The 144,179-nt window shown below is 43.2% G+C and overlaps 2 protein-coding genes across 2 annotated transcripts; one reads left to right on the top strand and one right to left on the bottom strand.

Moving 5' to 3' along the window:
* The first annotated feature begins 1,847 nt into the window (after positions 1 to 1,847).
* LOC120916926 (forkhead box protein A4-like) lies at positions 1,848 to 5,955 on the top strand. The gene is made up of 2 exons (XM_040327854.1): positions 1,848 to 2,516; positions 4,343 to 5,955. The coding sequence occupies exons 1-2, from the start codon at positions 2,448 to 2,450 to the stop codon at positions 5,468 to 5,470; spliced, it is 1,197 nt and encodes a 398-aa protein (XP_040183788.1). The 5' UTR covers positions 1,848 to 2,447; the 3' UTR covers positions 5,471 to 5,955.
* A 59,304-nt stretch (positions 5,956 to 65,259) lies between these two features.
* Positions 65,260 to 139,645, bottom strand: LOC120917519 (probable ATP-dependent helicase PF08_0048). The gene is made up of 11 exons (XM_040328869.1): positions 139,012 to 139,645; positions 135,631 to 135,787; positions 131,791 to 132,010; positions 115,263 to 115,682; positions 95,053 to 96,604; positions 86,333 to 86,355; positions 81,245 to 81,323; positions 81,054 to 81,110; positions 78,386 to 78,508; positions 78,269 to 78,312; positions 65,260 to 65,824 (listed from the first exon to the last, which is right to left on the bottom strand). The coding sequence occupies exons 1-11, from the start codon at positions 139,110 to 139,112 to the stop codon at positions 65,727 to 65,729; spliced, it is 2,874 nt and encodes a 957-aa protein (XP_040184803.1). The 5' UTR covers positions 139,113 to 139,645; the 3' UTR covers positions 65,260 to 65,726.
* Positions 139,646 to 144,179: the final 4,534 nt, after the last annotated feature.

The raw sequence follows: 144,179 nt of genomic DNA, 5'->3' as shown, positions 1-144,179 counted from the left end.
AAATGCATCATAAATACGCCTGTTGTGTTTACAGAGTATTTAAGATGCTGTTGCAAAGTAATGAGTTATGATTTACCATTTTAGCATGGTAAAAAAAAAAAGAAGTAAAAAAAAAACTGGGGGACTTTCCAAGCATTTATCCCTGGGCGCATACTGCCCTAAATGCAAGTACTGCTGGGTGCACCAGCCATCCCTGTTTAGCCACCGGAGCTGTCAGCCTCATGTCTGCCCACAGGTAAATGACAGTCTCATGCACCAAGGCTAAACGCCCAATATAAATAAAGCCCAACTAATTCTGCTATATGTGTAATTTACGTACTGAGCCCTTACAAATAACAGTTTTGTAAAGATATGATCTTTACATGACTCAAAAGACTTAATTCTTCAGTACAAGAACTACAATTTAGACCGTAACATGTGATACAAATTTTAAATGGGTATTTTATGAGTCTACAGTTTAGGAAATTTCTTCATGTAGTTCAGGGGTCTCCAAACTCTTTATCCAAAGGGCTAGTTTAATATCCTTAAGACTTTAGGGGGATCGGACTGTGGCCATCAGGAGTAGAAAAAGTATTAGAGTAAATCATGCCCCATCTTTGGTGTCAGCGAGGGGGAATTGTGCCCCATCTTTGGTGTCTTTGGTAGGAATTGTGCCCCATATTTGGTGCCATTGGGTGGAATTGTTCCCCATCTTGGTGTCATTGGGAGGAACTATGCCCCTTTGTTGGTGTCCGTGAATGAAATCAAGCAAAGAGCCACAGTTTGGAGACCACTGATGTAGATGCTAGAAGACTTTCATGCACAGGCCTTTTGGGTTTTGGGTAGCAAGAAAATAAAATGCTTATACTTAGAGAAAATTTTCGGGGCCAAAAGTAGATCTTTGCTATTAAAGCTGAACAAATCTTTGTAGATTGCAAGTTTGCAGTTATGCTCCAATCAATTTTACGGACTATGTTCCAAACACCCGATGCAAAAAAAGTGCATACAAACGTGAGAACACAAAAAAGTGCACAGGGTATACATATCCCCTGGGAGCAAGACTCCTGACTGGGACTGAGGTACTTCACTGGCCCACCTAGGTGAAACCAGGCAGACCCTGCTCTCTGGGAGGTCTGCCGACACAGACCAACTCCAAGCACTTGGTGGTGGAGACCCCAGGAGAGAGGGTGAACTAAACCAGAAGGCCATATCCACCCCCTCCCAAGATTTTCAGGGCAGGCCCCAAGACCTACACCCTACTAATCAAAGGTGTTGTGGTGCAGTGACATTGGTGCCAGTAAACTCCAAAATGGCCCGAACATAGTGATTATTACTATGCACCTACACCATGGGCTTCTTTTTCTGAGCCTGGCCTTAGGCCAGATCAGTCCAGCCCCATCATTACCAGGAAGGCATCAGAACTTGGAGAGCTTGGAGAGAGCCTTGCCTACAACTGGTGCACAAGGCCGAATCAACCCAGAAGGAAAAGGCTCCCCTACTGCCCCCACCGTCCCCACCAAATTAGATCAAGGGAAAACTAACTGGCCCCCCAAATTGGCGAAGGGAGTCAGGGTTGTTTTCCTAATGAGTGATAGGAATAGATACTGCACTTGATCTTAATCAAAAGGCAGAGAAGCCACCAAGCTGTTGATATACTAAGACTGCATATCAGATCTATAAAATAAAATAACAATTGTTATATCTGAGGCTAATAGGTTATATGGAGCATTAGCATTCGAAGCGCGTTGGGGCAATGTAAATATTAAAGAACAGCTTTATTATTATCCATCCTTTTCTCATGTCTACCAGTTACCTTGTGGCCTCTCTAGAAGTCACATATTAAAAATATAGGTCCTAAATTTAGTGGATTCACCTGGCTAGAAAGGTGAATGCCACACCTTCTAGACCCTGTTGAAGGGATATGTATATGACTGGGATTCATTAATAGGACTCTCACGTCATGGTGGTCAAGTTACATTTCTATTAAATGAGATGCTTTTACAAAATGTCCCAAAATTAAGAGGCAGGAAGAGATCCCTGACAATACTTTCTAGAATGAAAATGCCACCATGAACCTATATCCTTGTTGATGGGGAACTCCTTGATCCTATTAGCATTTTGATGAGACAGACTGGTGATTGAAAAAAAGGATAGGAGGTGTGTGTGAATGAAAGCAGTCAGGGGGGTACAAGTAACTTCCTTTGTCCTAAACTGATTTGGCTCTGCAGGTAGCCAGTGAAGAGGTCACAGGAAGATTCAGGAAAAGGGGTGGAGATTTTAAGGAGGATAGGTCTATTCAAATGCTCTGTGTGGTTTGCCTTTAAATGTCTCCACAGACCTTGCTTTGCTTGGACAAACTTTTGGATTCAGCACTAGAGGAGTCATCCAGACCACAAACGCAAGAAATTGGTGGCTGTCTAAATCCATTTTAGTGTGAAGGAGACATACCAAAAGTCAACATTTAGACTATGTTTGGTAGAGTCAAGTTGGAAATGAAAGACCCAATGGACTGGCATTCAATGTATCCAGAAAGTGAGGTAAGTTTGTTTATATACTTAACCTATAACATTCATTAGATTATTTTATATCTTTCTCACTAAATATTCATTGAATTATCTCTGAAAACTAGTGTAATCTAATAAATTCTAATGTTGGGTAATAGTCATAATTTAGTACTAATTAAATTCTGTTTTGAAGATTTATCAAGTGCTAAAAATACTCAGCCATTCTGCAGTATTTAAAGACCACATTAAAGAAACACCAGACTATGTAATTATCACCTTTTAATCCGTCCATATATGGGCTAATTATTAGGGGGAAAAAGGTCAATATAGACTATTTTTTGCTAATAATTTTCCTATGTGTGAATAATCATATACTCTTAAAAAAACATAGACCGCCCATAGCTAGAATGGAACTTTCATATAAGCACATTGTGTTTGTGGTGCTAAGTTGTCCTGGAATAACCAATTCCATTTTTCTCACAAAGTATGGCTTTCAGCACACACAAATCTGTCATGTTTGGCTGTCAACTATAGATGGCATATCTCTTGTAGATAACATTGCCATAAGCAGAGATGCAGAAAATAGGTGTTTTGCTATTTGTGCATAGCGAGCTGTACACTCTAATATTAGTAGTGCTAAAACTCATGTAGCAATTACTCCTAAAGTATACAATATATTCTTTTGAAAATCCTCCAGTAACCTAAAACTATGTATTTTCTGGATCTAGGTCCCCTGCCTACTCACACACACTTCTAGTTTGTCTACTGTACCAAATTATTGTCTAATAACACAGACAGCACTTAAAGATGATTAACACATAGTCTTTGTATTGTTCAATCAAATATAGTTATTTTTTGTTGGGATATTCCACTAAAATAGCATTTAATTCTTCAAAGTATTTTGTGTGTTAGCCGATTTGTTGATTGTATAGCTAAATAACTTTATTTTTTAATGTTTTACATTGTTTTAAAGTTTTAATAAAATGTGGGGGAACACCCAGTTTATAGTTGCACGTCAGTAGTTGAAGTTGTGAAAATAAGGGGCAGTTTATAAAGGGGCAAACTGGCCCTCTTATTGATTTTTTTTTTTTTTGTAGAATTAATGCCTTTAGACATACAAATGGCAGCTCAGTAACTTATAGTATAGGTTCGGCATGCAAAACACAACATTATAAAGGCAGATTTTCCCCTTTTTTGGAAGGAGTTATTTAAAAAACACATATATAACACTTTTTAAGCACACTGCTAGTATGGCAGCAAGTCCAGCTGGGAAATTTCTGGGAATACACATGGCACTGCCATTTACATTTGGGACTGTGATGGTAAAAAGCAATGTTTAGTAGGCAATTAAACATCATTGTTATTCAACACTCGATGTCTAAAAAGTGCAAGTTCATTAGGTAGAGACTGAAGGAAGTGGGGAGTGTAATCTCTTTATGTATATTACTGCCAACAGGAAAGGCAGACAACACTGTACAGTGATGCTAAATATCTGAGTATGCATATAGCAGAGCAATACTAAATAGAAATTTGCAAACATACATTGCAAAAAATATAAAGATATGATATACATTTTCAACTACGCATTTTAATAACTGGTAATTTTTCAGTTTAATACAATGCTTTTAACGAAAAGGTTATTACCACTTCAGTTTTTTCTATTGTCTCAAAATGTGCATTATACAATTTGTTTACATTTTGATATTCGAGAGTAATCATAATTACTGACATTTTAATCATTTGATATAATTGCTGCTAGAATGTAAAAGCATTTTCAGTGTAATGTATATGATGTTTGTATACCTTGGATATGTTTAAAGAGATCATCTCGCTTCATTATCTTATGTTTGTTTTGCTAGGTATATTCTGGAATACATAACATGAATAACGGCCTTCAAAATAATACTTTCATGTCTAGTGATGTCTCAACTGCAACAATGACCTACATGAATAATTCCATGGCCGGACCTGTAAGCAGCATCCAGAACCAAAACAATTTGAGTTCTATGAACTCCCTAGTCCACAATATGGGAGGGCCGACAACATCATCAGCATCTTCATCTGCTTACCCACTGGGCTATTCTCAAGGAGAAACAGAGTTCCAGAGGGATCCTCGGACCTATCGGAGAAACTATTCCCATGCCAAACCTCCCTATTCATACATTTCACTTATAACAATGGCCATCCAACAGTCCCAAAACAAGATGATGACACTGAATGAGATCTACCAGTGGATCGTTGACCTTTTTCCTTACTACAGACAAAACCAGCAGAGGTGGCAAAACTCAATTCGTCACTCTTTGTCATTTAATGACTGCTTTGTTAAAGTTCCGCGTTCACCAGAAAAACCAGGAAAAGGCTCCTACTGGACTCTTCATCCAGACTCTGGAAACATGTTTGAAAATGGATGCTATCTGAGAAGACAAAAGAGGTTCAAGTCTGAAAGATCTAGGACTGCAGATTCAGAAAAGAAACCCAGCAAACCTGGAGATGAGATGTCCGTTAGATTAAGAGAGTCTCCAGCTGTTTATGATGAGAGTTCCTCTTCACACTCACCAAATAATGCAGTTACCACCAGTGGAGACAGGGACTCCTCAGTGGCAATACCCCAAATAAATGTGGCTTCACCAGTGGGAATTAGCCCTAACTCTGAACAAGGCGGGTCTTCATTACAGATCTTGTACCCATTGGGTCTCTCTAATGAAGGTTATCTTGGCATGGTGGGAGAAGATGTCCAGATGAAACATGAGCAATTTGTTGGGAGGCACCCATTCTCTATCACGCAACTCATGTCTTCTGAAAATGCACACACATACTCCAGTAAAATTGATATGTGTCCAACCACAGATCATCTTGCTCACTACCAGAACTACACTTCTGATTATCATAACATGACCTCTTCGAAAAATGTAATGGACATGCCATCATCCCCTGATGCAGGCTACTATAGTAATATGTATTCCAGACCCATTCTCAGTTCTTTGTGAATGTCAAAATATTTCATACTAAGCTTTGTTGAGATGCTTTATTTAAACCCACATTGACACAGTCATTTTAAATTCTAGACTAAGATTTTAGAATAACACTAGAAACTGATATACTGGTAATTCTCCAGCTTTTGAACTTTGTTCAAATGTAATAAACTGTGTAAAATTAGGTTGCACAGTTGTCATACATGCTTGAAATGGTATAAATACTCTGCCATTTCTAATGCAGTTATTAAATACATTTCTTGGATTGGTTCAATAGTGCACAACATTCTAATATATTGTGCAATAAAGTAGAAGTATTAAAATATAACTATTGTTGAATTGCACAACTGCCTCCCCCTAATTCACACAATAGGTTATTTGGCTGACTTTAATTTCCAGTAAAGAAATTAATAACAGTTCTCAATCATATCAATTTCATCATAGTTTTAGAGCCGGTTCACACTGGGGCGACTCGTCAGGTGACTCAGCCGCCTGACAAGTCGCGTCCCATTCTATTTAATAGAACCGTTCTAATAGGAGCGACTTAGAAAAATGTTCTTGTACGACTTTGTGGGTGACTCGGGGCGACTTGCATTGACTTCTATACAGAAGTCATTTTGTAAGTCGCCTCTGAAGTCGTCTTCAGGACGCCTTGCCCAGTCACCCCCAAAGTCGTGTCGCCACAGCGTGAACCGGCTATTACTGTCTAAAATGTAGGCAGATGAAAACTTGTTCTGTTAAGAACACATTTGAACTTTTTGGAGCTTTGCAAATCCATATTTTACTGTATGTATATATACTGTATGTCATGTTTGTTTCAATATTTAAATGTTGAACATCTTTTATTTGTTTTAAAAAGTGTACCTTTTTTACTTTTTATATGCTGCTTGTGTTTTTTTTTTTTTTATATTGATGTCTGTGCTGTTTCTTAATATTAATATATTTAATTAGAGCTATGGTGTATATTCTTTACCGTGTACTGAATTTTCTTTTATTATCTAGTTTCTCAGTGTACTAAAACTCCAGCTAAAATGTATTTTTATAGTTTTAGTGGGTGAAAGAGTTAGAACATCTTTTGGGATCTTATTGTCATATTTCTCTTCTAAAGATGAAACCGAGTAGGAAGAAACCTCCCGAAAATTAGGTGAGATCCTACCTTGAGCAGTTGTAACTGGAACAGCTGTCTCAGTTGGGAGATTTTCCTTCTCCTGTTCTAGTGATGATTGTAACATTTTAGATTTTCTGTCACTTGCTGCCTGGGTAGCAATGGTTATCAGGACAAAAATTAAAGTGAATCTTCTTAAAGAAGTCGCTTTGAGCAATAAAACCCTAACCAACACTTTATATTTCCCCACAATAACCAAAACTATAAAAATAAATTTTATGATTGAATTGTACCATAGCGTACACCAATAAAATGTTGGGCCTGGTATAAAATAAAGATGAATGGCACTGTAGTTTTCTGCAAAAATCAATATCTAGTTTACTATAGTTGATTGCAACTATAGTAAACCTTTCGGCCCCATACACACGATAGAATTTATCCGCGAATACGGTCCAGCGGACCGTTTCCGCGGATAAATCCTCTCGAGGATTTCGGCGGATTTTCATGCGATGGAGTGTACACACCATCACATTGAAATCCTCTGGCGATGACGTGTCGCGCCGTCGCCGCGATTATGACGCGGTGACGTGCGCGACGCTGTCATATAAGGAATTCCACGCATGTGTCGAATCATTACGACGCATGCGGGGGATCCCTTCGGACGGATGGATCCGGTGAGTCTGTACAGACCAGCGGATCCATCCGTTGGGATGGACTCCAGCAGATGGATTTGTTCTGCATGTCAGCAAATATTCGATCTGCTGGAATCCATCCCAGGGGAGATATATCCGCGGAAACAGATCCGCTGGCGTGTACACACCATAGGATCTATCCGCTGAAACCCATTTGCTGGGATTTATCTGCGGATGGATTCTATGGTTTGTACGGGGCCTTCCACTGTGCAGCCTTAAGCCAGCCATAGACTGTGCTAATCTGTGGTTGCAGGAAAGAAAATTGGTAGATTTGATCAATTGTTTTGATGGGTGAACTCCTCTTGCGCAGCTATTGTTTTCTGCAGGTGGGGGAGCCATCCCTGCTGGGAGGACACAGTAATTGTTAGCGTCTATAATCGCATAAAAAAAATCTGACCGGCTGGTTGTACCCAAGGGGATCGGTTGATCAACTTGAGCACAATCAGCCTGCCCATACATGGTTTGAATCTTGGCCAGTCCCTGTTGAAGCAGCCAACATTCGATCTCTCTATGGCCAGCACATTCCTCCATCAGTATGCAAGTGTTTAGTTCATTCTCAACTGAAATTTCAAATGTCAAAGACACTTATTTCCAGCATCTTATAGGCAGGCTCCAATCTTCAATTCTCATTGCTACAAAATATAATGGTAAGGTATACATGTCAGGGCTTTTTTTTTTTTTTTTCGTTTTAAAAATTTAGAATAAGTGCAGAAACTACCCCCCTTTGTGGTGCATGTGCTATGTCATAGGGTGGGTATGACCAAATTGCACAGTTGGTGGGTTTTAAAGGGGCATTGTAAACCTCTGCTCCCCTTCCTAAGCTCACTTCTGTACTCCACTATCTACAACTCACCTCTGTATCACTGTCCACAACTCACTGTCTGTGCCCTGGTCCACAACTGACTTCTGCACCCTGTCCACAACTCATCTCTGCATCCATCATCCACAACTCATCCCTGCACCCCCTATCACTAACTTTGGCACCCGTATATAAAACTGTTAGCAGCTTACTTCTGTACCCCCTGCCACAACTCCCCTTTGCACCCACCATGCACAACTTACCACTACACTCTTCTCTGCACCCCATCAAAAACTGTCTGCAGCTCACCTCTGCACCTCCTGACTGCAGCTCACCTCTGCTTCCCCACCCTTCCGCAATTCACCTCTGCAACCCCACACTCTTGTGCATCTCACCTGTGCACTCCTTGGCCCAGATTCTCAAAGGGCTTACGACGGCGCAACGCCATGTACGCCGTCGTAAGTCCTAATCTGGGCCGTCGTATCAATGCGACTGATTCTTAGAATCAGTTAAGCATAGATATCCATTAGATCCGACAGGCGTAAGGCTCTTACGCCGTCGGATCTTAAATGCAATTTTTTTTTGTCCGCTAGGTGTCGCCTCCGTCGTTTTCCCCGTCGAGTATGCAAATTGGCTAGATACGCGAATTCCCAAACGTACGCGTGGCTGACGCAGTAAAGTTATGACGTTTACGTTAGACTTGTCCCGGCGTAAAGTTGCCCCTGGGTATATGAGGCGCTAGGTGTCGCCTCCGTCGTTTTCCCCGTCGAGTATACAAATTAGCTAGATACGCGAATTCCCGAACGTACGCGCGGCCGACGCAGTAAAGTTATGACGTTTACGTTAAACTTGTCCCGGCGTAAAGTTGCCCCTGGGTATATGAGGCACAATCAATGTTAAGTATGGCCGTCGTTCCTGCGTCGAAATTTATAAATTTACGTTGTTTGCGTAAGTCGTCCGTGAATGGGGCTGGACGCCATTTACGTTCACGTCGAAACCAATGACGTCCTAGCGACGTCATTTGGAGCAATGCTCCCTGGAATATTCGTTCGGCGCGGGAACGCGCTTAATTTAAATGCTACACGCCCCCTACCCGCCTAATTTTAATTAGGCGGGCTTGCGCCGGGTGATTTACGCTACGGCGCCGCAACTTTACAGGCAAGTTCTTTGTGAATAAAGCACTTGCCTACAAAACTTGCGGCAGCGTAATGTAAATCAAATACATTACGCCCGCCCAGTTTTACGCAATTCTACGAGAATCTGGACCCTTGTCTACAATTCACCTCTGCTCCCCTGCACTCTTCTGCAATTCACCTCTGAATGCCCTGTCAGCAATTCACCTTTGCACCCCCTGTTTGTAACTTACATCTACATCCCCTCATCCTTCCACAACTCACATCTGTACCCCTTGTCTGCAGTTCACATCTGAACCCCGTACTCTTCCACAACTCATGTCTGCAACTCCTGTTTGCAATTCACCTCTGCACCCACACCCATCCGCAACCACCTCTGTACCCCTTCCCGGTGGTAGAGATGCAGAATCGCGCTCCCACGTGCTCCAGGAATGTCCGTGACCATCGGGTCCTCTGGACCTGGCACGCCACGGGGTAAAGGGCCAATGACAGAGGCCCTTTACCATGTGATTGCCCTGTCCAATGACAGAGCAATCAGTTGTCAACAGACCGGAGCATGAACGGTTCAGCAACTCCCCTCTCCTCGCATTGATCGGTACAGTGTGTGAGGAGAGGAATGAGCCAGGTGCAGCAGCGCTGTGGGCTGGATCTGAAGTGCCCACAGCGCTGATCTCTGCTCATCCATGCCCAGCCATGGCTCATTCATGGCTCATCCATGCCACATTAGTGCTCATCTGTGCCATATCCATGTCACATCAGTGCTCATCTGTGCCACATCCATGTCACATCAGTGCTCAACTGCACCACATTCATGCCACATTAGTACTCATCCGTGCCACATTCTTGCCACATTAGTACTCATCCATGCCACTACAGTGCCCACCTGTGCCACTACAGTGCCCATCAGTGTCTCACAAAAGTGTAATAGGTGGCATCGCTGGATCCAGGGACAAGGTAAATAAATAGTAAATAGGCTTTGAGGGTAACCACACTACTGATGCAGTCTGCATTTAAATTGAGTTTGACACCCCTGCTTTACTTTTAAGAGCTTTTTTTCATCAGTCGAATCTTATTGAATGTAGGCAAGAGCTAGAAACTATTATTTGCTACATTTTGTAAATGTTGTGATCGTTTTAGGGTATATCAGATAATTTATGAGCACATCACATAAATCTCTATTTATAAAGATACTGAATAATATATATATAGAAATAACAGAAACTGGAATAACAGATTCATCCAAAGGTGATCTAATCCACAGTAGCCAGCTGCATTTCGATTATTTAGGGCTCAGCCTAAAATTCTGCCAGGATTTGTTTTTTTTCAGAAGTGGATCAATGCCAGTCACAGCAAGGGCATGTAGATAGCAGTGGTTTTCTACAGTACATGCTTCATTCATACTGTACCACAATTCTGGTGTGAAGTTTGGTGCAGTACACTGCATGAAAATAGAGACACACCTAATTTTCCTGCAGTGCACTGGATATGGAGATCTAAATAGAGTGTCCACCTTGTACACTTCTATTAAAGTCTAAAAAAAATTATAAGCAGTGCCTTGTGTGTAAAAAAACAGACACCGCTCATCACTGCTGCTACACATTGGCAACAAGCTGCATGCTACGACTGAATATTTTAACGTGAGAGAGTTTAAACAAACTCTTAAAAGCATTACAAACTATAAACAAATTATAATGCAAATTACAAAAATATTATTTGTATATCCCGTATACACTCGAGTATAAGCCGAGGTACCTAATATTTCCCCAATAAACATGGGAAAACTTATTGACTCGAGTATAAGCCTGGGGGGGGGGATGCAGAAGCTACTGTAAGCAGAAAAGAGGGTCAACAATGCCCATTTGCATGCCTCACTGTGCTCATTTGCATGCCTCACTGTGCCTAACCATTGCAACCTCACCGTGCCCATTGCCAGCTCATTGTGCCCATTGCCACCTCACTGTGACCAACCTTACTGTGCCCATTGCCACCTCACTGTGCCCAACCTCACTGGGTCCATTGCAGTATCCCTGTGCCCAAGTCAGTGTACCTGAAATTCTTCTTAGACTGCTCTGTGCAATATTTCCCTCATGTTTATTATGCTGAGAATGGCTGAGAAACCCTTTAGCACCCATTGCATAAACAGAAGCAGAATACAGCAACCAATGACATGATAATTTACTGGCAAACAGAATATACTAAGGGTCTTTCTTTGAGTTTTCATACCTGATGAGCAATTGTCAAAGTTGATCCCCACAAATAACAAGAAAGGCCACCAGCATCCCTGTTCCAGTGTAACTAAAATTCTTCTTAGACTACTGTACGAGAGTCCATTGTTTAAATATCGCGGCTTTCTCCCGGTCCCGTTCCGTGATAGGGGTTTCCAGCAAACCGTGTTGAGTGTTCCGCATATCACAGTGGTCCTCTCATTCGCGGACTCCGTTTCCCAGCAGGCATTGTGTTCAGTGCTCTGCCAATCATGGACATTTTTTTTTCATTCTTGGACAAGAGAACTTCCATGATAGGCGGAACACTGAACATCTGGGACAGGTGATCTGTCTATCAAAGTGCCTGGACAAGGGGGAGGGGCTATATATGACGGTACGCGACAGGGAACACACAGCTATTGAAATGAAAGCTGTTATGTTCCCTGCGTGCTGATCAGCTAGATGGCAACAGTGGCAGCAGCTCTTCTCTCCTCTTTCTCGCCCAGCCCTCAAGATCCACTCGCAAAATGCGAGCAGGCGAGTGAAATTTTTGAGGGCTGCTGTATTGCACCATTAGTGACATTATTTCGCCCGCTCTTCGCCCCTCTCAGCCCGCTCTCCGCCCATCTCAGCCCGCTCTCAGCCTCCTCTCAGCCCGCTCTTCGCCCCCTCTCAGCCTGCTCGTCACTCACAAAACAAGCATTGGGAGCATTTGCGAGAGTACTCGCGCAAATGCTCAGTATCGGCCCCGAAACCGATACTAGTATCAGTATCTGGACAACCCTAATTTATTTAAAGGAGTATTTAAAGACAAAAATATAAGGTCCACTTATCAGATCCCTCACCCCCTCTGATGGCCCATTGTAAAAATTTTAGGGGGGGGGGTAGCTGAGTTTGGGACCCCCAAAGCCTCTGGCACTCTGTCTGAATTTAATGAGAACAATAATATTTGTAGACCCTTTAAGGGGTGTTTGGGATAAAGCACTAGAATGGTGCTGACAAAATACATTGTTAAGTTGCTAGGCTAGATGTGTATGGGCCAAGGATAGCATGCTGAAGAGGTTAGTGGGGGGAAATATGCATGGAGGCCAAAAAAAGAGGCATTAAAATCTTACAGCATGCATGGGGACAAAGGACACATTCATAGCATATTACAATCGTGGTAATTAGGGAATGATGAAAGAAATACAATACATTAGCAAACATAAAAAACATAGAATGTGATGTTAAAGGAGAAAACTTACCTTAATATAGTCCTTCTGCAGGACTTGTATGATGGCAGAACAGGTCTCTGGAATAATGATCCCCAGAGCCCAGGGGGAGAACTTCCTGCAGACTTCTCCCAGTTGCCAAGTACCGCAACGTGGCAACTAGCCTCTTCTCGGGAGTGATGGCTTGACGCATGCAGGTGTCCTACTTCATGATATAAGGGGACAGCAAAGCCAACAAATGTTGAAAAATGGAGTCCATCATCCAGAGATAATTCCTAAAATCATTAGGATTATTCTCCTGGATCTCCCGCAGCAAAGGCATGTGACAGAACTGGTCACGCTGGAGCAGCCAATTCTTCGTCCATAATCTCCTCCTCACCCTGTTCATGGACTGAGCTTGGGTTAAAGCAAGAACCCCAACACCAAGCCCATGCACAGCACAAACTCTACGATGAGTACTTACCCGCAACATAGCTAGAAAATGGTCAGCTGGTCAGAAGAAACTAAACAGAACACACTGAAGAACAGAAAGGCCTATGAAGAACGACCTGAAAATCAGAAACTAGTGGACAAGAACACACTGAAAAACAGATACGAACTCAATACACGCACTGAAAGACAAATACGAACCCACAAGCACCAACTAAACGTCAGAAAATGATCTAAAAGCACGAAGACTGAAAAGCGCAAATCGTCTCTCACCAAACTTTTACTAACACAAGATCAACAAAAGCAGCCCCAAGGGTGGCGCCATTGGAATTGAACTTCCGTTTTATACTGCCCTCGTACGCGTTGTACGTCACCGCGTTTTGACAATTTTGTGTGACCGTGTGCAAGACAGCTTGAGCGGAATGCGGTCGGAAAAAACATTCGAGTTTATTCCGCCAGGAAAACCGGTTGTGTGTACAGGGCATTAGGTTGGATTCACACCTATGCAGTTTTAGTGCTTTTCGCATTTTGCAGATTTGCACTACAGTCCATTTAACATGGTTTTCTATGGAACACGTTTTGTAGTGCAAATCTGCAAAATGCAAAAAGCACTAAAACTGCATAGGTGTAAATCCAGCTTTAAGGCCCATACACACGATCAGAATTTCCAAAGGGAATTGTGTGATGACAGGCTGTTGTCGGAAAATCCGACCATTTGTATGCTCCATCGGACAATTGTTGTCGGATTTTCCGCCAACAAATGTTGGATAGCATGCTTTAAAATTTTCCGACATCAAATGTGTGTTGTCAGATTATCCTAATGTGTGTACACAAGTCCTTCGGAAAAAAATCCAAAGTACAAACACGCATGTTCAGAAGCAATGCTAACCATAACACAACATTAGCAGAAGTTGCCCAAAGGGTGACGCTAAAGAGCTGAAAAACCCTGTAGTTTCGTGTTGGCCAAAAATTCTTTGCCATTTGTATGCAAGACAAGTTCATGGCCAAAGTCCTACGTTTTGTCGGCAGAAAATCCAATCGTGTGTACCAGGCTTTAGAAATGTTTTGTTTGGGAAAGCATTGCTACCCTACTTTCCCAAGAAATTTCAACTAGTGTATGGCCAACTTAAAGTGGATTACGTTAAAAAACCTTCAGTATGCAGCTCCCCCCCATAACCCCCCACCATCCCCCAATACTTTCCTGAGCTCGATCATGATCCAGTGACATGCCCGAGAGCAGTGTTTCTCTCCACTCTCTCCCTTCCCAGTGGATTGAGAGGCAGCAGTGGAAGCCTTTGGCCAGTGAACAGAGTGGGGCTCAAGATCGAGCTTGCACAAGTGCCCATACAGAAAGTCGGGGGAGGAGCCAATAGCAGCGGCAGTGAACCCAAGAAGAGAAGGTTTGAGACGGCTCTGTGCAAAACAATTGCATAGAGTAGATAAGTAGGACATAATTGTTGTTTGAAAAAAAAAATAGGTTTACAATCACTTTAAATATTACTTTTGTACACTATGGGGGTTATTTACGAAAGGCAAATCCACTTTGCACTACAGGTGCAAACTACGGGCCAGATTCTGGTACCTGCGGCGCAGCGTAACGTAACCCGTTTACATTACACCGCCGCAAGTTTTCAGTGTTAGTGCCCGATCCACAAAGCACTTACCTGGAAACTTGCGGCGGTGTATCGTAAACACGTCCGGCGCAAGGCGGCCCAATTCAAATGGGGCGGGTACCATTTAAATTAGGCGCGCTCCCGCACCGGATGTACTGCGCATGCTCCGGTCGCAAGTTTCCCGACGTGCTTTGCGCGAAATTACGACGCGCCGCCGTGTTGAGAATCGCGACGTGCGTAACGTACTTATGCCGGGAAAACAAAAAAATTCAAAAGCGACGCGGGAAAGTAATTTTACACCATGTTAATAGCAGCCCTATCTTTGCGACGGGAATCTAAAACTTGCGATGACGTAACGACGGGAAAAACCTTTGTGGATCGCCGTAACTGCTAATTTGCATACCCGACGCTGGTTTACGACGCGAACTCCCCCCAGCGGCGGCCGAAGTATTGCATCCTAGGATCCGACGGTGTAATTCAATTACACCTGTCGGATCTTAGGGCTAGCTATGCGTAACTGATTCTATGAATCAGTCGCATAGTTAGAATGGCCCTAAAACAGAGATACGACGGCGTATCAGGAGATACGCCGTCGTATCTCTTTGGTGAATCTGGCCCTACAAGTGCAAAGTGCACTTGGAAGTGCAGTCGCTGTAGATCCGAGGGGGACATGCAAGGAAGCTAAAAAACAGCATTTTAGCTTGCACATGATTGGATTTTAATCAGCAGAGCCCCTTATTTCAGATCTACCCCTCAGATTTACAGCGACTACACTTCCAATTGCACTTTCAGTGCAATTTCAAGTGCACTTGTAGTGCAAAGTGGATTTTCCTTTAGTAGATAACCCCCACTGTGCACTTTAAAGTGGTATTAAACCCAAAACAAAAATGTAATATATGACAGCTTACCAATCATTAGATGTGGTGGCTGCATCAGTTATTTTAGGCCTTTTCCCCCCACCTGGTGATCTGACCATCGATATTGGAGTGCCCCCACTCTGGATGAATGAGCACAGGGGGCACAGCAGACAGCAGCATTGTCAGTCAGGGGGGCAGAGATTATTAAATGTATTAGTAGAATTAAATAGACTAACAAAATGAAGCCAAACTCCAGCTTAATTTATAATCTGTTACAGCAATACATTTTTTTCTTTTAGGATAAAGGTTTTACAGGAATAAATAAGCGCTGATCATTCTAAGCACACCTGCCAATATTAAATGGTTTATCCCACCCCAGTAAACTGATACATTTGGAAGAGATAGGTACATCTGGAAGAAAGAAAGCCTAAAATGAGAAGAAGAATGTCAGGGCCACGAAAGAATAAAATAGAGAAGTGGCCCCATGGGATTGTCACCCCTAACACCCATTTGTTTAAAGCGGTTGTAAACCGCACATCGAAATGTTTTTATTTTTTTTCTCCTGCAAGGCAAAAGTCATAATGAGCTAATATGCACCGCATATTAGCTCATTATGAAATACTTACCTCGGAACGAGGTGTGTAGAACTTACCTGGTCCACGCCGAGCGAGATGTCCTCTTGCCTGGCGTGTCTTCCGGGTATTGCCGCTCCAGCGCTGTGGTTGGCTGGAGCGGCGATGACGTCACTCCCGCGCGTGCGCGCGGGAGATTTAAATTCGGCAAGGTCCGGCGGCTGCGGCGCATTGCGAGGGGAATATCTCCTAAACCGTGCAGGTTTAGGAGATATTCTCCTTACCTACAGGTAAGCCTTATTATAGGCTTACCTGTAGGTAAAAGTAAAAAAGTGGGTTTACAACCACTTTAATGAATACATTTCATACTCTATTCATACTCTTAATAGAGGGCTATAATAATTGCTAAGAACATGTCTCTCTATGGCTACTTTGCTGGTTCTTTCGGTTTTGTATTTCAGGTGACAAGCTGCCTGCTGTTGCTAGGAAGATTTACCTCAGCTGCAGAGCACTGGATTGGTGAAAAATCCTTTGGCGGGAAACATCTGTCACTTGGGCAGAGTCAGCATTTACCTCAGGTCTGTCAGCTGAGCTCACCTCTGGATTCTCCTCAGCCTTTCCGGATCTTTTGACCTGCTCTCCCACCCTCCGTCCTCTTTATTTCCCCTGGCACGGGCCCCCTTTATGTGGGTAATGTCGCCCACTTTGTGGGTGGACAGTGTTTGGTACGCTGTTACTTGTTTTATATAAGATATTACTGCTTGACTCTTAGTGACTAAGCAAGTTGGTCTGTTATTGGTTACCAACAGTTTTGTTTGATATTGAAGATCTATCTTTTTGGATAATGTCGCCCAATTTGTGGGTGGACAGTGGTTGTTAAACTGGTATTTGGTTGGTATAAGATATTGCTGCTTGATTCTTAGGCCTCATTCACACAGGCGGACTCCGTCGCTACATCCGACGCTCCAAAGCGATGCATGGAGTGGCCGTTCAGGTCCGTGACAGGCGGACCCGAACGGCCCGTTGTGTGAATGAGGCCTTAGTGACTAAGCATGTTGGTCTGTTAATAGTTAAGAGCGATTCTGTTTGGTATTAAAGGTTAAAGTTCATTTCATAATTAAAATTGTTTTAAACCCAATAAAGGGGCCTACATTTTTCCACAATCCTTGATGTGTGTTTTATTTAATATTTTAGGTATGTTCTTATGGTATGATGGGTGTTAATGGGGTGTACAATCACATTGGTAAGCTACAATATAATAAAATGTTTGCTTTTGGGTTTCACACTAGCCCGACAGTGCAAACTTTGGAGTACGACTTTGATGTGACTTTGTACACTCTGTGGCATTGAAGTCATTTCAAAGTTGGACCAAAGTAGTGCAGGAACTTTTCTAAAGTCGGACAGACTTGTGTTGTATCAGTTAAGACAGCTCTCATAGGAAAACATTGAATTTCACATGTCATCCCACTTGGGATCAGTGTGAACCAAATACAGCGAAGCTGAAGGACGAACAGACTGAAATTCACTTTATAAATATTATTGACATTACAACTATTTAAAGTGGTTGTAAACCCTTATGCCGCGTACACACAATCAGAATTTCCGATCGTGTGTGGGCCCCATTGCACTTTTTTCCGTCGTTGTTTAGAAATAGGACATGTTTTATTTTTTTCCAATGGAAAAAAAACAATAGGAAAATCCTATCGTCTGTGTGCAACTCTGACTGAGAAAAAACCCATGCATGCTCAGAATCAAGTCGACGCTGGTCATAGTGTTTTATGTCAGAATTTGGTCTGACAGTGTGTATGCAAGACAGCTTGAATGGAATTCGGACGAAAAATTCAATCGGATTTTAGGCCATTGGAAATTCCGATCATGTGTATGGGGCATTACAGACCACTTTAACCTACAGGTAAGCCTAGATTAAAGCGGGGGTTCACCCTAAAAAAAAATTCTAACATTGCATCGTCGGTGCGGCTCTATACCGCGCCTGCGCACCGACGTTCGGCTTCTTTCGGCAACTCGTGACGCGCAGTATGCGCCGGTCGGAACTACATCAATCACAGCCTGTGATTAGGAACGCCCACTCCCGCGGGGAAGCCGGGGGTGAAAATAGCACTAAAATGGTATGTACGCAAGAAGGAAAAAAAAAACAGCTTACTGTCAGTCTCATAGGTCGGCTCCATGCAATGTTAGAATTTTTTTTTATGGTGAACCCCCGCTTTAATCTAGGCTTATCTGTAGGTTAAAGTGGTCTGTAATGCCCCGTACACATGATCAGAATTTCCAATGGCCTAAAATCCGATTGAATTTTTCGTCCGAATTCCATTCAAGCTGTCTTGCATACACACTGTCAGACCAAATTCTGACCGTCCAAAACGCGGTGACATAAAACACTATGACCAGCGTCGACTTGATTCTGAGCATGCGTGGGTTTTTTCTCCGTCGGAGTTGCACACAGACGATAGGATTTTCCTATTGTTTTTTTTCCATTGGGAAAAAATAAAACATGTCCTATTTCTAAACACCGACGGAAAAAAGTGCAATGGGGCCCACACACGATCGGAAATTCTGATTGTGTGTATGCGGCAAAAGGGTTTACAACCACTTTAAATAGTTGTAATGTCAATAATATTTATAAAGTGAATTTCAGTCTGTTCGTCCTTCAGCTTCGCTTTATTTGGTTCGACTGATCCCAAGTGGGATGACATGTGAAATTCAATGTTTTCCTATGAGAGCTGTCTTAACTGATACAACACAAGTCTGTCCGACTTTAGAAAAGTTCCTGCACTACTTTGGTCCAACTTTGAAATGACTTCAATGCCACAGAGTGTACAAAGTCACAACAAAGTCGTACTCCAAAGCCGGGGGTGAAAATAGCCCTAAAATGGTATGTACGCAAGAAAAAAAAAAAAAAAACAACAGCATACTGTCGGTCTCATAGGTCGGCTCCATGCAATGTTAGATTTTTTTTTTAGGGTGTACCCCCGCTTTAAGGCTTACCTGTAGGTGCAACAAATATCTCCTAAACCTACACGGTTTAGGAGATATTTGAAAAAGAAAGGCACCGATGTCTACGGCGCATCAGGCACACTGAGCTTGCCGTTACTAACGGCGATCATGCCGTTAGTGGCGGCACCCGCGCGCATGCGCAGGAATGACGTCATTGCGGCTCCGGCCAGTCACAGCGCCGGCGCCGCGATAAAAAAAAAAGGGTTAACTTCCTCTTTAATAAGAGACATATCAGACAGAAATAAAATGAATATTTCATTTAGTTATACATCCTTATATAGATCAAATATTTACTTATGCAAAATATCCTCTAGCACTTTAAATCTTTTTCCAAAAGGCTTACAAGTTGTGTATCATTTATTGGTCTATATGTGTGGGAATGTCTATTGCTTGTATCTCCATTGATCATTCTTTAAAATGTCTCTGACTGCCGTGTGTTTACAGTTCCAATTACAGGCCTGATGAAGGAAGGCTACAATCTTCACTTGACTCTTCTGTTGCCTTGTTACAAACATGCTGGCCTTGTGCTGTCACCCTCCTGCTAGATTTTATACAGGGTGACAGTCGTCCTGAGCAAACAAGCCGTTTAAACAGGTGTGTATGTGTATTGGGGGAGGTATCGCTTAACAAGGGTCACTTTTTGGAGGCTATGTACTAAAACTGCAATAAATGTTAAACCTTTTTTTTTTTTTCCAGTGTGAAACAATTTGTGGTATTTTAATTGCTCTAACTTCCAAGTGAAATTTATTTATAATTATATATTTTTTTGCAAATATGAATTGATAGCATGTATTTAAATGTGTTACTTTGTTTAATCATAATAATTATGATTTCCATTGACAATATCTGGTGTATTAATTAGATTGCAGGATCTCAGGTGCAGGGCGCTCCTAACCTTCTCCTGAATTGTATTGGAAATGTACAGTAGCTTTATAACGTAAAGAACTGTGCAAACATGTTGGTTCTATTTAAATCCTGAAAATAGTAATAATAATAATGTATTTGTATGCTGGTGGGTACAGGGGAAAATAGGGGTTAAAGGGTCGAATTGGCTGACCTAGCTAGACTTGGGTGAGGTGACATATCTTTTGCTAAAATTGCCCACAAATATCTATGGCTTTGCTATACAATTCATATGCTTAGCTCCTCTGCAACACTCCTAGATCAGGACAAGGATAATGAAATCAGTTGCAAAAGCATCCCAGACATGTACAGGATGACAGCAGTGATCATTGTATGGTTTCCCATCACACTATGCCCATAGAGACAATGGGCCAGATTCAGGTACATTTACGTTGCTCCGCAGCGGCGTAACGTATCTGATTTACGTTACACCGCCGCAAGTTTACAGCGTAAGTGCCTGATTCACAAAGCTCTTACCTGTAAACTTGCGGCGGTGTAACGTAAATCCGCTCGGCGCAAGCCCGCCTAATTCAAATGGGGCGGGCACCATTTAAATTAGGCGCGTTCCCGCGCCGAACGTACTGCGCATGCTCCGTCAGGAAAATTACCCGACGTGCATGGCGCTAAATGACGTCGCACGGACGTCATTTGTTTAGCTGTTAACGTAAATGGACGTCCAGCGCCATTCACAAATGACTTACTCAAACAACGTGATTTTTTAAATTTCAACGCTGGAACGACGGCCATACTTAACATTGGTTAGTCCACCTAGAGGGCAGCCTTAGTTTTACGCGGCACATCTTGACGGAAACTACATAAAGTTAGAGCGACGGGTAACGCGGACGTTCGTGAATCGCCGTAAGTAGTCATTTGCATATTCTATGCCGACCGCTATGGAATCGCCACCTAGCGGCCGGCCTAGAATTGCATCCTAAGATCCGACGGTGTAATTCAATTACACCTGTCGGATCTTAGGGCTATCTATGTGGAACTGATTCTATGAATCAGCCGCATAGATACGACAAGCGTATCTCAGAGATACGACGGCGTATCAGGAGATACGCCGTCGTATCTCTGCTGTGAATCTGGCCCAATATGACTATAAAATATGAAATATATATATATATAGAGCTTTTTTTCTCAGAAAATGGGTGCAGGAACTCAACCACGATCCCGTTCAGTTTTCACAAACAGTAGAGGGGTCTTAAAGGGGCATTAAATACCAGAATTACATAACATACAAAGTGCAGAGTTCAGGGGGGTTACACACAAAGTGCAGAGCTGTCACTTGTAAACACAAAAACTGGACTGCTGTGTTTGTGGTGAGCAGGCACCAAAGGGTCTGAGCCAGAGGTGGTGGAACTGAGTTTCCCCAAGTTCCCCCTGAAAAAAAGCCCTGTATATATATATATATATATATATATATATATATATATATATATATATATATATATATATATATATACACTATATTTTCAAAAGTATCGGCCATGAACTTTAAAGGCATCCCAGTCTTAGTCCGTAGGGTTCAATACTGAGCTGGCCCACCCCTTGTAGCTTTAACCGCTTCAACTCTTCTGAGAAGGCTGTCCATAAGGTTTGACCATTCTTCTAGAAGCGCATTTGTGAGGTCAGGCCTGGCTCACAGTGTACACTCAAATGCATCCCAAAGGTGTTCTATCGGCTTTGAGGGCAGGCCAGTCAAGTTCCTCCACCCCAAACTCTCTCATCCATGTCTTTATGGACCTTGCTTTATGCACTTGTCCAAATCATTTGGTGAAGGGGGGTGAAGGGGGGATTATGGGGTGCTGTAGTTTTGCAGGGGTTGGGCTTGGCCTCTTAGTTCCAGTGAAGGGAACTTTTAAGCATACCAAGACATTTTGGACAATTCCTGCTCCCAACTTTGTGGGAACAGTTTAAGGGATGGCCCCTTCCTGTTCCAACATGACTGCGCAACAGTGCACAAAGCAAGGTCCATAAAGACATGGATGAGCAAGTTTCTGGAGGAACTTGACTGGCCTGCACAGAGTCCTGAACGCTACCAGAGGTATACACTCAATCTGTCAATTTTCCTATGTATGTCTCTTATACATATTCAGACTGTCAGTTAAATGGACTATGTATTGTTAAATTGATCATAATATACAGTATATATATATATATATATATATATATATATATATATATATATATATATATATATATATATATATATATATATATATATATATATATATATACACACACACAGTGCCTTGAAAAAGTATTCATACCCCTTGAAATTGTCCACATTTTGTCATGTTACAACCAAAAATGTAAATGCATTTTATTGGGATTTTATGTGATAGACCAACACGAAGTGGCACATAACGTATTTATCGGCGTATACCGCGCACTATTTTGCCCTGAAAATCAGGGCAAAATCGTGGGTGCGCGATATACGCCGATACCCACTTTCCCGCGCCGAGTTTGAATACTGCGCTGACATATACCGAGCGCAGTACACTCGTGTATAGTCGGGCAGTCTCGGCTACACTCGCGCTCACATCCTGTACGTCCAGTCCAGGACGTCAGCGCGAGCATTGCCGACAATACGCGAGTGTACTGCGCTCGGTATATGCCGGCGCAGTATTCAAACTCGGCGCGGGAAACGAGCGAGGAGGACGCCGCAGAAGGACGCCGGACCTGACGAAGAGGACACCCGAAGCCGCAGACGGACGCCGGACCCGACGAAGCCGCCAATGGACACCGTGCAAGACACCAAACTGTAAGTACAAAAATCTTTTTTTCACAGGAATTTCTGGGCAACTTTAGGGGTGCGCGCTATATGCAGGAGCGCGCTATACCCCAATAAATACGGTAATTGTGAAGTAAAAGGAAAATGATAAATGTTTCTCTAAATATTTTACAAATAATTATCTGAAAAGTGTGGCGTGCATCTTTTGTCAGCCCCTCTAAATCACTACCTTTCGCTGAAATTACAACTGCAAGTCTATTTGGGGATGTCTCTACCAGCTTTGCACATCCAGAGAGTGGAATTTTTGCCCATTCTTCTTTGCAAAATAGCTCAAGCTCTGTCAGATTGGATGGAGAGTGTCTGTAAACAGCAATTTTCAAATCTTGCTACAGATTTTAAATTGGACTTATGCCGCGTACACAGGGTTGTAAAAAATTACGTTTTTTTTTTTTATGTCATTAAAAACGATCGTGTGTGGGCTCCAGAGCATATTTCACAATGTAAAAAATGGCCATTAAAATTTTCGAACATGCTCTAATTTTTCACAATGTTTTTAACGTTGTCGTTTTTAAAGCGGATGTCCGCTGAAGAAAAAATATTAAAAGCCAGCAGCTACAAATACTGCAGCTGCTGACTTTTAATATTAGGACACTTACCAGTCCTGGAGTCCAGCGCCGTCACTCTGCTGCCCCCCGCCATCCTCAGTGAGGGAACCAGGAAGTGAAGCGCTCCGGCCTCACTGCCCGGTTCCCTACGGCGCATGCGCGAGTCGAGCTACGCCTGCTGATTGGCTCCCGCTGTGTACTGGGAGCCAAGTGTTCCCAGAACACAACGGGGGGGGGGGACAGGAGGTGACGTGATGCCCGCAGTTTACCCGAGACTGTGTGGCCGGAAGTGGGTGCAAATACCTGTCTTTGGATTCCGATCAGCAGGAGTTCCACTTTAGGGTTGAGCTCCGATTTAACGTTGTAAAAAATGGTCGTGTGTGGGCTTTAACGACGTGAAAAAAACGCGTATGCTCAGAAGCAAGTTATGAGACGGGAACGCTCGTTCTGGTAAAACTAGCGTTCGTAATGGAGATAGCACATTCATCACGCTGTAACAGACTGAAAAGTGCGAATCGTCTCCCACCAAACTTTTACTAACATGAAATCAGCAAAAGCAGCCCCAAGGGCGCCATCCGCATGGAACCTCCCTTTTATAGTGCCATCGTATGTGTTGTACGTCACCGCACTTTGCTACAGCATTTTTTTTTTTCATGATCGTGTGTAGGCAAGACCGTTTTAATGATTGGGTTGAAAAAAATAATAATTTCGAGACCATTAAAAACTTCATTTTTTTTAAACCCTGAAAAACGGTCGTGTGTAAGCGGCATTTGGTTTGGACTTTGACTGCACCATTCTAACATGAATATGCTTTGATCTAAACCATTCCATTGTAGCTCTGGCTGTATGTTTAGGGTCATTGTCCTGCTGGAAGGTGAACCTCTGCCCCAGTCTCAAGTCTTTTGCAGGCTCTAATGCCTTGTACACACGATCGGTTTTCACGGCGGTAAAAAGTCCACCAGGAAAACCAAGGGGAAAACCGAGAACCTGCTCGGTAGCTTTTTCCCCCTACACACAGCCAGTTTTACTGGCAGGAAAACTGCCATGAGAGCTTTGGTCGGAGAAACCCAGCCGCGTGTATGCTCCACCGCAGGCTTTCCCCATAGAAAAACTGCCAACTTAAAAACCACCGGGAATCCCGGGAAAGGAAAAAAGAAAACATGTTCTGTCGGAAAAACTGCCATGGAGCATACACTCGGCCAGTTTTCTCGGCCAAAAGCTGTCATGGCAGTTTTCCCGATGGAAAAACTGATCATGTGTACGAGGTATCACAGGTTTTCTTCTAAGATTGCCCTGTATTTGGCTCCATCTACATTCCCATCAGCTCTGACCAGCTTTCCTGTCCCTGCTGAAGAAAAGCATCCCCACATCATGATGCTGCCACCACCATGTTTCACAGTGGGGATGGTGTGTCCAGGATGATGTGCAGTGTTAGTTTTCTGCCACACATAGCATTTTGCTTTTAGGCCAAAAAGTTTAATTTTGACCAGAGCACCTTCTTCCACATATTGCTGTGTCCTCCACATGATTGGGCCATACTAACACATGAATATGCTTTTATCTAAACCATTCCATTGTAGCTCTGGCTGTATGTTTAGGGTAATTGTCCTGCTTGAAGGTGAACCTCCGCCCCAGTCTCAAGTCTTTTGCAGACTCTAATAGGTTTTCCTCTAAGATTTCCCTGTATTTGGCTCCATCCATATTCCCACCAACTCTGACCAGCTTCCCTGCTGATGCTTTTTTGCTGAAGAAAATCATCCCCACAACATGATGCTGCCACCACCACGTTTCACAGTGGGGATAGTGTGTTTTGCTTTTAGGCCAGTGCACCTTCTTGCACATGTTTGCTGTTTCCCCTACATGGCTTCTCGCAAACTGCAAACAGGACTTCTTATGACTTTCTTTCAACAATTTCTTTCCTTTTGCCACTCTTCCGTAAAGGGCAGATTTGTGGAGTGCACGACTAATAGTTGTCCTGTGGACAGATTCTCCCATCTGAGCTGTGGATCTCTGCATCTCCTCCAGAGTTACCATGGGCCTCTTGGCTGCTTCTCTGATTAATGCTCTCCTTGCTCCTTGTTTAGATTTGTAGTTGTGCCATACTCTTTCCATTTTCGGATGATGGATTGAACAGTGCTCCATGAGATGTTCAAAGTTTGGGATACATTTTTGTATAGCCTAACCCTGCTTGAAACTTCTCCACAACTGTATCCATGACCTGTCTGGTGTGTTCCTTGGCCTTTATGATGCTGCTTGTTCACTAATGTTCTCTAACAAACCTCTGCGGGCTTCACAGAACAGCTGTATTTATACTGAGATTAAATTACACACAGGTGGACTCTATTTACTAATTAGATGACTTTTGAAGGCAATTGGTTCCACTAGATTTTAGTTAGGGGTATTCGAGTAAAGGGGGCTGAATACAAATGCACTCCACACTTTTTACATATTTATTTGTAACAAAAAATAAAAAAACATCATTCTCCTTCCACTTCACAATTATGTGCCACTTTGTGTTGGTCTATTACATAAAATCCCAATAAAATACATTACTGTTTTTGGTTGTAACATGGCAAAATGTGGAACATTTCAATGGGTATGAATACTTTTTCAAGACACTGTATTTAACAAAAACGGTTGTATTTCCATGTTCTGTGTACTGTGGGAGAGCCGATATAGTGAATGCAGGGTCCTGGTTTTAGTAACAATTTTAGAATACTGGCTAGTCAACATACTGGTGTAATGGGGTAGAGTGGCATAATTATCATCTCAAATGCACTGTGCTAGAAATTATTTATTTGTATCAAAGATAATTATTTTATTCATAGAATAAATTGGTAAAATGCTTTGTCTGATCAATTAGTGACAAGTGACAATCATATATACTCTATATATATTTTTTTACTTTTGCCATCTAATACCATTAGGCAACATCCATCCTGTATTGATTATTTTGTGGAGGGGCAAAATACCTTAACCCTTAGTATTTTAGGCATCAGGCTTTTTTTCTTATAATAATTTCCTTATATGGTCTTTATTGTTTGCAGTGTAAAGGCAATGAAAGCATATGATATGAAGACCACAGGTATTAACCACTTCCCTACCGTAGGACGTCATATGACTACCTGGACTTTGGGGGGGGGGGGGATATCTGAATGATGACTGCAGCTACAGGCATCATTCAGATATCCTTCTTTTCAGGCGGTGATTCTGCGCATCATAAGAACGATCATAACGCTTGATCATAGTGCTTGAAGGCGGCGGGAGTGGACATACCCCCCCCCCTCCCGCTGCCATCCGGAGGCCCGGAGAACGAATCGGCTGCCGCCGCATGAGGAGGATAGAGATTTTCGGTCATCTCTATGACCGTCGGAGGCCCGGGCACGACGTTATGACGGTCGGGTACCCGGAAGTAAACATAGCCGCAATTGTGGCTGAAAGCATGAGATCGTGATTTTTTTTCCCCCGATCTCATGCTTTCCAGCCTGGAGGAGAGATGTGGGATCTTATTGACCCTGTACCTCTCCATAAAGAGGACCTGTCACACACTATTCCTAATACAAGGGATGTTTACATTCCTTGTAATAGAAAAAAAAGTGATAATTTTTTTTTTTTTTTTAAAGTTTAAAAATAAAAAAAGTTAAGTAAAATAAAAAATACAATTAATTTTTTTTTTAAAACACCCCTGTCCCCAGTAGCTCACGCTCAGAAGTGAATGTACGTAAGTCCGGCCCAGATATGTAAACGACATTCAAACCACACATGTGAGGTATCGCCGCGTGCGCTAGAGCGAGAGCAATAATTTTAGCAGTAGATCTCCTCTATAACTCTAAACTGGCAACCTGTAAAAAAAAAAACATTAAAGTGTTGCCTATGGAGATTTTTAAGTACCAAAGTTTGGTGCGATTCCATGAGTGTGTGCAACTTTAAAGCGTGACTAGTTACTCTATTTACTCGGTGTAACATCATCTTTCACATTATACAAAAAATTGGGCTAACTTTACTGTTTTTTATTTTTTAATTCATGAAACCGTTTTTTTTCCCCAAAAAAAAGGCGTTTGAATAATGATTGCGCAAATACCATGCAAGATAAAACATTGCAATGACTGCCACTTTATTTCCTAGGGTGTCTGCTAAAATATATATATATATATATATATATATATATATATATATATATATGTATATATATAATGTTTGGGGGTTCTGAGTAATTTTCTAGCAAAACAATTATGATTTTTACATGAAGGAGAGAAGTGCCAGAATAGGCGCGGTATGGAAGTGGTTAATATATCTTGTTTATTAGGCTTATGAATAGCATGAATTGAACAAGCCTAGAATACAAGCAATGATCTTAGTAACAGAGATGAATTTTGTACAAAATCATGACTACGTACACAGATAAAATGATTAAGTTTGTATCTTTGTATCTTGGTACCACCATCTGGGTGTCAAATGCCATTCACTAAGCCATGAGCACATGTTCTAATTACTAGCACAGTTCTACTAAGATTAACAGGATTGATGTGCAGCTGTAAACATAAGAAATGACCAGTTAGGAGGGTGTTACTTGGGTTCTGTATCCTGCAAATGTACAGTACAAGACTGCGGTGATCACCAACACTAGAGTGCTAGACTGAATGTGCATTTCCACACCTGCTGTTTATTCCTCTATTATTCTGGCAGATGTGTAGACCAATTTCACAGGATCGGTGGGTAAGCCAAAAAGTAATCTGTTCGTATACTGAGCAAAGCGGACCTTATCTAATTTAAAAAATGGGTTTGCATCTTTTGCAACATTAAAGCGGTGGTTCCCCTAAAAATAAATTTTTGACATTGCATTTGCTACAATAATTACAATTAGAATCGGCTGGTTTTATTGAAAAAATACCTCCGTACGTAGCGTTTGCTATATTCGTTCCCACCGCCACTTCCGACGGGTACGATGCTGGCGGTGGGCGTTCCTAATTGATGGACAGGCATCCGACCGACGCATCCATCGCGTCACGAGATGCCGAAAGAAGCCGAACGTCGGTGCGGCTCTATACGGCGCATGCGCACCGACGTTCGGCTTCTTTCGGCATCTCGTGACGCGATGGATGCGTCGGTCGGATGCCTGTCCATCAATTAGGAACGCCCACCGCCAGCATCGTACCCGTCGGAAGTGGCGGTGGGAACGATTATAGCAAACGCTACGTACGGAGGTATTTTTTCAATAAAACCAGCCGATTCTAATTGTAATTATTGTAGCAAATGCAATGTCAAAAGTTTATTTTTAGGGGAACCACCGCTTTAAAGTGGATGTAAACCCCCACTGAATTATAAGTATTTCTTTAGCAAATGAAAGTTTTGAGTTATGCTGCGTACACACCATCGTTTTTGCTGACTTTCAAAAACCTGTTGTTTTTCACAACGTGATTCCTTTCCAGCCTGACATGCATACACACGTTCATGCAAAAAAACGTCCGACCAAAGCGCAGTGACGTACAATACATACGACGGGACTATAAAGGGGAAGTTCCTTTCAAATGGCGCCACCCTTTGGGCTGCTTTTGCTGATCCTCGTGTTAGTAAAAGTTTGGTGAGAGATCAGTCCATTACAGCGTGACGAATATGCTATCTGAATTACAAACGCTAGTTTTACCAGAACGAGCGCTCCCGTCTCATACTTGATTCTGAGCATGCACTTTTTTTTCCCCTCGCAAAAGCATACACACGACCGTTTTTTGCGACGAGAAAAAAGAGAGCTGGTTTCAATTTTTTTGCGGGCATTTTTTTTGTCGAGAAAGCTAGGGAGCATACACACGACTGGTTTTCTCGACCAATATAAAAAATGGCAGTTTTCTCGTCGTGAAAACCGGTCGTGTGTACAAGGCATTAGGGTTACATCAATACTCAAGCCCACACTCACCCCCCCCCCCCCCACATCTAAATATTATGTTTTTCTTTAACTGCTTGAGTCTAAAGCTGACTATACACTAGTAGATTTTCGAACAAACATTCATATGAACATTCATTTTTGTTTTTGAAAGTAAAGGACTTTCCCAAAAGAAAACCACAATCGCTGTTAGAAATGTGTTTGTTAGAGAATGTCATCCTGCTCCTTTTAAATGTTCTCATCACTATGGTCTACAACAAACATTCATTCAGTGGTGGCCCGTCCATAAGGGGCGCAGGGGTGCCGCCCCCCTAATCCATGCTCCCAGCCCCTAATCTACATGCATGGCCCTGGACGCATGGATTCCAATGAGGTTTTTTTTTTTGCCTGTAATGCCATTGCAATATTACTTGAATATATTACCAACATTAAATATTAGGAAAATAAAATAAGAAAATCCTTTTTCTTAGATTTTTTTTTCTTTCAGCAGCTTAGTAGATGCCCACTACCAGGGCTGGATTCCAGACAAGGCCACCGAGGCCAGGCCTCAGGGCGGCAGTGGGTGCAGGGGCGACGCTTAGGCTGCCTGCTCTGGGGCCGCTTTGGGCTAAGCTGAGGCTGCAGTGCTCCTCCTCCACTACATATTACACACAGTCAGCGGGCATCTCCGCTCTGTGTCTCAGTGTGAAAAGCTTGCCATAATCGCAGCCTCACCTTGCCATAATCGAAGCCTCACTGCAGTCAGTGCCTGGATATTACACACAGTCAGCAGGCATCTCCGCTGTGTGTCTCAGGGCTCAGTGTGAAAAGTTTGCGCATGCACTGTCCGTGGGGGAATCCCAGTGCGCATGCTCAAAATTAAACCGGAACAAGCCAATGCTTACGACGAGTGACGTCATTCTACGCAAATCCCGATTCGCGAACGACTTACGCAAACGACGTAAAAAATTAAAAATGCGAAGCGGGAACGACGGCCATACTTAACATTGAGTACGCCTCATAATAGCAGGTTTAACTATACGCCGGAAAAAGCCGAACGCAAACGACGTAAAAAAATGCGCCGGCCGCACGTAACTAGCTAATTTGCCGTAACTAGCTAATTTGCATACTCGACGCGGAATTCGACGGAAACGCCACCTAGCGGCTGCCGAAAAATTGCACGCCGGTCGGATCCATCCGAGATGCCGTTGTATCTTGTTTTGTAGATACAAAACAAAGATACGATTCAAATTTGAAATTACGCGGCGTATCAAGAGATACGCCGGCGTAATTCTTTCGTGGATCTGGCCCACTATATTTATTGTTTGCACCTATTTACGCTGGCCTCAGTGTATCACATTTAAATGTACATTATTAGCGCAACTTTTTTCCATTATAGTTTGTTTGATGCAGTATAAAATTTTTTAGTCGCAGCTTATCACTTCTTTTTCTAGAACAAGCGCAGTATTTTTTCCATTACTGGGCACATATACCCCCTTCCTGCCCAGGCGAAATTTCAGCTTTCAGCACTGCGGCGCTTTAAATTAAAATTGCGCGGTCGTGCGACATGCCTCCCAAACAAAATTGACGTCCTTTTTTTCCCAAAAATAGAGCTTTCTTTTGGTGGTATTTGATCACCTCTGCGGTTTTTATTTTTTGCGCTATAAACAAAAAAAAGCGACAATTTATAAAAATATATATATATATTTTTTACTTTTTGCTATAATAAATATGCCATTTAAAAAAAAAAAAAAAAAAAAAAATCTCAGTTTAGGCTGATATGTATTCTACATATTTTTGGTAAAAAAAATAATAATAAAAAAATCGCAATAAGCGTATAGTGATTGGTTTGCGCAAAAGTTATAGTGGCTACAAAATAGGGGATAGAATTCTGATTTTTTTTTTATTATTATTTTTTTTACTAGTAATGCGGCGATCTGCGAATTTTGTCAGGACTGCGATATTATGGCGGACACATCGGACACTTTTGACAAATTTTTGGGACCATTCACATTAATACAGCGAACAGCGCTATAAAAACGCACTGATTACTGTATAAATGTGACTGGCAGGGAAGGGGTTAACACTAGGGGGCGAGGAAGGGGTTAAATGTGGATCCTGGGAGTGATTCTTACTGTGGGGGGAGGGGACTGACTGGGGGAGGTGACCGATGCTGTGTCCCTATGTACAAGGGACACAGCATCAGTCTCCTCTGTCCCCTGACAGGACGTGGAGCTCTGTGTTTACACACAGAGCTCCACGTCCCTGCTCTAAAACTGCCGATCGCGGGCACCTGGCGGACATCACGGCCGCCAGGCACGTGCATCGGCACCGCGGTGACACGTCGGGCACCCCCCAGTGGCGGGAGGACCCGAGGCCGCAAAAAGACGGCCTCCCAGGTTTATAGAGCCACCTTGAGGCCGTCTTTTTACATACGCCTGGGTCTGAAGTAGTTAAACAAATGAAGGGTGGCTTTTGCAATGTTGTTGGGCGGCTTTGCAGCACAAGTATATTGCTAATACCACCCCCAAGTTATCAGCTCTGCCCATCAATTGAAAATTCAGCTTCTTCAGTAGCTATCTGCCCCTTAGACGATATAACAGTAATGCACCCGCCCCCTTGCAGAGTAGCACGATCATCGGGAGAGTCTGTCACAATATCGTCATCATTGCGCAGGCGTCATGTTCAGCTGACTCTGAACGATTTATCTTCGGCTATTTTCATCTGCCTGCTTTTGGTTTGTACTGCGTAATTTAATTGGGGGGGGCGGCATTGAAGGACCCAGCCTTGGGGCGGCAAAGGGAGTAAATCCGGGCCTGCCCACTACTTATTCTTATGTGGTAGTGCAGTGTTAATTTTGACATTACATTTTGATTTAGATCCCTTTTACACTGAGGCAGTTTTCAGGCATGGTTTTAGCACTGGAAATAGTGCCTGTAAAGCGCCTGAAATCTGCCTCCCAAATGTGAAAGCCTGAGTGCTTTCACACTGAGGCGGTGCGCTTGCGAGATGTTAGAAAAAGTCCTTCAAGCAGCATCTTTGGGTCAGTTTGGGAGCGCTGTATACAGTGCTCCCAAAATGCCCCTGCCCATTGCAATAAATAAGCAGCGCTGCCTGAAAAGTGATTCGAGAGAGCCGCAACACAGGAGTTTTTAATCCCCTTCTTTGGCCGCTAGCGGGGGTTTAACGCGCCCCGCTAGTGGCCAAAAAGCGCCGCTTAAACAGCGGTAAAGTGCCTCTTGCAAAAGGGGTCTTAGTTTTAGCCTAGAAAATAAAGATCGGGCTGCTCTGTGCAAAACCATTACACAGAGCAAGTAAGTTTCACATGTTAGTTATTTAACAATAAAAAATACCTTTGGTATTTCTTGATACTGAAAGTGGACTGGATCCTTGAGTTGCTTCTCCCTCATCCTGTCTGAGCTCTGCTGCACAAGGTTGATACCAAGTCAATGTCAGGTACCTATACTGCTTGCATTTGCAAAAATGTGTTTAATGTTGTTTTAGATATTTGTGTATTTTATATCTTACTAGCGTTGAAAAGAGGAACTTAATTTCTGTTTGTCCTTCGGACTAAAGGGCCAATCCCAGCGGCCCTTTACCACGTGATTAGTTGTGTCCAATGACAGCTGATCACACAGTAAACACAAATTGGCTTGTGTTAAAGGGACATCCTGATTATCAGATACTAGTTACCATACAGCAATGCGGTTGCATGGCACATACAAAGGGCTTCAACAACTGTTTAGCAACATAAAAACTGTGAACACGGGATACCAAAGTATATTTAGCCACTGCAATCCACAGTATAGCACAGTTTCTCTCCCTATACAGAAGGTGCTGTGGCTTAAATTATCCAGATGCAAAGGCTAAGCTGTACATTCAGGCTACATTCACACTTCAGCGTTTGGAATCGCGGGCAGATATGCCACGATTCTGCCCATGATTTGAAAGTGCCGATGTGTGAATGACAAGTCGCGGGACTCGCAATTGAGATGCCATTCATTTAAATGACACCTAAAATTGCTTGGCGGGTCTGCCACGATTGTCGTATGATAAATCGCGCTGAAATCACGTCAACCCGCAATCGCCGGAAAGCATGCCACACAAAAAGGTTCAGGAACTACTTTTGAGTAACATGCTTCCCACGATGTGGGTTGCTGAGATTAAAGCACGATTTATCGCACGACAATCGCGGCAGACCCGCACCATGATTTTAGGTGTCATTCAAATGGATGGCATCTCAAATGCAAGTCCCGCGATTTGTCATTCAAATCATGGGCAGAATCGTGGCAAATCTGCCTGCGATTCAAAACGCTGACATGTGAATGCAGACTAAGGCTCGGTTCACACTAGATGCAGCGCAAATTTGCTGCAAATTCGCTCCACATCTAAATCTCAAACCTGTTCATGCAAACTGATTGTGGAGTCTATGTTACGTTAACGACACCCCACAATCAGTCTGCAGCTGGATTTGCAGAATCGGATTGCATAGTTGTGAACACGCGGACCAGATGCGGATCAAAAAACGTGTCCTGCACGAGCTTGGTCCGAATGAGATTCAAATTCCCCATGACTAAGTTACGGGGGCGGGGTGAAACGCATTGGGGCGTGGCCTGGTCGAAGTCCAGGCTGAGGTTGTCACTCTATTCATTGCAGCAGGACATCATAGATGTGCGACTTCCAGGGGTCACCCTTCCTTCCTTGAACCTTTGCAGGAGCCAGGACAGGCTCCATTCCCTGTCATCACTCTAGCACAGTGTTTCTCAATTCCAGTCCTCAGGCCCCCCCAACAGGTCAGGTTTTCAGGATTTCCCTCAGATGAAAAGGCTGTGGTGATTACTAAGGCAGTGAAACTGATCAAATCACCTGTGCAAAATAATGGAAATCCTGAAAACCTGACCTGTTGGGGGGGCCTGAGGACTGGAATTGAGAAACACTGCTCTAGCAGCAGTTGCCGATGCACTGTCTACATACCCCCTCCCTATCGGACCTGGGCGGCCCACACACTTTTCCCAGGTCACTGCAATGCTAATCCAGCCATACAATTTGTATGGCTGAAATTCGCATCGCACAGACGATGTCTCGCTTTGCAGCAGTGTGAACTGGGATTGTTTCAAATTTTTGGTTCAAGCTTCAGCCAACAACCCGCCTAATTCAAATGGGGCGTGTACCATTTAAATTAGGCACGATCCCGCGCCGAACGTTCTGCCCATGCTCCATTATGAAATTTCCTGCCGTGCTTTGTGCAAAAATTACGGCGCCCCGACGTGTTTTTTGAACGGCGACGTGCGTTACGTCCTTTCGTATTCCCAGACGTCTTACGCAAAAAAAAAATTGAAATTCGACACGGGAACGACGGCCATACTTTAACATGGGCCTAAATAGAAAGTGCAACTTTACGACGGGAAAAACCGACTAGCGACGATGTAAGAGAATGCGACGAACGCGCGTACCTTCATGGATCGCCGTAATCAGCTAATTTGCATACCCATCGCGGAAAACGACGCGAACTCCACCCAGCGGTCGCCGAAGTATTGCATCCTAAGATCCGAAGGCGTACGAAGCCGTACGCTTGTCGGATCTTAGCCAAAAAACGTTGTATCTTTGTTTGTGAATTACAAATAAAGATACGACGCGGCAAATTTGAAAGTACGCCGGAGTATCAGCAGATACTCCGGCGTACTTTTTCTGTGAATCTGGCCCATGGTGTCTGTCGAATGTTCTAAGAAGAAAAAAAAAGAAGATTTGACAGAATCTTTAAAAAAAAATAAAAAAAAATAGACTCTTCATGTCTCTCTATGTCGAATCTTTTCTCTCTATGCCAAATCTTTTCTCTCTATGTCGACTCTTCTTCGTGTCTCTATAATGTCGAATCTTTTCTCTCTATGTCGAATCTTTTCTCTTTATGTAGAATAATATTGGACTAATAGAGTTAGGCACATTCGACCGCAACGAAAACGAAAATAAAGCATTTGTTTATGTTGGATCTTTCGGTTTTAGGCCCCATACACACGGGAGGATTTATCCGCGGATACGGTATCGAGGATTTCAGCAGATTTTAATGCGATGGAGTGTACTCACCATCGCATTGAAATCCGCGCCGAAATCCTCTGGCGATGACGTGTCGCGCCGTCGCCGCGATTATGACGCGGTGACGTGCGCGACGCTGTCATATAAGGAATTCCACGCATGCGTCGAATCATTACGATGCATGCGGGGGATCCCTTCGGACGGATGGATCCGGTGAGTCTATACAGACCAGCGGATCCATCTGTTGGGATGGATTCCAGCAGATGGATTTGTTTGGCATGTCAGCAAATATTCGATCTGCTGGAATCCATCCCAGGGGAGAAATATCCGCGGAAACAGATCCGCTGGAGTGTACACACCATAGGATCTATCCGCTAAAACCCATTTGCTGGGATTTTTCAGCGGATGGATTCTATCGTGTGTACAGGGCCTTAGTTTTCTGTGTTTTCGTTATCGTTTGTTAAAACGATAACGAAAATACCTGAAATTCGGACGAAAATGCACATGTCTAGCCCTCCATGCATTTTCAAGGCTGGCTCTACGTCCTATCACGTGTCAATGTAGTGAGATAGGGAAAGAGGCTATCAGCACTGCTTATTTCAGAGGAGAACAATGGTGATCAAGACAGGATTTTTTTTTACATGATTAATGCTTTCATCTAGAGCTGTAGACCAGCAGGTGTCTTCCAAACACCCTAGACAGATATTCTCCTAATCCAGCCAAATGTCTCTGGGCTGCCATAGGTGCTCAGAAGTGCAGTATGTTTATGAACAATTTGGTTATGTAGAGGTTTGCTGGGACACATTTAGAAATAGTTTATGATCATCAGGTACTGTATAAATTAAAGTCAGTAGGATGCCAAAGTACTGAAATGAATGGCAATTGTAAGCATACCTCCTAACTTTTTGAGATGGGAATGAGGGACACCTATCAGCAAAAGTATGCAGGCATATGACACACCCCTTCCCACGCCCCTTAAAGGAGAATTGGACAAAAAAAGATTGGTTAAACCCACAGGTACTTTTTTTTACCACTACTATTCCATTATATTGGCTTTTGGAAGTTTACAAATGCAGCAATTTAGAAATCAGATGAAAGGTTTAGGGCTGGAAAACACTTTTTGATAGATAAAAAGTGCATTTTATATACATCTATATAGATCAGACCAAAATGAGGGACAAATCAGGAGGAATGAGGGACAGAGGGACATTGCTCCAAATCAGGGACAGTCACTCGAAATCAGGGACAGTTGGGAGCTATGTGCATCAGGTGCTGGAAACAATATGGCCAGTTCAGCAAAAACAGCACTTGAGAAGGCAATTAATGTGATTGTAATTTGAAAACATAGCCTTGGAGATTATTACATGAATCTGCACTTTTTCAATCATTTTCCATATGAGATGATTCTCATGAATTGAAGCTGTGACACGTCATCTATGGAGACTGTACATTATATGGTGACACTGGTGGGAACAGAATTCTCGGGCATAATAGGCTGCATCCTTACAATGCCAAGTCACCAGGAGGGGGAGATTACATGCGCCCTTCTCTCCAACAAACTTCTAAGCGCAGATATAGAATAATAACAATTAGCCATTGATACAGATAGAGAAAATGTCTTGCTGCTATTGGATTTCATTACAATAGACAGGCAGGGAAAAGAGGAGGAGAGAAGAAGGCCTACAGATCTGCTTACAATAGCTCCTGCTAATCTCTCCTTTTGTAAGGTAATTAGAGGAGCTCATTCTCTGAAATGATTACTGTGTGTCTATTAGTTCATTGCAACCCATTATCCTGTCTGATTTGTAAGGTCACAATAGGGCAGTGAAAATAGGAAAGCATAAAGACTACACACCAAATGTACAGATTTACAGATTGCCCTGTATTGGCAGAGATACTAGGCTTGACCTCTTATTATATGGTTATGGTAAAGAAAAATTGGACAAGAACATTGTATAATGTACTGTATGGGAGCAGCAAATGGTAACATTTACAATATGAGTTTACTTTTTATAAAAAAAAATTATGTCTGGTCAAATATAGACAGTTACAGATAAATGTGACAACAGAACACATAGAAAGTCTCAGGCAGTAAGTTTCTCCCAGATGTTAGATGATAGTCTTCATATAGCCTGTCTAGGTGAAGAACAGTCTAGGAGCAATGGGCAGCCGAACACCCCCCAGTTCGATTTGCACCAGAACATGCGAACAGGCAAAAAATTTGTTCGAACGCGCGAACACCGTTAAATTCCAAGGGACATGAGCATGAAAAATCAATTTTAAAGGTTAATATGCAAGTTATTGTCATAAAAAGTGTTTGGGGACCCGGGTCCTGCCCCAGGGAACATGTATCAATGCAAAAAAAAGTTTTAAAAACTGATTTTCTTTCGAGAGCAGTGATTTTAATAATGCTTAAAGTGAAACAATAAAAGTGAAATATTTCTTAAAATTTCGTACCTGGGGGGTGTCTAAAGTATGCATGTAAAGTAGTGCATGTTTCCCGTGCTTAGAATTGTCCCTGCACAAAGTGTCATTTCTGAAGGAAAAAAAGTAATTTAAGGATTGGCTCACATATATATACGTCATCACTTTAAAAATGAATATCTTGGTAACGGCAGCAGCTGCTGCCACAACCAAGATATTCATCTTTAACGTGGCCAGTCCTGTAAATGATAATGGTGGTCTCCGCTGCGAATTCGCTGCGAGATCACCGTTATCGATGGCAGGAAAGGGCCCCCCCTCCCGCCACTCTCCCGCGCCCTCCGCGCTTACCGGAGCCGTTGGCAGTGGCGGAGGCGATCGGGTCCTTCTCGCTGCTTGGCTGGGATACGAGTCTCCATAGCATAGCAGGGCGAAAGCGCCATGCTTCTTAAAAGCACATTTTTCTGTTGTAATTTTTTCAAATTACAATTTTTTTTTATTGCATTTTAGTCTAAATATGAGATCTGAGGTCTTTTTGACCCCAGATCTCATATTTAAGAGGACCTGTCATGTTTTTTTCTATTACAAAGGATGTTTACATTACAAAGGATGTTTACATTTAACCACTTCCTGACGGCCGTACGACTATATACGGCCACAGGGTGATTCTACTTCTCTGGGGCGCCGTCATTTGACGTCCGCCCCTTTCCGCGTTCCCCGAGCGCGCATCGGGGAACTTCTGTGCTGACCGTGTCCCTTGGACACAGCCAATCACAGATCGCCGTGAACGGCCAATCGGAGTGGCCGTTTGCTTGGCGATCTGTGCGGCCAATGAGAGATGATCTCATATGTTTACATATGAGATAATTTCTCATTGCCGGCTCTCACAGACAGCGGTACTGTCAGGGAGAGAGGAGACCGATCTGTGTCTCTTGTACATAGAGACACAGATCGGTCATCTCCCCCAGTCACCCCCCTTCCCCCACAGTTAGAACACTATATAGGGAATACATTTAACCCCTTCCTCACCCCCTAGTGTTAACCCCTTCCCTGCCAGTCACATTTATACAGTAATTAGTGCATATTTATAGCACTGATCGCAGTATAAATGTGAATGGTGCCAAAAATGTGTCAAAAGTGTCCGATGTGTCCGCCATAATGTCGCAGTCGCAATAAAAATCGCAGATCGCCGCCATTACTAGTAAAAAAAAAATAATAAAAAATAATAATTCTGTCCCTTATTTTGTAGGCGCTATAACTTTTGCGCGAACCACTCGCTTATTGCGATTTTTTTTTTTTTTTTTTTTACTAAAAATATGTAGAATACGTATCGGCCTAGACTGAGGATAAAAAAAAAAAAATTGAGCTATTTATTATAGCAACAAGTATAAGATTTTTTTTTTTTTTCAAAATTGTCGCTCTATTTTTGTTTATAGCGCAAAAAATAAAAACCGCAGAGGTGATCAAATACCACCAAAAGAAAGCTCTATTTGTGGGAAAAAAAGGACGTCAATTTTGTTTGGGAGACACGTCGCACGACTGCGCAATTGTCAGTTAAAGCGACGCAGTGCCGAATCGCAAAAAGTACTCTGGGCAGGAAGGGGGTTTAAGTGCCCAGTAAGGAAGTGGTTAAGTAAAAAAACAAGTTGCGCTAAACAATATAAACAATTGATGTGATGATATAAAACAAAAATGAATTGTGATGAACAATTGAATAAACAATCATCATATATTCATAAACATGCAAAAGAAACAAAACATGAACCCTTAAAACAAAAGTCCATTCATGAAAAGTGATAGGAAAGTTGGATCACAAAAGTGATCAATATGAGATGCTCCTTCACCAGTGAAGAGAAAAAGTCCTCAAATTATGTAGGCAGATGAACCACCAATGCAGAGTGACAACCAGATAGCTAGGATCCTCCACCAACAAAGCATATACATCTGCTTACCAGATCCCGGCGGTCCCTTGATTATAGGGGACCCCAGGTAGCATGTAGATATAGAGAGTTGCAAAGCCACACGCTGGATGAAAACGGTCTACTGGGGATCATCACCTTGTTCTACTAATCTGAAATGTCAACGTTCATAATTTATAAGTTGAAAAAAGAAAAGAGGGGGGGCCTCGATAGTGTAAAACCTTTTAAAATGTTATTTTGGCAGCGATAAAAAGCCTTGTAGTCTGATGTCCCGGCCGGATACATACAGACGACCCGTCCACAGGGAAACCAAGCAGTCCAGGGGGGTGATGCCGATGTACCGCACATTCTGCCCTACTAGTTTCGCGAAAAATTGCTTCATCAAGTGCCCCTTGATTAAGCGATCTTTCGAGAAACTAGTAGGGCGTAACGTGCGGTACATCGGCATCACCCCCCTGGACTGCTTGGTTTCACTGTGGACGGGTCGTCTGTATGTATCCGGCCGGGACATCAGACTACAAGGCTTTTTATCACTGCCAAATTGTGAGTGTTTCAGCATGTGTAATTTTTTTACAAAAACATTTTAAAAGGTTTTACACTATCGAGGCCCCCCTCTTTTCTTTTTCCAACTTATAAATTATGAATGTTGACATTTCGGATTAATGGAACGAGGTGATGATCCCCAATAGAGCCTTTTCATCCAGCGTGTGGCTTTGCAACTCTCTATATCTACATGCTACCTGGGGTCCCCTATAATCAAGGGACCGCCGGGATCTGGTAAGCAGATGTATATGCTTTGTTGGTGGAGGATCCTAGCTATCTGGTTGTCACTCTGTATTGGTGGTTCATCTGCCTACATAATTTGAGGACTTTTTCTCTTCACTGGTGAAGGAGTATCTCATATTGATCACTTTTGTGATCCAACTTTCCTATCACTTTTCATGAATGGACTTTTGTTTTAAGGGTTCATGTTTTGTTTCTTTTGCATGTTTATGAATATATGATGATTGTTTATTCAATTGTTGATCACAATTCATTTTTGTTTTATATCATCACATCACTTGTTTATATTGTTTAGCACAACTTGTTTTCTAAGGTGCATCTTTATAATTTGCTTCACTAGCAATCACTTTTTCACCCGTTTGAGGTACGGGTTTGTTTATTATTCATTAGCGCAGTTTTTTCAAATTTTTTCACTTTTTTCATGTTTACATTTAAAGCGCCCTGTCCGATGAGCTTGCACGCTGAAGCAAACGCATACGTGAGTAGAGCCCGCAAATGAAAACGTTGTTTAAACCGCACAAGTGAGGTATCGCCGCAATCGTTAGAGTGAGAGCAATAATTCTTGCCCTAGACCTCCTCTGTAACTAAAAAGATGCAACCTATAGAATTTTTTAAACGTCGCCTATGGAGATTTTTAAGGTTAAAAGTTTGACGCCATTCCACGAGCGGGCGCAATTTTGAAGCGTGACATGTTGGGTATCAATTTCCTCGGCGTAACATTATTTTTCACAATATAAAAAAAAATTGGGCTAACTTTACTGTTGTCTTATTTTTAAGTCAAAAAAGTGAATTCTTCCAAAAAAAGTGCGCTTGTAAGACCGCTGCGCAAATATGGTGTAAAAAGTATTGCAATGACCGCCATTTTATTCTCTAAGATGTTAGAATATATATATATATATATATATATATATATATATATATATATATATATATATATATATAATGTTTGGGGGTTCTAAGTAATTTTCTAGCAAAAACAAACTGTTTTAATCTTGTAAACACCAAGTCTGAAAAACAGGCAAGGTCCTTAAGTGGTTAAAACTACTTGCGGCTATTTATGAATTGTCGGTCCCGGCAATACAGAGATAAGTAATTGAAAAAAATTACCCGACAATTCATTAATAGCGCGAGTAGTTTTAAAATATTTTTTTTTCCTTCAAAAATGACATTTTGTGTAGGGAACCAAAATTAAAAAAAATGTGGGGGTCCCCCCAAATTCCATATCAGGCCCTTCAGGTCTGGTATGGATATTATTATTATACTGGATATTAAGGGGAACCCCACTTAATAAAAAAAAAAAAAATGAAGTGGGGTTCCCCCAAAAAATTTATACCACACTCTTCAGGTCTGGTATGGATTTTAAGGGGAACTCTGCGCCAAAATAAAAAAAATGGCGTGGGGTTCCCCTCAAAAATCTATACCGGACCCTTTATCCGAGCACGCAACCTTGGAGGCCGCAGAAAAAGAGGGGGGGATGAGAGAGCGGCCCCCCCTCCTGAACCGTACCAGGCCACATGCCCTCAACATGGGGAGGATACTTTGGGGGTCTGGGACCCCCAAAAGCACCTTGTCCCCATGTTGATGGGGACAAGGGCCTCATCCCCACAACCCTTGCCCGGTGGTTGTGGGGGTCTGTGTTCCGCGGCTTTTTGAATTTTCCTCGAACACCCCAAATTGTTCACTGTTCGCTGAACGGACGAACAGCCAATGTTCTAATCGAACTCATGTTCGACTCGAACATAAAGCTCATCCCTAATGGGCACACAGCCTTTCCAGTCAGTTCTTTTTGCAACATAAAAACAACATAAAAACAAATGCTGGAGGTTTATACAGTGTGTGTATCCCACTTGTTTGCAAAGGCCCCAGTTGATTTTGCTTAGGTACTTGGGAGTGCTCAGATCATGTTTACACATTCAACTACCCTTTATTTGTATATTGATAGCTATGGAGACTTTATATAAAATGGACATTATGTTATCTTTTAATTTCATAAATATATGAAATTGATGATTTGTAAATGTTCTTATGGCAATATTATTATTATTATTATACAGGATTTATATACGGTAGCGCCAACAGTTTGTGCCTTGAAAAATATTCACACCCCTTAAAAATTTTCACATTTTGTCATGTTTCAACCAAAAAGGTAAATGTATTTTATTGGGATTTTATGTGATAGACCAATACAAAGTGGCACATAATTGTGAAGTGGAAGGAAAATAATAAATGGTTGTCCATTTTTTTTAACTAATAAATATCTGAAAAGTGTGGCATGCATTTGTGTTCAAACCCCTTTACTCTGCTATCCCTAGCTTAACCACTTAAGGACCGCCTCCTGCAGATATACGTTGGCAAAATGGCACGGCTGGGCACAAGCACGTACCTGTACATCCTCTTTAAGTGCCCAGCCGTGGTTCACGGGCGCGCGCCGCGACCCGGTCCGAAGCTTCGTGACCGTGGGACCCGTGGACCCGATCACCGCCGGAGTCCCACGATCGGTCCCTGGAGTAAACACAGCTTCCCCGTTCTTCACAGTGGTAGCTTCATTGATCGTGTGTTCCCTGATATAGGGAAACACGATCAATGACGTCACACGTCCAGCCCCGCCCCCCTACAGTTAGAAAAACATATGAGGTCACACATAACCCCTACAGCGCCCCCTAGTGGTTAACTCCCAAACTGCAATTGTCATTTTCATAGTAAACAATGCATTTTGTATAGCATTTTTTGCTGTGAAAATTACAATGTCCCAAAAATGTGTCAAAATTGTCCAATGTGTCCGCCATAATGTCGCAGTCACGAAAAAAATCGCTGATCGTCGCCATTAGTAGTAAAAAAAATAAAATAATAAAAATGCAATAAAACTATCTCCTATTTTGTAAACGCTATAAATTTTGCGCAAACCAATCGATAAACGCTTATTGCGATATGTAGAAGAATATGTATCGGCCTAAACTGAGGAAAAATATGTTTTTTTTATATATTTTTGGGGGATATTTATTATAGCAAAAAGTAAAAAATATAGAATTTTTTTCAAAATTGTCGCTCTATTTTTGTTTATAGAGCAAAAAATTTAAACCGCAGAGGTGATCAAATACCACCAAAAGAAAGCTATATTTGTGGGGAAAAAAGGACGCCAATTTTGTTTGGGAGCCACATCGCACAATTGTCAGTTAAAGCGACGCAGTGCCGAATCGCAAAAACTGGCCAGGTCCTTTACCTGCATAAAGTTCCGGGTCTTAAGTGGTTAAACCTAGTGGAACCAATTCCCTTCAGAAGTCACCTAATTTGTAAATAGGGTCCACCTGTGTGTAATTTAATCTCAGTATAAATACAGCTGTTTTGTGAAGCCTTTAGAGGTTTGCTAGAGAACCTTAGTGAACAAACAGCATCATAAAGTTGTAGAGAAGTTTAAAGCAGGGTTAGGTTATAAAAAAAATATCCCAAGCTTTGAACATCTTACAGAGCACTGTTCAATCTATCATCCGAAAATGGAAAGAGTATGGCACAACTGCAAACCTACCAAGACATGGCCATCCACCTAAACTGACAGGCCGGGCAAAGAGAGCATTAATCAGAGAAGCAGCCAAGAGGCCCATGGTTACTCTGGAGGAGTTTCAGAGATCCACAGCTCAGATGGGAGAATCTGTCCACAGGACAACTATTAGTCAAGCACTCCACAAATCTGCCCTTTATGGAAGAGTGGCAAGAAGAAAGCCACTGTTAAATGAAAGCCATAAGAAGTCCCATTTTCAGTTTGTGAGAAGCCATGTGGAGGACACAGCAAACATGTGCAAGAAGGTGCTCTGGCCTAAAAGCAAACCGCTATGTGTAGTGGAAAACTAACACTGCACATCACCCTGAACACACTATCCCCACTATGAAGCATGGTGGTGGCAGCATCATGTTGTGGGGATGATTTTCTTCAGCAAGAAAGCATCAGCAGGGAGGCTGGTCTGAGTTGATGGGAATATGGATGGAGCCAAATACAGGGAAATCTAAAGCCCTGTACACACGATCAGTCCATCCGATGAGGACGGTCCGAAGAACCGTTCTCATCGGTTAATCGATGAAGCTGACTGATGGTCTGATGTGCCTACACACCATCAGTTAAAAAAACGATCGAGTCCAACGCGGTGACGTAAAACACAACGATGTGCTGAGAAAAATTAAGTTCAAGGGCTTTTAACCGATGCTTTTGCATACTAACCGTCAGTTTTGACCGATCGGTTAGGAGTCCATCGGTTGAATTTTAAAGCAAGTTCTAAAGTTCGACCGAAGGATAACGGACCGATGGGGCCCACACACCATCGGTTTGGACCGGTGAAACGGACCTTCAGTCCGTTTTCATCGGTTTTGACCGACCATGTGTACAAGGCCTTAGAGGAAAACCTATTAGAGTCTGCAAAAGACTTGAGACTGGGGCGGAGGTTCACCTTCCAGCAGGTCAACGACCCTAAACATACAGCCAGAGCTACAATGGAATGGTTTAGATCAAAGCATATTCAAGGGTTAGAATGCAATTGAAAATCTGTGGCAAGACTTGAAAATTGCTGTTCACAGATGCTCTCCATTCGATCTGACAGAACTTGTGCTATTTTTCAAAGAAGAATGGGCAAAAATTGCGCTCTGTAAATGTGCAAAGCTATTAGAGACTTGCCCAAAGGGACTTGCAGCTATAATTGCAGTGAAAGGTGGTTCTACAAAGTATTGACTCAGGGGGGCTGAATACAAATGCTTGCCCTACTTTTCACATATTTATTTGTAAAAAAAAAAAAATGAAAACCATTTATCATTTTCCTTCCACTTCACAATTATGTGCCACTTTGTGTTGGTCTATCACATAAAATCCCAATAAAATACATTTACGTTTTTGGTTGTAACATGACAAAAAGAGGAAAATTTCAAGGGGTATGAATACTTTTTCAAGGCACTGTATTTACTAAAATTGATGTATTTCCATGTTCTGTGTACTTTGGGAGAGCCGATATAGTGACTTCAGGGTCCTGTGTTTAACAATTTTAGAATACTGGCTAATCAACATACTGGTGTAATGGGGTAGAGTGCCATAATTATCATCTCAAATGCACTGTGCTAGAAATTATTTATTTGTATCAAAGATAATTATTTTGTTCATAGAATAAAATGGTCAATGCTTTGTCTGATCAATTAGTGACAAGTGACAATCATAATCTTAAAGTAGATTTTTGGGTAGAGTAAGGGAGGATTATAATCACTGTTGTTTTTTTTTTTTTTCGCCATATGTGTCCCATTGGAGAGCTTTCCCTTCACTTATTGTCCTATGGTCAAAACAGGAAGTCAGAGAAAATCTCTCCAAAGTAAGGGAATCCCTGATTGTCACCACAACTAGTTTACTCATTAGCAGATTTACCCCCTATTATTGTTCTGAGGACAACCCAAAATGTGGTATTTTCTTTTACTTTTACTTTCAGTGGGAATGGTAAACAGAACAGATAGAGGAGGCACATCTCTCCAACAGAGGCACAGACAACAACAAAAACCTGACAGGTTTTCTAATCCCTCTCTACTCTATCCAAAACAGAAAACAAAAAAGGATGCCTCACTTTAATTTTTCATGATAGCAAAACATAGAGAAAATGCCAGGATTGTCTGTCCCTTTTTCTAATCTACATGAACATAAATGTGGGAGGGTGCAGCATGGTGCAACAGCAGTAAATCACACACAGTCCAGTTGTAAATAAAAAGAATACAGTCAAAATACAACAAGCCCGGCGTAAGGCAGCCTGACCGGGAACTCTCACAGGTGAACAGCATATTGTTGCAGAGCAGAATTGCCAGCACCTGTCTTGAAGGACGGAATGCAGTCTGGTCAGTCCGAGCTCAATCGGGAAGGTTTCCAGGAGAAGTGGTGGATCTCTACCCTTTCCCTACTCATTTTGGATCTTACCCTGCTGCTATTACTGTCCATGACAGATGGGTGATCTATCCCTACACTACCCATGCGCTAAATGCCATCAAACTCAGAAGCCAGGGTCCTAAATAGATTCTGCCTGATTCAAGATGGCCACCAGAGTCACATGGGCTGCCAGCACCCAATTGGATAATTGCTGAGTTACCCAGCAAACCATAGAAGAACCTTGTTCCTCTTGACTTCTTCTCCCTCTGCATTGCCACTGCAGTTGAATGCCATCTGTAGTGGAGAAAATAGACTGTTCCTGCCTACATGCATGCTTGGATGAAACAAATGTTCATGTTTATGCAATAGTGATACTGCTTGTGCAGCCGTTTGCGCTATCACATGGGATCATGGAGAGAGTTTTCAGCCCTGTGTGTAAGCAGGTTGCCTACAAATGTTGGTTTTTGTTTTAGTACGTAAGTTACCCCGCCCAGGCTGAAGAGGGGTTAACAGGCTTTTTGGGCTCTGCCTTCCTATCCTGTGTCTGAAAAACGCTTATCATGGACTTTTGCTTTATCAATGTATGCCTGGGCAGCTTCAAAATAGGTAGTTAATGCAGAATTGTTTTGCACTGAAGTGTTTTGTATCGTTATGTACTTTGCCACAAGAAGTTCTTAGCTAAACAAGAATAGCTGCTCCAGGTGAGTGAGTCTCTGGTAATCCCCACACACACTAGTCAAGTGCTAGCCCAGCTCGCATTGCTGTGTAATGTGAAGAAATAATTCCGGCTGCATCTCCAAAAATCCTTTTATTGAAGCTTCATATGACAAGTGGTTGACAGCTGAAGCAGGGGACAAAAAGGTAGACGCATTTTGCGCAAAGTTCTTAGTTTTAGAATGTTCTGCCTGGTCTGAAGGTAATCAAGGGGTGTGTGGTAGAATATGACATATCAGAAGAACAGGGCCTGTAAAGCACAATGAGGTCTAAAGCAAAGCCTCTACTAAAGGTTAACTCGCCAAGATAAGTCAGAGGAAGAATGCAGTTGCCACTGGTAACCAAAAATTAGAGCAAAGTGAATAAAAGCCAGTCAGAAGCGTAATATTTGGTATAGATGACAGGTCTTCCTGTAGCAAGGGGGTTGGTGTTCTGGCTCCCTCTTTAGCGGTCGGTTCCCCCAAAGTAATTGGAGCCAAACCCACATTACAAAAGACCTCAAGTACCTGACCACATGGAATGGGTGAGAAGGAGTTAACTTAGAACACGCATGGGGTCGGCGCTAGTGCTCAACTGGACCATTTTGTCACTAGGAGTAAGGTGACAGAGGTACACTGGACTGGTGAAGTAGGGCACAGGCTCAGCAGTGTTCCTTATAAATGCAACATACAACAGGATGAAGGTGTGTAATAACATGGGATAGCATGTTTCCAGAAGAACTTTCACTACTGCACACAGTAGTCTCTAAAGCCTCGTACACACACTCAGTTTTCCCTAGCAAGAACCAGCAAGTAATGCGAGTAAACCAAGTGTGTGTACGAGGCTTTCAGGTTTCTCGACAAGAAAACTGCCCAGAATCTAGACGAGAAAAATAGACAACATGTTCTCTATTTTCTCGTCGTGAGATTCTCGGCAGTGTTTTCCTGACGAAACCCGAGAGTGTGTATACTTACCTGTCGCTGTGGAAACCCGTGCATGTTCGAAATGACTTAGACACATGCGCGGTAGCTTCCTAGGCATAGGTAGGGTGTAGCAAGATGGCGGCGACGGTATCGAATGTGACGAGCGCATGCTCACCGTAGTCGATGACGTCACCGCGTTTGTTCCATTCAAAAGAACGGCGGTTCTTTTGAATGGAGTGTCTGTACACTCGGGCGGCAAGAGATTCTTGCCAAGAATCTCGTCGGGAAAATATTTTTTTTTCTGACGAGATTCTGGCTTGTGTGTACAGGGCTTCAGTCTGGGTACTACCATAATGTTTGACTTTCACATGAACGCGGCTCCTCCTGGTCCCAGGCATTGATGAGTGTGTGCATGGCGAAAGGCACCCCCACGTGTAGGGCAAAGAGGGTTCCACCGACTAAGTACCAATTTGCTGGTGTCACAGGTGCCTACATGTATAGCATATGTATATGCCCATATATTTACCGTAAGCTGGCCATAGACGGATCTAAATTTGTCCGGTTTAGCAGGAACTGTCTGAATTTCGATCCATCTTTGGGCAGGCTGGTTATACTGAAGTCGATCTATCGATTGACTTTAGTACAACAGCCTGTATGTTTTTGTTTTTTTCATATGACTACTCCAGCTGGCTTTAGCCAGTAGCAGTAATCATTGCATTCTATCAGAATACAATAGCGCAGTGGGAGGGGATTCCATCAACACTAATTGTGTTGATGGGGAAATTAAACAATTTTTTTTTCTTCACCACAGGTCGAAGGAAAGAAAGTTGCATAATGTATGGCCAGCTTTAGTTGGTGCATAGGCATATAAATCACTAAAGCCAACAGGCACTAGAGAATATACTAGTCAGTCTGCAGACATTGGGGAACCTCTTTTATTGCACAGACATGGGGGCACCACATCTGTCAATCCTCTCTAATACCCAGGCTCCAGCAAAACAATGGGTTTGGTTTTCTGCAGGTGACATTGTGTTGACCTTTATCTATGTTCTATTGTATAGCTATCTCTTTTTCCACCTGTGGATTCCCTCTCCTCCTCCTCACACCCTCCCCGTAGCCTTGCAATCTTGATTGACAGGTCACCCAGACTCTTTCCCTATTGTCTGCAAGGATCAGTCATTGTCATATGAAGAATACTTTTTCCTGAAATATCACACTTGCTGTGGAGCCAGTCCCAAATCCGTTAAAGGTGGTCTCAGATACTTGAGGGCACTTGATGTGCAGCACAATCTAATGGCCGAAGATTTTTAAAACTCAGACAGTCCCTTAAATGTTGGTGAAACAGTCTGCCTAAAGCAGGATTTATACCAGAGATATGCAATTAGCGGACCTCCAGCTGTTGCAAATCTAAAAGTCCCATCATGCCTCTGCCTCTGGGTGTCAAGTATTATGGCTGTCAGTCTTGCTATGCCTCATGGGACTTGTAGTTCTGCAACAGCTGGTGGTCCGCTAATTGCATATACCTGATTTATACTATACTGTGCCATGACGTTTTGGCGGACACCATTTTTTCTCAAAGCGTGAAATATTTGGGTGGTTGATAGAAACTCAATTATAATTAGATGCATTCCAAGCTAGGGTTAGACCGGCCATACACGGTTCGAATCTCTGCTATTAATGGGCAGGCTGAATGTACAAAGTTGATCGATCCATTAACTTTGGTAGAACCATCCTGCCAGATTCTCTAGCGATTAACGCTAGCGGCTGCTATAGCCGACAACGCTAATCACTGCCTTCTCATGGCAGGGAATGTATCCCCCCCCCCTGCTGGGAGAAGACATGGATGAGCGAGTTTGGAAGAGATGAAGCTGTTATAGCTGCAAAGGGTGGGCCAACTCAATATTGAACCCTATGGACTAAGACTGGGATGCCATTAAAGTTCTTGTGCGTGTAAAAGCAGGCATCCCAATACTTTTGGTAATATAGTGTAGCAAACGTAATACCAGAGTTCATGTTTAGCAGGCAGTGCCAGTGCTAAATACAACTCATTTAAGTGAATGCAGCCCTACCGCAACCGCTCTGCAAATGAGTGCAATGCATGTGGCATGGTGCTGGGCACCATATTACCTCTGAGCTGCCTGTCAAATGCCTATGAATAGCATACACCGCAATTTTTTTTTGCAGAGTGGCAACAATGACGGCCATAAGTGTATACAAGTCCTAATATTCAATTGTAAAAAAATCTAATTTAGTCACTGACCAGTCTGTGAGGGTGAGTGGGAAAAAAAACACACACAGGAAAGGAGCACTGGTAGGAGGAAAAGGTAGAATCATTAAATTTACCTTACAAAATTCATTGAGTCCATTGAGGGGCACAGTAATCAGATACTGTTGCGTTATACTTCCATATACAGGAGCAATGGACACTGGTGAACAAAAAAGTATGGGCCAGCCCAGGAAAGAAAAGCATGCCTCAGTTTTGAGGCACAGCAGTAGCAAGTGCTTGACCGCTTGCCGACAAACGCCGCCTGTACATATACGCCAAAGACATGCTGGTAGGCAAATTGGATCCTGTCCAAATTGGCCCAGTATATATATGTATATATGTGTGTCTCAAGCGTGTCAAGATCCTACGGGGGAAAATGACCGCACCAGCCAGGAAGACACTGGCTGCAAAAAGCGCCTAGAGGCGATTCAGTTCGCATGTGTAGCTCTATATAAGTCATTTATTCATCGGCAGAATGGCACAGCTGTGCAAAGCAACCCTGCAGTGATCTCGATGTCTGCTGGTGTCCCGTGATCGTGTCACGGAGCTGCAGAACAGGGAAATGCAATGTAAACAAGGCATTTTCCTGTTCTGTCTAGTGACAGGACAGTGATCTACTGCTCCCTGTGATCGGGAGCAGTGATCACTGCCGTGTCACTCGTAGCCCAGCCCCCCCACAGTTAGAATCACTCCCTAGGAAACACTTAACCCCTTCTTTGCCCCCTAGTGGTTAACCCTTTTCTTGCCAGTGTCATTTACACATAAATCAGTGCATTTTTATAGCACTGATCGCTGTATAAATGACAATGGTCGCAAAATAGCATCAAAAGTGTCCGATGTGTCTGCCGTAATGTCACAGTCACGATAAAAAATCGCCTTTTTTTTAATAAAAATGCAATAAATCCCCTATTTTGTAGATTCTATAACTTTTGCACAAACCAATCAGTATATGCCTATTGAGATTTTTTTTACCAAAAATATGTAGAAGAATACGTATCGGCCTAAACTGAGAACTAAATTAGTTTTTTTACATATTTTTTATGGATATTTATTATAGCAAAAAGAAAAAAATATTGCTTTTTTTCAAAATTTTCGCTTTTTTTTGTATATAATAAAAAAAATTGTATTTATGTGCATAAGATTTACCCATAATTCCATGTTTTTCTCACACAGTAAAGAGGGAGAATGAGAATCTGCTGCTGCTAAAAAGGTACAAGTCAAATCATATATTATTATGCTATATGTAATAAGATAATAATGTATTATTTATCTATTTATTGTTAAATTACTGGTTTGAAGTTATAACTTCAAACTTGAGTAATTTGTCCGTTAAAGTGGAGTTCCACCCAAAAATGAAACTTCCGCTTTTTGGAATCCTCCCCCTCCGGTGTCACATGTGGCACCTTTCAGGGGGAGGAGGGGGCAGATAATTGTGTAATACAGGCATTTGCTCCTACTTCCGGGCATAGAACACCACGGTGTCCGGCGCCTACTCCCCCCCCTGCTGTCTTCTGGGAGACACACAGGTCCTAGAAGACAGCAGGGAGCAGTGGGATCGCCCACCATGACTCGTGCATGGGCAGTAGGGAGGCTTCACTTCCTGATTCCCTTACTGAAGATGGCGGTGGCAGCACCCGAGAGCCGAGGGACAAATCGGCTTTGGGATCCGACATCGCGGGCACCATGGACAGGTAAGTGTCCATATATTAAAAGTCATATTAAAAGTCAGCAGCTGCATTATTTGTAGCTGTTGACTTTTAATTTAAAAAAGTCGGCAGAACTCCACTTTAAGCCACTTACTTGAGTACAGTTTATGAAAATATAGTGAATTACCTTAAAAATAAAGTATAATAATTATTTGTATATTACTTACTTATGGTAATTAACCCCTTGCCACCCAGGCGAATTCCGACACTTCTCTCCTACATGTAAAAAACATAATTATTTTTAGGGCTCTTACTGATTAAAATTTTTGTGTTAGATTAATCGCTTATTTTTTTTATCGATTAATCGACTCATTTCGATTAATTATAACGCACATACAGATCCAACTACTTTTAGCTGATCTCCTTACAGGCTGATTCCCAGTGCAGCTGGAACCACTGGAAAAATGGATAGCAGGATACAAAAAACACACAGGCAGCACTCGATGGGAATAGCATTAAAACGTTTATAGTCTTCTAATAGGTAACAAAATAAATATCGCACAGGAGATAAAATTGATGTAGCTACATAAACTGTAAAAATGGTGTGAGTAATACCAAACAGTAGCAAACACATGTAGCTAAGTATGATACTGGTATAAAAATGTGTACAATGATACCACTGCTAAATCCAGATGAGGAGAGGTTAACATTAGTCCGTCGGCATGTAGATGTCCCGCAAAGGGAACTATCACAACTCCCAGTGGATGGTTGTAGAATCCCAGGTTGATAGAGGGAAGTGATAGAGGGAAGTGTAACAGCCCTTGCGTGTGGCAGATAGTAAGGTCCTGCCGAAATGCAGATATGAAGGCACAGCAAAGGAGCCCTTCAGATGGACACGGCAAGCCCCGCCGGTGTCATCACCGGATCTCCGACGGAACTCCCTGAAGGCCCGGAAGCCGGTGGAGAGGCGAGTACCAATCAAAATAATTTTGATCGATCAAAAAAATGTAAGATTATTCGATGAATTAATAGTTAATTTCCACAGCCCTAATTATTTTTGCTAGAAAATTTGTCAGAACCCCCAAACATTCTATATATTTTTTAGCAGACACCCTAGGAAATCCAATGGTGGTCGTTGCAACTTTTTATGTTACACAGTATTTGCACAGCAATTTTTCAAACATGTTTTTTGTTTTCTGTTTATGTCTGAGATATGGCTTTTTGGTCACAATTCTTCCATGAAAACCACTTGTGGCAAAACGTCTCCAGACAACGTACACCTTCTGCCCCCACAATGCAATGCATTCTGTAAATTGGCTGGGGATATCCTGCCATTTAACTGCATTGCCTTAATTCACAGAACACAATGCATTGTGAGACAATACTATTAGTTCTGTGCCTAGTCACCCTGCCGTATGCAGGAGTGTCTTGCTAAATTTAGATTGCTTGACTGTAGTCAGTCAGTGCTAATTTGCAGTCTGTCTGTGTTCAGTTTTCCTGTATATTCAGCCTGGCTGTCAGTTCTCTTTTCTGCCAATAGGAGGCAATGTTGCAACCTGGTATTAGAATGAGGATTCACAGTTGTCTTGGGTTATGAATTTTCATATCCTTTCTCAGCCAACCACTAGGAATTTCCTTGTCAGTACAGAATCATGGGGAAGAGTATAAATATTTGGGGTGAGCTGGAGCAAGCTCTCTTCCCCTGGGCTGCATGTAATTGTAGCTGCTTTTTAGGCCTGCTTACCTAAGAAGGCCTTTGAAGCTGTCTCTGTGTGGATGTAGGATGGAGTCCCAAAAGGGTTGGTTGACTCTCCTGGAGATAACTGGATGCAGGATGGCATCCCAGAGAAGCAGGTAGACTCTTCTGGAGAATGATTGTAGCTGCCTATAATATCTGCTGATGGTTGCTGGTAAACAGAAGTGTCTGTTTCAACTTAAAGGCCTTTTCTTTATTCTTCATTAACGTTTTTGAAGTTTCAGAGTTCTGCTTTAGTTTGGAGCATCTATGACCCTTTCCCTCTCTCCTATGATGTGTGAGTAATAAACCTACTCTTTATTTCATCTAAAGTGATTAGCGCCCCATTCTTTACAGACCCTACAACACTAACTATGGATCCAGCTCTGAGGTTAAATGTCAGCCCCCCTGTCTCTGGGGGCACCACCATGCCCTTGGGGGTCAGGGGGGTTCTACATGTGAATGCAGAGTGGGCAGAAGGGGGTGGGCGAGTGGTGCAATTTTGTTCTTTAGCAGCGGCTGCGGTTCACCTTTACAGCATTGGAACACAGTCATTCAGGGCAGAGAGGGAGGCCCGGAACGAAAAGACAAAAAAGGCAATAGAGGAGGGCCGGGCATGACTGTGTGTCTAGTGACACTAAAGGGTTAGGAAAAGGGGGTGGGGCTGAGGAGGAGCAGGAGGAATTGTAGGGGGGGAGTGGCCATATAAAAAGAGTAGGCGGGGGCCAGTGGGGGACAGAAGCGGTTAGGCAGACACGGAGGAAGCAGTTTTTCCCACCCTCCCTCCCTTATGTATTACCTGTAGTGTCTGTGTGTTTTTCTTTTGCAGGTGCAGTGGCGGATGGTCGTCACGACAGCCAGGATTGGCGGTAATTTTCTGTTGGTCTTTTATGGTGGCAGGAGAAAACGTGTGAAAATGGGGGTGGGGGGCTCATCAGTAGTATGGGCCCCTTCGGTGTATTTCAGCGGAAGGCTGGTTGGAATACGATAATGGTTGCACTGCGGGCGGGGGTTGTCTCCGAGCGTACTACACGGACTGGAGGCCTAAGGTTAATGTTTGCCCGCAGTGTATTGGTTATGATGGTTCATAAGTGGTGGAGACTGGGGGGCTGCCAGAAAAGACCAACAGCGTTGTGTTAATGTATTTGTTACTGATATGCTTGATATGTTCGATTATTTGAATTGGAGTTTTTATCTTATAATGTTTTAAATAAAATAGGCTGTTGTGGCCGAATTTTACTCCAAAACAAAGGTGTGGTCTCTTTACTTTAGAGCTAAGTAGTGGGGTAAGTAAGGGGTTGGAGTATATGGGGTCTTAACGGTCAAAGTTATTAAGGGTACATCTGGACTACACTAGTCATGTGTTGTCATATTCTGCTCCCTATCGCAGAATGCTGCGGAAGTCACGTGGCGGGCAACTGCGCATCCGCATTGCGCTCCAACGCCAAATGCGATGCGTTCCAGGGGATTTACGACACTACCCTTCAGTGAACCCATCACAATTTGTCACGGAAGTGACGTATTACCATAGACGAGAAATAGAAAATAGAGATATAGAGATACTGAGATACATTCAGAGCGAGAGAGAGATCGTGTACATATATTTGATATAAGGGAAGTAATGCACATAGGGGAGGTAATCCCCTCCCTGAGCCCCGGTTCTCTCTCAGTATCTATATATATGTATCTCTCTCTCGCTCTGAATGTATCTCAGTATCTCTATATCTCTATTTGTCTCTCGCTCTGAATGGGTCTCTCTCTCTCTCCCCCCCGCTCCGTCTATGGTAATACGTCACTTCCGTGACAAATTGTGATGGGTTCACTGAAGGGTAATGTCGTAAATCCCCTGGAACGTATCAAATTTGCCGTTGGAGCGCATTGCGCATGCGCAGTTGGCCGTCACGAGACTTCCGCAGCATTCTACGATATGCAGCAGAATATGACACTGCACCAACATGTCAGCCTGCTCTGAGGAGGCACAGCAGGGGCATTTTTTATCAGAAGCAACTTGTTGGGAGGTTCAATCATATTGCCCCCTAGTGGCCAGCCTACAGGCCATTAAATAAAACTGTGCAGTGTGGTCAATAACACAATACAGGCCAGAAGCCAGTTGATACTGTAGCCCCACTCACTTACCAAAGCATCATGTCCACTTCCCAGCTGGTAGCAAGGTCTGTTCCTACCTGCCCTGACAATGGACTCTGTAGTGTTTTGAGCAATTAATGCTGAACATGTCCTATGCTCCACCAGCCCGGCTCTCACATCTTTAATTGATTGACACTGTAATCTCAACTCACACTCTCAACTCTGTATCTTTAGTTGATTTTGTCTCTTGGACACACAGGGAAGTCACTATGCTTCTGATTCCTAAGGCCTTGCAGATCGTGACCCCATGCTAAGTCCAACCCTGTACTACAGCAGAATCTGGCAGAAGGCTCTTACTAGCACTGTAGCTGCTGACTTTTAATAAGGACACTTACCTGTCCAGGGTGCCCGCAATGACGGCAGCCAAGGCCGAGCAATCGCCCGGGTCTTGGCTGCCCCGCCGCCATCCTCGGTGAGGGAATAGGGAAGTAAAGTCTTGCGGCTTCACCGCCCGATTCCCTACTGCGCATGCGTGAGCCACGCGGCGCGACGTGAATGGGCGATGTCTCCTGGGACACACAAAAGGTCCCAGAAGACACTGCTCCCCATTCCCCAGGAGGCAGCATGACGAGGAGAAGAAAGAAGACGGTCCGCGGATCAGGAAGTGGCGGATTAGGACGATCTGCCTAGCAACAGGCACTTCAAGTATGTATTAATACTTTTTTTTGCAGCATTTTTTTTTTTTTTTTTTCTTGGTGGAGCTCCGCTTTAAAAAATAAGGAACACAAATAATGTACATCCACATAAAATCAATACATAGCCCTCCTAATAGACATGCAATCACATTACCTATTATATTCGGCGGTGCTGGTGTTTGCTGTGCTGTCCCTAGTGGTGCTTAGAAATGAATGGTGCAATAAATGAGCGATGCTGCCCACACCTTAAGGTGCAGAAGTCCTAGCAACAAAGTACCGTACATTACACGTGGTCACCCTAGGAATGGGTCCCTTTGGAGCGGTTTGCGGCCTGAAGAAGATCTTACATGTGTAGCACCCTGCTCCTGAAGAACAGGCACTACTCTTAATTTAATGGGGGTCTGAGCTGTTATTTGGCTCAGACCAAAACGATTAAGGGCAATTTAGCCTCTGTTCTAGCCATGGCTGTGCTGGGAGTATCCACCATTGATAACCTGGAGGTGTTGTTACCACCCCAGGTCAAGGGTGGCAGCAGCCAGGTCATGGTCCATTGAGTGTCCCCCTCGTCAGCAAATCAGTGGGAGTGGTCGCACCGCTGTGCATGCTGGGGAGGGGTACTTAAGGCACAGACGCCATTGGGGGTGGTTCGTTCGTCCGTGCCTTGTGGCCCGCCTGGCCAGGGGTGCGCGTTGTGAATCCTAGCTCCGGGACCACGTTGGCCCAGGGCTGCGGCTTTGTTTGGTGGGCCCAGTTGTCTGGCTGGCTGGGGCCTGTACTGCAGAGGTGATCCTGTGCTGTCCACTTGATGAAGGAAACCAGGGGAGGACCTATCCTGGTAAGGACCATGCAAGAGGCTTGTACCTTGGGAGAAGGCCTGGAAACTTCATCTAAGGATGCACCATACACCGAGAGGCCTGACAGTGTCACCTGTTGGATCTAAAAGTTCTAGTGAAGCAAAGCTAAAGAGATCCGGGTGCTGAATCCTGTGGCAGAGGATTCCGGACCAAAACATCTTACCTACAAAGGAGGGTCTGTAGCAGAGACTGTGCTTTATTCTGTGCGCCATCCCGGCTGCTAAAAGAAGAGAAGCTTCCAAGCGGGAAGTGTGGAGAGAGATGGGCAGCAGATAGGAAGCCCTTTCACAACATAAAAGGTGATTTTTCAAGTAAGCCTATATTAAATTGTCCAAAATTACTGTTTGTATTGCTTCTACAGTTTGGATTTTCTAAAATGAAAGTGTATTCTGTTACCATAGAACAACATTTGATACACTTTTAAAAATGCAGAAGCTATTAGTAGCCGTATTAGTGCACGTGGAACAACACAGTTAAAGTGGAACTTTAGTCAGAAAATTAAGTCCTGCTAGATCGCTTCAGGCTGGCCCATTTTGCAGGTATAACTATGTAAAACAGTAAAAAAAAGTGCCTATACTATATAAAATCCAGTCATACAATGTCTCACTCTGCACATTCTCAGTTACTCTCCATTTTTAGGCACTGTCGAATTTGTAGAGGCCGATCTGCTGACAGCCTTAAAGTGATACAAATTTTTATTTTATTTTTCAAATTAAAAATAACAAATAACTCACCTCCTCTGTGCAGTGGTTTTGCACAGAGCAGCCCAGATCCTCCTCTTCTCAGGTCCCTCTTCGGTGATCCTGGCCCCTCCCTCCATAGCAGCTTGCTATGGGGGCACCCAAGCCGAGCCCCAGCTCCCTGTGTCCATTCAGACACAGAGCCGCGTCCCGGCCCCTTTCTCTCCTCATTGGCTGACTGACTTTGATTGACAGCAGCAGGAGCCAACGGCACCACGCTACTGTCTCAGCCAATAAGGAGGAGAGTCCCAGGCGGCCGAGACACTCCTGCAACATCGCTGGATCTAGATGGGCTCAAGTAAGTATTAGGGGGGCTGAAGGGGGCTACTGCACACAGAAGGCTTTTTATCTTAAAAAACCTTCTGTCTTTGCAGCCCCTTTAAATTGGAATTAAATGCTCTTATCCTTTACAGCCAAGGAAGTTGCTTCTGTTTGATTTGCAACTGCCATGGTGCTGCACATGTGATCAGTTATGACACCAGCCATTTGATGGTTTGACACAAAATTGGTTGGAGACACAAGCAAATGTGACAGTTATCATGTACACTACAGCTCCTAAACTCAGCCTCTCTCTCCTGAACACGGAAGAATCGTGTTCAGGATTGGAACATTTTGACCGCCAGAAAACCCAAAGTAGGCTGTGTGTACATGAAGCTCTAGCAACCCTGGCATTCCAGGAATTTAACAGTTTAAAAAAAAAAAAAAAATCCACTTTATAATTTACTGCTGTTCAGGGGCTCTGGGTTTCATCAAAAAAGCAGCCTCCAGCAAGAGGAAACCAGAGCAAAGCTGGAGACAATTTACAGCACACACTAAATATATGTGAAATTACTAATGCGCAAACCAAATAACTATAAAGAAAGCTGAGTAGCTGCCAACATGAAAAAGGTGTTCCCACACAGTGATAATTAAATATAGGTATATGTGGCGCTCACTCAATGAGCAATAACATAAATTGAAGATTATTTTGATGTTATTGTGTGAGTGAGTGTCACATATACCTATATTTAATTACAGCACACCATAATGTTGGTAGCATAATTATTAATGTGGAATTATTACGGTAATATATATTTTTATATTTTACAAATGACCCACTTAACACATGAAAAAACTAAAACATAATAATCAAATAAAGGGAAAAAAAACAAATGTACAAAACCACCACACATTCCTTTTAAAGTGGTTATAAACCCTCGGGGACAAGTTACACCTACAGGTAAGCCTAGATTAAGGCTTACCTGTAGGTGCCTGCAATATCTCCGAGACCTACACGGTCTCAGAGATATTTACAATTTCCACCGGGCGACGCCTTCAAAGAGGAGCAAGGAGGGCAGCGCTGGAGAACCTGCTGCAATTTGTACAGACATAGGTCCCCAAAGCAACCCACGAGTTTATGGACTTGAGTGGCATATACAGGAAGGAGCGCTCTAAGGTCCTGGATTCACAGAGGTCAGGAGCAGCAGCAGAGGATGTTTATGTACCCAGTCTGTGGTACTAAAACAAATTGCGCTTTCTGGACAACCAGCTTAAAGTGAGGCCACCACTTTCTACCCTTCCATCCAGCCTTCCCTCTACCCTTTCCTCCAGCCAAGATGAGGCTTCCGAGGAGCAACCTGAGATTTCCATCCTGGAAGAAATGGATGCACTCAGCTGGAGACAGGTATAGTATTTTTCAAAAGATTTATTGCCCTAAAATTAATGATGTAAAATAGATGTTAATATTGAAAAGAAAACAATGTTTGAACAAAAAGTGTTTTACATATCAATAGACAGTAGTGGCCAAAAATGATTGGGACAAGAATGAAAACTGCTGGGGTCTTTTCTATTTGTTAAAATTCAATTTAAAAACAGTCATGAGCTGAAAATTGCGTGTGATTGATTAACCAAAAACTAAAACTATGTGCGTTTTTTATACACAGGATGAGCTCAGCCAGGATGAGGGTCTGGAAAGTGGCAGGCAGGAGAAAGCCTGGGGAAGTGGCACCCAGAAGGTGGCCGGGCCCAGTGGCAGCACCCAATCCCCGGTGCCTCTTCTCTGCCTTTAAACAAGAAGGCCCAAGAAGGGTAGGAACCTGGATGAGGCAACACTGGCCCTCATTAGGAATGCTCATGCAACCCTCAAAGACCCCCCCCCCCCTCCACAGCTCAAGAGGGCTATGCCTGCTTATTCGCAGCCAAAATGCAGGAGATGGAGAGGGGCCAACGCCTCCTCTGTGAGACCCTAATATTCAAGGCCCTAAATATGGGGTTGATGGGCGAAATAACCAGAAATACTGACATTTGTGAGGTCACCCATCCTTCTCCACCTCCTCCTTCTCCTCCTTCTGCCACAAGTCCACCTCCAGAGCCACAGGCTCCAAGGAAGAATGGAGTGAAGGCTGCAGGGAAGGGTGCAGGGAAGGCTACAAAGAAGACAATAAAGTGATGGCCTGGGTTCAGTCTGGTCTGACAGAAGATGCAGGCTGTTGTAGTACCACAGACTGGGGACATATATGTCATCTGCTGCTGTTCCTGATCTCTGGGAGTCCAGGATCAGATTGTGCTCCCTATTGTATGTACTTCTCAAGATCCCAATTTTCTTTTTCAAATACTTGATGTCTGCCCTGGGGTCTAAAGGCTTCACAAATTGCAGCAGTTTCTCCAACGTGACCTTCCTCTTTATTTTGTTATGAGCCAGAATAAATGGAATTTATTTTTACAGTAAATACTTGCCTATGTGTTTTGATTAAAAGAGAACAGTTTGTTTGTGAGTAGGCAGGGCCACCAACCAACCTCCTTGAGGTTCAAAAATACAAGATAATAATGTTATTGTGGTAACTTGACACATATAAAATATGGAGATCAATAGAAAATATTTTAAAAATAATCCCCAAAAATTGAGATCTTGATTAAAATTTTACCAAAAAAAAGACAATAAAAAAAACATTATTATGGAGATCTGGCTTTAAAAACCCCAAAGAATTCATGAGCTCACGAGAAATAATAAAGAAACAATTCTGTCAGAACTCTGAATATCAGCAGCAAAACAACTTTATTATTGTAGCATTATAAAGAAGAAAAGAATGCACTGCATTAAACGATGCAATAATTTTCAGCGTGTGACGAACGTGCTATCTCCACTACGAATGCTAGTTTTACCATAACGAACGCTCCCGTCTCATACTTGATTCCGAGCATGCACAAACGGTTTTCCCGCTCTGATTTTTTTCCTGATGGGGAAAAAAGGGATCCTGCTCCCTTTTTTTTCCGTCAGTTTTCCCGTCTGAAAAACTGTGATGGAGCATACACACGGTCGGAATTCCCGGCCAAAAGCTTTCATCGCAGTTTTTCCGACGGGAAAAACGGTCGTGTAAACGGGGCATAAGAATAGGCAGAGAGTAGGTTTAGAGTTAGTTAGGTTCTAAATAGAATTTCACTTTAACCACTTAAGGACCGCCTAACGCCGATATATGTCGTCAGAATGGCACGGATGGGCACAGGCGCGCACAGGTACGTCGCCTTTAAGAGCCCAGCCGACGCGACCCGGTCCGAAGCTTTGTGACTGCGCCCGCAGGACCTGATCACCGCCGATGTCCCGCGATCAGTCACAGGAGCTGAAGAATGGGGAGAGGTGTGTGTAAACACACCTTCCACGTGCTTCACTGTGGCAATGTCAGTGACCGTCTGTTCCCTGATATAGGGAACAACGATCACTGACGTCACACATCCAGCCCCACCACCCAACAGTTAGAAACACATATGAGGTCACACTTAACCCTTTCAGTGCCCCCTAGTGGTTAACTCCTAAACTGCAATTGTTATTTTCACAGTAATCAGTGCATTTTCACCGCCATTAATAGTAAAAAAAATAATAATAATAAAAATGCCTTAAAACTATCCCATATTTTGTAAACACTATAAATTTTGCGCAAACCAATCGATAAACGCTTATTGCGATTTTTTTTTACCAAGAATAGGTAGAAGAATACGTATCGGCCTAAACTGAGAAAAAATTATGTTTTTTGATATCTTTTTTGGGGATATTTATTATAGCAAAAAGTAAAAAATTGTTTTTTTTTTTCAAAATTGTCGCTCTATTTTTGTTTATAGTGCAAAAAATAAAAACCACAGAGGTGATCAAATACCCCCAAAAGAAAGCTCTATTCGTGGGAAAAAAAGGACGCCAATTTTGTTTTGGAGCCACATGGCACGACCGCGCAATTGTCAGTTAGAGCGACGCAGTGCAGAATCACAAAAACTGGCCAGGTCCTTTACCTGCATAATGGTCCGGGTCTTAAGTGGTTAAGGAGCCTGCAACTGCCGGCTTCCTAACAATGATGAGGTATCCCTGCTGTCAGCGAGGAATTCCCCACTGACAGCAGAATTTAAACAAAAGAGCCAGCATAAAAAAAAAAAAACTGTGTGGGGTTCTCCCCAATTCATACTTAGATTTCAAGGAGGACCTCACTGTCCCCCCCCCCCCTCCAAAATAAAAAAAGAGTTTGTGAATTTTTTTTGACAATAGGGTTTCCCTTGAAAATCCAAAAACCCATACCAGGCCGTCGGCCTGGTCTGGATTTTGGGGGGACGGGACTACACACTTTTTTTTTGGTTTGGCATGTGGTCCCCCTTAAAATCCATACACTTTGAAAGGGCTGAAATCACACCTCACCAAAAGTAGTGCACGCACTATTTTTTTAAAAGCACAGCAACCGGATCACGTGGTACATTTTTACCATGCGATCCAGTGTGGGAAAATGCACTGCATTTAAAACCAGAATTTGGGGAGTCTTTAGCTTAGTACTGACCCCCAGCAGATCGAAATTGGAATACGATGCAGAAAGCTGTACAGGAAGGCAGCTTTTCCGTACTGTATTCTAGTGTGAACTGGCCCTCTATGTGTAATGCACACATCTATAGTACATAAACAACAAATCACCGAATTCATCAGATTCTGTCTCTGCCATTCTACTCCCAAAAAATGTTTTCAATGGGTACAGCAGCACTTTATTTAACAACCTTTAAAAGTTCAGTAAACAACAATCACTTGCTGAACCCACCAGCTAAAGGACACCTCCAGATTCAGCATATATCACACCTTACACCAAAAGGACAGAGCCCCTGGTAGAACCAACAACCCACCAACAGGCATGAACCACACCACAGGGTGGGCCCCTATTTTTAAATCATTACAGAAACCCCCCAAAAACCCTCAAACCACCAAGCTGCCATGAAAAGAAAAACAACCACCTAACCTTCTGATTAGCCAACATCTTCCCCCAACTAACTTTTCTAGGAATGACCCTCCAGCAGCAGTGCGGCCTGTACCCCATGGCTCCTCCCTACCATCTGACCAAAAAGCACTAATCAGTTAAAGTGGTTGTAAACCCCCCCCCCAAAAAAAAACCTGCAAGACAAAGGCATAATTAACTAGTATGACTAGCATACTAGCTCATTATGAATTACTTACCTTAGATCGAAGCCCCCAAAGCCGTCCTCTTGTCCCCCTCCAGCCACAGACATCTCACCCGGAGGTTACTTCTGGGTATCTCTGCGTCAAAGCCGGCATTATCCATTCTAAAAACCGGCATTCTCAGTGCGCCTGCGCAAATTGCGCCGTAGACATCGGTGCATGTTTCTCTGCAAATATCTCCTTAACCGTGTAGGTTAAGGAAATATTTCTTGCACCTACAGGTAAGCCTTAATTTAGGCTTACCTGTAGATGCAAGTGATCAGAGAGGGTTTACAAACACTTTAAGGCTTCCTATTCTTACTGTACCCCTAGCTTTGTATCTCTTCCCAGGGATTACAGTATATCATATCCTAGCCATGTAGTTCTATGTCCATGCTTCCCCTCTGGGGCTAGTGTTATTAAAATTTTTATGCGTGAAAGCCACCATGCGGGCATGGGAGGCCGCCACCAACCTAATGTCACCTTCCTACTTAGTGGTGTCGCCCTCAGCCCTGCTGTGGTTGAACCCAAATTTGACAGACTTTTGCTCCCTCCCGAATCCGGGGGTTTGGGCCTGTGGGGGTGTCAAGATATTGGAGGATATCACCAGAGAGGGGGATCTTATCTCCTTTGATCAATTATAGACAGACATGACTTCATTTTTCTTTCGCTACCTGCAGCTGCGTCATGCCTTTCAGGTGCAGTTCAGTGATCGTAGAGTTGAATTCCTTCCCTCGGCACTGGAGACTCTCTTGAAGGATGAAGATCTGGCCAAGACTCTATCAACTGTATAGAAATCTTTGTTTAAAAAGACACCTCTTGGGGTTTCTAGGTGTAAGGAGAGGTGGGAGAGGGAAATTACAGACATTCAAGGGGAGGACTGGGAGGATATGTGGGATCACCCCTTCAAACACTTGGTCTCTGCTAGGGACCGTTTAATACAGTTTAAATTTCTACACCGCATTTACTACACCCCTGCCAGGCTTTCTCGTATCTATCCGTCCGCTAGTGGTCAATGTTGGATGTGCACACATTCCCCGGCAGACTCGGACCATATTTTCTGGGCATGCCCACGGATTCAGACTTTTTGGTCGGGGGTGGTGGAGTGTTTGTCAGAGGTGCTTAGTATTCCGATCCCACTGTCTGCTAGGGTTTGCCTCATAGGGTTGGTGGAGGAGGTAGTTCCCTCCCTGGCAAATCGTACTTTACTAAATATTGGGTTGTTTTATGGCAGAAAGGCTATCCTGTTAAAATGGAAAAATTCCAATGCTCCCACGCTGTCATTCTGGAAGGGGCTGGTCAATTCTGTAATACATCTGTATAAGGCTACTTACAGGGCAAGGGGATGTGACAAAAAGTTTTCACAGGTTTGGCAGGCCTGGCTGGACTCATCGTCTACGGTGGGTTGAGGTTGCTAATTTATTATAAATGACCTGTGCCCTCTTCTGGGTTTCATGTGGATAAGGGCATTTTATGGAGGATTGATTATAATTGGCATGGGAGGACAGAGTATAATTATAATTCCTGTACTGTATATGGTGCTTATGTATGCGATTGTCCGGATAAGGTGGTTGGTTGGGTTATGGGGGTGGGGGGGTATTTAGGTTGAAATATGTTAAATTTACTTTTGGGTTGGGCCCTGCGTGGCCACTGTTGGGTAGGGTATGTTGCCTACCTGGTGGTATGTTAAGTGTTGTGTTTGTGTTGTCCTGTATGAAAACTCAATAAAAAAATTAAATATCCAGTTTCTTCCATTAACAACTTTCACCCTCAGCCCATATAACCATAACATGTTTCAAATATTTATTAAATTAAAGTGGTGCTAAAATTCTATGCATGAAGGTAAAATGGCAGCTTGCTATTGGGGGCACTGGGGGCACTGATCAAAAGAGAGGAGCCAGGAGCACTGGCAGGAGTCTTGAGAAGAAGAGGATCGGAGCTGCTCTGTGCAAATCCATTGCATAGAACAGGTAAGTATAACATGTTTATTATTAAAAAAACAACAACTTTAAAATCACTTTAAGCCTGAGTGTCACACTTATTGGCATATACAGTAGTAGATTGCAAATGCTCCAATTGTAGTGCAAGTTAGGAAAGGAATCCAAGCTGGTAACTGTTGTGTATATATACAATATACGGTATATATCCTGAGATGACTGCCAGACGTACCAAGTGAGGCCCACACTTAATTATTTTAGCAGGATTGATTACCGAAGATTAATATTTTAAATTCCATTACTTTTCTTCTATGTCTTCTTTCATACTCTTCTCCCAGCTGTTCTAGGTATGACCATAACAGATGGATGTCCCATCACAAAGTTGTTAAGACATATTATTTCTTTTTTTCCCTTCACTTCTTAATGTATACCTCACTGTAGAAGCAACCATTAATTCCTGCCATAATTCCATATAATGAGACAGATCCCAAGTGATTATGGTCTCAGTCATAGAACGAATGAACATTGTCCTCTGAGTCTGACCATGCCTGATTGTGATTTTCTGATTCTTTTTCACTACGGAGTGATTCTTCATCTGAATCTGAAACAGAATGCAAAGAATATACAATAAAGATCAATGATGATAAATTCAATAGGATATATATATATATATATATATATATATATATATATATATAAAAAACATTACAACATTACGTTATGTAACCTGAAGACCAAACTTCATGTATATACAGTATATTACATTAAATAAGGGCAAAATGTATGTGCTGTCTGTGGCAACAAACCATCTTGTTTCTTTTGCCGTGAAAATAATGCCGCGTACACACGACTGTTTTTCATGACGAGAAAAATGCAATTTTTTAAATTGGTCGTGAAAAACGGTCGTGTGTATTATGCTCCAGAGCATTTTTGCTCGACGAGAAAAATTCCCGATTTTTTTTTAGAACCTGCTCTATTTTTTCTCGTCGTGAAAAACGGTCGTGTGTACGCTTTAACGAGGGGGAAAAAAATGCGCATTCTCAGAAGCAAATTATGAGAAGGGGAAATGAGCGAAAGCAGCCCAAAGGGTGGTGACATTCAAATGGAACTTCCCCTTTAGGCCTTGTACACACGACCGAACATGTCCGCTGAAACTGGTCCGTCGGACATGTCCGACTGTGTGGAGGGCCTATCGGACAGTTTTCCGGCCTAGCGGACAGCTTTCCAGCGGACAAAAGTTTCTTAGCATGCTAAGAAACTTGTCTGCTGGAAGCCTGTCCGTCGGACATGTCCGATGGTCAGTACGACTCATCGGACATGTCCGATGGCCCAAGAACCCGTGCATGGCGTCAAAGTGATTCGACGCATGCGTGGAAGCATTGAACTTCCGGGTTCGCGCACGTCGCCGCGCCATCGTCGCCGCCATGTCACTACGTCGTCACCGCTTATTCTGTCCACGGGGAATTTGGTCTGATGGTGTGTACACACATCAGACCAAATTCACCCAGCAGACATGTCCGATGAAAACGGTCCGCGGACCGATTTCATCGGACATGTCTGGCCGTGTGTACGAGGCCTTATAGTGCCGTCGTACGTGTTATACGTCACCGCGCTTTGCTAGGAGCATTTTTTTTCACAAACGTGTGTATGCAAGGCAGGCTTGAGAGGAATCACGACAAATCACATCGAGAAAAATGTAGTTTTTTTGCATGACACGGATAACAGTCATGTGTACGCGGCATCTAAATCTAAAAATGCTTTTTGTTAGTAGAGGTGGGAAAATCTAGAACCCCATCAGATATTTATTGCTGTCCGTATCCCTGTTTGAGGCATTTCCTGTCTGGTCAAACAGTTGCCACTATGAAAGTGAAGGTAAATCTCTCTATCAGGCCCGGGTACCATTAAAAACCTGATTTGGGTTCTAATCCTTTCCCATTCTATCCACAAAAAAAAAAAAAAAGTTTGCCTGGACATACACTTTAACCACTTAATGACCAGGCCATTTTTTGCGATAAGGCATTGCGTCGCTTTATCTGACAATTGTCATGCAACGCTGTACACAAACCAAATTTATGTCCTTTTTTTCCCCAACAAATAGAGCTTTCTTCTGGTGCTATTTGATCACCTCTGCAGTTTTAATTTTTTGCGCTATAAACAAATAAAGGCTGACAATTTTGAATAAATATCCCCAAAAAAATAATATTTCTTCATCAGTTTAGGCCAATATGTATTCTTCTACATATTTTTGGTAAAAAAAATACATATATTGAGTGGTTTGTACAAAAGTTATAGGGCCAGATCCACAAAGAACGTAAGTTCTACGATGCGCCTTCGTATCTTTGTTTTGTATGAATGTGGGCTACATCCGACTGACGTACGTCTTAGTACGCCGTCGGATCTTAGGTGCATATTTACGCTGGCCGGTAGGTGGCGCTTCCGTTGATTTCCGCGTAGAGTATGCAAATTAGCTAGATACGCCGATTCTCAAACGTACGTCCGCCCGGCGCATTTTTTTGCGTCGTTTACGTAAGGCTTTTTTCGGCGTAACGTTACCCCTGCCTCTATGAGGCATACGCAATGTTAGGTATGGACGTCGGGACAGCGTTGAATTTTCCGTTGTTTACGTCGTTTGCGTAAAACGTTTCTTGAATAGGGCTTTGTGTAAATTACGTTCACGTCAAAAGCATTGACTATTTGCAACGTGATTTCGAGCATGCGCACTGGGATACCCCCACGGACGGCGCATCTGTGGGTGTTGTCACAGACGGGAGATACATTTCTACCTTGTTTAGACAATACACCAATTATTATCGGGTGTCGGCTGCAGAAGTAACCAGAAAGGTTTAAGGGCGTTGGAAAACTTCAGCTGTTCAGAATGAGGCAATTAAGGCCTCTATAAGTAATCCAGAGGATTACTACAGATTGCTGCATCCTGAGGCTTTCTGAGTGAAGGAGAGCAGTAGCTGAAATACTTCTGAAGAGGTGAGGTGCTATGTGATAAAAATCAAAAGGACTTTTGTTTTCTGCTGTATGATCAGCAGTGTCTACCCAGCAGTAGGCTGTGCTAGACTCCATAGATAGGTTCCTGTGTGGTGAAGGTAGACGCCCCAAGTGGCCAGGGTTTATTTTATGTTTGATTTTGTTTATGCTGTTTGGATGCTTGCACTTGTTTCCAGCAAGATGGAAGAATAAACCAAAATCTTTGTTTTCAACCGTCTTTGACTGCCTGTCTGTAAAATTCAGTGTGTAGTGAACCCATCCAGGGGGTCACACACCCCGCTACCGAGCTAACCCCTTACAATATATATAAGTAAACTAAATGACACATGGACACAAACAAGTAGTTTCAACTCTCTATTAAAGTTGTACACATGTCTTAACCCTAAAGTGTCAGAGGGGCTAGAGACTTCACAGAATTAAGGTTGCACAGGAGAACACACATTACCAAGCAACCCCCGAGGGGGCAGTGCTACAATTCCATTCCATTCTGCTTTTATACTTGTTGCAAAGAATGAAGTTCACTTCTAATAATACTTGATATTGGATCAGTTCAGCCTTGTCTCTAGCAGGTTCATGTAGCAAAACTGTCTGGATAGTTATATGTTTTTGGCTATTTATCTTTGTTGTTGGCATTACCAGGCATTGGGGGTCAAAATAAGCCGTGGCTCCGTTTCTTCCATACCAAGACAACTGAATGTGCAATCAAAGCCGGACCTTTGCTACTGAGCACCAGACAAACAGTCGTGTACCTGCCATAACTTTTATAATTCTGTGTAACAAATTTTGTGATCCAACCACCCTTGGTAGACTGAACAGTCAGTTCCCTGACCCCCACAGCCACAGCAGCTCTGCTTGGTCACCGGTCAAAGCACACCCCTAGCTTGCTGATTAGACAATGAAGGAGCAGCAGCACACTAACTGAAATCGTTCTTCTGATCACTCTGCTCTTTCTGCCCCTCAGCATGTTCTCTGTTAGCACATGTGTATTCCTGCCCCCAACGTCTAATGCCGTGTACACACGACCGTTTTTCATGATGAGAAAAATGACATTTTGTAGGCTCCAGAGCATTTTTCTCAACGAGAAAAATTGCCATTAAAAATGTAGAACCTGCTCTATTTTTTCTCGTCGTTTTTCACATCGTCGTTTTTCTCGTCATGAAAAACAGTTGTGTGTAGGCTTTACCGACCGGGAAAAAAACGTGCATGCTCAGAAGCAGGTTATGAGAAGGGAAATTTGCATAATCAGCACAAAGGGTGGTGCCATTCGCCTGGAATTTCCCCTTCATAGTGCCGTTGTGCGTGTTGTACGTCGCCGCGTTTTGCTCGAGCATTTTTTATCACGATCGTGTGTATGCAAGGCAGGCTTGAGAGGAATCAGGTCGATAAATTTTTTTTTTTTTTTATGACATGAAAAACGGTCATGTGTATGCGGCATCAGGTTTAGAACTTGCAAGGGTACTCTTCCTCATCCTCCAGTCATGGATGGTCAGAAGTCCAAAAGCCATGACTCAGGACTCACTTCTACACAGTTCCAGCACTGCCAGGGAAACATTTTATATTGAGAGGCCACTCTTTTTTGGGTAGCTCCAGGCTGCTACCTCGTGGTTACACTCAGACACAAAGGGAAAGAGATGTCCAAGGAAGAGAGACCCAATTAATTCACACTGCAGCAGTGGCAACCCTTGGTTAATCCAACTACCCCTTTCCCAAACAGCACCCCTTCACATCTTCTTTACCCAGGCAAAGGCTAAACCACTATCTTTTTAGAAAGAAGAGCAGACCAATCTGACAATGTTGCATGCATAAAAATGTTACTTAGCTCTAGAATCTTGAAGACATTTTCTTGCCACATCTCTTCAAACCACTTCACCAAACAGCTGTCCTGACTTAGCTCCTCTAGGGAGAATGGTTTAGCTCAGGACTGGTCCTTTTTTAAAAGTAGAGGTCGTCTTTCCCACTAGTGTACAGTATCCTTATTTCTTTCTCTTTCCCCAACCCATCAGAGCTAGTTCCACTTTATTATTTGATTTATATTCCCAAGTTTGTTGTAAACAACCCAGAGTGACAGGTTGGTTGCCTAGACCCCTGAGCAGGACTCCCCTGCAATCAACAACAATTTACAGAATTATAGGGACATCTAGTGGTGGCCTTAAAAATGACAGTCTTACCCACTTTAGGAAAATACAATGGGGCCCTTTACCCCTACATGTGAATGCAGTGGCTCTTGATTATCTCCTAGTGCTATCCCTCTCTTGAAGACTTGTTATGTTTTGTACAAGACTACAGCAGGCTGATTTCAAGACCTCTTGTGGATAAGGTCGGGATAGAAGCTGACAAGGCTAAATCCAAATCTTATTGCCTTCCACTAAATACAAATAACGAAATAATCACATTCATACTGTAAATTATTATAGAGATGGAGTTTAAAGCACAGCAAAATATATATTATTTTGATACAAGAGAGTTATATACTTGGATAAACATTACATTTCTGTATTGATGTACAGAATAATGAATCCTAAATTGGTAATACTGTATATTTTTGATCTTTCATTATTCTTCAAAAATATGAAATGCATTCCAAGATTCTAGGGAATTTGAAAAAGGGTGTGCACATTCCCATAAATGTACCCACCACCGCCTAATGAATCAGTTTTAAAATACAGGAATAGCTTTCAAATATTATTTCTAGTTTAAAAACGTGCAGTACCAAAATACTACCACAGGGGGACAACAAAGTACAGAGAATAACTAACATGTATCTATGTATTTCTTGTATCAATGTACCATCCTTCAGTTTCATATATATATATTTTTTTTTTTATCATTAAACTGAAGTCAGTGGGATTAAAGCAAATCTATGTGCAGTTCAAACTATTACGCTACCTGGATGGCTGATAGACAGGTACCTATCAATGCCAGGAGAATATACAATAGGTACATTTTTAGAGCGCCACAGTTGCCAAGAAAAGCTATGTATCCTAATATGCAATCAGAAACAAGATATACCTGTGCTCACATCCCAATAGCTTGTACATGTATATAATCTATTAGGTGCTAAAGGGGCGTGGACACATGTTAACAAATTCTGAACGAACCCCCTGCACACTGCTGTATACCTATATAGCAAATCAGTGCTAAGAGCCTGTTCTTCAATAGACTCCAAGAAAAGTATTTTGCAGGGACTCTGGGAGTACAAAAATACAATTTTCTTTCTCATCTATTGAGGGACACGGGAAGTCATACATTGTAAAGATTTGTAAGAGCAGCCCAACAGAGGGATGGGCAACAGCTAATAAAATGTTAACAGGCCCACTAAAAAACAAAAGACTTGGGGCTAGATTCAGGTAGGACTTACGCCGACGTATCTCGATATGCGCCACGTAAGTCGAAATCTGCGCCATCGTAACTATGCGCCGTACCCACAAAAATAGATACGCCTGAAATTAGTCTTATTCCGACCGACGTAACTTTCCTCCGCCGGCGTATCTTAGGAGCATTTTTATGCTGGGCGCATCTTGCGCTCCCATTGTTTTCCTATGCAAATATGCAAATGAGGGAGATACGCCAATTCACAAACATGCGCGTGTCCGGCGCAGTCTGCGCGTGGTGCGCGCAAGTTGTACGCCCAGCGCAACTTGCTCCTCATAAAAGCAGGGGCAACTTAGCAACAGACGTCCACAGGTCAGCTGGAGAGCAGCTACAGCAGCTGCGTTACGGACGAGCTGAGCAAGCTGACAAACCACACTTGCAGGACAACACATCTGTGTGCCAACATGCCAGGGGCAGCCATGGTCCTAGCAATACTACTGTGTCAACTGACTCGTAGGAGGGCACGTAGGAGGGCACGGGAGAGGATATACCGCACGAGCATGAACATCTTTGGCATGGGTGATTCGGAGTTGTTTCGCATCTTCAGATTCAGCCCTGATGCCATCCAGGAAAAAGCCAGAACCCTGCAGGATGACATCACCAGCAAGACACACCGCTCACATGCAGTGCAGCCACTGGTCAAGGTCCTGGCAACACTGCATTTCCTCGCCAGTGGATCTTTTCAGCGTACAAGTGGAGTCGTGGCTGGGATGTCACAAACCAGCATGAGCAGATGTGTGCACCAGGTTGTTCCCGCAATCCTCAGACGCATGTCCCACCACATCATCAAACCCACCCAGGAGCACCTGCGGCATAAGGCAAGGGTGGATTTCTATCAAATTGCAGGATTCCCACGCACCGTGGGGGCCATTGATTGCACACATGTGGCACTACGGCCCCCCCGTGACACAGAGCACATATACCGCAATCGGAAGCACTGGCATTCCATCAACGTACAGGTGATAGCCGATGCCCAATGCCTTATATGGCACGTCCGTGCCAAACACCCAGGGTCCAGCCATGACAGCTACATATACCGTCAAAGCAACATCTCCACAGAATTTGAACAGAACGTGTATGGGGACAGCTGGCTGGTTGGTGAGTGACATGGGAGTCAGGCATGACTGTCCGACCCCATGATGCAGACATCACGAGGGGCACATGCACGACTAACATCCTCCTGTCTTTTCCCTTCCAGGTGACGTGGCATATGCACTTGGACCCCATCTCATGACTCCATTCCGGAATCCCCAAACCACAGGAGAGCAAAACTACAATGATGCACACACACATACCCGTGCAGTGGTGGAACGCACATTTGGCCTCCTGAAGTCCCGTTTCCGATGCCTGGATACGTCCGGGGGGGCCCTGTTGTATTCCCCAAACTTCGTGTGCCAGATCATCGGGGCATGTTGCATTCTACACAACTTTGCCATGAGAAAGGGCCTGGAGATTGACCTACGTGATGACCTGACACCCCAACCACACAATTCCCCCCGAACCGAGGGAAACCCGCCTGCTGAGGGAAGAGCAGTCAGGAGATGCCTCACAGTAGGCATCTTTGCACGTTAAACACACATTCATCATGGCACAAGGAGAATGCACGCATGCACACCACTGTGGTCCCTAGCACACACACATCACAACCACATCAAATTGGATTAGCCAAAGTCCACCACACGGGACTTGGGAGCAGCAACGCCACGCCAAGGCTCCAATTATGTTGCTGTACATTCATACACCATTCACACGGCAGAGGGTGACACCCCTTTGCCGGCAGGAGTGACAACCCCCCACATTCACACACCAGTCACACTGTAGTTTACACTCCTCACCGTGTGTAGGAACTACAACTTAAAAAAAAGCTCATACTTTGAGCAGCATAGAAATAAAAAAAAAAGCTCATACTTTGAGCAGCATAGAAATAATAAAAAAAGCTCATACTTTGAGCAGCATAGAAATACGAAAAAAAAAAACAGAGCAGAATCGCACAAAAAAAAAAACACTCATCTGCTCTGCCGTGGGCCAAGGCTGGTGCCACAGGTGCCACTGCTCCGGCTCCTCAGTCGGCGGGAGGGAGCCTGGGGTGGGGGGGAGGGGGGAGGAGCATCATCCCCTGCTCGGTCACTCCTGGCAGGTGGTGCCTGCCTGCCCTCCATAGCGATGGCAAGGCAGGTGAGCACGGAGTTGGTCTGTTCCAGCATGCTCAGTTGGCGGGTTGTATTATGATGCTGGTGCTGCCGAGTTTGCCTCCCCTCCGCATGCACAGCAGCAGTGTTGGCCTCTACAGCCCCTGCCAACCTGCTCACCTCTGCTGTGAGGACTGCTGTGGCGGCCTGCTGCTCCACCATGCATGTGACCATCGCCACACAGTTGGAGCTGACATCCTGCAGGCTCTCGGTATTTTTGCTGCCCTGATCAGCATGCAGGGTGAGGGTCTGCTGTAATGACGCTGCGCATGCAGCCTGGGACTTGGACGAGGAGGCCAGGCTGTCCGCCACACGTCGCAGGTCACCCACCATAGCCCCGATATGGCGGGTCTGTCGGCCCTGCTCCTCCTGCAGCCCTTCTCGGATGCCCTGGATGGGGTTGCCCTGGATGGGGTTCCCCTGGATGGGGTAGACCTGATGGTCGGGGAGGTGGTGGAGAGTCCAGGGATGCTGGAAACCTCCTCTAGGTAGGTAGATGGAGTCCTCCTGGTGGAGGTCAATGGACTCCTCCACAACAACCTCAAGAGCTGAGGCGTGGGCATTCCCCTCCACCAACAAGCCTAGGCTTCCAAGGGGGTTCGACTGAGCCTCAGTATGTTCTGGGGATGGCGTGGGTCGCACAACAGCCGACGACGGCCCAGCTTCATCCTGCACATCTGTGGATGACACAAAAAAAACACATGTTGGTGGACCCACACACTTGTCACATGTTCCCTTCCATCCCCTCCCATGCTACACACCAAATGGAGGATAAAACACACTTACCTGTCCTCAAGTCCCGATCAGTGGAGTCCCATCCCTGAACGCCCTCCACCTGCTCCTGCGACAGACACCTTGCAATAATCTCATCGGAAGGTGTTAATCGAAATGCACAGGCTGGTCCTCCTCCGTGCCACTGGCATGCTTTTTAATCAGGGCCAATTTGTCCCGGACCCGACGCCGCATGACATAAAAAAAAATTTGGATGTCATCAGAGAGCGTTTTTCATTCCCAATGGCATTAACATCCAGGGCGATCTTGGCCAAAATCGCCCTCCTCTGTGCCTTGGTGGTATCTTTACATTTGGCACCATGCAGGTTGGCATCGTACTTGGTCAGTGCCGCCAACATAACCTCCATCTCCGCTGGGTTGAAGTTATGCTTTCTCTTAAGGAGGTGCCATCTCACAAGCAGACAAAATTACCTTGCTCAGGGGGGGGGGGGGGGGAGCAGGATGTAATTTTGCGCCGGACCGGCGCATGTCTGGGCGTATTTATGCGCTCTCCATAAGCCGGTGGGCCGGCGCATCCCAGGAAGTTGGGCCGGCGTAGTTGTGAGCATGCTCACATGGAAGCTACCAAGAGTCCACGTGACTGCGCATGCTCCGTCTGTGTTACGCCGGGCGCAATCCACTGCTCCAAGTTCAGCACATCATTTGCATAAGGGCACACCCACTTACACTTGCGCTGGCTTGCGCCTTCAAATTTACGTTACGCAGGCGCAACGTTACGCGCAAATGCTTTATGAATACATTACTTACCTCTCAAAATTACGTCGGCGTAGCGCAAAAGAGATACACTACGCCGGAATAAGGATGCGCCAATCTACCTGAATCTAGCCCTTGGGGACTGCCTGCAGCTTAAAAAGCACCTGAAGGACCCTCACAGCTGACATTGGGTGAGACCTGAAGATTTACCCGGTGAAACTTGGAGAACGCGTTAACAGAAGACCATTTGGTAGCCTTGCAAATCTGGCAAACAGTAGCCTGATGCATAAAAACCCAAAAAGCACTGAGTAATCTAGTAGACTGTTCTTTGATAGGAATGGGTGGAACCTAATACTTGAGACCACAAGCTTGGATAATGGTCTGCCCGAGCCACCAAGAAATGGTGAAAGGAGAAGCTGGTTTACCTTTATGGGGACCATCTGCAATGACAAAGAAAGTCGGTCTGATAGTCCTAACTACATCCAAGTATTGGAGGGATACCTCCTTCTGATGAACTGGGGACAAACATGGGGATGGAAGAATGATGTCCTGGTTGAGGTTAAAAGATCAAAACTAGCAAAGATAGAAAGGAAAAAATCCATCTTATGGGTAAGAGTGAAAGAAGAAATATCTCTAATTGCTTCTAAGGGCAGTATTTGAGGTTCCAAAGGCATCAAATTCAGATCCCATGGAGTCATAGGGGAGTGAACTGGAGGTGCAATATGGGAGACACCCTGCAAAGGTCTTGATCAAAAAATGGGAATCTAGTGGCCTTTGGAACGAGATAGCAAGAGCACCTCACCCTTAAATGAATCTGGAGGTTAAATGCTGGTCCAGACCTATCTGTGAAAAGGCAAGGTTTTGTCTCAGAGAATTTCCTGGGTGAAAACTTTGCACTTCACACCAAGCAAGGTATGGCTTTCACATTTGGTGATAGACCTTGGGAGAAGTAGACCTCTCAACTTTTAGCATTAAGGGCATAACCAGTTGAGAGATGCCTCTGTCCCTCAGAAAATTGGGCTTCAACAGACATGCCATTAAAGCCAGCCAGTGACTGTAAAGCAAGGTGGTAAATTGGTCATTGAAACAGAAGCTCTGGGTGATCTCGAAAAGCTCACAGAACGTCTGCCAGGAGTCTTATTAGGAGTACCATGTTCGCCTGGGCCAATCCAGAGCTGTGAGAATCACTGCAATTTCCTCAATTTTATTCCTTTGAAAGAGATAAGGAAGAAGCTTCAGATGAGAGAAAATGTAGATGGTGTACTGATCCTACAGAACCACTAAAGCATCCAATGTTTTCACTAGAGGATCCCTGTACCTGGAGAAAGACGAGCAGATTCGGTATCCATGGCATTCTCCCGCCAGAACAAGGATTCAAAGAATGGAAGGGGCTTGGAGATCTCTGACCTAGAACCAGGCCTTGTAAGGTGAACATATGAGAGGGAGAAATCCAGATCTTTGTTGGATCATTCTCCAGGTCTGTGAGGCTAAGAGAGCTTCTCGGATCTGTAGATTTGCAATGTATAATGCCTCGTACACGCGGCCGGACTTTTGACCGTGTAAAAGTCCACCGCGAGCCCTTCGGAAGTCCAATGGACAAAAAAGAGAACAGAACCTCTATCTAAGGTCCGTCGGACTTCCGACAAAAAATGGAATAGTTCATGAAAAAAAATGGAATAGTTCATGAAAAAAAATGGAATATAAAAATTTTAATATTAACCACTTCCATACAGGGCATTTTCACCCCCTTCCTGCCCAGACCAATTTTTAGTTTTCAGCGCTGTCGCACTTTGAATGACAATTGAGCGGTCGTGCGACGTGGCTCCCAAACAAAATTGTCACCCTTTTTTTCCCACAAATAAAGCTTTCTTTTGGTGGTATTTGATCACCTCTGCGGTTTTTATTTTTTGCGCTATAAACAAAAGAAGAGCGACAATTTTGAAAAAAAACACAATATCTTTAACTTTTTGATTTAATAAATATCCAATTTTTTTTTTAAAAAACGTTTTTTTCCCTCAGTTTAGACCGATACGTATTCTACATATTTTTGGTAAAAAAAAAAAAACGCAATAAGCATATTTGATCGGTTTGCGCAAAAGTTCTAGCGTCTACAAAATAGGAAATAGAATTATGGCATTTTTATTTTTTACTAGTAATGGCGGGACCCGTGAAATGCGGCGGGCGCGCGCGCCCCCTAGCGGCCGGAAATGACAGGACGTCATATGACCTGACAAATTATAAAATTATAAAATTAAATGTATACATTTTATCTTCAGTAAAGCCTAGTACACACTATTAGTTTGTTTTTTAAAGAGCTCTGGAGGAGCCGCTGAACTAACTATGCAAAGTTAGTATTGCGATCTCCCCCACTGAGCATTTTTGTGTTCTGACAGTGGGATGAACACCCCCCCCCCCCCCCGCCACAACACACCATTGAGAGCGCTGATCGTATGTCAATCCAAAGACCTTTTTTGGTCATTCGACAGAAGCCAGCCGGACGGCTAATGTACACATGGCCGAATGTCGGTTGGTTTCTTTTGAACCGGACAATGCTGTCTGATATTCGGCCCTTGTGTATGGCCTTTAACACATTTTTTAAACTAACACTGGTCAAATTATAAAACTTTTTTTTTTTTTTGTTACTTTTCTGTCCATTGATTACATAAAAAATAAAATATGTTTTTCAAGACAATATCATCAAAATAAAGCATTGATGTCCTTAAAATTATATATGTATTACATTGATGTCTTAAGTATTGAAAAAGTTATTTAATTAACAGGTCCATAACAGCTATATAAAAATTATAGGGGGTGTACAGGTGTGAAAGCTGAAGTGTTTGAATGTTTAATGTCAAACAGAGAAGTCTTAAAAAAAAATAGTTTTAGTGTAAAAACGGCTTTTACATCAGTTTGTTTCCATATTTTTTTTACATTATAAGACTATGATCAGAACAACTATTATCTCTAATGACTTTGCAAAAACCCAATGTAGACTTTACCTTCAGCATTTGTTTCAGCAGCTGATGTAGCTTCAGAGTGTACACTGTGAACAGAAGACACTGAGTTAGACATCTATCAGGGATGTTTATAAGTTGATTTTGTGTAATACATCTTACTTAGCAATGGGATCATCAAGAGTCTCTTCAGCAGGCAAAGAAGATCCAAATTCAACAGGGTGCATTTGAAGCATATCCATAGAGCCATCCTCACTGCATCTTTTACCCTGTGGTTGATTATCACTATCGAAAAGAAAAAAAAACATTATATTTATAATATTAAAAAAAACAGTAATGCCCTGTACACATGATCGGTTCGTCTGATGAAAATGGTCCGATGGACTGTTTTCATCGGACGAACCGATCGTGTGTGGGCCCCATCGTTTTTTTCCCATCGGTGAAAAAAAATAGAACCTGTTTTAAAATTTTCTGATGGTTAAAAAAACGATAGAAAAAAACGATCGTCTGTGGGGAAATCCATCGGTCAAATATCCACGCATACTCAGAATCAAGTCGACGCATGCTCGGAAGCATTGAACTTCATTTTTCTCAGCACGTCGTTGTGTTTTACGTCACTGTGTTGGACACGATCTGATTTTTAACTGATGGTGTGTAGGCACGACTGATGAAAGTCAGCTTCATCGGATATCTGATGAAAAATCCATCGGTCCGTTTACATCGGATGAACCGATCGTGTGTACGTGGCATAAGAGGCCCATTCACTCCAGAATGCGCTGCAGGAAACACATATTCCGTACACGTTTCCCATGCACAGGGTGTGTCCGGCACTTATTATTATATTCAATATGCTTATAAATATTTACTGTCAGTTTGAGAAATATTCATGATCTCACTGCATGCAACATAGGATTAGATGCAGTGTATGGCAAGTTTCCATCTTTGGTAAACTATCAAAACTATCAAAAAATTCTAATACTGATTTGGCTCCTTTACTTTCGAAAATGCAGATGCGTTTTATTTTTTATTTTTATTTCACTCATATATGTGTGGTATTATTTTTAGGTATTCATGGTCATCAGACCCCAACGCAAAAGACGTCAACACATGACAATGTCTGCAGTTCAAATGTTAATTGACAATGCATGATTTCAACAACTCTATCAATTAGAACAACTCAATGCAAATAATCTAAACCAGTGTTTCTCAACCTTTTTTTTCAGTCAAGGCAAATTTTAACATTCTGCAGAGTCTCGAGGCACCCCATTCTAAAATGTAAAAAAATAAACGAATACAGTAGTTTTATATAATGCAGCAACATGCACACGCGTAGGACAATCAAGGTTAGAGATGGTTTATTATTACACCTTTGCACACTGGTACTGACGGGTAGTTTCTCTTGTCCCTCATTTTTTTCTCTAATTAACCACTTAAGCCCCGGACCAATATGCAGCCTAAAGACCCAAGGTGTTTTTACAGTTCGGGACTGAGTCGTTTTAACAGACAATTGCGCGGTCGTGCGACGTGGCTCCCAAACAAAATTGGCGTCCTTTTTTCCCCACAAATAGAGCTTTCTTTTGGTGGTATTTGATCACATCTGCGGTTTTTAGTTTTTGCGCTATAAACAAAAATAGAGCGACAATTTTGAAAAAAAAGCAATATTTTTTACTTTTTGCTGTAATAAATATCCCCCAAAAACATATATAAAAACATTTTTTTTCCTCAGTTTAGGCCGATACGTATTCTTCTACCTATTTTTAGTAAAAAAAATCGCAATAAGCGTTTATCGATTGGTTTGCGCAAAATTTATAGTGTTTACAAAATAGGGGATAGTTTTATTGCATTTTTATTATTTTTTTTTTTTTTACTACTAATGGCGGCGATCAGCAATTTTTTTCGTGACTGCGACATTATGGCGGACACTTCGGACAATTTTGACACATTTTTGGGACCATTGTCATTTTCACAGCAAAAAATGCATTTAAATTGCATTCTTTATTGTGAAAATGACAGTTGCAGTTTGGGAGTTAACCACAGGTGGCGCTGTAGGAGTTAGGGTGCACCTAGTATGTGTTTACAACTGTTTGGGGGTGTGGCTGTAGGAATGACGTCATCGATCGTGTCTTCCCTATAAAGGGAATGACGCGATCGATGCGCCGCCATAGTGAAGGACGGGGAAGCCGTGTTTACACACGGCTCACCCCGTTCTTCAGCTCCGGGGAGCGATCGCGACGGAGCGGCTATAAACAAATAGCCGCGCCGTGGTCCCGGATCGCTCCCCGAGCGGACCCGACCTCCGCATGTAGCGGGGGGGGTCCCGATCGGACCCCCCACCCGCTAATAGGCGAGGACGTACGTGTACGCCCATGTGCCTGTACGTGCCATATTGTGGACGTACATGTACATGCGGGGGTCGGGAACTGGTTAATGTGACCCCAGTGTTGACAGAGAGGGGCAAACAGGGATGCTGTACAGGGGCCTAATGTCCTTCTTATCAACCAGTGACATCATTGGTTGTTTGGATGTCGACGGCTAGGTTGTAATGGTGCACAATGAAAACCCATGGCTTTGTGTAACTAAAATGCAGACTTGATCCACTTGCTGGCTTGTATACAATTTTTGGGCAATTTTTAGGCATTTTGCCAAGGCACCTCTGGAAAAACCTGGAGGCACCCCAGGGCGCCTGGGTGCCCAGACTGAAAAAGGCTAATCTAAACAAAATACTGGTCTCCAAAGTGCTTATAAAATTATCAAAGAATCCACCTGTATAGGGAATCGGAATACTCTCATAAAAACATATAGCCAGACATTCACAGACAGAAATAATGACCTTTTGTTTAAAATGTGAGGCAGAGAACATGTTTTCAGGCAGCACAACCAGCTGGATCTAAACACAAAAGAAATGTCAATCAGTTATAAGACCAGGAAAGTTTTGAGAGGATTAGAGGTGGATTGCTGGCTGTTGGGCACCAATATTCCACATACAATAAAGAAAGATTAACTAAACCATAGATACTGTACCTCTGTTTTTCTGAGTTCACCTCTTCATCTTCTATCAGATCTTGGCAACTGGCTGCAGGCACATCTAGTACTGAAGCAGCTACCACAGCATACATATACAGACATATAAAAAGACAAAAAAATGACATAAATTATCAGATAATAACAGCTTAAAGCGGAGTGCCACCCAAAAGTGGAACCTCCGCTTTAAGCACTCCTCGCACCCATACATGCCAGAGAGACGATCGATTGCTCGTCTTCTGCTGATGACATCGCGGGCATGCTGGACAGGTAAGTGTCTATTTATTAAAAGTCAGTAGCTGCAGTATTTGTAGCTGCTGGCTTTTAATATTTTTGTTTTTCGTGGGACCTCCGCTTTAACTGAAAACATTTCTTCTTTAGTTGGGACTGTATTTGCTCACTGGCTACACTTGTTTAACTTATTTTACCTTTTTCATTACTATGATAAACCCACACTGTCACATCACACTGTCATAGTCTTTAAATGCTTTCATGTGTACTAAACTGAGGGGTTGATTTACTAAAGGCAGTTGCTCCAGAGCTTAGTAAATGAGGTAAAGCTTCACTTTGCAAAGAATACCCAATCACATGCAAGCAAAAAACTGAATTTTTGCTTGTACATGATTGTATGATGGAAGTCAGCAGAGCTTCTGCTTATTTACTTAACTCTGAAGCAACAGCACTTGCAGAGTGCAACTGTGGAACCTAAGGGGTTAATCCTCTGCATTGTATAAAAAGGCTCTTCTATATGCACAAATCCTCCCCCTTCTGCAGGGTCTCTCTAGGCAAGGCCAGATAAGACACAGTCAGAGTAGTAAAGCTGCACATGCTCAGTTTGGTCTATATTGCTGGAGAGAATATTTCCTTGTTGAGCTGAGCTTTACAGGTCACATGATATTGACATCACACACATGGGCATATATACAGATCCTAAATGACAGCCCAGTCCTTCTCCATGCACAGTAACTTAAAAAGAACACAGTGGGTTTGATAGATGATCTGCCTCTCATAACAGCATGAGAATACAGGCTGTAGTGGAAATCTTCTCCTACCTGAACACTGAGCACTTGGGCAGACCCTGCAGTTTATCACGTGACCGTGATATACAGATAAGCCAAAATGGTATATAGTGGCAGAATTTTAATGTAAAAAGAAGAAATAGAAAATAATAAATATGCCTGAAATTGATAAAATTAATTAATAAAAATGTATAAAAATAAAATAATAGCAATCACATCCCGTAAGGTAGGTGCCCTTTTATAAATAAATAGAGGGCGCGGAGGAAGAACAGCTCCCAGAAACTATGGGCCAGATCCACAAAGAGCCGGCGTAACGTTAAATTTCCCATTTAAGTTACACTGCCTTAAAATTTCTACCTAAGTGCCCGATCCACAAAGCACTTACCTAGAAATTTTCGGCTGTGTAACTTAAATTCCGCCGGTGCAAGGCGTTCCTCTTCAAATGGGGGCGATTCCCATTTAAATTAGGCGCGCTCCCGCGCCGGCCGTACTGCGCATGCTCGTGACGTCATTTTCCCGACGTGCATAGCGCGAAATTACGTTACGCCGAGCTTTGTGGATCGCGTCGGGTCAATAAAGTTGCGTCGGGAAAAAAAAAAGATACGGCGAAAAAAAAAAATTTAAAACCAAAAAAAAAAACGCGTCGCTGGACAGAAGGGTCTGCTTTTACAAGGTGTAAACAGTTTACACTTTGTAAAAGCAGCCCTAATTTTACACATGCAACTTAAAACTTACGGAGAAAAAACAAAGCTGAAAAGCTTCGTGGATCTCCGTAAGTGCTAATTTGCATACCCGAGGCGGCATTTCGACGCGAAATGCCCCCATCGGCGGATGCGGTACTGCATCCTAAGATCCGGCAGTGTAAGGCCCCATACACACGATAGAATCCATCCGCAGATAAATCCCAGCAAATGGGTTTCTGCGGATAGATCCTATGGTGTGTACACGCCAGCGGATCTGTTTCCGCGGAGAAATCTCCTCTGGGATGGATTCCAGCAGATCGGATATTTGCTGACATGCACAACAAATCCATCTGCTGGAATCCATTCCAACGGATGGATCCGCTCGTCTGTACAGACTTACCGGATCCATCCGTCCAAAGGGATTCCCCGCACACGTCGTAATGATTTGACGAATGCGTGGAATTCCTTATATGACAGCGTCGCGCCCGTCGCCGCTTCATAATAGCGGCGACGGCGCGACACGTCATCGCCAGAGGATTTCAGCGCGGATTTCAATGCGATGGTGTGTACACGCCATCGCATAGAAATCTTCTGAAATCCTCGAGAGGATTTATCCGCGGATACGGTCCGCTGGACCGTATCTGCGGATAAATCCTCTCGTGTGTATGGGGCCTTAGTCTCTTACACATGCCGGATCTTCTGCCTATCTATGGTAAACTGATTCTGTGGATCAGTTCCAAAGATAGAAACAGGGATACGACGGCGTATCAGTAGATACGCCGGCGTATCCCTTTTGAGGATCTGGCCCTTATTTTTTCTTAGTACCTCCCAACGTTTTCCCCCTATTTTTTCAAACTGTTTATTTTATTTTTATTAATTTGTATTAATTAATTTTATCCACTATAAGGTTATAGTGGAAAGACGGTCAGTCACCCAATTAACAGCCTTTTGGTTTTAGTATAGGCCAACAAGGAAATAATAAGTAATGTATTTGAATAGATTTAATGGAGGTGGTATAATTATGAGGGACTCACCAGAAGATTTAAGATGTATTAAATTAGGAAGGGGAAAGGGTTAGGACGAATGCATATATTTTCTTTTTAAGAATTGTAATTTTGATTTTGGTATTTGTCTTCTTTTTCTCCCTATGTATATTGTGGAAAAACAAATAAACATATAATATATAATTAATTTTATCAATTTCAGACATATTTGTGTTTTAATGTAATTGTGTTTTTTTTTGTATGGGTTATTTCTGACATGTATTTACTGTATTTGAATTCTTTTTGAAGGACAGCATCGGGTTATTGAATACAAAATATATAATTACATTCAATAGATATATTGTGTAGGTGTAATAACATTAACAGCCACACGATGGCGATATTTAAATCCTACAGGTCTTTAGGGTATCTGCCACTTGCTTATTTTCTATTTCTATTTTTCTATGTTGAAATATATAGTAGATTTAGATTATACATTGAACAAACTGTAGGCAGGATTGATATCATAAATTCCTTTTACAGTGGAACCTCGGTTTAAGAGTAACTTGGTTTGAGAGCGTTTTGCAAGCAACTTTTTTTTTTAATTCTGATTCAGTTTGGGAGTGTTGACTCGTAAGATGAGCAGAATTCAAGCTAAATAGGCCTGCAGTACCTCATTTGGCCTAAGGTACGGGGGCACAGAAGCCGAGCAGAGCCGAAAAATAGGCCTGCAGTACCTCATTTGGCCTGAGGTACAGGGGAGCAGGAGCCGAGAAAAGCCGAACATTGGCCTGCAGTACCTCATTTGGCCTAAGGTACGGGGTGCAGGAAACAAGCCGAAGTGCCCTCGGGCCTTTTCAGCTGTTTTCTGCGCTCTCTGGCGCCCCCCACCTCTGGCCGCATTCGGTATTGCATCCCATTGAAGTTAACGCAGAACAAATTATTTTCGCTCCCATTGACTTCAATGGGAAAACTCGCTGTGATATGCGAGTACTTTGGATTACAAGCATACTTCTGGAACGGATTAACGCTCGTAATTCGAGGTTCAACTGTATATAATCTTTTTTCATTAGCTGGCTAGCTGTGAGTTTTTGCCGTGCGGCTTGGCATCGGCCATTGCTATGACAGAGCTGCACCTCATTAGGCTGACGTGTGTCTGGCCTCGGCCATTGCTATAGCGACGGCACTTTATTAATAGACGGACGGGTGACGCCGTAGCCCCGTCCCGCTGAGGAAGTTCTAAGGAACGCAACGTGTATGGGGGAGGAGCTGCATATGACGTCATCCGCTGCTGTCCTTCGGGAGTGATACCCATGTCGTTTATACATGCTACCTTTTATTTGTTTTTAATGTGAGTAGTTTGTGTGAGAACACATAAATAAATGTATACAGTTTTAAGCGGTGAGCACTTAGATCCTTTCTTTTATTGTATATGACCTGATGTCCTTGCTGAGAATTCAGGAGACGTGTAAGAAGCTTATGGTACGGTTTAACCTTTTGAGTTCTGCTTGCATGACCACCTGTTCGCTCAGGGGTCTATGCTGTAAGGTGAGAGTAATTCGTTAGACCAGGTAGAGGGATTGTTACCCATTGTGGACTTCTTCAGCACTGGTGAAAGACTCTGTGGATTTTGTTGTTCACCGTTTCTCTGGAAAGTAACTCCATCACATTACTTTTCTGAGAATACTATTCTGTCAATATTTTGGACTGATTGAATTGCGCTGCACTTATTCTGTTTTAATAATTGTTAATAAATAATAAAGTGTTCAGCTTGCAAACGGGGGGTTTTAGTTGAATTTTTGCGCTGATTGCACCTTTCTGCTTTTTAGATTATTATTTTATGGTTGCGCAATATGTGCAGATGTGCCACAGGGTTCTCTAGGGACCCAAGTCCTGCTGCACATCTCTGCACGTGCAGCCAACGGGGAGAACATATCGCTGTCACATCCTAGCACAAAAGAAATGCCCGTTGGTAAGAAAGGGAGGGGGAGGAGGTAGGGAAGCTCAAGTTTGATATTGAGGGTGAAGGTCAGCTTTAACTTGAGGAAGCAGCCCAGGTCACACTCTTTACTTGGAGGAAGAGGAGTCAGTCTACTGAAAGAAGAATTTAGCCAAGCCAACAAACTTTGCACCAATATTGGTTTACTAAGTGTGTTTGCTGGTGTCTTCCATAACCTACGAGCATTCTAATTGTCACCCATTGTACTACAATTGGCATGACTAGACAATGATAATTGAATATCTGTGGGTACTTTTGAAAGGACATAGATCACAAGACTGCATCAGTTGCATTTCCACCAAGGCCTTTTCTCCTAGGTCAGGCAACTTCTTTCACGACACGTTCTTAGAGGTTTTTTCTTATTTTTGCACCTAACATTGACAGACATACAGACAAGTAATCACCTGTTTCTTGTGGATCTTCTTCCCTGCAGAAAGAAAACACAATCCAATAACTATAAGTTATTTGTTTGTCATTCTATTAAGATAAAAGTGTATTTTTTTAAATGATATCATATTTATATCTGTTGTCTATTTTTCCTTTTTCTCCTCTTTTATGTTTTATTTTTTTTTAACATCTGGATAATAACATTGAGGTCATCATTCACAACCAATACAGGGAGTGCAGAATTATTAGGCAAGTTGTATTTTTGAGGATTAATTTTATTATTGAACAACAACCATGTTCTCAATGAACCCAAAAAACTCATTAATATCAAAGCTGAATATTTTTGGAAGTAGTTTTTAGTTTGTTTTTAGTTTTAGCTATTTTAGGGGGATATCTGTGTGTGCAGGTGACTATTACTGTGCATAATTATTAGGCAACTTAACAAAAAAAAAATATATACCCATTTCAATTATTTATTTTTACCAGTGAAACCAATATAACATCTCAACATTCACAAATATACATTTCTGACATTCAAAAACAAAACAAAAACAAATCAGTGACCAATATAGCCACCTTTCTTTGCATGGACACTCAAAAGCCTGCCATCCATGGATTCTGTCAGTGTTTTGATCTGTTCACCATCAACATTGCGTGCAGCAGCAACCGCAGCCTCCCAGACACTGTTCAGAGAGGTGTACTGTTTTCCCTCCTTGTAAATCTCACATTTGATGATGGACCACAGGTTCTCAATGGGGTTCAGATCAGGTGAACAAGGGGGCCATGTCATTAGTTTTTCTTCTTTTATACCCTTTCTTGCCAGCCACTTGTGGAGTACTTGGACGCGTGTGATGGCGCATTGTCCTGCATGAAAATCATGTTTTTCTTGAAGGATGCAGACTTCTTCCTGTACCACTGCTTGAAGAAGGTGTCTTCCAGAAACTGGCAGTAGGACTGGGAGTTGAGCTTGACTCCATCCTCAACCCGAAAAGGCCCCACAAGCTCATCTTTGATGATACCAGCCCAAACCAGTACTCCACCTCCACCTTGCTGGCGTCTGAGTCGGACTGGAGCTCTCTGCCCTTTACCAATCCAGCCACGGGCCCATCCATCTGGCCCATCAAGACTCACTCTCATTTCATCAGTCCATAAAACCTTAGAAAAATCAGTCTTGAGATATTTCTTGGCCCAGTCTTGACGTTTCAGCTTGTGTGTCTTGTTCAGTGGTGGTCGTCTTTCAGCCTTTCTTACCTTGGCCATGTCTCTGAGTATTGCACACCTTGTGCTTTTGGGCACTCCAGTGATGTTGCAGCTCTGAAATATGGCCAAACTGGTGGCAAGTGGCATCTTGGCAGCTGCACGCTTGACTTTTCTCAGTTCATGGGCAGTTATTTTGCGCCTTGGTTTTTCCACACGCTTCTTGCGACCCTGTTGACTATTTTGAATGAAACGCTTGATTGTTCGATGATCACGCTTCAGAAGCTTTGCAAATGTAAGAGTGCTGCATCCCTCTGCAAGATATCTCACTATTTTTGACTTTTCTGAGCCTGTCAAGTCCCTCTTTTGACCCATTTTGCCAAAGGAAAGGAAGTTGACTAATAATTATGCACCCCTGATATAGGGTGTTGATGTCATTAGACCACACCCCTTCTCATTACAGAGATGCACATCACCTAATATGCTTAATTGGTAGTAGGCTTTCGAGCCTATACAACTTGGAGTAAGACAACATGCATAAAGAGGATGATGTGGTCAAAATACTCATTTGCCTAATAATTCTGCACTCCCTGTACAGTCCACCTAACTCAGGCCCTGTAAGGCCTCTTTCACACGGTCCGTGTCCGTGTGCGGGCTCTGCTTTGCTCAGCGGGGATCGCTCCATCGATCCCCGCTGACCCGGCAGATGACAGGTCTGTCTCTGCACACTGTGCAGGGACCGACCTGTCATAGCGCCGCTCTCCCCTATGGGGGATCGAATGACGACGGACCATAGAGTCCGTTGTCATCCGATCCGATAGACAGATGGAAAATAGGATTTTCCTCCATTACACTTTGGCGGATCGGAGCGGATCTAATGTCAGCGGGCATGTCACCGCTGACATCCGTGGCTCCATAGAGGAGCACGGAGCGCCCGTTCAGGTCCGCCTAAATAACTGGCAGGCGGACCTGAACGGTCCGCCTATGTGAAAGAGCCCTTACTCTGTAAAAGTAGTAAAAAGGGACACAGGGTTCACACATTTGCACAGTGTGGGGCTCTGGAATAGAAACTGTGAAGCCTTGTACACACGGGCCAGAATCTCGTCAGGAAAAAACGTTGTATATCCTGACGAGATTCTTGACAAGAATCTCTTGCTGCCCGAGTGTACACACACTCCTTTCAAAAGAACTGCGCCATCACCGCCATCTTGCTTCACCCTACCTATGCCGTGGAAGCTACCTCGCATGCGCAGGTTTCCACGGCGACAGGTAAGTATACAGACGCTCGGGTTTCTCGTCGGGAAACAGGCCGACAAGAATCTTGACGAGAAAATAAAAAGCAGGATCTCTATTTTTCTCGTCGAGATTCTGGGCAGAGAAACCTTAAAGCCTCATACACACGCTTGGTTTACTTGGCAAGAAAGCTTTGTCAGTAGTTTTCTTGCTGGTTCTTGCCAAAAAAAACTAGCGGGTGTAAGAGGCTTGTGAGGAGAAAAAATGTTTTGGTCGGGAGAACCCTTATCGAGAGGCCAGGAAGTAGACCTGTGCATGAAACGGCTGAGAGCCGGATGCAGACACAAAGCGAGGTACTATGTGAGACAGTCTGAGGGACCAGCCAATAGCCAAGGTTGAAGCCTAAGCAGCGGCACTGGTAAAGAGAGAGCCAGGTGGCTTGGCATTATTAGCATTACCTGTTTTAATTGTAAAAAATCTGCATTTGCAACCTTCCTGTTTAACTTTGCTTTTGTTTAATAAAAGTGGGCCAACAAGCCCTAAAACACAATTTGGACTGTCATGGACTCACTGAAAATGCTACTGCCACTGAGCTAAATTCCCCACAATATCACACAATGTTGCCTGCCACTGTAATGTATACATCTGAAGGAGAGTTTTCAATAGCAGTCAAGAGTTCTTTAAGGAATAAACACACACCCCAATAAGATGGTAATTATGCACTAAATTTTTTACTTTTAATAGAGAAATACAATGTTGTTTATACCGAGAAAATAGTGCATACAACAATTGCATGCCCTGGCTCAATGTTCTGTTGCATGCACCTGCATGATCAAGCTTTAGCTCTCAATAATGCCCCAAAGTATTCTTTTCTTTTTTATGGCTAAAGACCCCTCTATTTTTCATAACATTTATGAGTTACACTACTTCACAATCAATTTGTTTCTACTTTAATACTTGAATATCAACTAGGTCTAGCATGTAGAAAACATCCTGTGACCCATTCTTTTCATTTTTGGCCTACAACCACAAGCAGTCCTTTAATTTGATCCATGTTTCGTAAATTTGTGCTGCAGTACATAGTTACATAGTTACATAGTTAGTCAGGTTGAAAAAAGACACAAGTCCATCCAGTTCAACCACAAAAAATAAACAAACAAAATAAAAAACACAGTACAATCCCATACACCTAACTCCATACCCACAGTTGATCCAGAGGAAGGCAAAAAACCCCAGCAGAGCATGATCCAATTTGCTACAGCAGGGGAAAAAATTCCTTCCTGATCCCCCGAGAGGCAATCGGATTTACCCTGGATCAACATAAAAATTAGTTCTGTGCTTTCATATGCCTGCCTCCAGCTGTATTGTTGACCATGGGGCAAATTTTTTTTTTTTAACTACATAAGCTTTTAGAAATACGTCAAAGTAAAACCAGATAAGAACAAGCAAACCATTCTGTAACTCTACAGGTACTGTAACACGTAACATTGACATTCTCTAACTGTACGAGTAGACCCCAAAGCTTCATATGCTGTACAGTTAGGTACACCTCTCATGGGAAAATTACTACCATCACTGGCTAGCTTTTGAAAATGCCATCTGCCTGACTTTTTGTGGGTTTGAAAATTATGAATCACAGATTTGGACAAGCATGCCATTAATGAGTGTCAGAAAAACATCTGGAATTTTTTTCATCACTATACTTGTCAAAGATCAGTAACTCAGAAATCAATTAAGACAAATCACCAGCATGACAGCGGGAAACCAACATTCTTAAAAAGAGATGCCAGGAATGGCAATCACAATAATTATATCATGACTGGTGTATTTTAAAGGTTAGAATTAGTGTATGTTATCCTAAATTATAAAACAAAAGTATTTTCAAAAAATTATAAAACAAAAGTATTTTCTGAATGTTTCTGACTATACTAAGCATAGGAGGAGATCTGAGCTGGCCTGGTCAGATTGTGGAAAATGCAGGTTTTTTTTTTTCCTTGCACATAATTGGGTATTCTTGTAAAGTGAAAATTCACCACATTCACTAAGCTCTGGGACAAATTATCTTGCAGCGTGCACCTTTTTAAGCTGAAAAACGATTTTAGGTTAGTAACCCATTTGCTTCCCCGTTGAGACTCGGAAGATGCTGTGCTGATGTACGACATGTGTCAGGAACCAGCGTACCTGCTGGTGGCACTGTGGTTCTCAGACCAAAAGGTGTAGTTTCAGGGTCCACCAGCGGGTGTCTACCAGCAGGTCCCAGAAATTAGTCTGCACCTGATGCTGGCTGTTGGGATGGTATTTAGCCCCTCCTTTTGCATTCCAGAATGCCTGCATGTTTTGACTGTGCTCCAATGTGCTCTGTTCCTGTTAGGTTTATTTTGTTAAGAATTAATAGTCGGGCAAATTTTTTGTTATTTGGAGATTCAGATGTGTCCGAATACTCAAATTACAGTATAAACAATTTTTTACTGAATGCTCCGAATAACAAAACAAAATTTGTCCGAATTTCAGAAATTCGTACTGAAATTCGAATCAAAATTTTACATCGAACTCCAGTTCAAACTGTACACATATTGCTGAAATCAAAGACTGCGTGTGTTATTAGACTACCAGTTTAAAAAATGCTGTTTTTATTTAAGCCAATGGTGATTTAAAGAGTCATTGTAATCATTTGATGAAGATTTTTCTTTTGTTTGTTCACTTTGCAGCATTTGAATAAAAAAAAAATCGACAGTTTTTGATTTGGCCAATTCCAAATTCCAAATTCCAATTCAATAAAAATCTGTAAAATTTAGGAAAATTCAAAAAATTTTGAATACGAATTTTGAATATGAATCCCGAATACGAATTGAACGAATCAACCGAAATTAACAAAACAAAATAACTAAATTAAGGAATGGAAACGAAACAAAACAAATTTTATCGTCATGCGCATGTCTAGTTGCTGTAACCTTGACGCTGACCCTAATCCTGATCCTGTCTGCTTATATCTGCTACCATGTATCTTCTCTCCATTCTGACCTTATCTGCTATTCATTGCTCCTTAGCCTGATCCTGCTCTGCCTTTTTTATCCTGGTGTTTGTATATAGCTTAGTTAGTTAGTTTAGGTAGGTTTGCCTGTGTTTGTTTTAGTTAATTTCTATTTTTTATGTTCACATTTATTGAGGTTTCTTGGGTTTTTGTATTTTTTGGATATACTTGGATATTTGTATTGGTTATTGTGTTTATATTGCTTGTCACTTGTGCTGTTTTCCTAATAAATCACATTTATTTTCACTTTGTTTTGAGTCTGGTGTTTTCTGTGCAGATTCACACATATCTGGTCACATCTGCTCTGCAGGATACCAGCACCTGGTATCCTAACATCATGTCTCTATGATCCTGTCAGAATGTTGCTGACACGTTTCTGCCTAGCACCACTCAACCTGAATGGCACAGGTCTCCATATAGTTAAAAAGCTCCTGGGATCTGTGTCATCATCAGAAACCACCAAGCTTTGTTTTTAGTCACACAACCCCCAACGTTATAAAAAAGTATTTTTAGTAATGATTGTGTGATTATAAAAATAAGGCCCCTTTCACACTGGGCGCAGGAGGTGCGGTGGCGGTATAGCGGTGCGATTTTTAACGCCGCTATACCATCGTATTTACCGCGATATTTGGCCGCTAGCGGTGCATTTTTAACCCCTGCTAGCGGCCGAAAAAGGGTTAATACTGCCCGCAATGCGCCTGTTGTACCATTTACTCATATGAAAACGTATCCTGTTCTTTTTGTATTGCTTCCCTTATGTAAAATCCCTGGTATTCCTGCTAGTCCAGGAATCGCGGTTAGTTCTCTAGCTCTGCTGTGATCTCAGCCTCCAATTGATCAGACTTTCAGACTTGTCCTAGCACCCCACTCCGCATAGCCAATCACTGGGAAGCTCAGTGTGCTGTTGCTTCCTCTCCCTCAGCTCTTATGCAACTGAGAAAGGAGAGAATATGATCACTTAAAAAAAAGTAAGAAAATATATTTATCATTTTTTTATATCTGTACACAAACGTTTTGCCTTTCATTTGTATTTTAAACGGAATGGGTTGTTTTACAGGGAGATTGTTTAACATCACTTTAAGTGTGAACATTTATGGTAGGCCAGGGACACATGAGAAAGCAATTTAGTTGTATTTTGATTAGGCCCCATGTCAAGTACTTCTAGTGCCAGACTCTTGATGTCAACAACCGTTGTTCTTATAAATATGAGTCTAAGTCGTGTTTTTGTAGACAAATATTCACGACTACCACCTGTCAGGTCTTAGTCTTTCTAATAACATTCATTTTCTATCAGTAATCCTATAAGCACACCAGAGAGAAGGCAAACATTTTGTGCTCCCTGGACAGTGGAAGCTATTCCATTTGAGCATTCATTTAACTGATTGGATTAATCATTCTGCATGACCACCACTGAGAATTAAGTTTTCCTGAATCATCTAATTTAGAATATTTACATCTGTGAAGACAAGCAATAGTGAGAAGACATGTGATACCACGTGTAGTATGTGTAGCACCTATTGTGTACATAGTTGGGTTGTCTAGATAGAGGCTTGTTAGAAGCCTGGGTGTGAGTCAGGGGGTTTACTTTAGATCAGGCTAGAGGGCTCTGCAGGTCAGGCCTCTGGTGTCTCCTCCTGGTTTTGGAAGCTTGAAGAAGCTTCTAGAAGCTAGTGGGTGGAGGCCAGGAGGTGCTGAGCTGAATATTTATGGGAATTTGGCCAATCCCCAGGCAGCAGACCTGACAAGGTGGCTAAACCAGCCCATAAACACGGAGGAGCCTGGCCAGCAGAGGAGGTGGGTGGAAGATGGATGGTTGAGGTGTTGTAGTGTAGCCTGAGAGGGGGCCCTGGAGAACAAGGGGTTCTGCCTCAAGGCTGGAGGTTGAAGAAAGGACGAAAGCTAATATATAATGCTTAGTTCCCAAGCCCAATATAGAGGGTATCTATCCCTAAAGTGCAGTATACAAAAACCCCCAAGATGAACAAAAGGGGGAAATTGGGACTATTTTTGATACCCAGGGGATAGTAGCAGTAAGTAGAACTTGGATTAGGATAAAAGTAGCAGTTTTATACAGATTAATGTTAAAAAGGCCTCTAAAAAGACAAACAAATTTCAAAAAAGGAATAAAATACAGGAATTGTACAGTCACACCAATTTCCCCCTTCTGTTCCCCTTGTGGGTTTGTGTAAGGATGAAAGCTGACAGAGGGAGCTCCACTGCCATTCAGTCCACCAGGGAAAAGGACAGCCTGCAAAGTTTGGAGAGGAATCAGCCCAGCAGAAGGCCTAAAAGCAGTTGATTCATAGCAGCAGGACAAGGACAGCGTGAGTTCCTTTACACCCCCACGGCCTATAAGAAGTTTGCTAGATGCAAGTTCTTGGCAAGTCTTCAGGGGACAGTTTATTGCTTACCCAATCCCTTGTCCTGGAATCAGATACCATAGCCAGGTGGGCTGGTATATTACACAAGGGGACCAAGAGCTTGTAAAAGTTGGCACTCAGGGGACACCAAACTCCTAGAAGGGGATTACTTTGTCAAAGACTGTTGCTGTTCCGTCTGAAACACAGTCAAGTATCTGTTCTTGCAGTGTACCAGGGAAGGAAATTTACCTAATTTTGTTATTCTTCAGTCAAGTTGGGCATCCCATAACCCCCTTTACCCTATCCAAGTTAAAATCCCTAAAGCCTCGTACACACGATCAGTCCATCCGATGAGAACGGTCTGAAGGACCGTTGTCATCGGTTAACTGATGAAGCTGACTGATGGTCCGTCGCGTCTACACACCATCGGTTAAAAAAACGATCGTGTCAGAACGCGGTGACGTAAAACACAATGACGTGCTGAAAAAAACGAAGTTCAATGCTTCCAAGCATGCGTCGACTTGATTCTGAGCATGCGTAGATTTTTAACCGATGGTTGTCGGTTTTGACCTATCGGTTAGGAATCCATCAGTTAAATTTAAAGCAAGTTGGCTTTTTCTTAACCGATGGTTAAATAACCTATGGGGCCCACACACGATCGGTTTTGACCGATGAAAACGGTCCATCAGACCGTTGTCCTCTGGTTAACCTATCGTGTGTACGAGGCCTGATAGATCCTAAAAACCAAGCCCATGGACTGTTTCTTGTGTTGGGATGCAAGTGAAAAAATGCGTGTTGCATGGCTGTGCAGACTATAGGAGTGCCCAACACTCAGCGGCACCTTAAAGGGTAGTGCTATACATGCCTTTAATCACTACACAATCAGTTATTTCATTATACGGTTAATGTACTGTACCTTTCAGAAACATCCATATTCACTTGTTTGGTGGAATCCTCAGTACATGAGCTCTGTAATTGTACATCTTGTTCCATCTCTTCTATGTCTGAGTCATTTTCTTCATGCTGACTGCCCCAAAAGTCTGTGTTTTCTTCTTCCTCTGAGCTTTCTATTTCATCACTTACATCTCCTGAGATCTTCTCTTCAAGAGAAATATCTGTTTTATCAGACATCTCTTCTTCACTTATTATGTTACTTCCTGTATCGCATTCTGTTTGGTTCCCCCCTTTCTTAGCTAACGTATTTTCTTTATTAGCCTCAATGTCGCTTTGCTGCTCATTAGTAATTCCATCTATTACTGCATCCATGATAACTACAGGGCTTCCTTGACTATTATTCACACTTATTTTATCTTCTCCAGAAGTTCTGTTCTCCTCTCCAGTGTCCTCATTTTCACTCTCTTCGTTGACTTGTCTTTGTATCTCTTTCTCCTTCACTGTAAAGATGCCAACCCCTTCATGAACTAAACTTTCTGCTTCAGACTTCTCTTCACTTTCCTTGTCTTCTTCACTGCTACTTTTTTCAATTTCTTCTGTTAACATTTCTCTGAATCTTTCACTTTCCCCAACTACATCCCCTGTATTGTTTTCTGAAAGACCCGAACTAGCAAGTCTACCGTCCCCCTTCAGCGTCCCTATATTTCTATCACCACACTTTATTTCTTTCATTTGACTTTCACTTTCATCACTGGATTCATCCTCTTGTTCTAACATGTACAGGTTCATGTTCTCTTTAATTTTATCTTGATTTATAAGAAAACTATTACCCGCACCAGAACTCTGTTTATTTTGACGCATTTTTCTAAGCGAACCGGGCTCTCCCATTTCTAGTCCCTTTTCCTCCACAGATAAGTGTGATGAATCACTAGACTCTTCTTGACTCTGCTCATCTTCTGAAGTTCTGCATCTGCTTGAGCTCTTATTTTCCTGTACTTTTGAACCTTTTAAAAGTACAATTTCTTCTTCACTTGAATCTACAAATTCTTCCAATGACTTTCTAAGAAAAGTAGTCATAAAACGTGTGTCTCTATCGTTTTCATGTTGATGAAGGTAGCTTGTATCTTGATAACCTATTTCCTTTTCACATACACTTTCTGTTCCTGAAGAGTCAATTGTTTTTATTTCTTTTTTACACCGATCCATACCTAAGTCGCTATTCTCAACTGTTTTGTAGTTGCTTGTTTGCATATCTACTCCAGTGATTACCAAACTGTCAGAAGCATTATAGGATTTCATGCTAGGCTTCAACACGTGATGGTCAACTTTGCTTGTTGCCTGTTCTGTGCAATGTGCTTCTTCGATATCCTGCTCAGCAGTCACTTCACATGGAGTGCTTTCATATGCAGGTTTCAGCTTTTTGTTGTTTTTTCTTTTACTTGCAGGTTTTGAGTCAAGCTTTGTATTATGATCTCCTGCAGGAGGTGACACTATAGGAATATGTGACTTTGATAAAGTATTGAAAGGTTGTTGTGGATGTTCAGAAATGGAATTGGATGAACCAACATAGCATGCTGCAGAATGTAAAAAATATTTTGCCAATTTATTTTAAGTCAGTACAAATGTTAAATCATTCAATATATATGTAAAGGATATTAATAATCATTTCAGTATTTTTAATTCTCATTTAGTCAAACACCAGACTATGGCCCGGATTCACATACATTGGCGCATATTTATGCAGGCGTAGTGTATCTAATATACGCTACACCGTCGCAGCGCACAGAGGCAAGCACTGGATTCACAAAGCACTTTCTCTTAAAGATACGCTGGGTTTCCTCGGCGTAAGCCAGCGTAGGTGGAAGTGGGCGTGAGCCATGCTGATGAGGCGTGACCCCATGCAGATGATGGGGCAAGCGCCATAGAAGTACTTAAAATAAATGGTGCATGCGTCGTCCCGTGGCCGCATCCCTGTGCGCATGCTCAGAATCACGTCGGAACTACTCCCTAAGATACGACGGATCACTGCCTACGACGTGAACGTAACCTATGCCCAGCCCTATTCACGTACTACGTAAACAACGTAAAATACGACGTGAACGTAACCTATGCCCAGCCCTATTCACGTACTACGTAAACAACGTAAAATACGACGGCTGTGTTCCCTGGTCCATACCTTAGCATGAGTTGCGTCTCATATATGGGGAATAACTTTACGCCGGACGTACGACAAACCGCGTATATTATGCGCCGGGCGCAAGTACGTTCGTGAATCGGCGTATCTCCCTCATTTGCATATGTGCATAGAAAATCAATGGGAGCAGCAATATGCGCCCACGGTACGACGGCGTAGGCAAGTTACGTCGGTCGTAGGAAGCCTATTTTTAGGCGTATCTCAGATTGTGGGCACGGCGCACAGATACGACAGCGCATAGTTACACTTACGCGGCGTATCTCAAGATACGTCGGAGTAAGTGCTTTGTGAATCCGGGCCATTGTTTTTTTCCAAAGAAACATTAGATCCTCTGTAGGCATTTAGTGCACCCTTCAGGGAGATTGTTTTTTTGTCCTGGTAGCATTCTTATAGTGATGGAAAATCTCAACATTAGGGCCACATACACCAACCAAAAGTGTTAGGTTACTTGTGTTTTTGTCTACCTCTTCCACTGACCCCCTATTCCCCTAAGATCTCATCCTGCTGTCACAAGAATAACAATTGAAGGGGAAGTCTCCCCATTGGAGTACAACAGCAATAACATTTTGTCAGAAGTTCTAACCCCAGTCTGGTTTGAGTTGGATTTTAACCATTTCAATACAGGGCTTTAAAACCCACCTCCATACAGGGCCTATTCTGACACTTCTCTCCTACATGTACAAATCATCATTCTTTTGCTAGAAAATTACTCAGAACCCCCAAACATTATATATGTTTTTTTAGTAGACACCCTAGGGAATAAAATGGCGGTCATTGCAACTTTTTATCTTGCACAGTATTTGCGCAATAATTTTTCAAACGCCTTTTTTTGTAAAAATAATGGTTTCATGAATTAAAAAATAACAAAACAGTAAAGTTAGCCCAATTTTTTGTAAAATATGAAAGATGATGTTACGCTGAGTAAATAGATACCTAACATGTCATGCTTTAAAATTGCGCACACTCATAGAATGGCGCCAAACTTCGTTACTTAAAAATCTCCATAGGCGATGCTTTAACATTTTTACAGGTTACCAGTTTAGAGTTACAGAGGAGGTTTAGTGCTAGAATTGTTGCACACGCTCTAACGCACGCCGCGACTCTTCACATGTGTGGTTTGAACAACGTTTACATACGTGGGTGGGACTTACGTGTGCGTTCGCTTCTGAGCGCGAGCTACGGGGGACAGGGGCGTTTTAATTTTTTTTTTTTTTTTTTTATTCTTTTTTTACGTATTTATTTATTTAACATTTTTTTTTTTTTCGATCGCTCTTATTCCTATTACAAGGAATGTAAACATCCCTTGTAATAGGAATAGTGTGTGACAGGTCCTCTTTAAGGAGAGATGCGGGGTCAATAAGACCCCACATCTCTCCTCCAGGCTGGAAAGAATGAGATTGTGAAAAAAAATTCACAGATCTCATTCTTACTAGCCGCAATTGCGGTTTCTTTACTTACGGGTACCCGGGCGTGACGTCATCACATCACGTCCGGCCTCCGACGGTCATAGAGATGACTGGGGACCATCTGGTCACCAGTCGTCTTTATGCTTCACATCCGGCGGACGGGGATCATCTCTCCGGGCCCCTGATGGCACGGGAGAGCCCGGAGAAGTACCGGATGGTGGCGAGAGGGGGGGATGCCCCCTCCCGCCGCCTATAAGAACGATCAAGCGGTGGAACCGCCGCTATGATTGTTCTTACGGTGCGCAGGATCGCCGCCGGAAGAAAATGATATCTGAATGATGCGTCTAGGTGCAGGCATCATTCAGATATCCCCGCACAAAGAACAGGACGTCATATGACAGGATAACAGATCCCCTTTTTGGACGTCATATGACGGCGTGCGGTTTTTCAGTGGTTAAAGGCTAACTAAACCCAAGAACAAAATGTAACATAACAACAGCTTATAATCTTTAGATGTACTGGCTGTCTCAGTTTTTATGATTTTTTTTCAAATTAATACAGATATGTTTGTAGTTTATGTCAGGAGGGCAGCCTATGGTGACACACCCATGTCCCCATCCATACACACAGTGAATGGGGGACTTAAGCTGGCCATACATGGATCAGTCAGCTCTAGAGCTGCACGATTCTGGCAAAAAAAATGTTATGCTTATCAGATAGACCACGGTTCTCTCACGATACTCACGGCGTAACATCATATTTCACATTAAACAAAAAAACTGGGCTAACTTCACTGTTTATTTTTTATTTATTTTATTCATTGAAGTGTATTTTTTCCCAAAAAATTGCATTTGAAAGACCGCTGGGCAAATACTGTGTGACATAACATATTGCAACAATTGCCATTGTATTCCCTAGGGTCTCTGCTAAAAAAAATATATATAATGTTTGGGGGTTCTATGTAATTTTCTACAAAAAAAATACAGATTTTTTACTTAAGAAACAAGGGCCAGATTCACAAAGAGTTACGCCGGCGTATCAGTAGATACGCAGACGTAACTCCGAATCTAAGCCCGTCGTATGTTTAAGTGTATTCTCAAACTGAGATACACTTAAACATGCCTAATATACGACGGCCTGCGCCGTCGTATCTTAGGGTGCAATAATTACGCTGGCCGCTAGGTGGCGCTTCCATTGCGGTCGGCGTAGAATATGCAAATAAGTCGTTACGCCGATTCACGAACATACGCTTGCCCGTCGCAGTAAATTTACGCCGTTTCCGTACGAGATATGCGGCATAAAGATAAAGCTGCCCCCTAGGTGGCATATCCAATGTTAAGTATGGCCGTCGTTCCCACGTCGCAATTTGAAAACTTTACGTTGTTTGCGTAAGTCGTCCGTGAATGGGGCTGGACGCCATTTACGTTCACGTCGAAACCAATGATGTCCTTGCGACGTCCTTTACCGTAATGCACGTCGGGAAGTTTTAGGGACGGCGCATGCGCAGTACGTTCGGCGCGGGAACATGCCTAATTTAAATGATCCACGCCCCCTACCCGGATCATTTGAATTAGGCGGGCTTGCGCCGGGGAATTTACGCTACGCCGCCGCAAGCTTTACAGGCAAGTGCTTTGTGAATCAAGCACTTGCCCGTAAAACTTGCAGCGGCGTAACGTAAATGCGATACGTTATGCCGCCGTAGATCTACGTGAATCTGCCCCCAAGTGTCAGAAAAAGATTTAGGCCCAGATTCAGAAAGATTTACGCCGACGTATCTAATGATACGCCACGTAAGTCCACGGATGCGCCGTCGTATCTATGCACCTTATTCAGCAAACAAGATTTTGGCTTCATACGACCGACGTAAGTCTCCTACGCCGTCATATCTTGGGCGCATATTTACGCTGGCCGCAAGGGGTGCTTCCATTGATTTACGCGTCAAATATGTAAATGACCTAGATACACCGATTCACGAACGTACTTACGCCCGTCGCAGTAATCTACGCCGTTTACGTAAGGCGTACGTCCGGCGTAAAGTTAAACCACCAAATAGCAGGTGTAAGTCATGTTAGGGTATGGACGTCGGAACAGCCGTCGTATTTTACGTCGTTTACGTAAGTCGTACGTGAATGGGGCTGGGCGTAGGTTACGTTCACGTCGTAGGCATTGAGCCGGCGTATCTTAGGGAGTATATGCAACGTGATTCTGAGCATGCGCGCGCATGTGCCGTTCGTTCGGCCCTTCATTAGCATGGGGTCACGCTTCATTTTGATAGATCACGCACACCTCCTTCCTACTTTAAATTAGGCGGGCTTACGCCGGCCAATTTACGCTACGCCGCCGCAACTTACGGAGCAAGTGCTTTGTGAATACTGGTCTTGCCTCTCTATGTTACGTCGGCGTAGCGCATCTCAGATACGCCGCTCTACTTGAATCTGGCCCATTGACTTTAAGTGGTTAAACTTCCTGCATTTACAGTTTATCCCTTTGATCTAAGAAGGAAGCCTTTACAATGTTTCATGTTGTTAAAAACTTGGCAGCCTGCCTGGATTTTTTCTTTTGACAGCTGAGTGAGTAGAGAAGTCTCTCCACTTGTTACATGAAAGAATCGGCAAACTCTGCAATAGAGATCGTGAGGGGAATTTAATCAAGATCATGATTTTTTAACGATTAATTGTGCAGCTCTAGTCAGCTCACTGGCTGAACAAAAAAACTGGAACCATGTATGGCCAGCTCTAGGCTCCATGCACACTAGCTTAAAAAAAAAGCCTGTGCTCTTGGCGGAAAAAAAAACATAAATTTTGAGTGTTTTTTTTTTTTGTACTAACGTTTAGGAGCATTTAGCGTTTTTTTCTGTCAGAAGAATGCTCTCAACAATGCAAAACAGAAGGGTTTTTTTTCTGCCTCTAAGGCCGCGTACACACGATCAGTCCATCCATTAAAGCAAGTTCTAAAATTTTTGTCCGGAGGATAACGGACCGATGGCGCCCACACACGATCGGTTTGGACCGACCGTGTGTACGCGGCCTAACCGCTGAGCTTAAAAATGCCTCTAGACTACCTAATGTGCATGGACACATTGGATAACATTAGTTGCTTCTACAGGCAAAATGCTAAACTCCTCTAGGAGCTGTGGGCCAGATCCTCAAAAGAGATACTCCGACTTAACTGCTGTTCAGTCTGTGTGTAACTTTGGAAACGATCCTCAAAAGGCTTTTTCCAAAGTTAGACAGAAGATCCGGCATGTGTAATTGAATTACACTGCCTAATTTTAGGATGCAGTACCGCATCCGCCGCTGGGGGCATTTCGAGTCGAAATGCCGTTGCTAGTATGCAAATTAGCACTTAAGGCGATCCACAAAGCTTTCTAGCTTCCTTTTTGCGCCGTAAGTGTTATTTTGCAAGTGTAAAATTAGGGCTCGTTTTACAAAGTGTAAAGTTAGTCACACCTTGTAAAGGCCCATTCCAGCGACGGCATTTGGTATGCTTTCCCGAGGGAGAACTCCACGTCAATTTGTAAAAAACAAAACCGGCATGGGTTCCCCCCCAGGAGCATACCAGGCCCTTAGGTCTGTTATGGGTTGTAAGGAGACCCCCCCTCCGCCGAAAAATCGACGTAGGGGGTCCCCTACAATCCATACCAGACCCGTATCCAAAGCACGCTACCCGGCCAGCCAGGAAGGGAGTGGGGACGAGCGAGCGCCCCCCCCCTCCTGAGCCGTGCCAGGCCGCATGCCCTCAACATGGGGGGGTTGGGTGCTCTGGGGCAGGGGGGCGCACTGCGGGCCCCCCCACCCCAGAGCACCCTGTCCCCATGTTGATGAGGACAGGACCTCTTCCCGACAACCCTTGCCATTGGTTGTCGGGGTATGCGGGCGGGGGCTTATCGGAATCTGGGAGTCCCCTTTAATAAGGGGGCCCCCAGATACCGGCCCCCCACCCTAAGTGAATGGATATGGGGTACATCGTACCCCTATCCATTCACCTGGAGGCAAAAAGTAAAAGTTAATAAACACACAACACAAGGCTTTTTAAAATATTTTATTATTCTGCCGCTCTTGACTCGGCGAACCCCGGTTCTTCTGCAGCTCTCCGGTGCCTTCTTCTTCAGCGCTGGCTGCCTGCTATGTTTGTGTGTTAGCTCGATTTCAAACAGGCAGCCGGCGCGGTCTTCTGTGACGCCAGGGTCTTCTGGTCTTCCGATGTTGCCTCGTCGCCTGTTGTCGCTGTAATGATGGAAGCGCGCCTTGCATCACATTTATATAGGCATCACCGTCCCATCATGCTCCGGTAGGTACCCACGTGGTGGGTGCCTACCCACGTGCACCCACCACGTGGGTACCTACCGGAGCATGATGGGACGGTGATGCCTATATAAATGTGATGCAAGGCGCGCTTCCATCATTACAGCGACAACAGGCGACGAGTCAACATCGGAAGAGGGGAGAAGAACAGAAGACCCTGACGTCACAGAAGACCGCGCTGGCTGCCTGTTTGAAATCGAGCTAACACACAAACATAGCAGGCAGCCAGCGCTGAAGAAGAAGGCACCGGAGAGCTGCAGAAGAACCGGGGTTCGCCGAGTCAAGAGCGGAAGAGGGGAGAAGATGGAAGAAGCCCCCCGGAGTCCGGAGAAGCCCCCCCGGAGTCCGGAGAAGCCCCCCCGGAGAGTGGAAGACCCCCGGAGAGCGGAAGACCCCCGGAGAGCGGAAGAAGAAGCCCCCCCTGGTAATTGAGCTAATAACGAAGACAGGGGGGGCGTCCGGAGCAGAATAATAAAATATTTTAAAAAGCCTTGTGTTGTGTGTTTATTAACTTTTACTTTTTGCCTCCAGGTGAATGGATAGGGGTACGATGTACCCCATATCCATTCACTTAGGGTGGGGGGCCGGTATCTGGGGGCCCCCTTATTAAAGGGGACTCCCAGATTCCGATAAGCCTCCGCCCGCAGACCCCGACAACCAATGGCAAGGGTTGTCGGGAAGAGGTCCTGTCCTCATCAACATGGGGACAGGGTGCTCTGGGGTGGGGGGGCCCGCAGTGCGCCCCCCTGCCCCAGAGCACCCAACCCCCCCATGTTGAGGGCACGCGGCCTGGCACGGCTCAGGAGGGGGGGGGGCGCTCGCTCGTCCCCACTCCTTTCCTGGCCGGCCGGGTAGCGTGCTTTGGATACGGGTCTGGTATGGATTGTAGGGGGACCCCCTACGTCAATTTTTCGGCGTGGGGGGGTCTCCTTACAACCCATGCCAGACCTAAGGGCCTGGTATGCTCCTGGGGGGGGAACCCATGCCGTTTTTTTCTTTGAAAATTGGCATGGAGTTCTCCCTCAGGAATGCATGCCGCTGTCATTTTTTTTTCCCCGACGCAACTTTAAGCCGTCGCGATCCTCAAAAACTCGGCGTAACGTAACTTCGCGCATGCGCAGTACGGCCGGCGCGGGAGCGCGCCTCATTTAAATGGGACTCGCCCCATTTGAATAGGAACGCCTTGCGCCGGCGGAATTTTAGTTACACAGCCTGAAATTTCTAGATAAGTGCTTTGTGGATCAGGCACTTAGGTAGAAACTTTAAGGCAGTGTAACTTAAATTGGATTTTTTAAGTTACGTCAGGTTTTTGTGGATCTGGCCCTGTGTTTTTTAAGCTAGTGTGCTTGGAGGCACAGAAGGATTTGTTATTTCCAATATTACCGGGTGAAAATAAAGCAAAAGGAGCTGGAAAAAGAAAACAAATGCAACCACCACACCCAGGACTGATAAGTTGCAAATATTACAATAATGATTCTGGGCCAGATCCTGAAAAGGGATACGCCGGCGTATCTACTGATACGCCGTCGTATCCCTGTTTCTATCTTTGGAACTGATCCACAGAATCAGTTTCCAAAAGATAGGCAGAAGATCCGACATGTGTAAGGGACTTACACTGCCGGATCTTAGGATGCAGTACCGCATCCGCCGCTGGGCGCATTTCGAGTCGAAATGCCGCTTCGGGTATGCAAATGAGCTTTTAGGCTTCGTTTTTTCTCCGTAAGTATTAAGTTGCATGTGTAAAATTAGGGCTGCTTTTACAAAGTGTAAACTGTTTACACCTTGTAAAAGTAGACCCTTCTTACCCGCGACGCTGTTATTTATTTATTTATTTTCCCCGCGGTATATTTTTTTTTCCCCAATACAACTTTTTTTACCCTGCGCGATTCACAAAACTCGGCGTAACGTAAAACCGCGCTATGCACGTCGGGAAAATGACGTCGTGAGCATGCGCAGTACGTCCGGCGCGGGAGCGCGCATAATTTAAATGGTACTCGCCCCATGAAAATAGGAACGCCTTGCGCCGGACGGATTTAAGTTACACAGCCGAAAATTTCTAGGTAAGTGCTTTGTGGATCGGGCACTTAGGTAGAAATTTTGCGGCAGTGTAACTTAAATCAGAATATTTAAGTTACGGCGGCTCTTTGTGGATCTGGCCCTCTGGGTATTCAGTAGATACTCTTTAATCATGAAAAGCAAAGAGGCTTATATAATACAAAACAGATTCATATATACCATTCTGTGTACAAAAGAGTATGTAACTTCATAACTTCATAACTGTAAAGATATAGCTCACAGTAATGACTAGTCTTAATATGATAATATTCATTTATCCTTTAAGTAAATGATACTTAAAGAATCAGAAAATCAAAATACTTTCTCCCTAATATAAAAGGAAGTGCATAACATTTACAAATGGATTAAAAAGGCTTTCAGGAGATTATCATAGCTGACGACGTTAGAGATAAAGCTAGGTCTGTGGTTGGAGGTGTTATACAAAGCTGACTTTCAGTCTGAAAATCATATAGGATACATCATTGTGCTTGTCGTCTGATATAACATACTGTATACTGCATTTAACCAAAATTTTTATAAATATATACATCAAAAAAGCTGCTTAAATGTTAAAATAGATGAAACGTAAACTGTAAGAATATTTACTTAGTAAACAATAAGTATACACAGTCTACATAATCCTGTCACATTAACTGAAGATTGAGTTGGTATGTACCCTGGTTCGACTTTCCAGAGTATAAAAGGAACACAAGATGATGAGTTTAGATCATCGCCCAGTATCAACAATTACCATGCAAACCAGTTTTCATCTAGAAGAGCCTCCCACTAGAGAAATAATTGTTTCTTATTTAAATCCCTCAGTTTGCTCATCATCATTATACACTAGACAAAGGGCCAGTTCACTGTTATTTAGACTTTAGAGGGGCTGGATTGTGGTCAGTGGGAGAAGAAAATGTCCCAGGCCCAGCATCAATGAGAATAAACATTGCCTCAGGGTTGGTGGTCAGTAGGAGGAGAAGTGCTCCATCATTGGTATTAGTGGATGAAATAGTGCACCATTGTTGGTTTCAGTGGGAGGAATAGTACCCCATCGTTGATGTTAGTGGGGGAATTGTGCCCCATCATTAGTGTCAGTGGCAGGGGTTATGGCTCACTGTTTGTGTCAGTGGGAGGAATAGTTTCACATATCAATGGGAGGATTAGTGCACCAAGGGCCACAGTTTGGAGACCACTGCACTAGAATATAAATATAGGTATAAACGCACACATTTATTTATTTCGGTTTTACATCCATATAGTGCTGACATATTCTACAAATCATGGAAACGAATTGGGCTAACAGTAAGTATGGGCTGCGGCAGACCAAAGTAGCACTCAATGAGACTAAATATTATGTATGTCTCTTGGTAATATTTAGCTCTTTGCTAGTGTTGCATGTTTTGTGGAAGGCTTTGCCATATGTCTTCATGCATAACTTTTTTGAGAGCTAAAAGGCAACCTGTAGTAAAGGAAATGGAGGCTGAAATTTCCAAGTTGCTCCTGACAATTTAAAGATTAAAAGTCAGCAGCCACAAATACTGTAGCTGCTGACTTTTAATATTAGGACACTTACCTGGCCAGGGTTCCTGCGATGTTGGCACCCCAGATGATTTTCCGATCAGCTCTTGGGTGCTGCTGCCACCATTCCTAGTGTAGCGCCCCCTTTACTTTCAGTAAGGGCACTACGCTAAAGTGAGAATGAGAGAGATAAGTTGCTCTCATTCTTATTTGTGTTAAATTTTGGCTGTCGCCAAATCTGGATTGTTCTGTGGGTCAGGCTGCGTTCCAGGGATGCGGTACCATCCCTGGGCGGTAGATGGCGCAAGAGAGATCCAGGCGGAGCCGCTTCTTCCCAGCAGCCAATGAGAGGAGTTGGGCCTCGCTGTGCATGCTGGGAGGGAGTATTTCTGTGACGGAGGCTGTTGTTCTAGGTTCTTTGCGGGTTCCTGGTTCCAGGTGCGGCACCCACCTTTAGGGTGTGCGCACATCGCGGGCCCCACCACTATGGCCTGCCTGGCCTGGGGTCACGCACTACACGGAGTTCCTGACTCTGGGCCCTCCTGGCCTGGAGCAACTGATGCTACCAAGGGGCTCCAGTGACTTACTGGGTCCCCCCTTCTACTGAGGAGATCCCAGGCTGTATGCCGTTCGGTGGGGGATTGGCTTGAGGAGAACCCGGAGGCAGGTTATCCAAAAGGGCTTGAACGAACCATCGGGGATCTGGTGACCGGAACATTGACAGGTACACTTACACTGTCAACCAGTGACCCTAGCTCAATTTACTGGGAGGATTCGCTCTACGGATCAAAGTAAATCTTGCACTAGGCCTGTGGCAGAGGCACCAATATTCAATCAGAGCCAGGTCTGTGGCAGAGGCCTGTTCCTCCCAGCAACTTAAAGTGGCACTCCGGCTGCCAGGCCTGTGGCAGAGGTCTGTCCGGAGTCACTTCACCCACTCTGGCTGGAGTGGCGACGTATTGATGCAACTACAGAATAGTAGGATTGCCTTTCTCTATCCAAAGCCTGATACCGCAAAGTAAATGTAAAGGTCACACTAAAAGCCCCAATGTAGGCTGAGTTGGGAGGTGAGAGAGATGTATGAGAGCACCAGATGGAACAAATTGCATGTTTGGTACAAAATTATTTTGAAAGATAGTCACAGGTGTGAGTATAGGCAACAAGGGGTCACAAAAATAGAAATTTAGAATTTCAATGGTTAAAAGCACCCAGATAAAAAAAAATATACTGGGCCGGATTCAGATAGAACTTGCGCCGATGTATCTCGATATATGCCGCGTAAGTGTTAATGTGTGCCGTCGTATCTTTGCGCCGTACCCAGAAAACTAGATACGCCTTAAAATAGGCTTCCTCCGACCAACGTACATTTTTTACGCCGGAATATCGTAGGCGCATATTTACGCTGGACGCATCTGCCGCTCCCATTGTTTTCGTATTCAAATATGCAAATGAGCGAGATACGCCGATTCAGAAACGTACGTTTAGCCGGCGCAGGCTACGCGCGGTATGCATAAGTGGAATATCTGGTGTAAAGTTACCCCTCATAAAGCAGGGGTAACTTTGCACCAGACTTGCTCAAGTCAGCTGTAGAGCAGCTACAGAAGCACCATTTCAGATGAGCTGAGCAACAACACTTGCAGGACAACACATCTGTATGCCAACATGCCAGGGGCAGCCGTGGTCATAGCACTACTGCGTCTACGGGCACGTAGGAGGGCATGGGAGAGGATATATACCAAACGCGCATTGACGTCTTTGGCATGGGTGAATCTGAGGTGTATCGCATCTTCAGATTCAGCCCTGAAGCCATCATGGAATTAGCCAGAACCCTGCATGATGACATCACCAGCAAGACACAATGCGTACATGCAGTGCAGCCAATGGTCAAGGTCCTGGCAACACTGCATTTCCTTGCAAGTGGATCTTTTCAGCGTACAAGTGGAGTAGTGGCTGGGATGTCACAATCCCCCATGAGCAGATGCGTACACCAGGTTGTCCCTGCAATCCTCAGACGCATGTCCCACCACTTCATCAGACCCACCCAGGAGCATCTGCGGCAGAAGATCCTCTCTCCTCCTCTCTCGGCTCGCTCTGTCTTCTCTCCAGCAGGAAGGAAGAAAAGGAAAAAGCTTTTCTCTCTCTTTCTGTTTCTCTGTCTCTCCTTCTCACACACAGCAGGCTTAGGAGGAGCTGTTTTGCATCCATTCACGTCAGCCCTGCCTCATTCCCTTCTTCCTTCCAGCTGGAGAGAAGACAGAGCGAGCCGAGAGAGGAGGAGGAGGAGGAAGAGACACACCGTCCCTGCCGAGGAGACCCGGAGCCCGCCACTCCACCTGAAGGACAAAACAGTTGTGAAAACATGACAGCAGTTGGTCTCGGAAGTCATCACTCCATGTTAATCAGGACCACGTGATCCCCGAGTGGACGGGCTGCCACTCTATCTTGGTGTGGAGGATTGGACTCGCTGGATAGCAGGCGCTCTCCCCCTGGAGACTTCTCCCCTGGATAAAAGTCTCAGGTGGGGGGGGTTATCTGGTGGAGGGACATCCCCCGGTCTCTCCCTGGCTGCCAGGCTGCCCTCCAATGCCAGGGCAATGCGGAGGAGGTAAGTGTTTGTCTCCACCTGCATCCGCAGCTGGCGGGTGGTGGTATTGCGCTGGTGGCGCCGTGTCTGCCTCCCCTCCTCATGTACAGCAGCTGCCGTATTGGCCTGGACTGCCTCTGCCAGGCTCCGGACCTCCGTCACTAGGCCTGATGTGGTGGCCTGCAGATCCCCCATACATGTAAGAATGCCAGTGCAATTGGCACTCACGTCCTGCAGGCTCGAATTGAAGGCAACATTATGACCCTCCTGCTGGGTGAGGGCCTGCTGCACAGATAGCGCACATGCAGCCTGGGTTTGAGCCGAGGAGGACAGGCTCTCTGCCACATTGTGAAGGTCCCCCACTAAGGCTGACATATGGTGGGTTTGGTGGGCCTTGTCCCTCGCCAAATTCTCCTCCAATGCCTCCGGGACACCCCTTGTTTTCCGGGTAGCCTTCCTTGGGGCAGGAGAGGCTTGGGGCAGGCTGGATGGGGTGGCCCTTGAGGGGCTATCCCTGATGGGGGAGGTGGCCCTTGAGGGGCTATCTCTGATGGGGGAGGTGGCCCTTGAGGGGCTATCCCTGATGGGGGAGGTCATTTGGGAGGGAACAGGTATGGGGGTCTCCTCCACTATAAAGAACCCGTCCTTAATAGTGACCTGCTCCTCCTCCACTTTGACAAGACCTCGCAGCTCATTAATTTTTTTGCTAATATCCCTGGTGGTCCGAGCCGCAATGCCAAGGGCATTCACCTGGGTTGTAATTTCCAGCACAATTCTATCCTTCTCCACCTTGCTGGTAGTGCCAGTCAGTGCCCCATAGAGGCACGTGCCATATTTATTGAGGCCCTCAATAATCAGAGCATTCTCAGCAGGGGAGAAATTGAGCTTCCTCCTTGTCTTAGCAACTGGTGCAGACATGCCTCCAACAAAATACAAAAGTACTAGCAGTCCTAAAAAATGCTTGTGTACTTTTGCACTTGACGGACGCATCTCTGGGCGTATTTATGCACTGGCGTTGGGCCGGCGTATCTTAGGGGTTACGCCGGGCGTAGTTGTGAGCATGCGCAGATGGGTGCAGACAATCCATCCACGTCACAGCGCATGTGCCGTTTAAGATACGCCCGACGTATCTCTCTGCGACACGGTCGGACCATCATTTGCATGGGGTGACGCCCACTTACACTTACGCTGCCTTACGCTGCCTTACGCCGTCGAAAATACGTTACGCTGGCGCATCTTGGTGAGTAATATCTTTCTGAATACAGTACATGCCTCTCCGCACTGGGCCGGCGTAGTGTAAATAAGATACGCTACGCCCGCATAAATATGCGCCAATGTATCTGAATCCGGCCCCATTGTGTTCATGGAATGTTCAGGGAATGGGAGATCCAGGGAAAAAAGCAGCAGTCTTTCTGATGGCAAAAACATATGGGGCAGGTATTCTTTGTCTTCAGGAAACACATCTTACTAATATCACCATATCCCAATTGAGGTGGAGAGACTATCGAACACAGTTTCAGTCTGTTCACACTTCCTATTTTAGAGGGGTAAGCATTTTGGTTAGATCCGGGGTGATGTTTACTTGTATGCAGACCAAGATTGATGAACTATGGTGATACATTTTTTTATTCTGTAAGATAGAGAATAGAATTTGCATATTGGCAAATGTGTATATCCCCCCTCCTTTTGGTGTTGCAAACCTCTGCGGTTTAACCACTTAAGACCCGGACCAAAATGCAGCTAAAGGACCCGGCCAGGTTTTGCGATTTGGCACTGCGTCTCTTTAACAGACAATTGTGCGGTCGTGCGACGTGGCTCCCAAACAAAATTGTCGTCCTTTTTTTCCCACAAATAGAGCTTTCTTTTGGTGGTATTTGATCACCTCTGCGGTTTTTATTTTTTGCGCTATAAACAAAAATAGAGCTTTTTGCTATAATAAATATCCCCCAAAAATATATAAAAAAACATTTTTTTTCCTCAGTTTAGGCCGATACGTATTCTTCTACCTATTTTTGGTAAAAAAAATCGCAATAAGCGTTTATCGGTTGGTTTGTGCAAAATTTATAGTGTTTACAAAATAGGGGATAGTTTTATTGCATTTTTATAAAAAAAAATATTTTTTACAACTTATGGCGGCGATCAGCGATTTTTTTCGTGACTGCGACATTATGGCGGACACTTCGGACAATTTTGACACATTTTTGGGACCATTGTCATTTTCACAGCAAAAAATGCATTTAAAATGCATTGTTTATTGTGAAAATGACAGTTGCAGTTTGGGAGTTAACCACAGGGGGCGCTGATGGGGTTATGTGTGACCTCATGTGTGTTTACAACTGTAGGGGGGTGTGGCTGTAGGTGTGATGTCATTGATTATGTATCCCTATAAAAGGGATCACACGATCGATGACGCCGCCATAGTGAAGAACGGGGAAGCCGTGTTTACACACGGCTCTCCCCGTTCTTTAACTCCCGCGACCCACGGCTGGACCATAGCACAGCACGTACCTGTACGTGCATGTGCCCAGCCGTGCCATTCTGCCGATGTATATGTGCAGGAGGCGGTCCTTAAGTGGTTAATGGAGTTTGTCCTGGATAAGCCGGGAGTGCCGGTGATAGTGATCGGGGACTTTAACATGGTTATGGACCGTAAACTATATAGGTTTCCCCCAGGGACACAAACGAGTAACGTTATTGATAACCGATTGCGCGAATTTTTGAGAGAAACTGGTTTGAAGGACAATTGGAGAATAGAGAACCTGGGAGTGTGACGGTACTTGTGCTTTTCCAGGACACACTCCACGCTCTCCAGGATTGATCTAATTTTGGGAAACGAGGAGATGATGCTGGTGATAAAGAATGTGAATTATATGCCAAGGGACCTGTCCGACCATTCTCCGGTGACAGTGCCACTAGAAGTGGGTGAAAGTAACCATCCTGGGGAGTGGAGGATAAGTCCCTTCTGGATTGAATTGATGGGGGAGCCGGATGAGGTATTGGTGGCCTTGAATGAGTTTGTTGATCTAAATAGAGACGTGTGTTGGCACACTTAGTTAGGGTGAACTCTACCTCATCTGTGGTACCCACAATTGTTACAGGGGATGGAAGGGTATCCTCACATATACCAGAAATAGTGGGTAGGTTTAGAGAATATTATGAAGATCTGTATAGTTCCCGACAGGAGGAGATGGGGGATGAGATGGACGCCTTTTATGGGGATCCTTCCCTTAATGAAAGGGCTTAACGTTAGAGGAAATACAGCGAGTTACGGATGAGATGGCGGGACAGAAATCCCCGGGCCCAGATGTGCTGCTGGCCAAGATTTATCGCATTATGGGAAGGTGCTACTACCGGAGTTGATGAGGGTCTTAAACTGGTCAGTGACAAAGGGAGAGCTTTTTTTAGGTACTTACAGATCAGGCAACAGTTTAGAGGGAGGACTTTGGAATGGAGCACGATACCCATACTCCAAAAAATTCAAGAAATATGACAAAATCTGGAAACCTTGGTGGGAAGCAAGAGGTATCAATATTTAAATAACAAAAGAGAGGAAAGGTATTGAGATGACGTGGGGTGACCTAGAAGGAACCAAGATAAAGGAGAGTGTAAGGGATGGATGAGAAGGTTATGTGGATGGTGGTTGAAGAGAGAAGTGGCTGATCAAGTATATAGAGTTAAATGGGGTATGAGATGGGCTTTTTTTGCGGATGAAGAAAACCCCTAATTAGGAAACACTGAAGGCATTACTTTTTATTTAATTTTTAAATAGTATACTTCTTATAGCTGGGTGGGAAGAAGTGGAGGGGGGTTAGGATGTTGGGGGTATGATTGCTAAGTTGTATATTGTAATAAAACGAAAAAAAAATTCTCAATAAAAAATTAAGTTAAAAAAAAAAGATTTAAGAAGAAAAAAAAAAAGCTGGTGTTCCTGATGATTGAAGATCCTCTTTACTTGGCTTGATTTACAAGGCTTGATTAGACCCATATGGGTCTTCTTTTGATCTGACACTCAGAGGTGGATGGTGGTGTACATCCATTAATTTGTGGCATGAAATTGCATTACATACTTGCAAGTATCACTCATCTCAGAATCATCACTATGGACTTTTTTTCACTTTTTTTAATTGTTTCATTTTTCTGACTTATTTTGATGGTATTCACTTTTGTGTCTTAATATTTCTGTTTTAGTTGTGTAGATAGATATTTTACAGGATTCATTTATACTGCTAAATAAGCGCACCGTTATTTGCATATTTAATTTCTTATGAGTGTGAGTTCCATAGGTATGCGCAGCCTAATGCATTAGGGTGTGCACCCCAAAGCTCAAACACATATATGTTGCATGTATATTGTCCCGGTACATTAATCTCCCTGCTGGCACAGTGAAGGAGAAGCAAGTAAGCACTTTTCTTATGGCAGAGCGGGTAAGAGGGAGATCTTTCCCATCTCCCCACTGGCACACAAAGCAATAATGCTAATGTGCACTAGATGATTAGGGTGTGCCCAGCCACACCTGGCACACCCTGTGCGCAGGCCTATGGTGAGTTCACTTATTAAATGGTAGCAGCTGTTCTTTTTGTTCACATCAATTAATTCTTTCATAGCAGCGCACAAGTTCTTTATTGTAATGCTGCTACCTGTAGTGACTCATACACTCTGCGGTACTTACTGCTGACCCATGCACTCTGTGTTACTTACTACTGACCTCTAAGCCCTGTGTTATTTACTAGTGGCACCTGCAGTCTGCTTTACATACTACTGAAGTCTGAAATCTGTGTTACATATTAATGACCATGGAACTTTCTGTTACTTAATTCTGCTCTCTGCTCTCTGCACTCTGCGTTACATACCACTGACCTCTGAACTCTGTGTTACTACTGTCTTCTGCACTCTTCATTATTTACTACTGACATATGAACTCTGCGCTACTTAATACTGACCCCTAAACTCTGCATTACTTATTACTGACCCCTGAATTCTGCATTACCTATTATTGACCCCTGATCTTTGCATTACTTATTACTGACCCCTAAACTCTGCATTACTTATTACTGACCCCTGAACGCTGCATCATTTATGTAGACCCCTGGGGCCAGATTCTCAAAGGACTTACGACAGCGTATCTCCACGTACGCTGTCGTAAGTCCGAATCCGAGCCGTCGTATCTATGCGCCTGATTCATAGAATCAGTTACGCATAGATTAGGGCAAGATACGAGCGGCGTAAGTCTCCTACGCCGTCGTATCTTGGGGTGCATATTTACGCTGGCCGCTAGCTGGCGCTTCCGTTGATCTCCGCGTTGAATATGTAAATTAGGTAGATTTTAACGTCCGATTACGTCCGATTCACGAACGTACTTGCCCCGCTACGCCGTTCACGTTAGGCTTACGTCTGGGGTAAAGTTACTCCTGCTATATGAGGCGCAGCCAATGCAAAGTGGACGTCGGCACAAGCGTAACTTCTTACGTTGTTTACGTAAGTCGTACGTGAATGGGGCTGTGCGTATGTTACGTTCACGTCACAGGCATTGAGCCGGCGTAACTTAGGGAAAAAATTTGACATGATACTGAGCATGCGCCGTTCTTTAAGCGCGTCATTTACGCGGGGTCACAATTGATTTACATACAACACGCCCACCTCTTCCACATTTGAATTAGGCGGGCTTACGCCGGCCAATTTACGCTACGCCGCCTTACGGAGCAAGTGCTTTGTGAATACTGCACTTGCCCGTCTAAGTTGCGGAGGCGTAGCGTAAATAGGATACGCTATGCTTGAACAAAGATACGCGCTCCTACGTGAATCTGGCCCCTGAACTCTGCATAATTTATTACTGACCCCTAAACTCTGCATTACTTAGTATTGACCCCTGAACTCTTCTAGCATTCACTACTTCAAAATGGGGTCTTGTTAGGTTATATAAAAATAAAAAAACCTTGCAGCATCCTGATGACCTTTGATCCATTCCATGTTATTCAGGTATCTCCACCTTTCCAGGGTTGCCTACCTTTACTGTATATCATCTTTGTCAAATCTTTAGCAATACGTAATGGAAAATGTATTGGGAATATTGCATAACTGCTTATAGTATGCATCCAGATATGTATGTGTGTATATATTACATCAAAAGAGGTTGACATTGTCATATTCTATCATATACATTTACTTTCCTACCTTGCTTTTTACTGGAATCTTCTTCTTTAGATTGTTCTACAGTAATTTCAACATCATGTTCTCCAACCATTTTTTGGTGGACTTCTTTTAAAAGCTTTTCTTTCCAATCTCTGTACATATCACTATTTAGTATGCTTTCAAGGGGATCTCCATGGACATGGGTTGGCTCGATTTGGCATTTTACAGGGCTATCCTTGTCACAAACAAATCCTGAACAGTGTTGTACAATGTCTTTTTTAGTATTAGGAATAAACGTGACGTCCCTGGCTATTGATGAGTCTGATGTGGGACATTTTTTCTTCTGTGACTGGCAGTCCAGTGTGGAGTCTAAAATTTTAAATACATCTGGTATGAAGCTTCCAAACTGTCCATCACAGTGTGGATGCACAAGACCACAACACAATGAACGATTGCAGCATCCTAAGTGTCAAAAAAAAGAAAAGTAAATTAAATACCATGTAGAATTTATCTGTTTAAATATTTTATGCTGATGACCACAGAAAATGCTCTCTAAAAATACAACATTTGCAGGAATTTATCAGATTCCAGCATATAACTCAAAACTAGGATCTTAAGCAAACAACATTGATGGCCAAAAAGTTAGCAGGGTTTTTAAACTAGGCGATTGGGGGGGGGGGGGGGGGGTCCAGAGGTAGAGATAGTCAGAGCGGAACATATTTCAGTGGGTAATATTGGGGGCATTAGTGGTAGAGTAACCAAACCACATAAACCCATGGTAAGTATGGCAAGTCCTAGTTGCAATCTTGAAACACCCAATAAGAGGATAGTATGCGACCAGTCTAAACTATGTGGCATGTTCACCAATGCCAGGAGCCTGGCAGACAAGATGGGTGAACTAGAGATACTGTTTATGGATGAGACGAACACCTCCTAGTTCGGTTCGTGGCACAACATGCGAACGACCAAAAAGTTTGTGCGAAAACTGTTAAAGTCTATGGGACACGAAGGTGAAAAATCAAAAGTGCTAATTTTAACTGGTTCCCGACCGCCTCCTGTAGATTGACGTCGGCAGAATGGCATGGCTGGGCAAAGTAACATATATTTACGTCACTTTTAAATTCCTGCTGTGCCGGAGGCGCGTGCGCCCCTGCCAAAAGCTCCATGATCGTGCCCACGGGACCCGCGGACTCAAAGTCCGCCAATGTCCTGCGATCGGGTAACAGAGCTGCAGAACGGGGAGAGGCAAGCGTAAACATGCATCTCCCCATTCTGCCTAGTGACACTGTCCCTGATCGTCTGTACTCTGTGATCGGGAACAACGATCAGTGACGTGTCACATGTAGCCACACCCCCTAACAGTAAGAATCACTCCCTAGGTCACACTTAACCCCTTCAGCGGCACCTAGTGGTTAACCCCTTCACTGCCAGTGTAATTTTCACAGTAATCAGTGCATATTTATAGCACTAATCGCTCAATTGTCTGTTAAATCAACGCAGTGCCGAATCGCAAACAATGCTCTGGTCTTTGGCCAGCGAAATAGTCCGGGCTGAAGTGGTTAAAAGGCTAATATGCAAGTTATTGCAAAAAAAAGGGTTTGGGGACCTGGGTCCTACCCCAGGGGACATGTATAAATGCAAAAAAAAGTTTTAAAAACGTCAGTTTTTTCAGGATCAGTGATTTTAATAATGCTTAAAGTGAAACAAAGTGTATAAAATAAATATTTCTTTAAATTTCATACCTGGGGGGTGTCTATAGTATGCCTGTAAAGTTGTGCATGTTCCCGTGTTTAGAACAGTCCTTGCAGCAAAATTATATTTCTAAAGGAAAAAAAATTTTTTAAAACTGCTTGCGGCTGTAATGTATTGTCGGGTCCCAGCAATATAGATGAAAATCTATCAGGGAATTAGTAGACCAGACAGTGTGGCCTGCACAGAGGAAACCAAAAACGCATGTAAGTGAAAATATAATAATTTATTAAGGTAAGTGAATATAAACACAACCACCTCCAATATGACACAGTGCAATAAACCAACCATCAGACAGAGACCCACAACTAACAACAGATAGATATGTGCAATAAATGGGAGATACCAGAATCATAAACAAAAGCCAGACCCGGGTCATACACAGGGAGATCTGCAGATGGGTAAGGAATACTGGACAAGGGATGTCCCAGAAACGTAACGTAAGCCAGGACAAGGTCATACACGGGGAGTCAGCAGATGAGGACGGGAAACCAACAGGTCAGGAAGCGGATGGATGGATAGGCTGCAGGACAGGGATCCAATGGAACAGGTACACAGGAGGGACTAGATTGGGATAAGATCAGGATAAGCCCAGGAACAGGCTCAGAATTGGGTCACAGGCAAGCGAGGTCAGGGCGCAAGGAGAGAGATACCAAGGCAACTCAACAGTGTGAGCTTCCGGGTATTTATATGTATGCCTGTAATTAGGCTTAGGTGACACCTGACCGCAGGAGGTGCTGTCTGCTCCATACTGCCAGGATCCATCCACTGGTGGATGCCAGTACTGTGACCCAAAGATGACATAACACCAGCTGGGAGAAGTTCCCCTGGCAGTTCCAAACTGGCAGGAGACACCTGCTGGTGGACCTCAGTACTGCATGCCAAATGATAAATATTACTAGCGGATGGAACCTTTCCTGTCAAAATTATTAAGAAAAACGGCATTGGGCCCCCCCAAGCGGCATTGCCCCCCCCCCAGTCCATTACCAGGCCCGTTGGGTCTGGTATGGATATTAGGGGAACCCTGCACCCAAAAAAAAAGGTGTGGGGCGCCCAGACCCTATATACTCTGAACAGCAGCATACAGGCGGTCCCCGGGTAACAAACAAGATAGGGACTGTAGGTTTGTTCTTAAGTTGAATCTGTTTGTAATTTGGAACAGGTACATTTTTTAAGTGTAGCTCCAGTCAAAAAAATCTATTTTTAAGCTTTTTGGATAGCATAGGGAAGAGTTATCAACCCTGTAACATTTGTTTTGCTGTCTGTGCCCCTGTTCAGAATATTTCACCTCACTTTCTGTCACAATGACAATTTGATTTAGAAAATTTTGGGTTAGTAGGGAAACAAGGATTGGTGATAAAACATCAGTGGAGACACCTTTTTCCCATAATAAATTTTACAGGAGAGAATTTCCCTTCCCAGGGGTAGATTTCCTCTCACTTCCTGTTGTCTCCCTCCGTTTGTAAGTAGGAGTCGTTTGTGAGTCAGATGTTTGAAAGTAGGGGACCGACTGTATATACTATACGACCTGCCCTATATACTCCCTCAGAAAATTGGGCCTCAGGTGTTGGTGGTACCAGAACACTGTAAGCCCTCACAGATGCGCTCAACAGATTGTTGAGCGCAGAAATGGGTCCTGCTGTGAAATATTGGATCAAAAATTGTAATTACATGCCCCTGTTAAACAGGGGCAGAAAAATTGGGCCTTAGGCAGTGGTGGTGGTGCCCTGAACCAAAAATATTCTTAGAAGCTAGCATCATCAAGATTGAGGAGGAATAGGATAGTCACTCAGCATAATAGAATAGTCACTCAGCATAGGCAGTCTTCAAGGGATCCCACATCCATAGAAAAATCAATTGGTTACATCAGCATCAGGTGCTTGGTAGCTGGTGATCCAAGACTGATTAATTTTTATAAATGCGAGCCAATCAACAGAGTCTGTGGACAGGCGCACTCTGATTGGTTACAAAGCCTCCAACAGCACTGAACGTGCGTTCAGAAAGAACACTGGATGCAGGACAAGCCAGTAGCTCAATTGCATATTGAGCAAGCTCTGGCCAGTGGTCCACACTCAAGACCCAGTAACCCAGTGGATGCTCTGTTGGAAAGGTCTCCAAGTCTGATCTTGCCCCTATATATTCCTGCACCATGTAATGCAAACGCTGGCGATGGTTGCTGGAACCAATCAGACCTTGGCGCTGAGGACTGAATAATTGTCTGAAGGCATCCGTCAGCCGGCCACCTTCTCAGCAACACGTTGTCCAGCACTAGGAAATTGTAATCTCCCAATCTCTGGAAACGCATTGCACAAACCTTTCTTCAAGGCCTCCTGAAGATGTTTCATCCTCTGCTCCCTCTGCGAAGGCTGGATAAGTTCTGCAACCTTACCTTTGTAACGTGGATCAAGAAGGGTTGCTAGCCAGTAATGATCCCTCTCCTTGATACCACGAATCCTAGGGTCCTTTTGCAGGCTTTGCAGGATCAGGCAGGCCATGCAGCATAAGTTTGCAGAGGCATTGGATCCTGAGTCCTCTGGATCACCAAGGATCACATGATCCGCAACCACCTCCTCCCAGTCACCTACAACTTCATGGGTTTCTGGGGACTGAAAACGATCCCTTGAAGACTGCCGCTGAGTGTTATTTTCCACCTCCATGCTGACACAATCCTCCTCTTCCTGTGTGTTCGGTGGGCCCGCAGGAATACAATCTAGATAAAGGAGGCCTTGAGAGGTAAAGAAGTCCTCCTCTTCCTCCCGCTGTTCTGCCTCAAGTGCCCTGTCCATTATTCCACGAAGCATGTGCTCCAACAGGAAGACAAGAGGGACAGTATCACTGATGCATGCACTGTCACTGCTCACAATCTTCGTGGCCTCCTGAAATGGTGACAGGACAGTGCATGCATCCTTGATCAGTAGCCACTGGCATGGCAAAAAAGCCAAGCTCCCCTGACCCTGTCCTGGTGTCATACACATACAGGTACTCCTTGATGGCCCTCTGCTGCGTGTGCAGCCACTGCAGCATTGCCAACATTGAGTTCCACCTGGTGGGCATGTCACACATAAGGCGGTTCTTAAGCAGGTTGCATTCCTTTTGAATGTCAGCCAGCCGAGCTCTGGCATTATATGACCAGCAGAAATGACCACAGACTTTCCTGGCCTGCCTCAGGAGATCCTGTAAGCACAGGTACCTGCTCAAGAACCATTGCATCACCAAATTCAGGACATGAGCCAAACAGGGAACATGGGTCAAGTGTCCCTGTCGAAAATACAACCATTCCTGGCTGAAGCTGGCGTGGCGTCAACCACCTCTGAGCCTGCCCCTGCAGAGCTGACAGAATCTCTGCCCCAGTGTGACTCCTGTCCCCTAAGCAGAGCAACTCAAGCACCGCATGGCATTTTTTTGACTGAGTGCTTGTGTAGCCCCTTGAACGCCTACGGAGCACCGCTGGTTCAGAGGACAAATCTGCAGAGGAAGAGGCCATAGAGGAAGAAGAAGAGGAGGGGGTGGAGGAGAGAGCTGTGGCAGAATCACCACTAGCATTTTGGGTGCATGGTGGCGGAACAAGTCCAACAATACTGAACCCTTTCCTGTATCCTTCCCAGCTGCCAGCAGAGTTACCCAGTGCCCCGTGAAAGAAAGGTAACGTCTCTGTCCATGCCTGCTGGACCATGAGTCAGCGGTAATATGCACCTTACTGCTGACCTCCCTGTCCAACGAGGCCAAGACATTGCGTTCCACATGCTGGTAGAGAGCCAGAATGGCTTTCCGTGAAAATAAATGGCGTTTGGGAACCTGCCACTGAGGTACCGCACACTCCACAAATTCACGCAAGGGGGCAGAATCTACCAGATGAAAAGGCAGCAGTTGCAGTGCTAGCAATTTGGCCAAGCTAGCATTCAGACGCTGAGAATGTGGATGGCTGGGACCGAATTTCTTTCTACAGTTTAGCAACTGGGGTAGGGAAATTTGCCTGCTAAAAACGGATGTTGGTGTACCACTAGCAGATTGGCCGCAAGTATTTGGGACACCGAATGCTATACCTACATTCCTCTCAGTGCAGGTTTCTGAGAGGACTGGTGGTATAGTGGGGTTGGAGATCCCAGGAGAGAAGCAAGGAGAGGTCCACCTTGTTCTTTGATGTGGGTCTTTTAAGTGCTCTTGCCAACGGACTGCATGGAAGGTTGTCATATATCTGGTCAAGCATGTGGTGCCCAAGCGACTGCTGTTTTGGCCACGCTTGATCCGCTTCAGACATCGGTTGCAAACAGCAACGGTACGATCTGCTGCACACGTGTCAAAAAAGGGCCACACCAAAGAACTTTTGAAAATAAACAGGGAGTCAGCAGCACCCTTCACCTGCTTAGCTCTGTGGTGTGATGCAATAGGGTGGCTGCCCCTAAGCTGCCCCCTGGAGGGCATCCTGCCTTATCGGAGATGTGCCTCCTCTTCCTCCTCCTCCTCCCACTTCTCCTCCTCCTTCTCTCTTCTATTAGGGACCCAAGTAGAGTCAGTGTCAGATGTGTACACACCGAGGTCGAGATGCCGAAATCCGTTCACCTTTGCGACTTAGCGCACTCCGCCCCCTGGTGGTGAGACAGCCGGAGGATGGCGCGAAGAGGCATAAAGAGAGCATAAAAAAACAAGAAATTCTTAAGTAATGTATACAGTAACAGTAAAAAAGGGAGGACAGACCATATTGGCCCCATAAAAAATGAGGAAGGACATCTGGTTACAAAAGATGGGGAGATGGTGAAGGTATTGAATTTATTATTCTCCTTAGTCTTCACGAGGGAATCGGGGGGCTTCAGTAACCAAAACTGCAGTGTCTATCCCCCTCACACATCACAGGAAGCACCTCCATGATTAACAGAGGACCGAATTAAAATTAGAATTGGGAAAATTAACATTAAAAAATCACCGGGACCAGATGGTTTGCACCCGAGGATACTTAGGGAACTCAGTCAAGTAATTTCCAGACCATTGTTCCTATTTTTTACTGACAGTCTACTGACTGGAATGGTACCAGCTGATTGGAGGAAAGCCAATGTAGCACCAATATTTAAAAAGGGCCCAAAATACATCACTGGGAATTACAGACCAGTTAGCCTAACATCAATAGTATGTAATCTCTTGGAGGGAATGATAAGGGGCTATATACAGGTTTTTAGTAATGAGAACAGTATCATTAGCAGTGGATTCATGAAGATTCGTTCTTGCCAAACCAATCTATTAATCTTCTATGAGGAAGTGATTTGCCATCTAGATAAAGGAAGGCCGTAGACGTGGTGTATCTGGATTTTGCAAAAGCATTTGACACAGTTCCCTATAAATGTTTACTGTACAAAATAAGGTCCATTGGCATGGACCAGAGGGGGAGTACATGGATTGAAAACTGGCTACAAGGGTGAGTTCAGAGGGTGGTGATAAATGGGGAAACCTTGCAAAGAGATCTGAACAAATTAATGGGGTGGGCAACTACATGGCAAATGAGGTTCAATGTAGAAAAATGTAAACAAATGCATTTGGTGTAATGACACTGCTTTTGAGTACTAAATTAATAGTGTTGGATCACAGCTGCAGAGGCTACTCAGGTCTAACCACCAGCACACTCTCTATTTAATCAGAAAGTTCGGGGTTAAATCATCACGTCCTCAATCCGAAACCAACATAAAGCTAGCTTATTGACTCATAAGCTAAACTAGGGAAGGAAAAACCCTGTGATAGTGTTTCAGGTAATATGGAGCTTTCCACTATAATTAACATAGACAGTATTCTGCTGATAGTTATGTTTGGGCGATAGTTCATAATATAGTCCAACTATAATGTTACTTCACATTGATAGTCTTAATACAGAGATAAGCATAGTCCTTCTTAATTATCTGAGCACATAGTGGAAACCATAATTGCACTGTCAAATCCAAGCAAATAATGTAGACTGGTTATGATATTAAAGTGGTATGATACTTGCGGTTCTGCTGAGTCCTGTAGTACACAGAATGAGGGCTGCACATGGAGAGTAGAGAAATCACAGGTTCCTGGATGCTGGAAACAATCTGTGTGAAACAGACAGGGTGCAATGGGCTGCAGAAGTGAGTCTTGTTGGAAGCCAGGAGAGAGGTAGACTATGGGCAGGATTCAAGTAGGGTGAGGGGTCTGGAGCTCCGGGGGTTGTAGGACCAGACAGGGTGTTCCCAGGTGACGGCAGGCATCCGACACAATAACGGAACACCCTACCGTCATCTCTGGGACATTTAAATAGCCCCGAATTCGCGGGGAAAATGCGGAAGGACGCTGGGGCGCACTTCCGCGTCCCAGCGTGGAACGCAGACGTCCGCGCACCGGAAGTGACGCGGACGTCTTGCAGAACGGAGCTCAGCTGTCTGAACAAGGCACAGCTGTACTCGTTCTGCAGAGAGGAAGCTGAAAAGGAACATCAGAGATGTTACATACTCCCCTCCTCAAGGGGGCACCACCAGTACTCCCAGAAAGGGAGGGCCGGTTAGGATACCTTTGATGGAATTGTCTGACCAGGCGAGGGGCGTGTATATCTGTAGAATTTTCCCAAGAGTCATCAAATTGGTCATAACCTTTCCAACGTATCAGGTACTGAAGAGTAGAACCACGTTTCCTGGAGTCTAGGATCTTTTCGACTTCATATTCGGTTTCACCTCGTACTTCGACAGGAGGAGGAGGGCATGGCTTCCTGTTAGGAAATGGGTTAGAAATAAAAGGTTTAATGAGAGAAACATGAAATGAAGAATGTATCTTCCAATCTGAGGGTAAAAGTAACTTAACGGCATTCGGATTGATTAATTGTGTTATTTTGAATGGTCCAGTGAATTGGGTGCCTAATTTTTTTGATGGAATCTTAAGGTGAAGATTTCGGGTGGAGAGCCAAACCAAATCCCCTACTTTATATACAGGAGGTACCGACCTATGAGCATCATAATATTGCTTTTGTCTTTGTTGAGCATTATCTAAGTTGGAACGTAGAATGGCCAATGTATTCTTTAGAGTAGAGAGATAATGATCAACTGCTGGAACAGTATTTGGGGGGTAAGTGGTTGGTAAACTGTTGGGGTGAAAACCATAATTTGCAAAGAATGGTGTGAATCTAGACGAAGAACTAGTAGAATTATTGTAAGAAAATTCAGCAAGGGGAAGTAGATGATACCAATCATCTTGAAGATATGTACAATAACATCGTAGGTATTGTTCGAGAATTTGGTTGACACGTTCTGTCTGTCCATTTGTCTGAGGGTGATATGCAGTGGACATGCGGTGGTCGATTTGTAAGGCATTACACAGGGTTTTCCAAAATCTAGAAACAAATTGGCTTCCGCGATCCGAAATGATTTGAGAAGGTAGTCCATGTAATTTGAGAATATTGGTAATAAAAGTTTTTGCTGTCTCAAAGGAAGTTGGTAACTTCTTCAGGGGGATGAAGTGTGCCATCTTTGTTAAAAGGTCTACTGTGACCATGATGGTATTAGCACCGTTAGACCTGGGAAGGTCTACTATAAAGTCCATGGACACAACTTCCCAAGGTCTGTGAGGTACTGGAATGGAGGCGAGTAACCCAAAAGGGGGCTTCCTAGAATGTTTGTTGCGTGCACAAATTTCACATGAACTAACATATTCATGAATGGTTTTAGATAGATTGGGCCACCAATAATCTCTTTTAACGAGATGAGTAGTTTTGTTGATCCCAGGGTGGCCAGCTAAAGGTGAGTCATGAAGATGTCGAAGTAGTACGAGTTGTAAATTGGGGGGAACATAAATCTTGTTGTTATAAGTGTAAACACCATCTGATAGCCTAGTAAGATCCTTTGGTAAGCAGGAGTGATCTTTGGAGAGTGACTGAGAGATTAACTGCCTGAAGGAGGTGGACACACCGATGAAACGATTTGATGGGATAATAGAAAGAGGAGGAATCTCATTGTCTTGGTCCTCATGCATTCGTGACAGGGAGTCCGCCTTGATGTTTTGTGAACCAGGCCTATAGGATATGTAAAAATCAAACCTATCAAAGAATAGACTCCACCTGACCTGGCGGGCTGAGAGTGTTTTACATGCTTTTAGATGTTGTAAGTTTCGGTGATCCGTGAGGATGGTAATTGGGTGTGTGGAACCCTCCAGTAAATGCCTCCAATTTTCTAGAGCATCTTTGATTGCAAGAAGTTCTTTTTCTCCAATAGGATAATTCTTTTCCGCTGGGGATAGTGTCCTGGAGTAAAAAGCAACAGGATGTAGTGGTTCAGAGAGAGATGGGCGTTGTGAAAGTATAGCACCTAAAGCATAATGGGATGCATCTACTTCTACAGTGAAATGATATTGAAGGTTGGGCAATTGTAGAATGGGTGCTGTAGTGTAACAAAGTTTAAGGGAGTCAAAGGATCTCTGGGCTTCGTCTGACCAGGAGAAAGGTATCTTCGTACTGGTGAGGGCACTCAATGGTTTGACAATAGCTGAGAAATTTTTGATAAATTTACGATAATAGTTGGAGAAACCAAGGAAGCGTTGAAGAGCTTTCCTTGAGTGGGGAATTGGCCAGGAAATAATACAATCCACCTTAGAACGATCCATCTGGACACCATCAGGTGTAATTTGATACCCTAGGAATGAAATGCTAGACTGGCTGAAAACACATTTCTCAAGCTTGGCATATAGAGAATGTGTTCTGAGCCTGGCCAGAACCCAACGAACATGTTTAGTGTGTTCCTCAATAGTATCAGAGTAAATCAGTATGTCATCCAGGTATATTACCACACAGATGTCAAGCAGATCTCGGAAGATGTCATTTATGAACCACTGGAATGTCGCGGGTGCGTTGCATAAACCGAAAGGCATTACAGTGTATTCATAGAGTCCATAGCGAGTTTTAAAAGCGGTTTTCCACTCATCTCCTGGTCGAATCCTGATTAGGTTGTAAGCTCCCCTGAGGTCTAATTTTGTGAAGACCTTTGAGGTTTGAAGACGTTCAATGAGTTCTGGAATGAGAGGCAAAGGGTAGCGTTTTTTTACGGTGATACGGTTAAGAGCTCTGTAATCAATAATAGGGCGAAGGGAGCCATCCTTATTTTTGACAAAGAACATGGCAGCACTTGCTGGAGAAGTGGAAGGTCTAATAAAGCCCTTCTTTAAATTTTCATCTAGGTAGACTTTGAGATGTACCAGTTCCGGTTGTGACAGTGGATAGATACGCGCAGTTGGGATTGGACTGTCAGGAATTAATTCAATAGGGCAATCATATATACGATGAGGGGGAAGGAGGTCGGCGTTAGTTTTACTGAAAACATCTAAGAAATCTTGTATGTAAGTAGGTAGATCACTACAGTAAACTTCTGTGGAGAGGATCGTACATATGGGGTAACAAGTACTTTGACAAAAAGTGGAATTTAAATTGAGTGAGTGGTTTGACCAAAGGAAGGTTGGTTGATGCAGTAATAACCAGGGTAGTCCGAGAACTATTGGGAATATTGGAGATGGAATGACGTCAAAGACAAGAGTCTCTGTATGGTTATTTCCACAAGTGACCAGAAGGGGTGAGGTTTGAGAGGAGATTGGACCAGAAGCAGAACTAGAACCGTCAATAAAAGTGACAGAGAGAGGATTATGTTTAAGCACACACGGAATTTTATTTGTATTCACAATTTGCAAATCAATAACGTTGCCACAGGCACCGGTGTCGACCATTGCGTCGATGGTAATTCTATCTTGGTCCCACTGTAAGGTAAGAGTGATATAAATGAAACGATTAGTGGTAGTACCAGGTGGAATGGTCTTACATATGTTAGATATGTTACCTTCATAATTCCTCTTAAGGAGTGGACAGGTAGAAACTATGTGATCAGGAGCTGAACAATAAAGGCAAAGGTTATGAGCTCTGCGGCGTTGTTTCTCAGCCTGTGACAGAGGGCCTTTGACAGCACCAAGTTCCATGGGGACATCTTTTGGTGGTGACTTAGACCTTCTGATTTGTGGAGGAAGATAAGTGTTGACACGTTCGGCCTTCCTTTCTCTGAGGCGACGATCTATGGTGAGTGAAAGATGCATAAGATCTTCTAAAGTGGGAGGAAGTTCTACACGTGCAATCTCATCTTTCATTGGTTCAGATAAACCAAGTCTGAATTGGTTTCTCAAGGCAATATCAGTCCACTGGGTCTCCCGGCTCCAACATTTAAATTCTGATATGAAATCCTCTACTGGTCTTTTCCCTTGTTTAAGGCTTCTAATAGTATTTTCAGCAGTAAGCTGCTTATTAGGATCTTCGTATAAAAGTGACATCTCATCCAAAAAAGTATCAAATGCACCAAGTAAATCACCATGTTCTTCCACATAAGCATCAGCCCAGACTCTAGGTTCTCCTTTTAAATAAGAAATAAGGGTGAGAATTCGAACCCTGTCTGAATAATAGGTGCGGGGGCGCAGTTCAAACATGAGGCGGCAAGAACTGATGAACTGACGAAAAATCTTTCGGTCTCCTGAAAAGGGTTCTGGGGGGCAAACCTTAGGTTCAGGTCTGTCCCTAGCTTGAACAAAATTTTGGTTGCGTAAAGCATCATTTTCTACACGAAGTTCATTCATAGTAGCAGTGAGGTTATCCACTCTTTGTGAAAGTCCAACAAGGTGGTTTGCAAGCTCTGCTGGATCCATTTACAATTTCTTATTGGTTCCGTTATTATGTAATGACACTGCTTTTGAGTACTAAATTAATAGTGTTGGATCACAGCTGCAGAGGCTACTCAGGTCTAACCACCAGCACACTCTCTATTTAATCAGAAAGTTCGGGGTTAAATCATCACGTCCTCAATCCGAAACCAACATAAAGCTAGCTTATTGACTCATAAGCTAAACTAGGGAAGGAAAAACCCTGTGATAGTGTTTCAGGTAATATGGAGCTTTCCACTATAATTAACATAGACAGTATTCTGCTGATAGTTATGTTTGGGCGATAGTTCATAATATAGTCCAACTATAATGTTACTTCACATTGATAGTCTTAATACAGAGATAAGCATAGTCCTTCTTAATTATCTGAGCACATAGTGGAAACCATAATTGCACTGTCAAATCCAAGCAAATAATGTAGACTGGTTATGATATTAAAGTGGTATGATACTTGCGGTTCTGCTGAGTCCTGTAGTACACAGAATGAGGGCTGCACATGGAGAGTAGAGAAATCACAGGTTCCTGGATGCTGGAAACAATCTGTGTGAAACAGACAGGGTGCAATGGGCTGCAGAAGTGAGTCTTGTTGGAAGCCAGGAGAGAGGTAGACTATGGGCAGGATTCAAGTAGGGTGAGGGGTCTGGAGCTCCGGGGGTTGTAGGACCAGACAGGGTGTTCCCAGGTGACGGCAGGCATCCGACACAATAACGGAACACCCTACCGTCATCTCTGGGACATTTAAATAGCCCCGAATTCGCGGGGAAAATGCGGAAGGACGCTGGGGCGCACTTCCGCGTCCCAGCGTGGAACGCAGACGTCCGCGCACCGGAAGTGACGCGGACGTCTTGCAGAACGGAGCTCAGCTGTCTGAACAAGGCACAGCTGTACTCGTTCTGCAGAGAGGAAGCTGAAAAGGAACATCAGAGATGTTACATTTGGGTGGCAAAAATACGAATGCAATCTATACACTGGGGGGAGACCCTCTGGTGGAATCTAGGATGGAAAAGGACCTGGGGGTCCTAGTAGATAATAGGCTCAGCAATGGCATACAATGCCAAGCTGCTGCTAACAAAGAAAACAGAATATTGGTATGCATTAAAAAGGGGATTAACTCCAGAGATAAAAAGATAATTCTTCTGCTCTACAAGACTCTGGTCCGGCCGTAACTAGTATGCTGTCCAGTTCTGGGCAGCAGTCCTCAGGAAGGATTTAATGTAAATGGAGAGCGTACAAAGAAGGTCAACAAAGCTAATAAAGGTTCTGGATGATATTATTTATGAGAAAAGGTTGCGAGCAAAGAACGTATTCTCTCTGGAGAAGAGACGCTTTGCGTCTCCCCGCAGGGATTTAGTCCCAAGGGAGGGGGCGAGCACGCTGACTAACCCCCAGTTAGAATAGCTCGGATGATGGGGGCAAGCTTACCGAGGATCACTGAAACATCTCAAACTGATATCAAAACTAATGCCAGTGCTAAGTGATAACAAAGGCACTTCCAGTGGTGGAAGTGCTCATAGTCACCTGCTAAAATTCCCCTAAATGACATCACATTGGGCCAGCAGATAGGGTTGGGTTAAATCCATATTTGTGGATTATTGGACATACAATGATGACCTAACCACACAGGTACTGCTATTGGCTGTTGGTGCCACTTATCCCAGGATGAACACCGGGGATGGGGACCTGCCCAACTGATGTTCCATTTGATGGTCGTCATGTGACATGCACAAACCAGTTTCTTAGTCGAACAATTAGTACTCAATTAGGCCAAAAATGACCCCAAATATGCAACAGACAGACTGAAAGATCTTTAACCTGTGTATGTTTAATTACAATACATTTTGCTAAATAAAACAGGATTAACTCGCATTAAGATGTTCCTATAGAGAAAAGCCGAAAACAAATCAATTGGTTGCAAAAACCATGAGCAAAAAAAGTATACATTCCAGCTTTACTTCTCATTCAGAAAACTACAAAAGCCCAGAATTTTCATTACACCAACACTGGAGCTCTCAAGATTTAACCCTATCAATTCCAGGACAACAGGTAAGAGTCAACAGCGCTCAAAGTATGACTCACAACAAGTAAATAATTCCATAATCACTTTACATACCTCTTCAAAGATATCAAGCAGGAAGGAAATCACCTAAATGCCCTCTTCAGAGTTGTCATTGAGAATGCAAAGAAAAAAAAAACCTTCATGCTATTGACACAAAGAGCCCTGGGAGGAAGTTACAGTACATATTGTAACTTCCTCTCGAGGATGTCTTAGAGGAGGGTAGGTGGAGCATTAGGCTACTAAGTTCTGCTGCCAGTGCCACACTTACTAGTGCCACAACTGCCAGTTGTATTAAGTGCGGCCGCCGGTCTGTTCGAACGTCAGGCTGTCAGGCTATCATACCGACAGCAGTGCGAGCGACCGCTTCATGGGGGTGCCTGACTGATTTGCCTCCTGGACTCTGCCCCCCGGCTCAGTCCGCCCAATAAGGCTGTTGCTACACTAAAAGTGTGGAGCAAGCCGGCGGACACTCTTTTTGTGTGGGAGCCAGGAGGAGGCTGTTTTTTTGTGCAGGGAAGAAGGAGACCTTTTTGCCGCCCCCTCCCTGCAAAGTGCCACCCTAGGCCTGGGCCTTGTCGGCCTAGGCCAAGATACAGCATTGCCTCTGCCCCAGTCTCAAGTCTTTTGCAGACTCTAACAGGTTTTCCATCCTCCCATCAACGTTGACCAGCTTCCCTCTCCCTGCTGAAGAAAAGCATCCCCACAACATGATGCTGCCACCCCCATGTTTCATCATGGGGATAATGTTTTTAGGGTAATGTGCAGTGGTAGTTTTCTACCACACTTCTTATGGCTTTCTTTCAACAATGGCTTTCTTCTTGCTACTCTTCCATTAAGGCCAGATTTGTGGAGTGCACGACTAATAGTTGTCCTGTGGACAAATTCTCCCAACTGACCCGTGAAACTTTGCAACTCCTCCAGAGTTACCATAGGCTTTCTTGACTGCTTCCCTTATTATTGCTCTCGTTGCCCTGCCTGCAGGGCCGGACTGGGAATAAAAGCCAGCCCTGGAAAGAATTTCATACCAGCCCCACAGCATTATTATACCAGCGTAACAGCATAGCGTCATTATTTTCTTGTTCATGAAAGGGAAAACCATACATTTTAAAGCACATTTGAATAGTGTATTATATATAGATAATACAGATATGAAAGATGAAAGCACATAGGGCTTTATATATATATATATATATATATATATATATATATATATATATATATATATATATATATATATATTTAAACGCAAATTCCAGTTAAAAGTTGTAAAAGTGGTGAATCATCAAGGGGGATCACCCCAGGAACTCAGAACGTGGGGGGGGGGCATCCTTCAGCAGAAAGAATACACTAAGGTAAGGGGGTGGGTTACTGATATAAGGGGGAAACCTTTATATCAGTGCCCCCTTACATTATCGTATTCACTTCCCCCTTACATCAGTGACCCCCCCTCAGACTGGCCTAACGGCGCTGTCACTGACCTCCTCTCAGGTGCACCGTGCAGGGCTTAGTCAGTCGGCTCCAGCTCGGTGGCTCTAGTTTTATCCTATATAGTCTCCTTTCCGCAGTCCACACACAGTGTCACCATTTTTTAAGACATGCCATATCTTACCCCCTCAAACTTTGTGGTGCACCTCCAGACCAGCTATTATAAAAGTATATTTATTCTACACTTCTGCATGCATCATCCTTTTTATCACATCCATTATATAAGTCAGGGTAAGTACGGGACATGCCCTGGTGACTCCCACTGTGCGTATGAAGAACAAGATCTCTCACTGCTTGTCTAAAATGTAAATGGATCATTTTAGTGATTAGTTCAAATGTTATGTGTTCAGATAGGAGAAGGTTGAGCATTACGTTTTTGTTAACATTAGGTGTGCTACAGATAACTAACTTTTCTCTGTGCTGCATCAAGAACAAATGTAACGCATTTAAATAGTGGATACAATTCTTATTTTTGGCCTGTGAATATGGATTTGTAAGGATTGAATGTATTTTTATTATTCTATGGATTTTTTATCATGGGATTCTGGATGCAGATAAGGTAAACCAATTACATTTTATCATTCAACAGACTTTGGAAAACATTACCTTGTAGTCCTAGCTGCTGATTTGGATACAGACTAAAATTTATTGGAGGCTGGCCAACAGTTGCTGAAAAGTGGCGAGGTTCACAAAGATTGCTGTAATTTGCTGAAAAATCATTGAACTGTTTACTGTAACCGTGACCCATGGTACTTGCAATACTGTTGGGTGCAGCACATGTTGACTGTTCTGATGTAAAGGGATGCATTTGCTTCTTGTACTTCTCCTATAGAAAAAACATAAAAATAACAGTTTAAAAAAAAGGTATGAATGACTTAAAAGGCACAATAGAAAAGACCATAAAAACTCCATTATAGTACTCACACATTCTCCCCAATATACCCAACTATGAACGCTGACTATAAAATTATGGTTTGGTAATGGTGCTTTTATACAGATTTCTGCTCTAATTATTACAGCTATACTGTATATCAATAATATTTACTGACCATACACCAATAAGAAGCAAACCTGGCACCTATATGTACCAGGCCAAATTTTATTTCCGGAGCTGAGCTGTAGCAATCTATAAAATGGCAGGTAATACAAGATTCTATATACTAAGCCTAATGCCGCGTACACACGGTAGGGATTTCCAATGGAAAAAGTCAGACAGAATTTTTTCATCGGATATTCCGACTGTGTGTATTCCCCATCTGACTTTTTCCAACGGAAATTCCGACGGACTTCGAAAGAGAACATGTTCTCTTTTTTTTAGACAGAAAAAAATTATATCGGAAATTCCATTTGTCTGTATGGAATTCCGACAGAGAAAAAAACACGCATGCTCGGAAACAATTCGACGCATGCTCGGAAGCATTGAACTTCATTTTTCTCGGCTCGTGTTGTACGTCACCGTGTTTTGGACGGTCGGAATTTGGTGTGACAGTGTGTATGCAAGACAGCTTGAATGGAATATAGTCAGAAAAATCCATCTGAGTTTATCCCAACGGAAATTCCGATCGTGTGTACAAGGCATTAGGTGCAATAGAGAGATGACTGAGGGGCTATTTGCTAAGGATCTAATTTGGTAACACTGGAGAAAGGTGTCGCTTGGAAGTTGGATGGGGACAACCAACTGTTCCTGAACATTTTGTAAATGCAGGCAGCTGTAAGAGATCTTAGATACTTTTGGGCTGCTGCCCCCAATCTTGTGCTAGAGAGTCAGCTGTGTGTTTTTTTAAAGGAGACATTGTCTGGTGTCCTGAAAAGCTTAGTCTATCTATCTGATTCCTTGTGAAGGGACTCTGCTCTTAGTGCTCTAGATTGAGAAGTCTGCATTTAACTGTTTCCACTACAAAGCTAAGTCCAAAGTTGGCTATAAACAAGAACTTCTACTTCAGAAATTAAGAAAGGAGTTTATTGTCCTCAATCTGTACATAGTTCTGTTTTTAGACTAGCCCGATCAATTCCCTCAATCCTAGTTACTACAAAAGTAAAAACTACAAAAAGAACACCCCTACATTGGTTATTGAGGAAAAGAGTGACTGTGTTCATGTGTCTAGCTGTGGGACAATCTGGGGAAGAACCTGGGCAAATTTACAGCGGTTTCTGCAGGAGTAAGCACTTCACTGAATTCTGTAAACAACATGCTCCTTTCAGCTCTGCATCTGAAAGGATCAGTAGTAAGAAGAGCCGGCAAAAGGATATAATGCTAAATGTAAAAACAAAATAGGAAAGACGACAGCTGCGCTAAAGAAAGAATTATATAGGAAAAAATAAATTGCCACTATATGGATAAAGTGCACATATAAATAATAATAAGATAGCAATGACTGAACATTACTAAATCAAAAAATGAGTGTCACACGTGAATAAATTAATACAATGAAAACCAAGTGTGATGAAAGAAAGTCGAAAAAATGAACTAGCCATAAATAGAAATCTACAGTCCATAAAAATAAGTTCCCCAAACGGTGGATGTAAATCATGAAAGTGTCTGAAGTAATAAAGATCCAGTGCACGACCGCTGACATCCAGATAAGTGAAGAAAGAAAACCACCACTATAGGTAATAGCAGCCTCTTACCAGATGGTATTGATCTCTGGTTAGGAGATCAAACTCGCTTAGAGTTGGTAATAACACCACAGCTTTCCACCAGGGTTGTCCTCCACACAGCCGTTCACATCCAGTAATTACACCGATATGTCAGGAAAAGAGAACTCGCATAGTGTAAAATCCAGGGGGTGTTTATTAAAGTATAAAAGATTGCACTTACAATGTTGTAGACATCAAAACGCATGTAAAAACATCGAGCCGGCCGGCTCCTCGATATGCCTGCCCGTCTTCCGGGTTCAGCTGGTAACACGGTGACGTCAGAACGTCGCCTGCCCAACGTTTAATCGCAAAGAGGACGTGGTCATGGGATAACGGGCGGCGCAACCCAATGTTGCGTGATGACATAACTAATGGTTAATTGATCTATGGGAGATAAATAAAAAAGAGCTAAAAGGAAAGCAGGAAAAGTAGCCAATCCGCTGACCAACACAAGACTAAGACAATATTAAAAAAGTCTTAGCAATGATATCAAACATGAAAAAGTTAAAAAAAAAAAAATGCTGATCAAAACATATTGCGAATATATGTCTATACCAAACCAAGCAGAGAAATTCAAAAAAAGATAGAAAATTCCTGTATGGTAAAAGGTGTGGTAAATTCATATTGAAATTAATATAACTGGCCACCTGGGACTCACATCGAGTTCACAAATGTGACTCACAGCAAGGTTATGAGATCAGTTAGTCTATTTAAGCGGTGGTCAGATCGCCGCCCGTTATCCCGTGACCACGTCCTCTTTGCAACGAAACGTTGGGCAGGCGACGTTCTGACGTCACCGCGTTACCAGCTGAACCCGGAAGACGGGCAGGCATATCGAGGAGCCGGCCGGCCGGCTCGATGTTTTTTACATGTGTTTTGATGTCTACAACATTGTAAGTGCAATCTTTTATACTTTAATAAACACCCCCTGGATTTTACACTATGCGAGTTCTCTTTTCCTGACATATCGGTGTAATTACTGGATGTGAACGGCTGTGTGGAGGACAACCCTGGTGGAAATCTGTGGTGTTATTACCAACTCTAAGCGAGTTTGATCTCCTAACCAGAGATCAATACCATCTGGTAAGAGGCTGCTATTACCTATGGTGGTGGTTTTCTTTCTTCACTTGTCTGGGTGTCAGCGGTCGTGCACTGGATCTTTATTACTTCAGACACTTTCATGATTTACATCCAGTGTTTGGGGAACTTATTTTTATGGACTGTAGATTTCTATTCATGGCTAGTTCATTTTTTGGACTTGCTTTTATCACACTTGGTTTTCATTGTTTTCATTTATTCACGTGTGACACTAATTTTTTGATTTAGTAATGTTCAGTCATTGCTATCTTATTAATATTTATATGTGCACTTTATCCATATAGTGGCAATTTATTTTTTCCTATACAATTCTTTCTTCAGTGCAGCTGCCGTCTTTCCTATTTTGTTGTTTGTGTAATATAACACTGTTTAGCTGCTGCTGGTCATCTTTGAATGAGCGCAATATTTTTTTCATTACTAAATGTAAAAACAAGATTAGAGATCCACCTGCTGGCTCTGAGGTAAAAAAAACAATAAAATATGTAGAAAAAAATATATACATTCTCTTTAATGTAGATGGGTACACTAAGTTGATTGATTATATATATATATATATATATTGTAATGCTTCATTCCCCAGATTTAGGTTTTGCTTAGAAAATGTACAAGCATTCCACATAATAGTTCTCATAGTTCTATCTGATCAAAAGTAAAACACATAGTATAATTTATCTTCAGCTATCCCAGTATAATAATAACAGTAAATTAAACCTGTTTTCTCCTGAAGCTGTCAGACTTTGCAGTTAGTAGAGACAGCTCTTGCTCAATCCTTTTGAAATCCCTTAGCAAATCCTGATTCCTTCTATGGGCATCACTTTGTCTCTGACAGATACATTGTAGTTGATTTTGTAGTTGTACTTCTTTTTTCCTGTACAACAACACAACATTAATGGATACATAAACTTGCTTAGTTAGTGTGAACTCAGTACAGTGACAAAATACCTTTATAGTACCCTGTGCATGTCCCTATATTGCTTAGTATGTGTCTCACACTACTCATTCCTTTTTTTTTTGTAAAATAAGCGCATGCAATTAAGTGACCAATATTAACCACTTATTCACTCAACATTTGTCGGATAAAGATAAGTGAAGATTTTGTAATCCACACCAATGTCACACATTTTAATATTTACAGGATTACATTTTGTTTGTAAATATCCTAATGAATTTAGTCTTTCCACATTTGCAATGAACAATTTGAGATGCAAGTGAGTTTTTGTGGTGGTACTATCTGCTGTAAAATGTCTTTCCACGTGGCATACTGGAAGGTAGGGAGCCTCAAGCCTTGACAAGAGAAGTTCAGACCACTGGTTAACGTAGCAGTGCCAAGACTACATTGGATCATGGCTTGGGTGACCTGGAAGGGGGCAGTCCAGGTACGATTTGATACTGCTAATTTTTAAGTTTGGTACTACATTTTTAGATGATAGGAGAACAATAGCAAAGAAGATGCCCTACAGCATTCCTGATGTTATAATGTCTGTGAATTATTTTGAAGAGCCAGCAATTTGCTAGATTAGAAGTCTAAGTACTGAGATCTAAGCAGCTCAGATTGCAGGAAGGTGCTAGCACATATGTGTTCGGCAATTCATAAAGTGTAGATGTGAAGAAATACCTTCTAATGGACATTGACATTGGGTAACAGAACTCAGAGGGGTACTGAGAGGGCTGTAGAGTAACATGGGGGTGACTGCTGGCTCTCACCTCAACTTGAAACACGGAAGATTAGGTGATACCACCAAAGTCTTTAAAATCTTGCACCAAGTGAATTGGTCTGTTCTAAGGCCAGTTTAAACTTCTCTACCAAGAGCATATGAGCCAGAATGGCTAACAAATTAAGGGGGAATTCATGAAGCTATGGTATGTTAGGTATACTCCTTGCAGTTGAAAAATAATGTCATCCCATGTCCCAGTCATTCAGCTATTTAGAGCAGTATTAAACCCAAAACTAAAACATTTATATATTGCAGCTGACCAGCCATTAGATTTGTTGGCTGTATCAGTTTTTTTTTCTTATGCCCCGTACACACGTACGGGTTTCCCGGCTGACTTTTTACCGCCGGGAAACCTGAGGGAAAAGCCAAGAACCGGCTCGACAGCTTTTTCCCCCTACACACGGCTGGTTTTCCTGGAAGGAAAACTACCATAAGAACTTTGGCCTGGAAACCCGGCAGTGTGATTGCTCCACTGCAGTGTTTCCCACAGGAAAACTGCTGGGAAAAAGACCGCCGGGAATCGCGGCAGGAAAAAAGAGAACATGTTCTCATTTTTCCCGCCGGGATTTCCGGAGGTTTTTCTGTCGGGAAACCTGCCATGGAGCATACACACGGCCAGTTTTCCCGGCCAAAACCTGTCATATCAGATTTCCCGACGGGAAAACTGGTCGTGTGTACGAGGCATTAGGTTTTTTTCCCCTCTATTTTCACCTATTTTCACACCTCATGTATTTATTGTGTCCCCATTCTGGATAAGGAGCAGAGGGGGTACTTTTGGACGACATCTTTAAAGGTGTAATTACTGCGTTGTCTGTATAAAATAGGTGAATATAGAAGATGTAATATGAATAAAACATCAAAGTGAAATAGTGCTGCAACTTAGGCCTCATTCACATGACTGCCGCTCAGCCACTCACTGTATCACTCGGCCCCGTCCCTCGGCGCGCCACGTCACTGTATGTGATTGACAGCAGCGCCAGCCAATGGCTGCGCTGCTCTCAATCCATCTGCTCTAGCCAATCAGCGGCCAGGCTGAGCGGCGAAGAGGATCGCGGGACCACGTGCGGGACTTTCGAGGGGTCAGGTAAGTATAAGGGGGGCTCGGGGGCTTGGCAGTATCAGATGTTTTTTCACCTTAATGCATAGATTGCATTAAGGTTAAAAAAAAACATTTTCCTTTACAACTCCTTTAAGGCTGGGTTCACATGTGAGCACGCAACGGCTCACAGCAGGAGTCCGTTGTGTCCTGGTACACTGTTTCAGGTCCGATTTCAGCCCGAATTTTTGGCAGAATTTGGACCCGAAACTGACCAAAAGACGCACAGGGCTCCTGTGCAAATCACGCCAGAGCCGCTGCGGAGATGTGTGAACCGGCTTCATAGAGAGCTGGTCACAATCTCCTGCTGTGCAAATTGGATGCGGGGAAACCCACATCCAATTCACACTAGTCTGAACGCAGCCTTAATGTTTGTCTTGTCTCTGTAGCTGATAAATTCTGCCGGAGAGCCTGTTCTTTTGAAACACAACAGACTTACTAGCTGGATCACTAGATGAAGATAGAAGAAAGAATACCTAAAAAGAAAATGAATGCCACCATAACATCTAAAAAATAGTAGCCTGCATTACAATAAATGTTTGCTTTTGGGTTTAATACTGCTTTAATAACATCTGGTATATTTTCTTCTTTTCAAAGAAAAAAAATATAAGACTATAAAAATATAAGCCATATGTATTTCCTTAATATATTTTAAATCTTAAATTTAATTTAAACATCCATGCTTTTCATTTGACTACATGCGTGAGACGATTGTAGCTGTATTAGTGCACTTGCAACAAAAACAATTGAGTACCATCACTGATATTTTTTTTTATTTGCACTAACATTCAGATTTTCGGGACAAACTTCCTACTGTTTGGACCTTAGAAAAGCCTTTGGACCCTGAAAGCGTGTCCTGAAAATCTCAATGTTAGTGCAAATAAGAAAGGTATCATGGATAGCAGTGAATTGTTTTTATATGAAAAGAAAGATCTATGATAAGCCTACTACAGACTAATGCATAAAAAAAAAGTGAATTCCTGTTCTACAGACATCAGAGTATGTAAAAACAAATCTTCTCAAAATAAAAGGAAACCCCACCTTTGAGAGTTGTTATTGGAATAGGCGTACCGTTTGAGCGGTTCTTCTTCACTTAAAAACGAAAATTAAACCTTTGGCTAGAGTTCTACTTTAAGTGAATATTGACAACTTAATGCTAAGTTTTGTGTTCAACATAATAGGTGGCATGTTGTTCACTGCCTTGTAGTAGAATCAGTAGTAAATCTACCCATCTATGGACAGTATCAGTATGATGTAATTAATTCTTATAATTACTCTTACCTCATCTGCTCCTGCCTTCTTAGGACCTGTTGTGAACGTGATAGGATGATCTGATTTTGAGATATTGGAAATAGTGAAGCGAATGATCTGCCTGTTTCCATTGATGCATATGTTTCTGGCTTCTGCTTATCGTTTGTTCTCTTCCTTCTACCATGCAATGTGTAGTTACAAATCTCTAAGAATCTCTTAGCTTCAGGAGGATTAAGACTTTGTTAAATCTTGTCATCTTCCTTCTGTTCCTGTCACTCTAAGGGCAAACATAAGTACATTACACAGACCAACACATTTAAAGAAAAAAGTGGAAAACATCCCAGGGATTGGACATGACTCAGAATATCATCGCCACCCTAGTGTTGTAGATTAATTAAAGTGATTGAAATATCTCATGATGATGCAGATGTCACATTTGAATGTACCATACAAATGGCTACTACAAGCTCCACATATAGAAATTCTGATGACAGGATGAATTTGTGCTGCCAGGCAAGAACAGGAAAAAGAGCTGTTGAGTGCAGCTCAAGTATTTATAGTTATTCAGGTACAAGGATTGGTGACTAGGGAGGAATAAACCACTGGTCATAAATCAGTATTAAACCCAAAAGCAAACATTTATTATAATGCAGCTTACGAATCCTTAGATGTGATGGGTGAATTTAGTTTCTTTTTTTCAGCTTCCTTTCTTTTATTTTTGATCTAGTGATCCAGTCAGTAAAGCCTCGTACACACAACCGAGTTTCTCGGCAAAAACCAGCAAGAAACTTGTGTACACTTTTCGATGAGGAAACTGTCGAGGATCTCCAAAAAGAGAGCATGTCTTCTTTTTCCTCAACGGGAATGGGGAAATTTGGCTCGCCGAGATCCTCGACAGCCTAACAAGGAACTCGACAAGCAAAACGATGTGTTTCGCCCGTCGAGTTTCTCGGTCGTGTGTACGAGGCTTAAGTGTTTTTTCCAAAAAAACAAGCTCTCTTCCAGATGTATCAGTTTACAGGGAAGATACAAACCATTTACCATTGTGTAAATGGCGTACAGGGAATTTATCAACCTATGCCAGCACACTTGTATGCGGCACAATTTACTGTAACTACAGATGAACGGGAAACGCTCCAGACTTTACAAAGCCATTGATACTTAAGCTTATCAAGCCAGTTGCCACCTACCAAGCTGGAAAAATAAAAGAAAGGAGGGTGAATGGCAAGTGTATGCTTGTGCCACATCCAGTAGATGAGAAAAGAAAAAGGGGGGTTCCCCTGGGTGGACTTTTAAGGCACTAATAATATTTCAAAATATACAGGATATTCAGAGTAAAAAAGGTTTTATTCACAATTGTACATATTCATCAAAAAATGTTTAAATATTAAATTAAAATACAGAGTTCCAAAGATTGTCACCATATAGGTAAATACAAGAAGAAAAACCTTCTTTACACTCGACGCGTTTCGGGAAAACCTTCTTCAGGGATGTGTAGAGAAGGACAATTAGTTCATCTGGAGCGTAAGAATACATATAGTTAATTACATGCATTTATAGCATTATTAAATATATACAAAAAGTTTTTATGTAATATATATATATATACACATGTAATTGTTCACTTACGTATTATAAAGGATGATGAATATTTCATTGGATACGTTTTAAAAGAATTGAAAATATACAGCACGCTGGGTTCAAGCAATGGGGTTGCCAGTCAAAAAAGGTATCAGGATGTACAATTAATGCAAGTTTTGGATGTTCATCCCGTTAGGGAGAAATTATTCCAAAGATCAAGATACCGGTGGATCAGCCAGAAGGGATATACTGGGACTGGATTGGAGGTCCCTAAAATTATATAAGATAATAAATACCAATGCTAGATTGTACCCAAATAAGGCTAAATAGTACATATTATATAGATAGAGTAATAATTTGCTAAAATAGCAGTTTATATGTTAATGAAAGGTTATATGTATATGTACCTGATTATATGAGATCCGCAGAAAACCTAATAATGTCCGCTGTCAAAGAGTACACTGAATAGCTACAGGGATAGAAAAAGGTATGACATTACTATAGGGATTTATCTAGCCTTAATTTTAGCACATTTTAGCAAATTATTACTCTATCTATATAATATGTACTATTTAGCCTTATTTGGGTACAATCTATCATTGGTATTTATTATCTTATATAATTTTAGGGACCTCCATAATACGTAAGTGAACAATTACATGTGTATATATATATATATATATATATATATATATATATATATATATTACATAAAAACTTTTTGTATATATTTAATAATGCTATAAATGCATGTAATTAACTCTCGCTCCAGATGAACTAATTGTCCATCTCTACACACCCCTGAAGAAGGTTTTCCCAAAACGCGTCGGGTGTAAAGAAGGTTCTTCTTCTTGTATTTACCTATATGGTGACAATCTTTGGAACTCTGTATTTTAATTTAATAGTTAAACATTTTTTGATGAATATGTACAATTGTGAATAAAACCTTTTTTACTCTCAATATCCTGTATATTTTAAAATATTATTAGTGCCTTAAAAGTCCACCCAGGGGAACCCCCCTTTTTCTTTTCTAAGCTGGAAAAATAATATACCATATAGACAGTTCTGTAGATTACGCTGTAATTGTTCCACTCAACTACGATGGCAGACTACAATGAGCAAAGCCAAATATTGATTCAAAAGTTCTGTAACGCATTGAGTTCCATCACTACAGCAAAGAATAGGTATCGGCAACAATATCTGTTGAACAAAGGGTCAGCTGCATCCATAAAAAAATGAGATTAATGACAGGGGTCCTCTTTTCATTACACAGTTCAATGTTAGCTAACATTAGCCGGACATCATCCGCCCCGACCCCCCCCCCCCCTCGGTTTGGTTTGCAGCAGAACATGTGAACAGGCAAAAAGTTTGTTCGAAAGCGCGAACACCATGAAAGTCTATGGGACACGAATGTGAAAAATCAAAAGTGCTCATTTTAAAGGCTTATATGCAAGTTATTGTACATGTATCAATGATAAAAGTTTTAAAAACAAAAGATTTTTCGGGAGCAGTGATTTTATAAAAAAAATGCTTAACCACTTCCATACCAGGCACTTACGCACCTTTCCGCCCAAGCCAATTTTCAGCTTTCAGCACTGTCGCACTTTGAATGGCAATTGCGCGGTCATGCTACACTGTACCCAAACAAAATTGGCGTTCTTTTTTCCCCACAAATAGAGCTTTGTTTTGGTGGTATTTGATCACCTCTGCGATTATTTTTTTTGCGCAACAACTAAAAAAAGACTGAAAATTTTGAAAAAAAATTACGTTTTTATTTTTTTCTGTTAATTTTTTTGTAAATACGTTTTCTCTTTCAATTACGGGCACTGATATGGCGGCACTGATGGGCACCGATGAGATGGCACTGATGGACATCGATGAGGTAGTACTGATGGGCACAGATGAGGTGGCACTGATTGGCGACGCTGGTATGCGGCACTGATGGGCACTCATAGGCGGCACTGATGGGCACACATAGGCGGCACTGATGGGCACACATAGGCGGCACTGAAGGGCACTGATGGGCGGCACTGATGGGCACCTCACTGTCAGACGCGAGTGAGGAAGAGCCATCAACGGCTCTTCCTGTTTACATGATTGGACACGGCTGATCACGTGGTAAAGAGCCTCCTCCTCCGGAGGCTCTTTACCGAGATCGGAGATGCAGGGTGTCAGAGTGACACCCCGCATCACTGATCGCGCGCGCGGCATGAAATCCTGCAGGACGTCCATGGACGTCCAGTCAGGATTTCAGAACCACTTCCCGGACGTAAATCCCCTATGGACCGGGCGGGAAGTGGTTAAAGTGAAACAATAAAAATTAAATATTCCTTTAAATATTGTGCCTGGGGGGTGTCTATAGTATGCCTGTAAAGTGGCGCAGTTTTCCTGTGTTTAGAACAATACCACAGCAAAATGACATTTCTAAAGGAAAAAAAATGCTTGCGGATGTAATGTATGGGTCCCAGCAATATAGATAAAAAAACATTGACCCTTCGGGTCTGGTATGGATAGTAAGGGGAAATAAAAAAAATGCCGTGGGGGTCCCCCAGGCACTATATACTCTGAACAGCAGTATATATACTATACGACCTGCCCTATATACTCTGCAGAAAATTGGGCCTTAGGTGTTGGTGGTACCAGGACACTGTAAGCCCTCACAGTTACTCTTAGTGGGCGCAGGAACGGGCCCTGCTGTGAAATATTAGATCAAGAATTGTGATTAAAAGCCTAAGCTTTTGTGACTAAGCACAGATCGCAGTGCGAAACGCGTAGGATGTATTCCACCCTTTGCTGTTATTTGTAGTGCATTTTCCATCATATTTTTTTTAAATAAAGACAACCTAAGGGTTATTTTGGAAGTGCGGCTGTCCATCCCTTTAGCTTCTACATTTTGCCTCGTGCATTGCCACTCTTGGCCTCCTGAGCAGCTATTGATTGTCCAGCAGACCCACCTGGAGCAGTAATTTTTCTTTCCTAAGAATTGTGATTACATGCCGCTATTTAACAGGGGCAGAAAAATTGGGCCTTTGGTGGTGGTGGTGCCACAACACTGTAAGCCCTCACAGTTACTCTTGGTGGGTGCAGGAGCAGGCCCTGCTGTGAAATATTATATCAAGAATTGTAATTACATGCCCCCGTTAAACAGGGGCAAAAAAAAAAATTGGGCCTTGGTGGTGGTGGTGGTGCTCTAAACCAAAAATATTGTTAGAAGCTAGCATCACCAAGATTGAGGAGGAATAGGATAGTAACTCAGCATAGGCAGTCTTCCAGGGATCCCACATCCATAGAAAATTCAATTGGTTACATCAGCATCAGGCGCTTGATAGCTGCTGATCCAAGACTGATTAATTTTTATGAATGTGAGCCTATCAACGGAGTCTGTGGACAGGGACACTCTATGACCTGTTACAAATCCTCCAGCAGCACTGAATGTGTGTTCAGAAAGAACGCTGGATGCAGGACAAGCCAGTAGCTCAATTGCATATTGAGCTAGTTCTGGCCAGTGGTCCATCCTCAAGACCCAGTAACCCAGTGGATGCTCTATTGCAAAGGTCTCCGAGTCTGCTCTTGCCCCTAAATTGTCCTGCACCATGTAATGCAGACGCTGGCGATGG

This window comes from Rana temporaria, chromosome 11 (genome assembly GCF_905171775.1).
Source record: "Rana temporaria chromosome 11, aRanTem1.1, whole genome shotgun sequence".
In the NCBI taxonomy this organism is placed as follows: Eukaryota; Metazoa; Chordata; class Amphibia; order Anura; family Ranidae; genus Rana; species Rana temporaria.
The sequence above is the reverse complement of the archived record's forward strand: the minus strand, read 5'-3'. Positions and strand labels throughout refer to the sequence as shown.

Excerpts from the sequence above, each read along its gene's own strand:
- LOC120916926 (XM_040327854.1), top strand. The coding sequence starts at position 2,448 with ATGTTTGGTAGAGTCAAGTTGGAAATGAAAGACCCAATGGACTGGCAT. Across the intron at positions 2,517-4,342 it reads CAATGTATCCAGAAAGTGAG|GTATATTCTGGAATACATAA; the intron begins GTAAGTTTGTTT and ends TTGTTTTGCTAG.
- LOC120917519 (XM_040328869.1), bottom strand. The coding sequence starts at position 139,112 with ATGGAAACAGGCAGATCATTCGCTTCACTATTTCCAATATCTCAAAAT. Across the intron at positions 86,356-95,052 it reads AATATGGATGTTTCTGAAAG|GGAAGAAGATCCACAAGAAA; the intron begins GTACAGTACATT and ends TTCTTTCTGCAG. Across the intron at positions 81,324-86,332 it reads AGAAGATCCACAAGAAACAG|CTGCTTCAGTACTAGATGTG; the intron begins GTGATTACTTGT and ends ATGCTGTGGTAG.